This window comes from Leucopleurus acutus (assembly GCF_964270905.1).
Source record: "Leucopleurus acutus genome assembly, chromosome: 2".
NCBI lineage: Eukaryota > Metazoa > Chordata > Mammalia > Artiodactyla > Delphinidae > Leucopleurus > Leucopleurus acutus.
In genome coordinates, this window is record NC_139143.1 from 128,510,046 (window position 1) to 128,654,224 (window position 144,179).

General features: G+C 37.7%; 2 protein-coding genes across 5 annotated transcripts; one reads left to right on the forward strand and one right to left on the reverse strand.

Moving 5' to 3' along the window:
* The first annotated feature begins 56,094 nt into the window (after positions 1-56,094).
* On the forward strand, positions 56,095-117,217 carry CRYZ (crystallin zeta). 3 transcript variants are annotated; one of them, XM_082834730.1, is made up of 11 exons: positions 56,095-56,431; positions 63,782-63,837; positions 96,999-97,048; positions 97,164-97,287; positions 98,925-99,077; positions 103,097-103,260; positions 107,600-107,651; positions 111,989-112,138; positions 115,281-115,382; positions 115,483-115,578; positions 116,039-117,217. In XM_082834730.1, exons 4-11 carry the CDS (start codon positions 97,177-97,179, stop codon positions 116,201-116,203), a joined length of 993 nt encoding a protein of 330 aa, XP_082690856.1. In that variant the 5' UTR covers positions 56,095-56,431; positions 63,782-63,837; positions 96,999-97,048; positions 97,164-97,176; the 3' UTR covers positions 116,204-117,217. The 3 variants fall into 3 exon arrangements, with proteins under 3 accessions (XP_082690856.1, XP_082690855.1, XP_082690854.1); XM_082834728.1 differs by lacking the exons at positions 56,095-56,431; positions 63,782-63,837 and adding an exon at positions 92,196-92,286; XM_082834729.1 differs by lacking the exons at positions 56,095-56,431; positions 63,782-63,837; positions 96,999-97,048 and adding an exon at positions 92,175-92,286.
* TYW3 (tRNA-yW synthesizing protein 3 homolog) lies at positions 75,037-92,105 on the reverse strand. Of its 2 annotated transcripts, XM_082832895.1 has the most exons (6): positions 91,885-92,105; positions 89,268-89,348; positions 88,077-88,175; positions 87,787-87,858; positions 85,442-85,575; positions 75,037-75,427 (listed from the first exon to the last, which is right to left on the reverse strand). In XM_082832895.1, the coding sequence occupies exons 1-6, from the start codon at positions 92,056-92,058 to the stop codon at positions 75,199-75,201; spliced, it is 789 nt and encodes a 262-aa protein (XP_082689021.1). In that variant the 5' UTR covers positions 92,059-92,105; the 3' UTR covers positions 75,037-75,198. The 2 variants fall into 2 exon arrangements, with proteins under 2 accessions (XP_082689021.1, XP_082689022.1); XM_082832896.1 differs by lacking the exon at positions 87,787-87,858.
* Positions 117,218-144,179: the final 26,962 nt, after the last annotated feature.

The following is a 144,179-nucleotide window of genomic DNA, read 5'->3' on the forward strand; positions in this document are numbered from 1 at the left end:
CACCAATGAGGAAAATGAGGATCAGAGAGGTGAGATGACTCACAATCATAGACTCTGTCAGTGGAAGCTCAGAAACTGTTTCCAGTCCTCTTTACAGTAATTAGCTGTATGTATGTCCTCTGCTCCATACCAACCAGACTTGCTTCCAGCAAAATAGAAGTGTCCAGGATCACTTTCATATTCAGGTCATGTTTTCCTTGGATCCACAGAAAGAGTAGAAAGAGCATAGACCTTTTGGTGACAGACGGATTTGGTTTCAAATCAACTTCCTGGCTATGTGCTTACAGTTAAGTTATTTAACTTCTCTGAATCACATTTATATCATCTGTAAAATGGGGATCAAAGTATTTCCTTTTTAGTATTGTTAGAAAAAGAAGATATAATGAATATAAGTATCCAGTAGATGCATCTCATAGAAAGGCTCTTGTAAAGTAACTTTGCATTATCATCATTATCATTGTTTTCCAGAGGGCCTAAAGTGAGAAAAGTGATAATACTATAGTACAGTAATAATAGTATAGTAATAATAGCAACTATAGTTTAGCTTATTTAATCCTCACAGCCAGCACATGAGGTAGGTAGCATTATTTACATCTTTAGATGAGGAAATGGGCATGGAGTAGTAAAATGGCAGTGTTAGTTGGGATTTGAATCTTGGAAGACCAGGAGGGGAGAAAAAAATAGTTTCTTAGCATGGTTGTGAAAAATATATTTTGTTACTATTTAACCTACCCTTAAGGCCCTTTAGGGGAATAAAACTAAGTATAGTATGCCTGTTAACAACCAAGTCTCCACCAAGCCAGATCATTTCCAAATCTTGCTGGAAAGTAAATCAGATTCTATGTTAATTTCATCTAATGTTAACGTTTCTTTAGAGAAGGTCTTTCTAGGATGTCTGGGATTCATTGTATAAGGTCTTCAGTGTAATTTTTATGCTCCAGATAAGGCCTCCTCACCTGAAATGTGCATGCTGTAATGATGCTATGAAGTGTGTTTACAAGCTGAAGCACAAAATAGCACCATTAGGGACTATTTTAGGCTCAGGGTGGACCTGAAATGTTTGTCTGAGTTGCATTATAATTTTCAGATTCATGATTTAAGATTTTTTAGTAACTTCTCTTTATTGTAAATTTACAGCTATTCAGTACATGTGGATTATATTACTTTTTTTTCAATCTTGTGGTTTTATGTTAAAAGCCCTGCTATTGGTTATTAGTCACATTGTTTTTTAGCACATAATGTAATACAGTTACACTATTGCTAATTTCTAGTGTGCAAGTATCTTGTAAAGTTTCATGATGACACAAAGTGATTCTAATAGTTTTGATCATTTCTCTTAACACTCACTAAGCATTTCTCTCTAGGGAAGCGTCTGGGGGAATATCTGAGATGTTAAAGTGCAAAGGCACATTAAACCTGCAAATTCTTGATTAACTCAGTACTCAGACTATTACAACAGTCAGCTCATACTCTATTCTTTTGCTCCTGCCCTCCATAAGCATCTCCAGGCCCCTCCTTATTCCCTCAGCTCAGATAGTAAATGAGAATGCTTTGCTTAACTAGTATGGTGGCTTGTATGCTTTTGAATCAGGAGAGGGGAGCTGATGATTTAGCATGTCTGTGAGTCAAGATCAGCCTTTGCTAGAAACAATTGGTGCTTACAATTCTATTATCTGAGTGTACTGGGAAGCTAAGTGTCCACTCTAAATTTTTTTTCCCAGTTTTTATAGTCATGTCTAAAATTTTACTAATGGAGATGAGTTCCTATAGTTTCGACAATACAAAGACATAGAAGTGCTGAATAAAATAACTTAATACACAGCCAAGCAAGCAAGGAAAGGAACCTATATGTGTTAGAATTAAGAGTGAACAATAGCCCTAATGATAATCATGTGAGCTCATGAAGCCATGGACCAGAAAGACATAGCACCTAGGTGGACCTAAATTTTGCCCACGAAAAAAAATGTAGACTGCCCAAAGAAACAGTTCATCAAAAGGTAGAGAAATACAACAAAAAAGGAGAATTTTCAGTCAAGAACTAGTAAAGATACAACTACCCAAAAGACCTTATAAAATAAACATATTTAAAATTGATTAAACAGATAAAATGAGGAAATAGAAATTTTATGAAATTATAATGCACTATAAGAAAAAACAAGATTATTTGTAAAAGGACATTTTAGAAATTAAAGATAGTCATTGAAATTTAAAAGCCAATGACCATCTCGTGAAGAAAGTACTATCATCATCTCCGTTTAACAGATAAAGAAACTGAGACTCAGAAGGTTAAATAATTCACTCAAGTTCACATACCTTTATAAATGATGGAGCTGTACTTGAACCCAGGTATCTCTGACTCCAAAATTTATCTTTTTAACTATATCACCGTAAACTGCCTAAGAAAAGTATGAATCACAAAACTATAATAAGGGTGTATGTGTGTATATGTACATATACATATACACACATGTATATATATATATGTGTGTGTGTGTATCTATATAAACTCTATGTATACAAACAGAGGGATATAGTAATTAATAGTGGTAAATTATGGAGGTTGATTTATTTGTGATTTCCTATGTTTCCAGAATTTTTACGTTCAACATTATAATAGAAAAATTAACACACCCTAGGTCTTCTTTTGGTAAGAAGATGAAGCAAAGAAAAAATGTAAACAAACAAACAAAAAACCTCAATGATAATAATGAAAAGCAGATTAGAGTCAGCTAACAAGAGAATATGTGGTATGAAAAAAATAGGTCTAAGAAATTACCTACAATGCAACAAAAAGGAAGCTATAATTTTTAGTGACTGCCTTTGTATTTTTAATAGGTATACCTGATTTTACATAATTTAATGTTAATATATTTAGCATCTTACCAAACAACATAGATTTCAACTTTTAATGCTGATCATCTTTTTGTTTCAAATATAATTTTTGCTTCAAATATAATTTTTGCTAGTGTTTTATTTCCAATTCTTTATATGGCCCCATTATTACTATTATTTACATTTTTATATAGTCAATGCTTCTTTAGAGTTTATCATTGATTTTTTTATATCTCCAGTTTCCATCTTCTTAAATTACACTCTTAGTATTCCATGGCAGTATACCAAATTACTACAAAGTTAGTGGTTTAAAACAACACACATCTGTTATCTCTATGTCTGTAGATGAGGAGTCCAGACACACACCAAAGCTTCAACCTCTGCTTAGTTTTTCAAAAGATTGAAATCAGGTTGTTAGCTGGGCTGCATTGCTTTCTGGAGGCTCTAGGAAATAATTTGCTTCCAAGATCATTCAGTATGTCAGCAGAGTTCAGTTCTTTGTGGTTATAGGACATAGATTCCCATTCCATTATAGACGTTGGCCGGGGTCACTCTCATCTCCTAGAGGCTGCCCAGAGTCCCTTCTCATGTGGCCCTCTCTCTATTCCTTCACATACTTTGAATCGCTCTGATTTCCTCTGTCTCTGACCCCTAGGCCCAAATTTAAAGGACTCATGTTATAATCTCTCTGTCTTAAGATCAACTTATTTGGGGGATGTCAATACATCATAAAATCTCTTCACAGTAGTACCTGTGATTAGATTAGTGGTGTACCTAGTAGAAGGTGTGTTTACAACGGGAGTGAATATCAAGGGGCCATCTTAGAATTCTTCCTAACACATAAGCTTCTAAAGATTTTTTTAAAGAGAAATTATTAATGGTGAAATCTCTCAGTATCTTCTTGTCTTAAAATCTTTCTATAACTTCACTCTTGAATGATTGTTTGGCTGGATATAGAGTTTTATGTTGACAGTAATTTTCTCAGCTTGAGATATTATTCTATTGTGTTCTGACTTCTGTTGTTTTTGATAAGTATGCTGTCAGTTGAATTTTCAATCTTTGTAGCAAATCTGTCCTTTTTGTATAGTTTATTCTTCTTTAAATTTCTCTTAGTTTTTGATGTCCTGCAGTTCCACTAAGATCCACGTAGTGTGGATTTAGTTTTATTTATCCTGCTTGTTACATTTCCTGAGTCTGAGTATTCATGACTTTTAACAACTTTGGAAAATCTTCATTCGCTGTCTATTTGAAAATTACTTCTCTTTCCTTTTTTCCTTCAGAAACACTTAATAATTTTATGTTCTGAAATATCTCTTAAGCATCTATAATTTTCTTATTCTATTTTCCACTTCTCTTTATTTTCTTTAAAATTTTTTATCTCTTTACCTCACTGGACTAGATTCTGAATAATCACAGATCCATGTTCTAGTATGTTAATTCTTTTCTCAGCTGTGTTTAATATGTATTTAATTAATTCATTGGCTTGGTAATTTCAGTGATGTTGTCTTTCATTTCTAGTCATTCTCTTTGTTTTTCAAATCTGGTATTTTTTTTCTAAGCCTCTCTTTTTTTAATGTTGTCAGTTCTTTATTATTTATGTTAGTTTATTAAAAATATACTAATTTACTATTGTTTTGTTACTAATGCAGTAATAATTGTTTCAGGCAAGAATCATCAATGGATTCTGAAACTAGTGAGTGAAAGTTTGACAAGAAATATGGATATTTACATAGTCAAAATATCTTCCAACATGAGATTTATTCATTACAAAGGATAAATAGTAACTTTATAGTGAAAAAACCTGGCACACATTACTTTGTGCTCAAAGTTAACCTCCACAGTGATAGGAAAAATAGACACAATTTGCCTCCTAATATGATGCACTAAGAAGGATACCTCTGTGGCATTTCTGCCAAAAATGCCTAACCTGAATCCATCCATAAGTCTTTGTTCCCCATCAATTGTAATTTCCTTTTAGAGAGCTATCAAGTTTTATTAATCTATAATGATGTAATATATATTACCTACTTACTCAGAGTACAGGATTTGGAGTTATATAGACCTGATTTTGAGATCTTGAGCCATCATCCACCATGAAGATTTTAAAAAATGAAGCCAAAGTGGCTGGGAGAGGATTACTCTGGAGAAAGCTGGTGATGTTTTGTGTATTTCCACTCCTATGGGATAGAAGGGGTGCTTCCTCCTCCCCCTGATCTAAATAAGAAAGAGGAGTTCAAGGGAATTACTTATAGGGGTTGACCTATTATCCTATAATCTGGAAGCATCAGGATGGCAAGAGAAGCTGGAGACAGACTGGCCCAAGGCAGTAGAACAGAGGAAAAGAGGACTACCTTGGGAATAAAAAGCTCTTCTATCAACAATATGATAGGACAAGGATGTATGAGTTTTTCTTATGGACCAGATATGGATCACATGAGAGAGAGGCAATATGAAGCTACTTTGAATTCCACTCCCCTCCCCAACAAGTTGTGTGGATGGAGGTGTGACACCAATGAGAGAGATTTCTTCCACATGCTCAAAGGCTGAAGAAAGAATTTTAAGCAGCCAACAAGTGATAAGTAAGAAACAAGAAAGTTGCGATTGGAAAGATCCAGTGGGCTGTTTTTGAAGAACTCACAAAAGCATCCTATAAGAGGAAGAATTGGTTTTGGAACACTGCCACCCTCAGAGGGTTCCATCATAGGTTACTTGCATGCCACTCAAGTAAGATCTTTCCTGTTGCTTACTTGTCCTCCCTCATTACCCCACCTCGAAGTCTGATAGATTCAGAGAAGGCCTGAAAACAGTGAGAGGAAGAGAAGGTAGAGAAAAGAGAGAAGTCAAGAGCACACTCTTCCCATTCTGGACTCCAGGTCTAAAGCAATACCAAACTCAGGTAGAAGGATGATGTAAGGGGTAGTGGCAATGATAAGAATAAGGAGCAGTGATTATGACATTTTTAGTCCTGTAATGAGACTATGAATATTCATAAAAGTGACTGGAGTACTGCATATCTGAGCATACTTGAAAGTTCCTGCCAAGATATCACTGTTAGTGGTGAGGAAGAAATAGCCCACAGAGTAAGTTTGAAGGGACAGCAGTGAAAAATAGTAAAGTCATCTTATTTGATTTTTGTTATTTTGCTTTTCTGCTCATATCCTCTTGAGATCAGCCCATTCAATATCCAGGTTTCATGTACAACTTGTCCTAGGTCATGTGGTGGTTAACTGGCAGAACTGAAACTGAAATTCAGGTACTATTTACACTGTATGATAATGACTTTCTTAAATGTAAGAGAGAGAGGTGGGGAGAAGGAGAGAGAATGAATATTTGGTACTTACTTGCATAATTAGAAAGCTTAGTTTTATCTTTGGTCCAAAGGATAAACACGTGCAAAGTGCTGAGTCCACAAAATCTTCTCTCCAAGAAGGATAAGTCAAGTCTTGGCTGGCTTGTGTATGGAATTCCCCTGGACATGAGACCGAGAATTTGCGAGGTCAGGATTTCCCTGGGGAGCCAATACTCATGGAGAGAGCAGATGGTTTCCAAAGTAAAAACCAGAGAGAGAGTTCCCCAAAGGGGACCAGATCTTAGGTTTTTGGCAGAGAGGAGGTTGTTTCACTAGTAGAGTGAAAACATCCAACCCCCCCAGTTCACTTCCCTCCATACACACACTTGTAGAACATTTTCTCCATAATGACAACACACAGCACTGTATTCACCACTAAAGGATGATCATATCTTCCTGTTGAACACAGTGGGCTTTTCAAACAGATTATGAGGAGCCTGTGTTTTGTCGATAAACCTCTAGTAAGACCCAGAGGGAAACCAGAACACAGGCTTGGGATTTGAGACTGTAGCCTGGCTAGTGACAGGAACCAGGCCTGGGCCGCCCTCCACTGTGGAGGGGCTAGCAGGGAAGGGGGAGGGGAAACCAGGTGCAGAAGAAGAAGGGGATTTCATACAGGATCTACTTTCAACTCTGCATTAGTTGGAAATGCCACTCTCACTGGAAACTGTTAATGAATGGCAATCAAAGAACACAGGGTATACTGTTTTATAATACAGTATTTGTTTCCCAGAGCTGCTGGACCAACTATTTGTATGAAATTTGTGTTTTAATGGAGTATGGCCCCAATGTATCGTAAGGATTAGGACACAAAGCATAAATTGGATCTGAGTTTTTTACAAGCACATTGCCAAACTCTAAAGCTCTGAAAACCAGCAAATCAGTTTCCTTCAAGCAAAGTATCGGAAGCTGACTGGAAGACTCAATATTGACAGAGGCTTTGAAGTTAGGTTTATTGGTCCTCCATCTTTTTTTTTTTTTTTTACATAAAAGTTACATATCTGCCTCACTTCTGCAAAAACACCTGCAAGTAATTTTTATTTACTTGTAGATATTAGGAAGGGAAGAAAGTAAAATACAAACTCCTTATTTTTTGAAAATTTTTTTTCTTTATTTTTTTTACATCTTTATTGGAGTATAATTGCTTTACAATGGTGTGTTAGTTTCTGCTTTATAACAAAGTGAGTCAGTTACACATATACATATGTTCCCATATCTCTTCCCTCTTGCATCTCCCTCCCTCCCACCCTCCCTATCCCACCGCTCTCGGTGGTCACAAACCACCTAGCTGATCTCCCTGTGCTATGCAGCTGCTTCCCACAAGCTACCTATTTTACGTTTGGTAGTGTATATATGTCCATGCCACTCTCTCGCTTTGTCACAGCTTACCCTTCCCCCTCCCCATATCCGCAAGTCCATTCTCTAGTAGGTCTGTGTCTTTATTCCTGTCTTACCCCTAGGTTCTTCATGACATTATTTTTTCTTAAATTCCATATATATGTGTTAGCATACAGTATTTGTCTTTCTCTTTCTGACTTACTTCACTCTGTATAACAGACTCTAGGTCTATCCACCTCATTACAAATAGCTCAATTTCGTTTCTTTTTATGGCTGAGTAATATTCCATTGTATATATGTGCCACATCTTCTTTATCCATTCATCTGATGATGGGCACTTAGGTTGTTTCCATCTCCGGGCTATTGTAAATAGAGCTGCAATGAACATTTTGGTGACTCTTTTTGAATTATGGTTTTCTCAGGGTATATGCCCAACAGTGGGATTGCTGGGTCATATGGTAGTTCTATTTGTAGATTTTTAAGGAACCTCCATATTGTTCTCCATACTGGCTGTACCAATTCACATTCCCACCAGCAGTGCAGGAGTGTTCCCTTTTCTCCACACCCTCTCCAGCATTTATTGTTTCTAGATTTTTTGATGATGGCCATTCTGACTGGTGTGAGATGATATCTCATTGTAGTTATGATTTGCATTTCTCTAATGATTAATGATGAGCATTCTTTCGTGTGTTTGTTGGCAGTCTGTATATCTTCTTTGGAGAAATGTCTATTTAGGTCTTCTGCCCATTTTTGGATTGGGTTGTTTGTTTTTTTGGTATTGAGCTGCATAAGCTGCTTGTAAATTTTGGAAATTAATCCTTTGTCAGTTGCTTCATTTGCAAATGTTTTCTCCCATTCTGAGGGTTGTCTTTTGGTCTTGTTTATGGTTTCCTTTGCTGCGCAAAAGCTTTGAAGTTTCATTAGGTACCATTTGTTTATTTTTGTTTTTATTTCTATTTCTCTAGGAGATGGGTCAAAAAGGATCTGGCTGTGATTTATGTAATAGAGTGTTCTATGTTTTCCTCTAAGAGTTTGATAGTTTCTGGCCTTACATTTAGGTCTTTAATCCATCTTGAGCTTATTTTTCTGTATGGTGTTACGGAGTGATCTAATTTCATACTTTTACATGTAGCTGTCCAGTTTTCCCAGCACCACTTATTGAAGAGGCTGTCCTTTCTCCACTGTAGATTCCTGCCTCCTTTATCAAAGATAAGGTGACCATATGTGCATGGGTTTATCTCTGGGCTTTCTATCCTGTTCCATTGATCTATATTTCTGTTTTGGTGCCAGTACCATACTGTCTTGATTACTGTAGCTTTGTAGTATAGTCTGAAGTCAGGGAGCCTGATTCCTCTAGCTCCTTTTTTCGTTCTCAAGATTGCTTTGGCTATTCGGGGTCTTTTGTGTTTCAAAACAAATTGTGAAATTTTATGTTCTAGTTCTGTGAAAAATACCAGTGGTAGTTTGATAGGGATTGCATTGAACCTGTAGATTGCTTTGGATAGTAGAGTCATTTTCACAATGTTGATTCTTCCAATCCAAGGACATGGTATATCTCTCCATCTATTTGTATCATCTTTAATTTCTTTCATCAGTGTCTTATAATTTTCTGCATACAGGTTTTTTGTCTCCTTAGGTAGGTTTATTCCTAGATATTTTATTCTTTTTGTTGCAGTGGTAAATGGGAGTGTTTTCTTGATTTCACTTTCAGATTTTTCATCATTAGTGTATAGGAATGCCAGAGATTTCTGTGCATTAATTTTATATCCTGCTACTTTACTAAAGTCATTGATTAGCTCTAATAGTTTTCTGGTAGCATCTTTAGGATTCTCTAGGTATAGTATCATGTCATCTGCAAAGAGTGACAGCTTTACTTCTCCTTTTCCGATTTGGATTCCTTTTCTTCTCTGATTGCTGTGGCTAAAACTTCCAAAACTATGTTGAATAAGAGTGGAGAGAGTGGGCAACCTTGTCTTGTTCCTGATCTTAGTGGAAATGCTTTCAGTTTTTCACCATTGAGGACGATGTTGGTTGTGGGTTTGTCATATATGGCCTTTATTATGTTGAGGAAAGTTCCCTCGATGCCTACTTTTTGGAGGGTTTTTATCATAAATGCGTGCTGAATTTTGTTGAAAGCTTTCTCTGCATCTATTGAGATGACCATATGGGTTTTCTCCTTCAATTTGTTAATATGGTTTATCACGTTGATTGATTTGCGTATATTGAAGAATCCCTGCATTCCTGGAATAAACCCCACTTGATCATGGTGTATGATCCTTTTAATGAGCTGTTGGATTCTGTCTGCTACTATTTTGTTGAGGATTTTTGCATCTATGTTCATCAGTGATATTGGCCTGTAGTTTTCTTTCTTTGTGACATCCTTGTCTGGTTTTGGTGTCAGGGTGATGATGGCCTCGAAGAATGAGATTGGGAGTGTTCCTCCCTCTGCTATGTTTTGGAAGAGTTTGAGAAGAATAGGTGTTAACTCTTCTCTAAATGTTTGGTAGAATTCGCCTGTGAAGCCATCTGGTCCTGGGCTTTTGTTTGTTGGAAGATTTTTAATCACAGTTTCAATTTCAGTGCTTGTGATTGGTCTGTTCATATTTTCTATTTCTTCCTGATTCAGTCTTGGCATGTTGTGCATTTCTAAGAATGTGTCCATTTCTTCCAGGTTGTCCATTTTATTGGCATATAGTTGGTTGTAGTAATCTCTCATGATCTTTTGTATTTCTGCTGTGTCAGTTGTTACTTCTCCTTTTTCATTTCTAATTCTATTGATTTGAGTCTTGTCCCTTTTTTTCTTGATGAGTCTGGCTAATGGTTTATCAATTTTGTTTATCTTCTCAAAGAACCAGGTTTTAGTTTTGTTGATCTTTGCTATCATTTCCTTCATTTCTTTTTCATTTATTTCTGATTTGATCTTTATGATTCCTTTCCTTCTGCTAACTTTGGGGTTCTTTTGTTCTTCTTTCTGTAATTGCTTTAGGTGCAAGGTTAGGTTGTTTATTCGAGATGTTTCCTGTTTCTTAAGGTAGGATTGTATTGCTATAAACTTCCCTCTTAGAACTGCTTTTGCTGCATCCCATAGGTTTTGTGTCGTCGTGTCTCCATTGTCATTTGTTTCTAGGTATTTTTTTGATTTCCTGTTTGATTTCTTTAGTGATCACTTCGTTATTAAGTAGTGTATTGTTTACCTCCATGTGTCTGTATTTTTTACAGATCTATTCCTATAATTGATATCTAGTCTCATAGCGTTCTGGTCGGAAAAGATACTTGATATGATTTCAATTTTCTTAAATTTACCAGGGCTTGATTTGTGACCCAAGATATGATCTGTCCTGGAGAATGTTCCATGAGCACTTGAGAAAAATGTGTATTCTGTTGTTTTTGGATGGAATGTCCTATAAATATCAATTAAGTCCATCTTGTTTAATGTATCATTTAAAGCTTGTGTTTCCTTATTGATTTTCATTTTGGATGATCTGTCCATTGGTGAAAGTGGGGTGTGAAAGTCCCCTTCTACAAATGTGTTACTGTCGATTTCCCCTTTTATGGCTGTTAGTATTTGCTTTATGTGTTGAGGTGCTCCTATGTTGGGTGCATAAATATTTACAATTGTTATATCTTCTTCTTGGATCGATCCCTTGATCGTTATGTAGTGTTCTTCTTTGTCTCTTCTAATAGTCTTTATTTTAAAGTCTATTTTATCTGATATGAGAATTGCTACTCCAGCTTTCTTTTGGTTTCCATTTGTATGGAATATCTTTTTCCATCACCTCACTTTCAGTCTGTATGTGCCTCTAGGTCTGAAGTGGGTCTCTTGTAGACAGCATATATATGGGTCTTGTTTTTGTAGCCATTCAACCAGTCTGTGGCTTTTGGTGGGAGTATTTAATCCATTTACATTTAAGGTAATTATCGATATGTATGTTCCTCTTCCCATTTTCTTAATTGTTTTGGGTTTGTTATTTTAAGTCTTTTCCTTCTCTTGTGTTTCTTGCCTAGAGAAGATCCTTTAGCATTTGTTGTAAAGCCGGTTTGGTGCTGCTGAACTCTCTCAGCTTTTGGTTGTCTGTAAAGGTTTTAAGTTTTCCATCAAATCTGAATGAGTTCCTTTCTGGCTAGAGTACTGTTGGTTGTAGGTTTTTCTCCTTCATCACTTTAAATATGTCCTGCCAGTCCCTTCTGGCTTGCAGAGTTTCTGCTGAAAGATCAGCTGTTAACCTTATGGGGATTCCCTTGTGTGTTATTTGTTGTTTTTCCCTTGCTGCTTTAATATGTTTTCTTTGTATTTAATTTTTGACAGTTTCATTAATATGTGTCTTGGCGTGCTTTTCCTTGGATTTATCCTGTATGGGACTCTCTGTGCTTCCTGGACTTGATTAACTCTTTCCTTTACCATATTAGGGAAGTTTTCAACTATAATCTCTTCAAATATTTTCTCAGTCCCTTTCTTTTTCTCTTCTTCTTCTGGAACCCCTATAATTCAAATGTCAGTGCATTTAATATTGTCCCAGAGGTCTCTGAGACTGTTCTCAATGCTTTTCATTCTTTTTTCTTTATTCTGCTCTGCAGTAGTTATTTACATTATTTTATCTTCAGGTCACTTATCCGTTCTTCTGCCTCAGTTATTCTGCTATTGATCCCTTCTAGAGTATTTTTAGTTTCATATATTGTGTTGTTCATCAGTGCTTGTTTCATCTTTAGTTCTTCTAGGTCCTTGTTAAATGTTTCTTGCATTTTCTTTATTCTATTCCCAAGATTTTGGAACATCTTTAGTATCATTATTCTGAATTCTTTGTCAGGTAGACTGCGTATTTCCTCTTCATTTGTTAGGTCTGGTGGGTTTTTGTCTTGCTCCTTCATGTGCTGTGTGTTTTTCTGTCTTCTCATTTTGCTTATCTTACTGTGTTTGGGATCTCCTTTTTGCAGGCTGCATGTTCGTAGTTCCCGTTGTTTTTGGTGTCTGTCCCCAGTGGCTAAAGTTGGTTCAGTGGGTTGTGTAGGCTTCCTGGTGGAGGGGACTAGTGCCTGTGTTCTGGTGGGTGTGGCTGGTTCTTGTCTTTCTGTTGGGCAGGTCCATGTCTGGTGGTTTGTTTTGGGGTGTCTATGGACTTATTATGATTTTAGGCAGCCTCTCTGCTAATGGGTGGGGTTTTGTTCCTGTCTTGCTAGTTGTTTGGCATAGGGTGTCCAGCACTGTAGCTTACTCTTTGTGGAGTGATGCTGGGTGTTGGTGTTGAGATGGAGATCTCTGGGAGATTTTTGCCGTTTGATATTAAGTGGAGCTGGGAAGTCTGTTGTGCACCAGTGTCCCGAAGTTGGCTCTCCCACCTCAGAGGCACAGCACTGACTGCTGGCTGCAGCACCAAGAGCCTTTCAGCCACACAGCTCAGAATAAAAGGGAGAAAAAGTAGAAATAAATAAAGAAAGAGGATAAAAGAAAATAAAATAAAGTAAGGTAAAATAAAATCATTAAGACAAAAAAATAATTTTTAAGAAAAAAATTTTTTTAAGAAGTAAAAAAAATAAAGGATGGATAGAACCCTAGGACAAATGGTGAAAGCAAAGCTATACAGACAAAATCTCACACAGAAGCATACACATACACACTCACAAAAAGAGGAAAAGGGGAAAAAATAATAAATCTTGCTCTCAAAGTCCACCTCCTCAATTTGGGATGATTTGTTGTCTATTCAGGTATTCCAGAGATGCTGGATACATCAAGTTGATTGTGGAGATTTAATCCGCTGCTCCTGAGGCTGCTGGGAGGGATTTCCCTTTCTCTTCTTTGTTCGCACAGCTCCCGGGGTTCAGCTTTGGATTTTGCCCCGCCTCTGCATGTAGGTCGCTGGAGGGTGTCTGTTCTTCGCTCAGAGAGGACGGGGTTAAAGGAGCAGCTGCTTCGGGGACTCTGGCTCACTCAGGCCGGGGGGAGGGAGGGATACGGAGTGCGGGGCGAGCTTGCGGCCACAGAGGCCAGGGTGACGTTGCACCAGCCTGAGGCTCGCCGTGCATTCTCCCGGGGAAGTTGTCCCTGTATCCTGGGACCCTGTCAGTGGCGGGCTGCACAGGCTCCCCGGGAGGGAGGTGTCGAGAGTGACCTTGTGCTCCCACACAGGCTTCTTGGTGGCGGCAGCAGCAGCCTTAGCATCTCATACCCGTCTCTGGGGTCCGTGTTGTTAGCCACGGCTCACGCCCGTCTCTGGAGCTCCTTTAAGCAGCACTCTTAATCCCCTCTCCTCGCGCACCAGGAAACAAAGAGGCAAGAAAACGTCTCTTGCCTCTTTGGCAGCCCCAGACTTTTCCCTGGATTCCCTCCCGGCTAGCCGTGGTGCAATAACCCCCTGCAGGCTATGTTCATGCAGCCAGTCCTCTCCCTGCGCTCCGACCAAAACCCGAGCCTCAGCTCCCAGCCCTGCCCGCTCCAGCTGGTGAGCAGACAAGCCTCTCGGGCTGGTGGGTGCTGGTTGGCACTGATCCTCTGTGCGGAAATCTCTGCACTTTGCCCTCTGCACCCCTGTTGCTGCGCTCTTCTCCGCTGCACCAAAGCCCCCCACTCCGCCACCCGCAGTCTCTGCCAGCTAAGGGGCTTCCTAGTGTGTGGAAACCTTTCCTCCTTCACGGCTCCCACCCACTGGTGCAGGTCCTGTCCCTATTCTTTTGTCTCTGTTTATTCTGTTTTCTTTTGCCCTACCCAGGTACGTGGGGAGTTTCTTGCCTTTTGGGAGGTCTGAGGTCTTCTGCCAGCGCTCAGTAGGTGTTCTGTAGGAGTTGTTCCACATGTAGATGTATTTCTGACGTATCTGTGGGGAGGAAGGTGATCTCCGCGTCTTACTCTTCCACCATCTTCCCCCTCCTCCCGAAATTTTTGTTTGAAATTGTAAAACATTCTTCAAGAATACATTATTCCCAGCAGCCTTAATTATTTGGACATAATTTGTTAGAAATTCAATGCTTAACTAAAAAATTTAGCAATAAAAGTGTTAAGTTATGACATAGAAAGTATTATACTAAACTCTAATAATAAAATATTTCTTTCTTTGAATGACCTAAAATACTATCATTGATACTTGATGATATTGATATCTTCATGACCTACTTAATCTGTTTATATGTAGCTTCATTTCCTGCATAAAACATAGAGAATCACCTATAAGAAATATTGATCATATGTTCATCCTTTTTTCCATCCCTGGTTCTGATTTTATTATTAATGTTGACAGTCAAATGATAATCTTACAGTTTATTTAGGTTTGATGTATTTAAAATAAGAGGCATATTGAGGAGGTAGATTTAGGGGAGTTTCACTGAAATCGCCCTAAATCTCAGACCTGAACTTGGTATGAATGTCACATAAAAATAAGCACTTATATATATAGGGTCACAAAAGAGTAAATGTGAACCCTGTTGCTTTTCCTTCTCTTCCTCTCTTAGTAATGCTTTGAGGGTGTCTACTATTAGTGGGCTGGCCTCCCCTAATTCTACAAGAAATCAGAATAAATTGCATGCTAATCCAAGAAAAAATCTGAAGAGAATATGAATCATTTTCATATAGTGGGATATATAAAAATGCATACTATTATATAATTGGAACAGTATTTTTTATTTACAAGCTTTTTTTAAATTAAAGTACAGTTGATTTACAATGTTGTGTTAGGTTCAGGTATATAGCACAATGATTCAGATATGTATATATATATATATACACACACACACATATATATATATATATATTCTTTTTCAGATTCTTTTCCCTTGTAGGTTATTACAAAATATTGAGTATAGTTCCCTGTACTATACAGTAGGTCCTTGTTGATTATCTATTTTATATATAGTAGTGTGTATATGTTAATCCCAAACCCCTAATTTTATTAATCCCAAACTCCTAATTTATCCCTTCCACTCCCTTCCCCTTTGCTAAACATAAGTTTGTTTTCTATGTCTGTGGGTATATTTCTGTTTTGTAAATAAGTTCATTTCGATCTATTTTTTTAGATTCCACATATAAGTGATGTCATATGATATCTTTCTGTATCTGACTTACTTCACTTAGTATGATGGATGGATCTCTAGGTCCATCCATGTTTCTGCAAATGGCAATATTTCATTCTTTTTCATGGCTGAGTAATATTCCATGATATATGTATATACCACATCTTCTTTATCCATTCATCTGTCGATGGACATTTAGTTTTCTTCCATGTCTTGGCTATTGTAAACAGTGCTGCAATGAACATTGAGATGCATGTATATTTTTGAACTATAGTTTTCTCTTGATATATGCCCAGGTGTGGGATTCAGGGATCACATGGCAAATCTATATGAGTTTTTTAAGGAACCTCCAACTCTGTTTTGAGTTGAGTTTTCCATAGTGTTTATACCATTTTACATTACCACCAACAGTGTAGGAGGGTTCCTTTTTCTCCACACCCTCTCCAACATTTATTATTTTTAGACACAAAAATTCTGAACAAAAAACTAGCAAACTGACTCCAACAATAGATTAAAAAGATCATACACCATGACCAAGTGGGATTAAGCCCAGGGATGCAAGGATTGTTCAATATTCGAAAGTCAATCAGTGTGATACACCACATTAAAAAATTGAATAATAAGAGCTATACAATCATCTCAATAGATGCAGAAAAAGCTTTTGATAAAATTCAACATCCATTTATGGTAAAAACTCTCCAGAAAGTGGGCATAGAGGGAACATACCTCAACATAATGGAGGCCATATATGACAAACCCACAGCTAACATCATACTCAACAGTAAAAAGCTGAAAGCATTTCCTCTAAGATCAGGAACAAAACAAGGCTGCCACTCTCACCACTTTTATTCAACATAGTTTTGGAATCCCTAGCCACAGCAGAGAAGAAAAAGAAATAAAAGGAATCCAAATTGGAAAAGAAGTAAAACTATCACTGTTTTGCAGATGACATGATACTATATATAGAAAATCTTAAAGACACTACTAGAAAATTACTAGAGCTAATCAATGAATTTGGTAAAGTTGCAAGATACAAAATTAATACACCAAAATCTGTTGCATTTCTATACATGTTTATATAGCATGTGTTTCATCATATTGGTGCCTGACATCTATTAAAAACAATACCCCACTATCAAATATTTAAGGAAGAAATAATGTCAGTCCTACACAAATTCTCAGAAAACCAAAGAGGAGGGAAGATTTCTTAACTCATTTTATGGGGCCCACATTACCCTGTTTCCAAAATCAGGAAAACACATTAAAAGAAAAGTATAATACAGTATCCCTTGTGAACAGAGACTCAAAAATCCTTAACAAAATATTAGCAAAAAGCAACACATAGAAAGACACTATATCATAATTGGGTGGGTTTAATCACAATTATGCAAAGTTGGTTTAACATTTGAAAATCAGTTTATGTAATTACTCATATTAATTGAATTTAAAAAACCAAAATATATTATTTTAGTAGATATAGAAAAAGCATTTGACAAAATTCAATTTCCATGATTGGTTTAAAAAAAAAAAAACTCTCTTCAAAATAGGAACAGAAGGGAACTTCCAGAGTTTGACAAAATGTGTTTACAGAAAATCTACAGGTTTTCATACTTAAGAGTGAAAGACTGAATGCTTTCCCTCAAGATTCTATTAAACATCTAAGGCAAGTAAAAGAAAGACATGCAGATTAAAAAGAAAGAAATAAAACTCTCTTATTGATAGACACCATGAATGGGTAAACAGAAAATCCCAACAAAACTAAAGAAAAGCTACTAGAACTTATAAATGAGCTTAGCAAGGTCACTGGATACAAAGTCAACATACAGAAACCAGTTGCATTCCCATAGATAAGACTGAAACAATTGGAAATTAAAATTTGAAAATGAAAAAAATGCCATTGACAGTAGTATAAACAATAAGATGTAAAGATGTATTTAATAAAACAGTACAAGTTCTATAAACTGAAAACTAGCAAACACTTATGCAATTGAAGAAAACCTAAGCCAATTTAAAGATATGTATTTTTATAAATTAGAGAACTCAATATTGTTGTCACTTGTCTCCAAATTTATCTATAGATTCAAAGCAATCCCAAACAAAATCCTAGCAAATCTTTTTGATAAAAATTGTCAAATTTCTTTTGAAATTTACATGGAAATGCAAGTAACCTAGATATCTAAAATAGTCCTGAATAAGAATATAGTTAAGAACACTTATATTGTCTCATCTCAAGACATATTATAATGCTACAGCAGTCCAAACACTGTGATATTGGCCTAAGGATAAAAACACAGATCATTAGAACACAATGGAGAGTTCCAGAAAAAGACCCCTAGTCAATTGTCTTTCTCTACATTGCCAAAGTAATTCAATGAGGAAAGAAAAGTCTTTTTAACAAATTATTCAGGAGAAGCTCAATATATATGGAAAACTCAACATATATGGAATCTTACCTCATATCATATATAAAAATGAACTCAAAATGGATCAGAGGCCTAAACATTAAAGATAAAACTATGAACCTTCTCAAGAAAAACAGAAGAAAATCTTTATGCGCCTGGATACCATATAGATTTCTCAGGACAAACATAGCACCAATCATAAAAAATTTGATGAAACAGAATTCTTCAAAATTTAAAACTTCTGTTCTAAAAAATATCATCAAGAAAATGAAAATCAAGTAATAGACTTGAAGAAAATATTAACAGTTCATATCTCTGACAATGTATTCATATCCAGAGTATAGAAAAAAATCTTATAACTGAATAATGACAAACTTATTGCAGTGTGATGAAAAATGGCCAAGAGATTTGAACAGATAACTCACAAAAAAGTTATAAATAACCATTAAGCACATGAAAAGAATATCTTTAGACATCAAGGAAATATAAAACCACAAATAGAGAAAATATCAGTAAATACATAGGAGATTTGATCAACACTATTAAAAACCTTGAACTAATTGACATTTATTGAATACTACATCCAACAACTACAGAATACACATTCTTTTCAAGTGCATGCGATAAATTCATTAAGAAAATCATTGTACCATAAACAAGCCTCAATAAATTTTAAAGGATCAAAATTATATGGACTGTATCCTCTGACAATAAATCAGTTATTTATAAATAGTGTTAATAATCTGGGAAAACCTCAAATATGTTGCAAGTAAACAACATATTTCTAAATGATTCATGAGTCAAAGAGAAAATTTTAAGGGAAATTACAATATGTTTTGTACTGATGACAACAAAAAATACAACATATCAAAATTTGTTGGATGTAACTAAAGCTGTACTGAGAGGAAAGCATCACTTTAAATTCTTATTTTAGATAAGAATATCTAAAATTGGTGACCTAAATTTTCCCTGTAAGAGGTCAGATGAAGATCAACAAAGTAAGCCAAAAGAATAGAATGAAGGTAACAATAAAGAAAAATAGTCAACAAAACGAAAGTAGATAATAGAAAATATTAACAGACCCAAAATGTGATTCTTTGAAAAGATCAACAAAATTGACAACCCTGTATCTAAAATGATCAAGATAAAAGAGAACACAATTTATCAGTATTAGGAATGAAAAGGGAATTACTACCATAAGTCTTGCAGACATTAAAAGAATACTATGAATAACTTCCTGGCAACAAATTTGATCACTTAAATAAAATGTTCTTGAATGATCAGCTTACTAATATTGACATAAGAAAAAACCAGAAGAAGTTAAATGGACTTATATTTATTTTAAAAATCGAGTTTTTTACCAAAACCCTTCCCCAAAAGAAAATTTCAGGTCCAAGTTGGTTTCACTGGTGAATTCTCTGAAACATTTAAAGGACTAATAACTCCAGTCTTGCATAACATTTCAATAAAAGAATGAAGAATCCTGCCCAACTCATTTTATAAGGCCATCATAATACCAGAATCTGACAAAGATATTACAAAAAACTGAAATTTATAGACCAACTTTCTTCAATAATATAGATATACAAATTCTTAACCAAATATTAGCAAAACAAATACAGCAATATATTTAAAAAGTTAAGACATGGTGATCAAGTAGGGTTATCTCAGAAGGAATGCAAAGTTGGTTTGACATATAAAAATTCATCAATGTAGTTAATCATTTTAACAGACCAAAGGAGGAAAAAGCCCACATGATTACTTCAATATTTTCAGGAAAAGCATTAACACTCATTCATAGTAAAAACTCTCAGAAAAATAGGAACAGTAGGGAACTTTCTTAAACTGATACAGGGCAATTTTTCCCCTCTGAAATTGTAAACAAATAAGGATGCCCACTTTCAACATTTCTTTTAAACATTGTTCTAGAGACAGCAGCTTTGTAATAAGTCAAGAAAAGGATTGAGAAGACATAAAGATCAGAAAGGAAAACATACAGTTGTTCTTATTTGCAGTTGATATGTTATTTATGTAGAAAATTCTTGGAAATCTACAGAGCAGTTGCTAGAACTAATAAGTGATTTTAGAAGTTTCAAAGGATATTAGATTAGTATACAAAAATTATTCTTATATACTGACAGCAAATAATTGGAAATGAAATTTATAAAATTTTAATTAAATAATGCCAAAAACAATATACAGTAAAAGATGTCCAAGTCCTGTATACGAAAATACACAAAACACATTGCTGGGAGAAATGAAAGAAGACCTGTGTAAGTGGAGAGATATACCATATTTGTGAATTGGAAGACTTGATAACATTGCAGATCATCTCAAATTGATCTATAGATTCAATGCAATCCCAATCAAAATTTTACCAGCTTTGTTGTAGAGGTGGACTCTCTGATTCTAAACTCATATGAAAGCACAAAGAACCTAGAATAACCAAAGCAATTTTTTAAAGTAGGAATAAAGTTCTACCTCATTTCAAGAGTTTCTACAATACTGTTAAATAAAATTTTCTGTGGTAGTGGACGCATTCTATAGTTATGTGCTGTCCTATATAGCAGTCACTAGTTTCATGTGGCTGTTAAGCACTTGAAACAAGGCTCTTGCACCTAAAGAACTGAAATTCTAATTTTATTTTATTTTATTAATTTAAATTGAAATAGCCAAGTTAGTGGTTACTGTTTCAAACATTTAAAGGACTAATAACTGTACTGACATACTGTAAGGCTACCTTAATCAAGACAGTTTGGTATTATCAAAGAGAAAGACTTATAGACCAAAAGAAGAGATGGAAGTCTAGAAATAGATCAATGCATATATAGTCAATTGATTTTCTACAAAGGAGCCAGGGCAATTCAATGGAGAAAACAAAAGCCTTTTCAACAAATGGTAGTGGATCAACTCAATATCTTCATGAGGAAAAAGGAATATAGATCTAAAGATCTAGAGTTTCTAGGAAAAACATAGGAGAGAAAATCTTCGTGCTCTGGCACATGCAAAGGTTTCTTAGATAAAACAAAAGCACAAAACATAAAAGAAAAAAATGATAAATTGGAGTTCATCAGAATGAAAAATATTTGCTCATTGAAAAAATCATTAAGAAAACAAAAAGGCAAACCACAAACTGGTAGAACCAATAAACATGGGAAAATATTTGAACAATACTTTAACCAACAAAGCAAAATAATAAGACTAATATCTACTTCACAAACACTTATGTGCCAGACACTGTTTTAAGTGCTTCACCTTTATTAATTAATTTAACACATTTAATAAGGTATGTGAGGGCACAGGCTCCAAAGTAGAAATGCTTAGATTCACATTTTAGATCTACTCTTTACTAGCTTCGTAACCTTGGGTAAGTTTCTGAGTTACTCACTTGTACAGATTGCTCATCAATAAATGAGGAAAATAATAGTACCTACCTCACAGGGTTGTTAAGAGGATTGTCACAATATATATAAAGTGCTTACAATGATGCTTAGCATGTAGTATGAGCTCAGTAATGTAAGCTGTTTCTGTTTTCTTTGGAAGAAGGCAATGCTTTATAAAACCTGGGATGAACATTAGTGCTTTCATTTACTTATTTGGAAAACAGTTATACATTAATATCAGTCCTAACTCACAAGGTTGTCATTCATTTATTCACTCATTCATTCAAGAAACATTTACTTAGCGCCAGCTATTTGCGAGTACTGTGCTAGATAATGAGGATATAGTGGTGAATGAGATACATGAAGTCCCTGCCTTTGTGAGGGATATGGACAACAGACAATAAACAATAAACATGTAAACAAATAAAGATATATAATTTAGGGTTTGTTGCAAAAAAAAAAAGGGTAATAGCATGTGAAGTGACTGGGAGGTACTAGCATAGCTGGAGGATGCCCCTGTGAGGAGACAGCATTTATACAGAGATATGAATGAAGTAAAGGAGTGAATCATGCCAGAAACTGGTATAAATGCATTCTAGGCAGAGAAGACACCAGTATAAAGGCCCTAAAGTGGGAATAAGCTTCCAGAGTTTCAGGGGCAGAAAGAAGGCCAATGTGTTTAGTGAAACACAGAGAGGTGGTAAGAGGCGATGTCGGAGAGGTAAACAGACCAGATAATATAAGGACTTGAAGGATTTTTTTTCTGAGTGTGGTCGTTTCCATGTATGGTTGCACCATTATCTTATATATAGTATTAACAAGAAGTTCATTGAAAGTAGAATGCAAGGAAACTAGAGTAGAAGCAGGATAGGAGGCTTGGAGTAGAAGCAGGTTAGGAGCAGGTTAGGAAGCCACCTGTTAGGAGGCTTCTGCAGTTATCCAGTTGAGAAGTGATGGTGGCTTAGAATAAATACTGTGTTAACAATGGAAATGAAGAGAAAAGATGAAATGGACATATATTTTAAAGGTATAGTCAGCAGAACACAATGAGAATTAGGTATAGGGTGTGAGAGAAGATGGGGAATCTAGAATTCTCTTCACTTTTCACCTGAGAAACTGGGCTTATGTTGATGCCACTTCCCATGAAGAAGATGGGAAAAGGACAGGTTGGAGTGAATCGTCAAAAGTTCTGTTTGGACATCAATTTTGAGATGCCTACCAGACATCAAAATAGAAATGTAAATGTCTATTTCAGTAGCAAGGGAAAAATTATGATAACTTTGACTAGGAAGCTATGGTGATGGTGATGGTGGTAGTGAACTTGTGAGAAATAGACTAACTAGAGGCATTTTTAGAAGCTGATAAACATTGGTGATATATTAGATGTGGATGTGAAGGATACTGAGATGTCATCGATAATACTGGTTTCTGGCTTGCATAGCTAGATGGATGGTGGTGCTTTTGAATGAAGAAGGGCAAGGTTTGGAGGAAGATCATGAATTCCATACTGGATATTTAAAGCTTAAAATACTTGTGAGACACCCAAGAGGTGATGTCAGGCAAGCAGTTAGTTCTGTAGGTGGTTCTGGAGATGTAAATCTGGGTATCACTGGAATGTACAAGGTAATTGAAACCATGGTAAAAAAAAAAAAAATAAAGTGATCATCTAGGGAAAGAATATAAAGTTACAAGAGAAAGGGGCCTAAGACTGAGCTTGGAGGGATTTCAGGATTAAAGATTAGGTAAAGAAGACTTAACCTGGAAAAGAAGATGCTGAGAGGCCCAATGCATGTGGAAGTATTTTACAATTTGTAGAGGTCCAGGCAAATTATAGTTTTAATAATTAACTTAGGCCAATACCTCTCATAAGAGTGCCCCCAGATGTAAGCTGATTGAATCAAGGGACACTTAAAACCCCAGGATAAATGATGATATGGTTTTCTTGAACATGAATTTTACTCAAGGGTAAGTAATTTTAGGTATTATTTCTATACAGAAACAAACAAGTCTATATTATGGAGTAAAATGGAAAAATCAAGTTAAAGATTACAACATAAGACTTATAAAAAATATCATACTTGACATAGGATACCTCTGGTTATATCCTCAGAAATTCCTTCCACTGCATACCTCTTCCTCCTCTCTTGTGTTCATAGGAGTGTTTGGTGGGAACATTTTAGAAACACTGATAAATTAGAGGCAAAGAGTCTTCATGGCAATGAAGAAGTCTTTCATCACTAACAGGCCTTCGTGATAGCAAACAAAAAGGGTACTGTTGAAAAGACACTGTTTTCTAAAATGTATAATTAAGAAAGTAACTATAAAAACATTCAAGGGCTTCCCTGGTGGCGCAGTGGTTGAGAGTCCGCCTGCCGATGCGGGAGACTTGGGTTCGTGCCCCGGTCCAGGAGGGTCCCACGTGCTGCGGAGCGGCTGGGCCCGTGGGCCGTGGCTGCTGGGCCTGCGCGTCCCGAGCCTGTGCTCTGCAACGGGAGAGGCCACAGCGGTGTGAGGCCCGCATACCAAAAAAAAAAACAAACAAAAAAACATTCAAGCAATAGATAGAAAAGTGCAGAGGAAAGCCAAAATAAAAAATCCTTATCATTCAGAAATCACCAAAGTTAATCTTATGTAAATATTATTTCTGACAACTCTCTTTGCAAATATACCAATAGTAGGGTAGATATTTAAAGGTAATTATTTTAAGAGATTATGCTATAGACTAAATTTCGTCCCCTCAAAATCCATATGTTGAAGCCTTAACCCCCAACGGTATCTGTATCTGGAGATAGGATCTTTAGGAGGTACTTAAGGTTAAATGAGGTCATGAGGGTTGGGCCCTTATCTGTTAGGACTGTGTCCTTATAAGAAGAGGAAGGACTCTCTCCCACTCTCTTTCTCTCTCTCTCTCCTTCCTCCTTGCTCTTGCACTCTCTGTCATGTGAACATAAGTGAGAAGATGGCCATCTATAAGCCAGAAAGACACCCCTCTTCAGAGAGCAACTGTGCTGGAATCCTGATCTTGACTTTCCAGCCTCCACAACTGCAAGGAAGAAAATTTCAGGTACTTGTTATGACAGCCTGAGCTACTAAGACAGGTGAGATGATATATACTTATTAAAAATACAAATTTAATTTTATCTGAATTTAAGAGGAAAAAAGGAAGCACACTGAGATGGAAAGGAATTTTTGAGGTTCCTAGAGGAGGAATTACCTGTTTCTCAATACACAGAGTTAAATGGTACAAGTTTACACTCACTTCACGAGGAGATGAGAATTCACATTTCACTATGCCCTTGCCAAAAATGAGTATGATATTTTTTTAATTGCAATTTTTTTCAATGAAATACTGAATTTTGTCATAATTTGCATTTCTTTGATTCTTGGAGATATATCACATTTTTCATTTTAAGGATTATATTTTCTCTTTCTAATATTATATGCACTCTATTTTCTCTGTTTTGTTATATTGGGGTGTTAGAAATATGCAAACTAAAGTGATGAAGGAATTGGAAAACCTCCTTTCAGCAGCCATGATAATAATTATTTACAACAAGAATAATTAGTGGATGCTAAAATTACCCTCTACTAAACAAAGCTGCCTTGTGCAAGGTTACCCTCTCCCAAGGGACAGTCCCCATCCAAAAGCCATGAGAGTGTGTATGGGACTGGATTTTGAGGATGCTGAATCAAGAATATAGAATTGGAGAAAAGAGGGTTTATCAGTATGAGAGCATTTTCCTAACACACGGGATTTACTGACCTGGCAAGGACTCCAGGAGACAGCACTAGTGTGCTTCTAGAATGGTTGTTGAAAGCTTGGAAAAAGTGATAGCTCATACTAAATAAAGGAGAAGTGCCCACAATTGCCATGGCAGATGGTGACAGAAGGGATTAAAAGGCTCAGAGGTGAGCAACTAAAGCACTAGTCAACTGTGTTTAGATGGTGGATACCTTGTCAAAGCAATAAGGTGAAGGGGACATTAGGATCATTGAGAAGATCAGTGGTGGCTATCTGCTGCCATCCTGGGCTATTCTAGAATTGGGTGCCCTTGTGGCAATGAGTATGAAAGGATTCTGAAATAACAGAGGCAAAAATGGCAGCATGTAACCAGCAGAAGCAAAATGAGCAGAATAATCATAATGAGTAGCAGTTTCAGAGTGACAGCCAAGGGCCCTGACCTGCATAGAACTGTAAAGATAGTTAATAGAACACAGTATTCCTACAGGCAAGATAGTGGGCAGCCAATAAGGATGTGCTTAATTTATTTAACCAAAAGAAATGAAGCTGGATGATCAGAGGCTGAGGGCCTAACTCATGATTCATGATTTTGACCTGAACTAGGCAATTTTCAGAGTTGCCTAAAAAAGATGCACTGTCACCTTGAGGAAGGATCCTAGGACAGCATGACAAGTGTTTATAGTAATGATTTCCCCTATCCTTCTCCAAAGTGACTTAGGGACTTTTACTTAGGTGAGCATACACTGGGGAAAAGGGAATACTCATTTGGAGAACACTTGGACGTTGAAAAAAGTGTTGCAATAGCCCCTGCCATTAGAGGCAGTGGGGGCCAGTAATAAATGGAATCCTAATATTGGTCTCACTCACAATGGATCCACTGTGTTCAGGACCCAAACCCATCCAGTGGCCAGCTCCCCAGGCCTTAAGTGTATAATTGAAATGAACATGCTTGGTAATTGGCAGAACTCTCCCATGGGTTCCTTGTCCTATGGAATAAGAGATAGCACAGTGACAAACACCACATGGAAGCTTCTCAAACTTCCCCCTCCCCTTGGACAAGTAATCAAAAGTCTTATCATCATCTGGTTGGATTTTAATGGCCTGAAAAATTATAAAGTAATTTTGGAAAAAATAACATTATTATGATATTCTTCCTTCAGTTCCCAGTGAGGTAAATATGCCTTTCCAATTTTTTAGTTTCTTTTATGTTTCAGTAGATGTGGTTTCCTACATATAAATATCACATTTCTTGAGAAAATTATTTCTAAATGTCTTACAGCTTTAATTGCCACTGTGAATAGGAACATTTATTACATTTTCTGAATGTTGCTGGTTTCTGAACAGCTATCCAGCTGCCATTCTAATTCCTTAATCCAGGATGGGGATTGTCACATCTGTGATTCAGAAAAACACTCTGTGGAGGAACATACATAAGGACAAAGCAACCAATTCAACTAATTATTCAACAAGATTTATTGAAGAATTGAACTAGGTGATTTGTAGGTATACAAAGATGAATATGTGGGGTGTGCTCAAGAAGCTTATCAGTTTGTAAGAGATAAATCTTCATATCAATAATAATAACAACAACCACAACCAGAAAGGTAAGGAATTATTAGAGTAAGAAGAAAAGAGAGAGAGGGAGGAAGGGAGAGTGAAAAAGAGGGACAAAGGGAGGGAGAGAGGGAGGGAGAATGATGGGAATTGGAGGAGATGGAGTTGTCTTCCAAATGGTGGAGTTGCAGATGGTATCAATGCGCAGGACACACTGTCAGCCTTGGATAAGAGGTTCTCTTTCCCCTGATATAAAGAGGAGGGGTGCAAGGATTAATTCAGGAAAAAAAGAAAAGAATAGCAAGAGACATTCTTAGTGGTTGTCAAAAGATGGAAACTGAAGAAATTCACCATAGTTACCTTGTTCTCTGTGAAGTAATATGCAAGGTCATCTATAGATAGTGGGTATTGGGGTTTAAGAAGAAAAGAAGAGGTTTAGAAATTGGTAACAAGGAAGGTAGTATTGAGAATAAAAAAAGATGAGAGGGACTTCCCTGGTGGCACAGTGGTTAAGAATCTGCCTGCCAATGCAGGGGACACAGGTTGGAGCCCTGGTCTGGGAAAATCCCACAAGCCGCGAAGCAACTAAGCCCATGCACACAACTACTGATGGGAGCCACAACTACTGAGTCAGTGCACCTAGAGCCCGTGCTCCACAACAAGAGAAGCCACAGCAATGAGAAGCCCACATGCCGCAACGAAGAGTAGCCCCCATTCGCCGCAGCTAGAGAAAGCCCATGCGCAGCAACAAAGTCTCAGCACAGCCAAAAATAAATAAATAAATTTAAAGAAAAAGAAAGATAAGAAAGGATTTCAGTAAGTGTGATCTTACAGAACACCCACATCAGAATCACCTGCGGTTGTCTGGTAAAAATGTAGAGTTGCCAGTCCCACTCTAAAACAAGTGTTCAGGAAATGTTAGATAACTTGAATTTGTATGTGAAACATTCAATTAATCTGAATTTTATATTAAGACCAAGGAATAAGAAACAAAAGCAGTCTTTAACACTGTTGGCCAATAATAAAAATATACTTAATATTGTGATAAAGGCCAGTTAATGTCTTGTGGGAAGGTGACAAAAAGTGGAGGGGGGGAATAAGAAGATAATGAAGTTAAGGAAAGAATGAGAGAAGCAGAAAAAAAGTGACAAAAGAGAAAAATGAGAGAAAATGAAAGAGATACAAGATAAAAGAAATTAGAAGCAGAAAGGGAAAAGAGGTATTGGGTTGGTCAGAAAGTTCGTTTGGGTTTTTCCATAAGATGCTATGGAAAAACCTGAATGAACTTCTTGGCCATCCCAGTACATATTTACACAGGAAGAAATAAAAATGTGAGAAGGCGCTAAGTAGATTTTGGGGTTAGTATTAGTATAGCTTGCTTTTAAATTTAGCCTTCAGTATAAATTATCACATTGTTTCCACCTTCTTTGAAGTCTGATTAGCAACTTTGCTGCTCTTTCTCACAGTTAGGAATTTCAGCTGGCAATGTGTTGGCTAAACTGAGTTTCTCAGGGGAGGATGTTTTTCTACAGTTTTTTTTTTTTGTGTGTGTGTGCCACAGGATGGCAAAATTATACCCAGATCTGATACTCTTGGGGCATCCTATTCTGACTAGCCCTCAGGGCTCAAATAACAGGGAAGATTGGAAAAATCGAACATAGAGCTGTAGATGGTTATCATGATTAGTAACCTAACGCTTGGTCACATACAAATGATCAGGTCAGTACTTCTCCTGTTGTTATGTAATTACTCATTACCTAGGTAATATCTAATCTGGATGCTGGATCCCTAAATATATCATCACACCTGATTTATATTCCTCTATAGAATAAATTGAAACTAAAACTCTTTATGATTAAGGAGCCCCCCTGTGTTAGATCTGTAGCCTATTAGTGGTTGATGCTCATCACAGAGAACTTAGTGCTTAGTTGACCAATGGAATGGTGACTTTCTTACAGATTCCTAAGTGAGGGTTTGAAGAGCAGAAGTGAAAACAATGAGGAAGCATTATACCTTCAGGCACTAAAATTTGATAAAAATAAAACTGTGTATTTTTGTGATGAGCTTCATGGAATTGAGTGAGGTTTGAAGAGGCATCTGTTGGAATAGAAAGAGGAATTTCTTTCAGCAAGAGCTAGATAAGGCCAGTGGCCTCTGCCTACTTCAGAGTCATCTCAACACTCTTACCCCCACTATCTCCATGACCAACAAGACACTCCCCTCCTGCCCTAAGCCATCACGGTGTTCTTTCATGAATTTTCTTCCTCATTTTTATTCTCACTTGATAAAGATGAGTCAAATGGAATGGCAAAGATAATGCATTTCTTTTTTCCCCAGAGATGGCTCCTTAACAGCCCCTGATCAATGTACTCTGTTAAAAGTTTGTTTTTAGATAGAAGAAATACTAAGCTTTTGCTATAACTTCATGGAGGACAGCAGTCTTGGACAGAGCTAGATTAATTTCTTTTAAATGAGTCCTAGTTGTGTATTGCTATAAAGTTTCTGAGGGAGGACAGTTTGAAATTGTATCAATATCTTCAGGTCACATTGTATGCAAAAATAAAGCTTAAAAATAATATGAAACCATAAAAGCATGCATATGCTTTGGCCTATCAACTCTCATTCTGAATAGCTAGCCAAAGAAAACTGGGATACTACTAATGACTGCTATGTGTTTACCAATCCTGTATCTCTCTCTTCCAGGGCACATAGCTTGTATCTCTTAGTTTCCTTTGCAGTTAGGTAGAGTCATGTGACTAAGTTCTGGCTAATGAAATGTGGGAAAAAGTGACGTACACCACTTCAAGACCTAAGCTATAATGAAATCTTTCCTACAACGCTTCAGGCTCTCTCTCTCTCTCTCTATGTGGCTAAATGCTGAAGAGAATGGGGTTCTAGAAAATAACTGAGCTGCATGGTGAAAGACACCTGGGTCTGGACTAACTACATGAAGCAAAGTCCCCCTGCCAACTCACATGAAAATTCAGTTCTAGTAAGCCACTGAAATGTTTCATTTGTTTATTACTGCATTTAGCCTACTTTCACAAATACACACACTACCAACACTTTACAACATTGAGGAGGAGTGCATAAAGATTAGAAAGTAGAAATAAAATGGTTAATGTTTGCTAGTGTGATAGTCTGTAAAGAATATCCAAGAGAGCTGACAAAAAATATTAGAGAATTGACAAGGTATTAGAAACAATAGCAGAGTTCAGTTATATTGCTGGTAACTAGATGAGTATTCAAAATTCACTTATGTAACATCTATACTCAAGCATCAGATTATAAAATGAAATCATAAAAAAGATACTATTTATGATACCAATAAAACCTGTACTTTTTGCATGAACCTGTACTCAAGCATGAATCTAAAAAAGATGTAAAAGAAAGACTTATATGGAGAAAAATTAGAAAAGATGACCCAAATAATTAGAGAAATATGCCACGTGTGTTAGGGTTCTCTAGAGAAACAGAACCAATAGTATATATATATGTAAACATATATTATAAGGAATTGGCTCCACAATTATGGAAGAGGCAAATCCCAAGATCTGCAGAGCGCGTTGGCAAGCTGGAGACCCAGGAAGAACTAATGTTCAGGTCGAGTCTGACGGCAAGAAAAAAAAAATTGATGTCCTAGTTTGAAGGCAGTCAGGTAGGAAAGAATTCTTTCTTACTCAGGGGAGGGTCAGACTTTTTGTTCTATTCAGGCCTTCAACTGATTGGATGAGGCTTACCCACACTAGTGGGAGCAATTGCTTAAGTCTACCAATTTAAATGTTAATCTCATCCAAAAGCACCCTCACAGAAACACTCAGAATAAAGTTTGCCCAGATATCTGGGCACTCTGTGGCCCAGTCAATTTGACACAAAATTAACACCACACCACGTGTAAAGATAGTCATGAAAATGGCAATTCTTGCCAAACTGGCTAGAATGTATCAATACGATTCTTTCCAAAATGCCATTTTCCACACAATTTGATAAATTCTTTCTAAAATTCAAGTAGAAGAGTGAAGGGCCAAAAATAACCAAGATAAGCTTAAAAAAAGGAAAACAGTAGAAGAGAATTGTTCTTACACTTGTATTAGTTTTCTATGGCTGCTATAACAGATTACCACAAAATTCATGGCTTAAAATAACTCGAATTTATTTTCTTACATTCCTGCAGATTAGAACCAACTCAGTTATCACTGGGCTAAAATCAAGGTGTCTGCAGGGCTGCCATATATTCTTTCACATATTCATTGCTAGAGCCTCTAGAGGAATTACCATCTCCCTCTCACTTCGATCTCAGTGGGTAAAAGTTCTCCCCTCCGAGGATTTGTGGGTTAGATTGGGCCCATCTGAATAATCCAGGATAATCTCCCCATATCAAGGTCCTTAATTTAATCATATCTGTCAAGTCCTTTTGCCATACAAGGGAACATATTCACAGGTTCCAGGGATTAGGATATGAACATCTTTCAGGAGCCATTTTTCTGCTTATCACGCCACTTACCAAGTTTAGAATTATTTTATGAGACAGTGTGGCATTGGTATAAGTCTATAAGGATGAAGACGTAGAAAGAGAACCATGAATATGTTAGAAGCTTAGGCCTTTAGCTTTTCATAGAAGCATTAGTCCTTCTCTGAGAAAGGAGACTTGCAAAGAATAGGGTTAAAGGTAAGTTATCCAGTACTTGGCACAGGGACATGCTAAAAACAGATTCCCATGTTATATTTTATGCAGAAATAAAATTTTAAAATAATATAAAAGGAGAAACTAAATCTTTTAAAAGAAAACATTAGAGAATAATTAGAGAGTATCTTCATGGCGGTTTTTAAAGGACGCATTTCTTTAACAGGATACAAACAGCGAAAACCATAAAAGACAGGTTCGATAAATTTGAGCACTTTAAAATTAAAGCAGTTTTCGTGAAAAAAGATATCATAAGTAAAGACACAGACAGGGACATATTTTGCAACCTGTATCTTAAAAACCAGTAAGAAGAATAAAAAGAAAAAGAAATTGGTAAAGGATATAAACAGACAATTCATGGAAGTGTAAACAGTCAATAAAAATATAAAAATATTCTCAAAATCATTAGTAATTAATGATTTAAGAATATTCTCAAAGATATTCTTAAAATCAAAATCTCTGTGAGGTATAATTTCACGACCATTAAATTGACAAAAATTAATTAGTGGGTTGACATCGAGGGTTAGTGATGATGTAAGGAGACAGCAATTCTTATTTATTGCTGATGGTAGGGTAAACTGTTACAACAATTTTAGAAAGCAACTTGTTAATACCTGATAAGTTTGAAGATGATCATTCCATAGGATCTAGCAATGTGACTCCTAGATTTCTTCTTTAGGAAAACTCTCTTATATATGCTCAGGGGTACATGTACAAAAATGTTCATTTCAGCCTTGTTTGTGATAGTATAAAACAAAAATAAATGTTCCATCGGGAGGCACATTTTTCCGTAAACTCTCATACATGTGTATATTAATCAAAATACTTGATTGAAAAAACAACTTGCCATCCTATTAAATGGGGCTAATCTAACAATTTCTGAGGACTTGGATGGGTCCCTCAGGCAGTTATGGGTTAAGTACACATAAAGGAATGCTGTTAAACTGAATGAACTAAATCTATGTGTATCAATATGAATAAATCTTTAAAAAATGTTAATTAGAAAGCTACAAAAGGATAAATACAGCATAATGACATGTATGAAAATTGTTACACGAAATGATAGTGTTCAGGTGTTCAGGAACACCTACTTATATAATAGAAGTACAAACATACGCAAAAAAGTGATACAAAAAAAATTTAGATCAGTTCTTACCTCCGAGGAGGGGTGAGGATAAAAGGATGAACAGAGGAGGATATACATATATAACATTTTATGACTAAAAAAGAGGGAGGTATCAAGCGTGTATTGAAAAATGTTAACATCTGCTTAATCTTGGTGGTGGAAAACAGAGGTCTGTTATATTATGTTCTGTACTTTCCTGCATGTTTTATATTTCATATGAAATGTTTCATATCTTTTTATAAAGGAAAGAAGAGGTGGACAATAGATGAGAGAAAGACCAAGCAGTAAAAGCAAGCAATTCCTTGAACTGAAAATCATTCACTACTTTTTCAACAAGCACATATTACAGATTTGCTATGCGACTTATTTTTGTACTAGGAATTTGAACAAAATCCTATTTTTTAGAAAAGACATGCCAATAATAATTATGCCAGTGTTAACTTAATAGTGGAACACTATGCCTTATGACTTCAACCAACAGAAGTCAAATCCAGTAGGGATGCTTTATTTTGTATAATACAGACCAGTCCAAGTCTTCAGTGCCTGCTAGATTGTTCCTGTGTAATTGGATGGCTGCTGAATCTTTTAAGGACATACCGCTGCTCATTCACTCAGCTTCATCCTCATCATTCAGTGAAAACTAAACCATCTGTTGTAATGAATATAAGGCTTCCTGCTCTCAATTCTATCTTCTGATTCCCCCAGTAAATGCTGGTTGTCACTTTCAATTTAGAAAAACATCATTATACTCTCCAATTCCTCTTTTAGAATTTTCCTGTGAGAATCTCAAAGCACTCCCTCCATTCAAGGGAGGCATTGCAGTTTGTCCAAGGGACTCAGTAGTTGTGTTAGCCCCACTTTATATTCTGGACAAAAAGAGATTTCAGAGAGTTCCAGGATTTTGTACCTGTCACTTTGAAAGTTAGGGCCAGTCAAGAAGCAAAGTATGAGTCGCTACTCTTAGACCTAAAATGTCAACACCAGGCAGTGCTCTGTGGAAAATTTTCAGAAAAATGTTCACAGCATTAGAATCTAACATGATGGACTCTGTGTCAGCTGTAGCTGACAGGTTTTCAGCACTTTTCTGCTTGTAGGCTGTGGGTGGTCTCAGGCTGCAGACTTTAGTAGAGCTGGTTAGTGAATTGGATGGGACCTGTAAAGGAAAGAAGTAGTTGGGGAGGAGAGGGCTATGGGTGTTGAGCTGCAGGTAGGAAAAGCTTTTCCCAATGAAACTAGACATTAGAGTAGAAAATGTAGAGCTTAGGAGGGAAAGTATAAAGCAAGCAATTAATTATGGCAATGTTATTTAGAGCTCTAATAGAAAAGGCAGAAATCCTCTTTTGGGCATAAGAAATGGGAAATTTCCCCTTAGTAATCATAAAACAAAGAGTTTAAATGTGAGTTAATCAGTTTCCCTAATATACTTGTTTCTTTTCCTTCCATGCTTTCTTCTCCTCTTCTTTTTTTCATAAGTCTCTCCAATATCCATTAAAGGTGGCCCAGGGGATGTTGTTCAGAGACAGCCCAGCAGTCTAACCTTCTCAAATCCTGAACCATGAGATACTCTCATTATTATTTTCTGAAACTCTAAGTAACACAATTAATTCCACTCAATTAGGAAATTTAATTTTTCATTTTCCACTCTCTGTTAAAACAGAAAAATCAACTTCTTAGCAATCTGGAATATACTTGGATCTTGAGCGCTGAATTCAACCCATTGCGGGTGTGTGTGTGTTTTACTGAGGTATAATTGACATAGCATTGCCTTAATATATACAACATAATGATTCAATATTTATATATATGGCAAAATGATTACCACAATAAATCTAATTAACATCTACCACCATCCATAGTTAAAACTTTTTTCTTGTAATGAGAACTTTTAAGATGCAACCAGTTTTTTTTTAAGTAAATATAACCTTTATATCATGTTTAGGTGTTAGCCTAACAAAAATTAATAAGAATATATTAAAGAACAAAACAATTAGTGGCTTCACTATGAAGGCAGAAACTTCTGATTTGTTAATAAAACAAACTTTTCATTCTGAACGACCAAAAACACCACTCTTCTTATTTGAAGAATATGTATTAATCTGGCTTGTACTCTAAATATAGCCACTCAAAAGAAACCTTATGAGGTTCTGGCTTGCCCTTTTTATTGACAGATTCGGATCTCAACTATATCAGGCCTATGTCTTAAGTCTCTTTGTTAGGGACCAGCAATAAATTACCTGAGGTCAAGTTCTGTTTATACAGTGGACTGTTCTGAGAGAATTACCTTCTTGACTTAATAGCTTCCTTTCGGGTGACATTTCTCCCTGAAAGAAGACAAATTGTCTAAGGTCAGCCTGCAGATCAGCTCCGAGTGTAGGAGGAAATTGTAGTGGATCGGCCAAATTGCACCAGCTCTACCCACCAGCATCAGGCAGCACGCCGCCAGTCAGAGGCCTGCCCTGAGGGCCTGCAGCCGCCGCAGCCCGGGGCTGCTCTCTGAAGAGCAGTTTTCCAGTCTTTCTCTTTGGGCAGTTCTTGAAGTTTACTCCCCACCCCCTCCCCCAACCCCTCCAGTCTCCCCCCACTCTCATCAACAATGAAATGGTTCAGAGCTGAGTTGCTTTAAAAGGTCTTTCTCCATCTACTAAGGCTAATTTGGGAGTCTGAATGGGAACTGAGGGTGAATCTCAGACTCAACTTGAGCTTGAATCTGTTTGGTTTCATCCAGTGGAGTGACAGAGTGAACTCCAAACTGTCATTTTTAGTAAAACGGAAACTTTAGGAGTTAGAAGTGAACCCAAAGCAATTAATAGGTTTCGGGGCACTAAAAACAGAGCAATTCATTCTTAAAGGTGATTGTCTTCTACATGAAGAAATCCAAGACGATAATTTTTTTATTACATATTCACCTTCAAAGGAGCTGGTGACTTTGCCAAGTGAGTGGGTATTTTACTCCTCCTTTAAAGGAAAAACACAGAGAAAGGGAGAAAAATAGAAATACAAGTCTCTTTTTAATTAAGCATTTTTTCCTTTGAAGTTATTCTGATTTTTTTCACATTGATGATGTAATTTATGTAAATAATCATCTATCTATGAAAGGAGTGTGTCTGTCAAAAGCTGAAATAAAAAACATCCGTCATTTTGAAGTGATTAACATTCTCCAGATGTTTAAATCATCAGATTTCAGGAGTTTCTCTTTGTTGTGATAATGATATAGTATCCAGAACAAGAATGTTTACTTTTTGTATGGGTCAAACGCAGATTTTTCACAATCCTATTAAGGCATGCAGTTCATTGTAATTGTATGTGCAGATGAAAGCATATCCAGTTATTATTATTCCCCTTAATTGTAAACTGCTGCTGGTAATTTTACTGTAAAGCTCAAACAAAAGGAGTGTACTTGAAAGGACCACCACTGCCCACTTATGTAATCAATTTATATATGTCAAGTTTGTACTGGGATGGTTATCCCCTTCTGTTACCAGACATGTGACATGCTACCACCCTGCAGCTCGGGGCCATGCATGCATGCCACTGGCTCCCTTTGCAGGCTGCTTGGAAATACAGTACATGTCGGTGATAATGTTAAACGACAGTTCCAAACTATTTCCCTTAGGCCTGTTTGACCCTTGGGTTCAGGGTAAAACAGGAATGGTTCCGCTTGCCTTCAAGGACTGAGCATCCTCACCACTGGCAGATTTAACTCGGAGGCTTGGAGAAGCTCCCTGGAGGCCCAATTACCCCTGTTAGAGGACCTATTGAAACATTAATGACATGTAGGCACTTCATTCATAAAGTTGGGCTCAACTCATGTCTAGCATTACCCCACACACACCCTTGCCGGCTTCAGATCTGAAATGCTTGTAGGGATTTATTAAAACCGCTGACTAGGGCACAAACTGACTACACGCTTATTATGTGCTACCTAAATGCAGACAAGGCTGACAGACAAGGGAGGTCTTAAATCTCCATGTGCCCAGCTCAGTTTTGTAGAACCGCGCTAATTAAGAACAAGAGATTCAGAATAATTTCTCAAAAACTGTGCATGAATAATAATGTCTCTGTCCTTTTTTGTCTATTGAGCCCTTAATACATATGTTCAAGAATTTAATGCGATATTATTCCATCAATGGCCACACAATTCTTCTCTCTTGAACATCAGAGAGATCTCTTGGCATCAACAGAGGGAGGAAATGTCTTCCTTTACTGTTCTTACAAGAAATCAAAGCATTACAAGGGTTAAATGATGATGATTCAGACATAGAATACCTTCTTTCTGACTGGACTGAAGCCTTGGTAATAGGCTAATAATTAATAGTTACCATCTGCTATCCCTTGTGCCCAACCTTCAAATCATTCTTCATTTGTATTTGAACACACACATTCCTTTTAATCATTCCATGGCCATTTAAGTACTTTGATAAGCCTTGGGTCCCTAAAACGATTCCAAATCATCCCCATCTGACATAGACCCTTGAGTTAGAACTTTATTAAAGAGGAAGTATGTAAAATAAGCGACAAAGAGCTGTAGCATTGGGCTGGGAATTGGGTAACTTGCGATCTCTTCCTTGTTATGTTCAAGCATCAAAGCAAGTCCATTAGTGTTCTTGTCCCTACCTTTTCTGAAGAATTTTAACGGCCTCTTTTGTCACATACAGATGAATGTTTCAACTTTTCTCCCTATGTACCCCTCATCTTTCCTCCAGCTAGAAGAATGTTGGGTCTGGGATTATCTTGGGACCCAAACATTGTTCTTTCTCTAAATTAGAGAAAAAGATTTGCCTCCAGATTTCTATGCAAGTTTCAATTCTACTTGCTCTCGACAGTCAAAGGGTCCATATTTCCCTGGGTAGAAGAAAAAATGTGCAAAATCTGGGGACATCACAGTACCATTTTCTAATCATCACCATCATCGCATTAAGTCAACATCACTAGACTTAGTAATGATAGAGCACATTTTATCTCTTCATATTAAATTTAAATGAGAATATTATTTAGAAATTTAAACATGGATCCAGATAGGATAAATGACTTACCTGAGGCCCTATAATTATTCATTCATTTGCTGAGCACCTACAATTGCTGGGCACTGACCTTGATGCTTGTATAGAGCAGGAATAAGATAAGATCCTCTGTCCTGAAAAAGGAGCACAGCCAAAACTAGAAACTTAGGAGCAAGAAAAACCACTTCTGCTTCTACTTTCTACATTTTTTTCTGGCACCTGGACTCATTGTTTTTAAGCTTAAAAGGGATTTTATGTCGTGTTTGGTTCTGTTTTAACAATTAATCCCATGGTGTAGATAGTAACCTTACTTCTCCAAGCTGTGTAGGTGATAGCCCTATAGAAGAAAGAATACACAATTTATTTTTTCAAAGTGTTATACTGCCACATTATGATAATTATTTTGCCTGAGATCCACAGCTAATGTCTTTGCTGATACTAAAAACTAAATTTGGTCATTTCTAGAACAGATTTCTTTTAATAAGTCAAAATTTCCTAGCCCAATTTTAGGCTCATTGGGAATTTTGTGACAATTTTCAGAATAGATCTATGAAGGTTAATGACGAACTTTTCATCTTGAGCATTCTCTCACCAACAAGCTAGTATCAGGGATCAATGGATGCTAAGGAGTTTAGAAGTTCATGAACATGTGAAGTTAGACAAACAATGGGGGAGGTATCAACAAGATGTTCTCAAGACTGGTCAGTCCTCCTAGATCCTAGGAAGTAACATAGCAAGAAACCGAGACAAATTTGTTTATTTTTACGTCAACACCATATTAAACACATTTCTTACCGAAACATGTAGCTATTCCCTTCTTTGGCTTTTGAGGCTTTTAAATTAACGTACTTGGCATCTTAGGCAAATCTTTCCTGTTTCATTTCCTTGATACAAAAAATGCGATGTTCAGTTTAAGCCTAAGTATATTTAAAATTTCAGTGTAAGTGGCTACAGCCTGTTGACAGAATGTTTTTGATGATTCATTATGCAAATGAATCTAACAAAATCCTCTCTTCCTTCACCTCTCTCAATCTTACTCTTTCCCTTCCTCCTCCTCCTCTCCTTTCTCCTTTCTCCTCCCCACCGTTTGTTTCCCTTGATGTATTGCTCATAAAGAGCCACTGCCTCTTCCTCCTTAGTCTATATTGAACCTAATTGTTCCTGTTATCATACCTAAGCCCTAGCATATACTTCTTAGCTCACAGCTTTAAGTTCATTTTTTCATCCCCTCAATCACTGTCATATTAATCTTCCACATATTCCATTTTCATATAGTAAATATCCATGAGCTACTATAAAATCCAAACTCTTTTGCTTGATCTTTACAAAGTTTTCCGTTACCTCACCCTCTCAGAACTCATTTCTAGGTAAATATTATGTAACACCTTACTATTTACAATGTATTTTACATCTGATAGCACTTGAGAACCTCATAAAGATCTGAAATGAAGCTCAGAGAGGTTAAGTTACTTGTCCAAGGTCTCACTGATACTGAAAGTGAGTGCTCAGGCCAAACCTTGGTCTACTGCATCCAAATCCTACATACATGTACAAGGGTTGGCTAAGTATGACCTGCGGGCCAAATACAGTTTGCTGCCTGCTTTTGTAAATGAAGTCTTGTTGGAAGCTAGCTATGACCATTTGTTTTTCCTATACAATGGCAGCGTTGAGTAGTTGCAACAGATACTATATAGTCCTCATAGCTGAAAATATTTAATATCTGGCCCTTTACAGAAAAAGTTTGCTAACCTTTGGTTTAATGTTTCAGAATCTGATCTTTAAAATAAAAATATACTCAAAAAAATCACCCTTTAAAAATTATAAAAGTAATACATATTTACTGTAAGAACTTAGTAAAATATCAAAACCTCCAATACTCGTTCTATTCCTCATTCCCTTACCTTCCCTGACCAATTGGATCTTAGGGCCATTTGGTGGGACAGAGCAGGCATGTGTTCCTGGTGGTAGGAAGTTGCCTTAGGCCAGAGCATGGGATCTCCTTACCCCGTCATCTTGGAGTCCTAGAGAAATTAGGAGGACATCTTCATAGGAGGACTTCCCCAGGGAGTCAAGATCCTGAGCAAGATGGGGAGGGCACCTCTGTGGATGGGCAGCCCAACATGTGGTACAGAGTGCTAGTGGGGCAAGGAGGGATGGGGTGGCAGGGGCCTGCCTTGGGGATTCAGAGCCCTAGTGGGACAGGAGATTGGTACATACAGGGGAATGAGTCATATAAGTAAATATATGAAGAATGATGAGAACTAAGTTTATCAATGTCAGGAAAGGAATTTGCAAATATGAAAAAGGAGAAAACTGTAAAGAACCCTATGATGTTTGGTTGGAATTAAAGGCATTTGTGTGGACTCATAGATTTTAATAACTATAGATAGATATACTAGTAAATATAGATGTAAATATGCATTTAAATACATATATTCCCCAGCTCTGTAAACTGAGATGGCCTGAGAACAGCGACACACCATTAACAATGAGCACATCTAGCTCTGAGATCTTGGCTTTTAAATACCATTCTCCACTAAAAGGAACCAAGGCTCCTGATGACTGATTCCAGGACTGGGGCAAAGAAAGTAAGAGCCCAGAACATCTTGTGGCAGAAAGCAAAGAAGTACTCAACAAATGATGGGGGCATGTCCCCCCACCAAAAGAAAGAAAGAAAGAAAGAAAGAAGGAAAGAAAGAAAGAGGGAGGGAAGGAAGGAAAGAAGGAGGGGGAAAGGGACAAAGGAAAAAAGGAAGAAAGAAAGGACACAGAACCAGTGTAAATAAGCTCCCACTGTTCAAACAGGAGACAAACTAAGCATGAGAATAAATAATATTATTAACGAATTATAATAAAATAGGAAACCATGAGTCCTTAGTGATATAAATTTAAAAATTGAAGTTTGATGAAGAAGAGGGTATTTACATAGTCCCAAAATACCTCCATACAAAAATACTTCCTAATTACAAGTGAGAAAAGAGTAACTTTACAGTGGAGAAACCTGGGAGACACAACCTTAATAAAGTGATCAAAGTGAGCATCACTGTAATTACGACAAATCAAAATCATGAGCTACCCGATAGGATGCAATGAGAGGAACAAATCATCACTTTTCGATATTCCTGGCACAGATGCTTAACTAGAATCTAATATGAGAGCGTACCAAACACCAATTGAGAGACATTCTACAAAATTACTGGCTTATAAACTTCAAAACTGTCAAGGTCATGAAAGTCAAGGAAAAACTGAGGAACTGAGGACAAAGGAGACTAAAGTGACATGAGAACTAAATGCAACATGTGATTCTGAACTAGGTTTATTTTGCTGTAATATGCATTTTGTGGACATTTAGTGGAAGTAATTGAATGGGACTGAGGATTAGATGGTAGTAATGTATCAATGTTATTTTTGTGATTTTGATATGTTATTGATGTGATTTTGTTATGTTTGATATGATATGTGGCTGTGTATAAGAATGTTCTCATTTGTAGGAAATACACCCTAAAGTATTCAGGGGTGTTGGGGCAACATGTTGACAAGTGATTCTCAAATGGTTCAGGAAATAAAATTTCTTTGTACAGTACTTACAACTTTTCTGTAAATTTGAGACTGTTTCAAAATTAATAAAATGTTTTTATGTTAAAAGAAGAGTCACTTGTGAGTTCCCTGTCTAGAGATATATAGCCATTTTGATAACCTTGGTTTTTTAGCTTTCCAACTTTTATTTCTGTGTAGATATTTTAAAATATTGTTTTATTATTTATTATTTTAGTGACTCTGATTATTCCATTCGTAATATTTTATAGTTTTCCTTTTTCACTTAACAATAAGCATGATACTTTTCTCATTTAATGCTCTTATTACTAAATAATGTAAAATGCCTGCTAGTGTTTCATCATTTGGATTATAATAATTTATTTAATCAATCTCTTATTATAGAACATTTAGATTGCTTTCAATCTACCTCTGGTTGTTTCCTAATGGAAATTTATAGAAATAAAATTGCTGAGTCGAAGAATATGGATAATTTTAGGGGTTTTGATACATAATGAAAATTACCTTCCAGAAAAATTGAACCAAGTTACATTACCATTATCAAATCGTAGTGCCTATTTTTTCCACAAGCTCAATAATGATGGTTATTATAAGTCATTTTATCTTTTAGCAAGGAATCAAAACAAAATATCGTTTTAATATTCATTTTGATTTTAAATAGATTATACTTTATGTATATGTTATTAACTATTTGTATTCTTTTGAAAATGTTCCCTTTTCCTATTTTCTGTGACAATATCCTTTTCTATTGAATATATTTATATATTATCTTTATACAGAATGACATTAACCTATTTTCCTCTCATTTATATTGTAGGTATCTTCTTTTCCATTTATATTGGCATTGTTTCTGTTTTTGTTATTCTTAGAAAACAAAACACTTCTCAGTTATGATTGTCTTTTTCTGTGCGTTGCCAAATGTATTTATTTTATTTAGAGTCAAGTTTAGGAAAGCATTTACCACCTGAAGATCATCTATTTATATGTATCATGTTGTAAAAGTTACTTAGTCTGGAATTATTTAAGTATATGATGTGAAGTAGGGATATATCTTTTCCCCCCCAAAAAACAGCAATTGTGAAGATCCATTGCTAGTCTCAGAAGACAACAAAACTACAATGAACTATGGTCACTATGGTCTGCTCCTGGCCTCTGAGGCTCTCTCTCAGCCCAGGATAATCCTTGTTTATAGGCTTGGTTTCTTGGAGCAGGGGGAGGAGGAGTTGTCAAGCTCCAGAAATAGAGCATGACTATACAATTTGGGGGCCCTGGCCGGATGCAGTGAGGCTTTTCCACATGATGGTCCTTGTAGTTTTTCCTGTTTTTCTGTTGGTAGATACTATCTTGAAGAAATAAAAAGCTATGCTTTTTATATTGCAGTGGAACAAGTAGAATTGCAATGTTTACATTACAAAAGAAAATATCTATTCAATAAAATATCTGTAGTATTAAGAGGCAAAGGTATCTTGGTGTATTTGAAGTATGTTGAAAAGTTAGTGATTTGTTCTCAATAACTTACATCCAGGTCAGATTTGGAGGAGTCTAATTTCTGAAACAACTTCAGACAACGATAATTATGATTAACCCATTTTGAATCTAGATGGCACCTTATTTTCTTTCTTAAATTTAGTTTTTATATTAGTCAAAACATGTTCATAGATTAAAGAGTCTAATACTAAAAATAACAAGTGTAGTATTCTTTTTGCCAAACATTTCTGTTTTTCTCCACTTTTGAGTATATGGTAAGATTGTATGTTTTGTGTTCCCTGATAGTTGGATGGAGCCAAAGAGTTGTAGCAAAAATGGGGTGTGTCACTTCCAGGCTGGAGCATTTAACTACTAAAGTGAAACTCTCCAGAATTTTTTTTTTTTGCTCTGATACAGTGACTGGCAACACTCAAGTTGATAGCTGCTCCATCAGCCTGGGTCAATGAGAATACAGTAAACAGAGAATGTTGCTATCAGCAGTAGACATTTAATGTGAGCAAGAAATAAATGTTTGTGCTTAAAGTCACTGAGATTTTGAGATTTTTGTTCCTGCAGCATAACTTAGTCTATTCTGATTGATATAATGATAGTAATGTATTAATTACTTTAAAATTATTTTATATTGTTTATCATAACTATTTAATTATGTTTATATTCTTTCATTTTATTATTTTATATTATGTTAGTTTATATTATTTATTCATATTTATTAGCTTATTATTAGAATTATCATAATAGCAAACACATAGTTCTTATTATGTGCCAGGCACTATTCTAGTGCTTTATATATATATTAACTCATTTAATGTTCATAATTATTCACTGAGGTAGGTACCATTATTATCCCCATTTTATACATGACAAAACTGTAGAAGAAAGAGGTTAAGTAACTTGTTCAAGTAAGTGGCAGAACTGAATTTTGAACCCAGGCGATTGTTCCCAGAGTACAACCTGTTAACTGCTGAGGCAGTTCTGTAAAGCTTCATTAGTTTTCTATTGCTGTGGAATAGCAAAGTTACCAAAATTTAGTGGCTTACACATATTTACTGTCTCACAGTTTCTGTGGATCAGGTATCCATGCTTGACTTAGCTGCATTCTCTGCCTCAAGATCTAAGCAGGTTGCAATAAAGGCTGTTGGTATGGAGGCTTGACTGGGGAAGAATTCACTTCTAAGTTCTTTCAGGTTTGTTGGAAGAATTTCTTTGCAACTATATGAGGAATCTGGCTTTTTGCTGGCTGTATTTGGGTGGCTGCAGCCACCTGCAGTTCCTTGTCATGTCAACCCTTCCATAGGCAGTTCACAACATGGAACTTTCTTTAAGGCCAGCAGGAGAGTCTCTCTAGAGCATACTAGAAGGTGGCAGATGACTTCATCTTGCTAGCTCCTCTCTCTACAGGAAGTCTCTCTCTCTCCCTCTGAGACCTTTATATATGTATAATCTTCATTTTGCTAGTCTCTCTCTACATATGTATATGCATACGATAAAGTAACCATAGGAGTGACATCTTACTACCTTTACCATATTACCTAACCTACTTATGGAACTGTCAGCCCATCACCTTTGCCATGTGATGTAATCCAATCTTGGGAGTGACATCCCATCATCTTTGCCTTATTCTATTAGTTAGAAGCAAGTCAACATTTCACCCACACTCAAAGGGAAGGGATTTTATAGAGTGTGAACCACTGGGGGCTGGTTAACTTGGGGTCTGTACTCTACAGGTGGCAAGAGAAAATGGAAGTGTAAGGACAAATAGAAAATATCCTTTACATTTTCCAAATAATACATGTACAGAATTCTATAAAAAGGGACAAGACATTCAAAGAATAAAAAGATCCCTTGGATATCAAAAGTGTGATTGAAGTGTTTTGCAATCATATTTTTAATTTTCAAGGGTCTTTTTTATTTGTTGAATGTCCCTTTTCCTTTTTATAGAATTCTCTGCATGTATTACTGATGCGTTATCTCCTTTTATCTCAGAGAATTTTAATAATAGTTGTATTTTTCAATATTTCTCCTTCCTGCATAACTTTACTTCTTCTAAGTTTCTTTTATCTATTTATTAATTTGGGTCTCAATATTCCATATTAGATGCCTGGCTCAATGGTCTAGTGATTGTTAACTATTGCTATATGTTTAAGAACGTGGAATTAAAAAGCTGAGTGGAAGCTCAACCTCCACCTTCTACCCTGTTCAAACAGCATTTTGGTAACTCAACTGAAACAAGCCAAAGCCTGAGGGTGTTTTTCACACAGGATGGCACAACCCCACCTCCACCCCCATCCCAAGTAGTTTTGCAAACCCTGTGGAACTATGGAAGGCATGTAACAAGATCTAAGAAAATAACTAGTGGCCAAATATAATAGGAGAGAAAGGAAGATAGACAGATAGATAAATAGATAGATAGATAGATAGTTGGGTAGATATACAGGCAGGCAGATAGATTAGGACATTATTACAAAAAATCCAGACAAGAGATCATGGTGGTTTGGACCAAGATGGTGGATGGTAGCAGTGGTGTGGGAAAAGATAATTAAATAAATTCTGGATATAATTTCAAAGTAGAGCCTTACAAGTTTAGATGTGGGTATGAGAGAAACAATGGCATCAAGGATAATCCCAAGTTCTTTTGATGTGAAGAACTGAAAGTGTGGAATTGCCATTAGTTGAGTTAGGAAGGGTTGTAGACAAATAGGTTCAGGTAGGTGGGTGGGAGAGATAAGGAGCTTACTTTTAGACATGTTGTATTTGAGAGACTTATTAGACATTTAAGTCAAGAGGTCGAGTCAAATAAGAGATTAGATATATAAGTGTAGAGTTCTGAGAAATCTAGGCAAGGGATATAAATTTAAGAAACATCAGAATGTGTGTGTGTTTGTGTGTGTGTGTGTGTGTGTATTTGTACATAAATGAATGGGTGTATGTCATGGGACTGAGTGAGTTTGTCATGAATTCAAAAAAATGAGGGAAAAGAGAGGCACTAAATACCTAAATAAACAAATTGATAATTAAAACATCATTATGAAATCAAGGGATAAAATATCAAAGACAATGAACAGAATAGTCATTGCTGAAAATTAAATTGCTAACATAATGGAATTGTTTAAGATTATTAAAAAAATACAGATTAAAAAAAAAGATTGAAGGAATTCGGAGGTGCCAATTAGTAAGTATGCAAAACAGAGACAATCCAACATATGGATAATCAATTTCCAGTAACGAACCCAAGTAGAATTACTTAGCAATATAGAAAGTACAAAAATGTTTGTTAAATAAACTGATACTTGAGTTGGATCAGTAAAGATTTTATACTTTGTTTGCTAGTTGGAGTAATGTACATAATTAGCACTCCTAAGGGAGAGTTGTCATTTGTTTAAAGCACTACTTTTATGTCAGTGTTATACAGGGTCAGATTTGTTACAGGTAAATTTGATTTTGTTATAGTAAAATCTTGTGGGTTTTTTCTTTAGTTGTTTGAGAGTTCTCACCAGTTTAAAACCTACTTACTGATGTCCACGCCAGAAGTGAGGCTAATAGTGTCCTTGCATTTCTTTTTCTACCAGTTAAGTACTGTTCACCCAGATTCAGTTTTGTTTGTCTCCAAACCAATCATGACAGCTATTCAGTTGTAACAGTTAACTAAACTAATTGAATATTATATAAACATATGAAAGTGAAAGAGCATTATTTTTCTCTGAAAAGCAAGTTGGGAAGGTTTCTGGTTGGGGTGTAAAAAAGTCATAAGAAACCATTGCTCTCACCCCAGTTACAAAAACAAGCTAGCTACGATTTAAAAACCATTGTAGAGCTGAGAACACAAAGAAAACTAAATCAATCATATTCTAGAAAAAGAGACATGGCTTCATAGAAGAGAAAAGACACCTGGCTGTTCTCATGCCTTTTGGAACACTGGGAGAGGAAGAATTTACCAGAGATAGGATAAGGAGAAACCAACGGCACATTTAAAGAACTTTTAATGGCTGCCAAAGTTCAGGTATGACAGATTAGAATTTCAAGGAACCTCAGCCTCAGACAGACTGGCATCCACCCACCAACTCTTTTCAAACGTCTTCACTGAGTGTTTGGGGATAGTATACCAAAGCCTGAAGGCAGAACAGGAGAGCTGAGAAAGTGCAAGACAGGCAGCCACCTGAAAGCAGGGAATAGGGCAGGAGCATTGAAGAAACCCACTGAAGGCACTCCAGGATTTCAGTCACCCATGTTGAGGTGGGGCATGAGAGCTAAGAAAAAGCTCCCCAAGGCATTCTGGACCTTCACATAGTGTAAGCAGCTACCCTTTGAAGTTGGCAGCAGGGTAACAGTGAAGAGAGAGATATCAAGTTCATAAATCCTGGAGAGCAAAGAGAACTTCCAAGCAAATCCAGGATCTGTCATCCTTGCTGTAAGCAGAAGGAGATCTCCTGCAGTTCAGAAAGCTGGAGGCATTGCTGTAAAGCATAAAGAGATCTCAGGAATCTCATCAGTGCTCAGAGCCTAACTCCTACTGATGGAGAAAAAAAAAATCTCAATCCTATCCTCAAAACATTTAAAGCCAGTCATGAACTGAATTAAACTAATGCTGCAAAAAGACCATAGAAGCAGCCTGGCAGGAAAAGTGGTGTGTACTCTCTTCTGGAAGTAAATATTATTTATTTTATTTTCTCTTTTTTTAATTAAAAGTAATTAGAATGCAATAAAATACAAGATACACACAGAAGCAAGAAAATGTGCTCAACAGAGGAAGCAGTCAATAGAAACAGACCCAGAGATGACCCAGTTGTTGGACTTATCAGACCAGAACTTTAAATAACAGTGATACAAAATATTACTAAAGAATCTAATAGAAAAGATTAAAAACATGCATGCAGAGATGATAAATTTAAGCACAGACATGGAAACTATAAAATCGATTCAAACTGGGTTAGAGGAGCAAATCTGAGTACTAGGTGTGTGGTGCTTGGCACTTAGATCTGTACTTAGACAATCCCCTTGGAGAGAGGGCTATAACTTAAAAAGGTGGGGGGAGGAGACAAAGGAGGAGGAGGAGGAGGAGAGGGGGAGGAATAGTGATGTTTGGTATAGGATTTTGTACCTAATAAAAGCAGCAGTGAAGGTCACTAAATGTGCTAACAATCCATGGGAACAGTAGAACAGCAAATATCTCAAGATCACTCATTTGGTTTATTCATAAATACATGATATCTTCTGAACTCTCAGGAACAGGTACTGAGAAATTTTCAGAGCTCTGAGGTCTTACAGAGCATGTAGGGGCAACAAACAATGAAGCCTGCATGACTACTTTTAATATTACTTCAGATATAAAATAAGCTGCTGAGGCCTGCTTGAACTTGGGTTTTGATAAATTGTAACAAATCTAATTCCTTTTTTCTGGAACTTTCATGATGCAGGAAAGTGGTTTATTTCCTTCTTGTGTGTAAAGTTGCTCAGCTGACATAATACATTCACAGAAGAGGTGAAAGAATATTCATCTTGTTTAGAATAAACCTTACTGATCTAAACAACAGGTGCTATTCTACTAACAGTTCCAGTTGTTCCTGGGAGAAATCAATATAGTCTTCCTCCCCTCCCCTCCTCTCCCCTCTTCTCCCCTCCTCTGCCATCCTCTCCTCTCCTCTCCTCTCTTCTTTTCGCCCCCTTCCCTCCCTTTCCCTTCCCTTCTCTTTCTCGAGAACAGCTTATTGTGTGGGACTATGTCTTTTCTATTTTTATTGTATAAAAGCTACTAGGAACCACTTTAGTTACCTGGTATTTATTAGACAATTTCTTGTTCTCAACTTGTTTTTATTTCTAGTGAATCTCAACTATATTTAATATACCTTTTTATATTAATTAATTACTTATTAGCACTGTATAATCAACCAGGTTGACTACAATCAACAGTTTTAACTTCAACACCCTTCAATTCAGGTTTCAGTGTATTAATTTGAACAAACACACAACTCTGTCAAAAATACATTAACTGTATCCTTAAAACTCAGTAATAGTTTTAGCAGAGCCTCGATGGAAAGTCACTTTTTTTTTTTAACTTCTTTATTGGAGTATAATTTCTTTACAGTGGTGTGTTAGTATCTGCGTTATAACAAAGTGAATCAGCTCTACATATACATATATCCCAATATCTCTTCCCTCTTGCACTTCACTCCCTCCCACCCTCCATGTCCCACCTCTCTAGGTGGTCACAAAGCACCGAGCTGATCTCCGTGTGCTATCCAGCTGCTTCCCACTAGCTATCAGTTTTGCATTTGGTAGTGTATATATGTACATGCCACTCTCTCACTTTGTCCCAGCTTCCCCTTCCCACTCCCTGTGTCCTCAAGTCCATTCTCTAGTAGTTCTGCATCTTTATACCCGTCCTGTGACTAGGTTCTTCATGAGCATTTTTAATTTTTTTTAGATTTCATATATATGTGTTAGCATACGGTATTTGTTTTCCTCTTTCTGACTTACTTCACTCTGTATGACAGACTCTAGGTCCACCACCTCACTACAAATAACTCAATTTCGTTTTATTTATGGCTGAGTAATATTCCATTGTATATATGTGCCCATCTTCTTTATCCATTCATCTAGCAATGGACACTTAGGTTGCTTCCATGTCCTGGCTATTGTAAATAGAGCCGCAATGAACATTGTGATACATGACTCTTTCTAAATTATGGTTTTCTCAGGGTATATGCCCAGTAGTGGGACTGCTGGGTCGTATGGTAGTTCTATTTTTAGTTTTTTAAGGAGCCTCCATTCTGTTTCTCCATAGTGGCTGTATCAATTTACATTGCCACCAACAGTGCAAGAGGGTTCCCTTTTCTCCACACTCTCTCCAGCATTTATTGTTTGTAGATATTTTGATGATGGTCATTCTGACTGGTGTGAGGTGATACCTGATGGTAGTTTTGATTTGCATTTCTCTAATGGTTAATGATGTTGAGCATTCTTTCATGTGTTTGTTGGCAATCTGTATATCTTCTTTGGGGAAATGTCTATTTAGGTCTTCTGCCCATTTTTGGATTGGGTTGTTTGTTTTTTTTGATATTGAGCTGCATGAGCTGCTTGTAAATTTTGGAGATTAATCCTTTGTCAGTTGCTTCATTTGCAAATATTTTCTCCCATTCTAAGGGTTGTCTTTTCATCTTATTTATGGTTTCCTTTGCTGTGCAAAAGCTTTGAAGTTTCATTAGGTCCCATTTGTTTATTTTTGTTTTTATTTCCATTTCTCTAGGAGGTGGGTCAAAAAAGATCTGGCTGTGATTTATGTCATAGAGTGTTCTGCCTATGTTTTCCTTTAAGAGTTTTATAGTGTGTGGCCTTACATTTAGGTCTTTAATCCATTTTGAGTTTATCTTTGTGTATGGTGTTAGGGAGTGTTCTAATCTAATTCTTTTACATGTAGCTTTCCAGTTTTCCAGACACCACTTATTGAAGAGGCTGTCTTTTCTCCATTATATATTCTTGCCTCCTTTATCAAAAATAAGGTGACAATATGTGCATGGGTTTATCTCTGGGCTTTCTATCTTGTCCCATTAATCTATATTTCTGGTTTTGTGCCAGTACCATACTGTCTTGAGTACTGTAACTCTGTAGTATAGTCTGAAGTCAGGGAGCCTGATTGCTCCAGCTCCATTTTTCTTTCTCAAGATTGCTTTGGCTATTCGGGGTCTTCTGTGCTTCCACACAAATTGTGAAATTTTTTGTTCTAGTTCTGGGAAAAATGCCAGTGGTAATTTGATAGGGATTGCATTGAATCTGTGAGTTGCATTGAATCTGTAGATTACTTTGTGTAGTATAGTCATTTTCACAGTGTTGATTCCTCTAATCCAAGAACATGGTATATCTCTCCATCTGTTTGTATCATTTTTAATTTCTTTCATCAGTGTCATATTTTTCTGCATACAGGTCTTTTGTCTCCTTAGGTAGGTTTTTTCCTAGGTATTTTATTCTTTTTGTTGCAATGGTAAATGGGAGTGTTTCCTTAATTTCACTTTCAGATATTTCATCATTAGTGTATAGGAATGCAAGAAATTTCTGTGCATTAATTTTGTATCCTGCTACTTTACCAAATGCATTGATTAGCTCTAGCAATTTTCTGGTAGCATCTTTAGGATTGTCTATGTATAGTATATTATGTCATTTGCAAACAGTGACAGCTTTACTTCTTCTTTTCCGATTTGGATTCCCTTTATCTCTTTTTCTTCTCTGATTGCTGTGGCTAAAACTTCCAAAACAGTGTTGAATAGTATTGGTTAGAGTGGGCAACCCTGTCTTGTTCCTGATCTTAGTGGAAATGGTTTCATTTTTTCACCATTGAGGACGATGTTGGCTGTGGGTTTGTCATATATGGCCTATATTATGTTGAGGTAAGTTCCCTCTATGCCTGCTTTCTGGAAGGTTTTTATCATAAATGGTGTTGAATTTTGTCAAAAGCTTTTTATGCATCTTTCGAGGTGATCATATGGTTTTTGTCTTTCAATTTGTTAGTATGGTGTATCACATTGTTTGATTTGCATATATTGAAGAATCCTTGCGTTCCTGGGATAAACCCCACTTGATCATGGTGTACGATCCTTTTAGTGTGCTGTTGGATTCTGTTTATTCTGTTGAGGATCTTTGCATCTATGTTCATCAGTGATATTGGCCTGTAGTTTTCTTTCTTTGTGACATCTTTGTCTGGTTTTGGTATCAGGGTGATGGTGGCCTCATAGAATGAGTTTGGAAGTGTTCCTCGCTCTGCTATATTTTGGAAGATTTTGAGAAGGATGGGTGTTAGCTCTTCTCTAAATGTTTGATAGAACTTGCCTGTGAAGCCATCTCTCCTGGGCTTTTGTTTGTGGGAAGATTTTTAATCACAGTTTCAATTCCAGGCTTTGTGATTGGTCTGTTCATATTTTCTATTTCTTCCTGATTCAGTCTAGGCAGGTTGTGCATTTCTAAGAATGTGTCCATTTCTTCCAGGTTGTCCATTTTATTGGCATATAGTTGCTTGTAGTAATCTCTCATGATCCTTTGTATTTCTGTACTGTCAGTTGTTACTTCTCCTTTTTCATTTCTAATTCTATTGATTTGAGTCTTCTCCCTTTTTTTCTTGATGAGTCTGGCTAATGGTTTATCAATTTTGTTTATCTTCTCAAAGAACCAGGTTTTAGTTTTACTGATCTTTGCTATTGTTTTCATTTCTTCTTCATTTATTTTGGATCTGGTCTTTATGATTTCTTTCCTTCTGCTAACTTTGGGTGTTTTTTTGTTGTTATTTCTCTATTTGCTTTAGGTGTAAGGTTAGGTTGTTTTTGTGAGATGTTTCTTGTTTCTTAAGATAAGATTGTATTGCTATATACTTCCATCTTAGAACTGCTTTTGCTGCATCCCATAGGTCTGGGTTGTCGTGTTTTCATTGTCATTTGTTTTTAGGTATTTTTTGATTTCCTCTTTGATTTCTTCAGTGATCTCTTGGTTATTAAGTAGTGTATTGTTCAGACTTTATTTGTATTTTTAACAGATTTTCCCCTGTAATTGATATCTAGTCTCATAACATTGTGCTCGGAAAAGATATTTGATACGATTTCAATTTTCTTAAATTTACCAAGGTTTGATTTGTGACCCAAGATATGATCTATCCTGGAGAATGTTCCTTGCGTACTTGAGAAGAAAGTGTGTTGTGTTGTTTTTGTATTGAATGTCCTATAAGTATCAATTAAGTCCATCTTGTTTAATGTATCATTTAAAGCTTGTGTTTCCTTATTTCATTTTGGATGATCTGTCCATTGGTGAATGTGGGGTGTTATAGTCCCCTACTATGATTGTGTTACTGTTGATTTCCCCTTTTATGGTTGTTAGCATTTGCCTTATGTATTGAGGTGCTCCTTTGTTGGGGGCAGAATTATTTACAATTGTTATATCTTCTTCTGGGATTGATCCCTTGATCATTATGTAGTGTCTTTCTTTATCTCTTGCAATAGTCTTTATTTTAAAGTCTATTTTGTCTGATATGAGAATTGCTACTCCAGCTTTCTTCTGATTTCCATTTGCGTGGAATATCTTATTCCATCCCCTCACTTTCAGTCTGTATGTGTCCCTAGGTCTGAAGTGGGTCTCTTATAGACAGCATATATACGGGTCTTATTTTTGTATCCATTCAGCCAGTCTATGTGTTTTGGTTGGAGCATTTAATCCATTTACATTTAAGTCAATTATCGATATGTATGTTCCTATGACCATTTTCTTAATTCTTTTGGGTTTGTTATTGTAGGTCTTTTCATTCTCTTGTGTTTCCTGCCTGGAGAAGTTCCTTTAGCATTTGTTGTAAAGCTAGTTTGGTGGTGCTGAATTCTCTCAGCTTTTGCTTGTCTGTAAAGGTTTTAATTTCTCCGTTGAATCTGAATGAGATCTTTGCTGGGTAGAGTAATCTTGGCTTTAGGTTTTTCACTTTCATCACTTTAAATATGTCCTGCCAGTCCCTTCTGGTTTGCAGAGTTTCTGCTGAAAGATCAGCTGTTAACCTTATGGGGATTCCCTTGTATGTTATTTGTTGTTTTCCCCTTGCTGCTTTTAATATTTTTTCTTTGTATTTAATTTTTGATAGTTTGATTAATATGTGTCTTGGCATGTTTTTCCTTGGATTTATCCTGTATGGGACTCTCTGTGCTTCCTGGACTTGATTGACTATTTCCTTTCCCACAGTAGGGAAGTGTTTAACTATAATCTCTTCAAATATTTTCTCAGTCCCTTTCTTTTTCTTTTCTTCTTCTGAGATCCCTATAATTCGAATGTTGGTGCATTTAATGTTGTCCCAGAGGTCTCTGAGACTGTTCTCAATGCTTTTCATTCTTTTTTCTTTATTCTGCTCTGCAGTAGTTATTTCCACTATTTTATCCTCCAGGTCACTTATCCGTTCTTCTGCCTCAGTTATTCTGCTCTTAATCCCTTCTAGAGAATTTTTAACTTCATTTATTGTGTTGTTCATCATTGTTTGTTTTCTCTTTAGTTCTTCTAGGTCCTTGTTAAACGTTTCTTGTATTTTCTCCAGTCTGTTTCCTAGATTTTGGATCATCTTTACTATCATTATTCTGAATTCTTTTTCAGGTAGACTGCCTATTTCTTCTTCATTTGTTTAGTCTGGTGGGTTTTTACCTTGCTGCTTCATCTGCTGTATGTTTCTCTGTCTTCTCATTTTGCTTAACTTTATGTGTTTAGGGTCTCCTTTTCACAGGCTGCAGGTTTGTAGTTCCCATTGTTTTTGGTGTCTGCCCCCAGTGGCTAAGGTTGGTTCAGTGTGCTGTGTAGGCTTCCTGGTGGAGGGGACTAGTGCCTCTGTTCTGGTGGATGAGGCTGGATCTTGTCTTTCTGGTGGGCAGGTCCATGTCTGGTGGTGTGTTTTTGGGTGTCTGTGACCTTATTATGATGTTAGGCAGCCTCTCTGCTAATGGGTGGGCTTGTGTTCCTGTCTTGCTAGTCGTTTGGCATAGTGTGTCCAGCACTGTAGCTTGCTGGTCGTTAAGTGGAGCTGGGTCTTGGTGTTGAGTTGGAGATCTCTTGGAGATTTTCGCCATTTGATATTACATGGAGATGGGAGGTCTCTGTTGGACCAATGTCCTGAAGTTGGCTCTCCCACCTCAGAGGCACAGGCCTGGCACCCGGCTGGAGCACCAAAACCCTGTCATCAACACAGCTCAGAATAAAAGGGAGAGAAAAAGAAAGAAAGAAAGAAAAAATAAAATATAAAGTTATTAAAATTAAAAAAAAGGAAAGAAAGAAGAGAGAAACCAAACCAAAAAACAAATCCACCAACGATAACAAGCGGTAAAAACTATACTAAAAAAAGCAAACAAAGAAAAAAACGGACAGACAGAACCCTAGGACAAGTGGTAAAAACAAAGCTATACAGACAAAATCACACACAGAAGCATACACATACACACAAAAAGAGAACAAGGAAAAAGATACATATATCTTTGCTCCCAAAGTCCATCTCCTCAATTTGGGATGATTCATTGTCTATTCAGGTATTCCAGAGATGCAGGGTACATCAAGCTGATTGTGGAGATTTAATCCGCTGCTCCTGAGGCTGCTGGGAGAGATTTCCCTTTCTCTTCTTTGTTCGCACAGCTCCTGGGGTTCAGCTTTGTATTTGGACCCACCTCTGCGAGTAGGTTGCCTGAGGGCGTCTGCTCTTTGCTCAGACAGGACCGGGTTAAAGGAGCAACTGATTCGGGGGCTCTGGCTCACTGAGGCCTGGGGGAGGGAGGGGTATGGATGTGGGGGGAGTCTGTGGCAGCAGAGGCCAGCGTGTCATTGTACCAGCTTGAGGCGTGCCATGTGGAAGTTGTCCCTGGATCCTGGGACGCTGGCAGTGGCGGGCTGCACAGGCTCTCGGGAGGGGAGGTGTGGAGAGTGACCTGTGCTCGCACACAGGCTTCTTGGTGGCAGCAGCAGCCTTAGAGTCTCATGCCCATCTCTGGGGTCCGCGCTGATAGCCGCGGCTCGTGCCCGTCTCTGGAGCTCCTTTAAGCGGCGCTCTTAATCCCCTCTCCTCATGCACCAGGAAACAAAGAGGGAAGAAAAATTTCTTGCCTCTTCAACAGGTCCACACTTTTCCCTGGACTCCCTCCCAGCTAGTTGTGGCACACTAGCCCCCTTCAGGCTGTGTTCACGCCGACAGTCCTCTCCCTGGGATCCGACTGAAGCCCGAGCCTCAGCTCCCAGCACCCACCCGTCCCGGCGGGGGAGCAGACAAGCCTCTCGGGCTGGTGAGTGCCGGTCGGCACAGATCCTCTGTGTGGGAATCTCTCCGCTTTGCCCTCCGCACCCCTGTGGCTGCGCTCTCCTCCGTGGCTCCAAAGCTTCCCCCTCCGCCACCCGCAGTCTCCGCCCGCGAAGGGGCTTCCTAGTGTATGGAAACCTTTCCTCCTTCCCAGCTCCCTCCCAGAGGTACAGGTCCTGTCCCTATTCTTTTGTCTCTGTTTATTCTTTTTTCTTTTGCCCTACCCAGGTACGTGGGGAGTTTCTTGCCTTTTCAGAGGTCTGAGGTCTTCTGCCAGCGTTCAGTAGGTGTTCTGTAGGAGCTGTTCCACATGTAGATGTATTTCTGATGTATCTGTGGGGAGGAAGGTGATCCCCATGATATACTCTTCCGTCATCTTGAAGCTCCTGAAATTCACTTTTTAAAAAAGTAATCCATGTGACACATACTACTATGTTGAGTATAAAAATAAAGATGATGATTTCTTACTTGTGTGCAACAGAATTTGATAGAAACATTTAGGACACACAACATTGCCATTTTTAACACTATTTTTGCAACAACATTTGCATCTATAAGATAAAATGTAACAGTGGTAGTTACTGAATTCTTAGTTATATCCAGAGTTTGGGTTTAAAAAGCACTCTGGAGTTTACTGTAAAGTCAAGAGTACTTCTCAATATTTTGTGCAACTGTATGTGCTTTTTGTGTGTGTACTGGTGGCTAAATTCATAATGATACAAAGATGGGAAAGAAGTGAGAGGCATCCAGGGCAACCAAACTGTGTTATGGGTATATCATATTAATGATACACAGCAAATGCCAGAGGAAAATCTGGACTTGCAAAATAAACCTATTAACAGTTGATTAGTTAATTTCTGAAAGGTTCATTGTTGGGTACTCTTAAATTGTAGGCCCTGGAAAGTATTGAGATGTTTACCACTTTTACTGCTAAAAGCAAGGTACATGCACCTCTGCTAGTCTGAGCTGAGCTGTGTAGTATTATGAACAAGTTCTAAGTCCGCCTCACAAGTAGGTTTCTTTCTTTCCTTTTTTTTTTCTTTTTTCCTCCCACAAGGAGTTTCTAAACAGATGCATTGAATGCTAACAGTTTATCCACATCTCTACCAAATTTGCCTGAACAACTTGGCGTTCAACAGTGGTTGTAAAGTTGCCGCTGCTACTAATCACTTATGTTGATGTACCTGAGAAGAAGGCATTTTGAAAATAAGGTAATACAGTGGGCCTGGGAGGGCAAAGCTCAGTGTCTCCTGTCTAAGAATAATTTCTTGTATCTTGATTTTTCTTAAGCCATTTATTGTTACTCAGAGGTAGAAGCACAAAGAGTGGAGTTTGTGGCATGAGGTTCATCTGTATATGAACATTGTTCAAAACCACTTCTGACCTGGGCAAGGCTGAATTTTGAATTTTTGCTACCCTAGTTAAGAAAAGATTCAAATGACCCACATGAAGTTAACAATAGAGTTTAAAAAAAACAAAAAATACTTATTCTCCTAGTGAAAGCTTTTATATTATTTTAAAGGAAATGGATTAGCAAAACTATTTCTTCCTTTCCTTGCACTGACCCAAGTATAATTATTGATTTTATTGTTAACCTTTTACTTCTCTTTCTCTTTGATCTTTAAACAATTATATTGAGAGCTGATGTAATGTGCTCTATTAAGAGTTCAAAAGAGATTTGCTTAAAATTAAAAACTTTTATGCTTCAAAGACACTATCAGGGGCTTCCCTGGTGGTGCAGTGGTTAAGAATCGCCTGCTAATGCAAGGGACATGGGTTCAAGCCCTGGTCTGGGAAGATCCCACATGCCACGGAGCAGCTAAGCCTGTGCATCACAACTGCTGAGTCTGTGCTCTAGAGCCCGTGAGCCACAACTACTGAGGCCTAGTGCCACAGGTACTAAAGCCCACGTGCTTAGAGCCCATGCTCTGCAACAAAAGAAGCCACCCAATGAGAAGCCCGTGAACCGCAACAAAGAGTAGCCCCCGCTCGCCGCAACTAGAGAAAAGCCCACGCAGCAATAAAGACCCAATGCAGCCAAAAATAAAAATAAATAAATATATATATTTTTTAATTTAAAAAAGAAAAGACACTATCAGGGAAGTGAAAAGTCAACCCACAGACTGGGAGAAAATATTTGTGTATCATATATCCAATAAGGGACTTGTATCCAGAATATATTAAGAAGTTATACAAGTCAATAACTAGAGAACAATTCAATTTTTAAAAATGGGTAAAGGATTTGAGACATTTCTCCAAAGAAATATACAAATAGCTGATATGCACACAAAAAGATTGTCATCATCATTATCATTGTCATTGGGGAAATACAAGTCAAAACTACAATGAGATCCATTTTTCACCCACTAGAACTGCTATAGTAAAAAAAGACGGTCAGTAGCAGGTGTTGGCAAGAATGTGGTGAAGCTGGAAGTCATACATTGCTAATGGAAAATAATGCAGCCATTTTGCAAAACAGTTTCTTAAATTAATCATAGATTTACCATATGACTCAGCAATTCTACTTCTACATATCTACCCACAAAATTTGAAAACATATATCCATACACAGACTTGTATACAAATGTTTGTAAGCAGCATCAATAAAAATATCTAAAAAGTCTGAACAAACAATCATCGGATGAGATGATAGACACAATATAGTGCATCTATGCAATAGAACACTATTCATCAAAAAAAAGGGACAACATGCTACAGCATGGGTGAACCTCCAAATCTCAGAAACATCTCAGTGAAAAAGCCTAACATATAAAAGAACACATATTATTCCATTTAAATGAAATGTTCAAAAAAGGCAAACATATAGAGACAGAAAGTAGAAAACTGGTTGCATAGGGCTGGGAGTGGGAATGAGAGTGGTTGTAAATAGGTACATTTCTTTCAGCATTATGGAATTATTCTAAAATTAGATGGTAGTGACAGGTATACAACTATAAATACACTAAAATGCATTGAATTGAACATTGAAATGTGTGAATTTTATGGTTGATAAATTATATCTCAATAAAACTGGTGGAAAAAAAGTTTTCTTATGAGTTCTGACTCAGATCTTGAGGGAAACTACTACTTACCAGATGGTATTCTTAATTTTGGTGAGCCTCACTTTATTATACAGGTTTATTATGTTCCAGACTTAGTGTATTCAGAAAAATGCAAGCTTGGTATTTATTTAATGGAAGTTTTCTGAGCATTTTGATTTTGAGGAACAGGAGCAGAATTGGGATGTTCACATGCTCTTATATGTGCATTATTATTTGATTGTGGTTAACAGGATCCGGGAGGTTGCCCAAGATAATCAGCTAATCCAACTTTGAAACTCCAGTTTCTTCCAGGGGTTCTCTAATGAGTTCCAAGGAGTAAGATGTGCTGAACTTAACTCCTAACGAAAATAATCCTTTATTGTTGACAACAAGAATAGATTGTCTTAAATCCGAAGAGGTATTAAATAATTTTTAAATCTGACAACAGGACTCCAATTTTAAGAGCTGTTAATACCTTCTTCCTATAGACCTTAAATCTAGTGAAAAACTTATAAAATGCTCCCTCCGCAAAAGTAAAGAAAAAGGTCCTTGTTTCTGTATCATTTCCCAGAGAACAAAGACTGTGGTAGTACAAAAGCTACATGTGCCTTCAGATGCCTTAGTATCAGCTTTGTACCCCATACCTGTCTCCCCTCCCCCCACTGGTGGGATAATTAAAGAAATGGAAAATATGTTCTAACAAATTTCAGGTCTCTGTCCAAACTTATTTATTAAGTGTAGAAATCCAAGTTCCAACATGATTGTTATTTTGAGTGAAAAGTTCTCTCTGAAAATGTAAAATAGGCACATGAAGAAGCCAAATGTACGTTAGTTACCTGCTCCCATCCCCCACCCCCACCCCTTTTTTTTTAAAGGATATATTCTGCATGATAGAGGCTAAAAGGTGGCAGCTGTGCCAAAGTAGTGGACCCTAAATCACTGATCAAAAATGAGAGAGAGCGGAGGCTCTGATTGCTCACAGTACAGGAGTGAATACGCGCTCTCAACCACAAATCAAGCAAGCTGAGAAAAAAAAAAAAAAGGCCCAATCAAGGCAGTAATGGCCTCCACTTCACAATCAGACAAGTGCTTCTTACTTGAAAAATCCTACCATTTATAGCTGATTGCTAACCCTGGCCTCATTTCTAATCTAAAGGGCGAGTAATAATTTGGAAAAGGAATTATAACAACTTCCCAACAATTTAGCAAATTGTTATTATTTCAGGGGGAGGGGCGGAGGGTGGAAAGGAGTTGCTTTTGTAACATGTTTTTCTTGTGGGCTACCATTTACATGACATCAAATCCCATTGTTGCCATGCTAGAATAGCAACTAATATATATTGGAAATATTTTTTTAATGGTGATATCTTATGCCATGTCACGTATTTCAATACAGTCCAAGTTATGGGTCTCCAAAGAAAAAGGCAGGAAGAGGAGCTGTCAATTCTTTTGTACACATTTACCTACATTATTCTCAGATAAGTCTGAGTGAATGTCCTTGAGTATCTCTGTTTTGGAAAGGATTTTGACCTTTTGAAGAATTTGACTTCTTAAAAAAATAATACTGTTAAATGCTCCATGGGGTTTTTCATTCAGTGTTGCAGTGTTGATGGATTTGGCTCAGGTAAGGTTTCTGCTAATAGAAATATAGTGATATATAGTCATCTTCTACACTTTTACTTTTGAATTTGTACATTAGAATGGATATGTATGTGGCAATCATTTCATTAACCTTTTACATTCATAAACGTGAGATACCTTTTACATTGGTACTATTTTGGAGATTAATGTAATTATATTCTACTGAGCAAGACACACACACACGTGTATGTAACATTTTCTTCACAAAGCAGCTGAGCATACGTATTTCATGTAATGTAAGAAACAGTTTTGGACCATGCTGCTTTCTGAGAAAGAAAATTAGATGATAAGAGTACGGGACAGAGGGATATATATAATCACAATGGCAGAAAAGATAGTGGAGTTCACCCTATTCAGCCTCTTAATTATTATGCAAATGAGGAAACAAAGGCTGGGAAGAGGCACTAACTTCCTGAAGGTCACAAGCTAGTAAGTGACAGAGATTAAATGAAGACTTGGATATCCGTAGTCCCACCACCACATCTTTTGCATTGTATCTTATTCTTTCAATACCATTCTTCGAAGTGGCTTTAAATTATGTGTTTTTAGTAATATGCCATGTTAGCCTCATATAGTGCAGACACTGGTGAGTTTTGTAATAGGATACGCTTAACATCAACATGCAGCTTCAAGCCTATCATGTGAGCAATAATATTATTTCTACATGATTCGCCACTTTCCATTATCCTTGTAGTAAAATTTCGCTGTAGTTTAGAACACTTTTGTCCTTACGTATAAGATGATTAAAATATCATCAGTTGAATATATACTTCTTTCTCTTTAATTTCCCAAATTAAGACCAGTTACCCAAAACAGAATAGACAATTAGTAGCAGAACCAAAACACAGTATTGTTCTTTCATTTCCCTTTTCAGGTAGACAACCAGCAGAAGAATTCTGTGGGCAGACTACAGGCCTCTGCAGCTGTACAAAAGGCAATTGACATGTCTGGGAAATTAGGCCATAATTCTGATTCTAAGTTAAAAAAAGTGCAACTCCCTATCGTTTGAATGAATGTAAACGTAATGAGCATTTGAAAATTATTTATTCATTTTTAGTAGAAAAAATAACTTCCTTTTGGTATTTTCCATATGTCTAGCAAATACTAGGTATAGAAAATATACCTAATTTTTTGAATTTTTGAATCAAAGGAAATACTTTGATTTTAAATTGAAAATGTTAAACATAATATACTATGCTTTTTGAAGAACAACAGATTTTAAGCAAATCTAAAAAATTGGATTTAGAAAAACAAATATAACTATCTTTATTTATGTGTGTAACTGGAGTAAGGAGGCTAAATTTTTCGGATACCCAAAAATGATTTATAGCTTGCAATTACCCACTCCATTCAATATAAACAGGATCATAATTCATATTACATAATCTGTAGCACATTCTAAAATACATAATGCTACTCTGGAAAAAATTTTTTTCTTATATCATCTCTCACATCCCTCACCATGGCCTTAAAATGAATTTTTTTAAAGAAATAAGGGACTGATATTATTAAGTCCCAGAGTGGGACAACAAAGTACTTTAGAAAGGAGCTTGAAATTTTAAAACTTTTAAGAGTAGGAAATCTGAGATATTGTAATGGGGGGTATTCATTTTGTTTTGGAAGGGCAAGAGCTTTGTTCTAATGGCTACATTTGCTGTACTTCACAGCAGTTTGAAAATCAGCAAAAAATCAATAAGACTTTCACTGTGGCTCAGGAATGTCAGAATGTAACGCCTTGAAGAAAAAGACCAAGTAAACCTGAAAGCTGACAAAATATAAAGTAGTGACCACAGGCAAAAACATGAGATGAAGCATCATGCCCTCGGAAGTAGCCTAAGCATTTTGGTAGAATTAACAAAAATGAACTTTAGATAAGAAACTCAAAGCATACTTTTGTTTTACAGTTTTAAAATTAGACAAAGTAACAAAATTCATTCACAGTCCAACTAAGGGAAAAATTAGGGATCTGAGCCCAGGAAAATGTTTTTCAAGGACAGTACTTTTCTAGGAAATGTCATACTCCTAACCTTCTATTTTATTAAAACTAAATATCTTAGAATATTTCCACAAGCAAAAATGACCCCTAGTGTTAGGAAATAGATCCCTTAGGGTAAATCATAAACACCAATATCATTTATAAATATAGTAATGTTAGCACATACATTTTGTCACTGTTTGTAATACAATAAGCAGCTTTAGCGTACACAAAGACATAAAGCATATGATAGGCAATCTCTTTTCTCTTGCCCATTAAATAAAAGAATATCTAATCCTCAGATCCACTCAAGCAATTTTAGATTTTTGTCCTCAGAAAGGACTTTTTTCTTATTGCGAAACATGCTTATAGCTATGAGTTATAGCAGATGTAACTACGAAGAGAAAAAAAGGCAGGATTTTTTAATAAAAATTCTGGTAGCATTGTCAAGGACAGTGTGTGGAACAATTTCAAGGCAGGCTTCTTGAGTAGTACGTTACCTCTGTATAAGAAATCCTAGCTTTTATGGACTAAATGGGGAATTATTCAAGCTGTTTTAGCTGTGTAAATCATTAGACACATTATAACGAAACTCTACAATTTGTAAGTATTTAAAAGCACTTGTATCATTAAACTTACACGCAAGAATTTTGCAGTAGCCATTTAACAGTTAATTTTTATATCTTAAAGAGAAAATTTTGGAAGGAAAATATAACATTAAGGAATAGAGTTCCCACAAGGTAACAAAGAAGTGCAACACATGCATTGTAAAGGGATCTCTTTACCAAGAAAAACAGTACCGAAGGAAGGTTGCATTAAGATTCAATAATCAATAATTAAACACAATTATGACTTTTTTATGTGTGTGGAAAATAAATAAAACTAGTAAAGTCAAATGTGGTTTAAGAAGCAAAGAGGAAAGAAAACAAAAATTAACAAAAAAAACCTTGTGCTTGTGATAAATGAGTAAACGCAAAATGAAACATTAAAATACAAAATATAGGCATATGTTTAAGCTTTTTAGAAGCTATTGATTGTAAATGATAGCTACTTATGTTAAAATAAGAGATTTTGTTTGCACTGCATAATTTATCAATGAATATTAGAAAAAATGTAAAAGTAAGAGCTAATAAAATACAAATTTATGATATAGGTTAAAAAATCAAAATTACTTACCTAACATGAAGCACAATGTAATTAAATTCAGAATAAGTTAATATTACATACATTTTGCATGTTAAAAATACACAAAACCACTTTCAAATATGTTTTGAATTTTGTTCTCAGTTTAATTTGAAAGATTTCCTGAAAGAGGAAAACACCATGTTTCTTCCTATGTGCTTATTGCTGCCAGAGTAATTATCTAAGAAGAATATGCCATGATGATAAACTTCATTACTCAATAACATCAGTAAACATTAAAATATTTAAAGAATATTGTACTGCATTATGGTTTATTCTATTTAAATCTCACAATTATAGCAGCCTTTTCTTCTTGTATTTCTCTAAGGGATGAATTGCTAGGATTTGATAATCTGCTGTTAATGCAAGCTGATATTACAGTCATATGACCTAATTAAACATTGGGATTCATATTTAAAATATATAATTACCAGACTGTCATTTTAAAAAAATGTAATTACTAGTTTCTACTTTAATAGCAAAAATTGATGTTCGTGTCAACAGACTATGGAAAGTTTTCTGGAAAATATTTTTCTTCTCTGACTGTAAAGAAACAATGAAAAAAATCTCACTGTTGAAACCCATTATTAATATTTTTTCATGGAATAAATTCTCTTGTCTTTCATCATTGTGGAAATTTCTGCTTCCAGAAGTACATTATGTGTCATTTCTTATTGTCACTTTAAATCCATTCATCTTTCTTTATTCATTTTTCTTTATAGGAATATATTTTCATTTTCGGCATTTGAGAAATCCACGCACAACACTAACGTGAAAGGTAAGTGAAGCAACAAACTTCCATTTTTTTAAAACAAAATAGACTCGAAGATTTGGGGCTTTGGGGAGGAATTTTTCATTTCTGAATTGCACAAAATCATTCATAATTACCTCTTAGTGATTTCAATATCACAAATCCCGTCTGATTAGCCGTCTTAAAAAAAGAGAGGAATCTGCTTCAGAATTGTTTGGCCCTGTTGGAAGCCCTGTCTTAGCGAATAGCAGATTATGTAATTAAATTGAATCGTGTATTTTCCATAGAAACAAGGCATGATACTGGAACTGATGCAAGCTATATGCTCATTTCTATATTTAGACTGCTCAGCGTCAACACTGCGGCAGTCCACTGACTGATGAACCAAGAGTTAAGGCATCCTACGTAGCTTTCCAATTTAAAAAAGTATGGAAAAACAGAAATAAGTAGTGACTGTAGAAATGGCTGATGAAAAGTAACTCTTTTAAGGAACTGTTCTTCATTCCTTGAGTGAAAGAATGTCCCCACAAATAGTATTTTCCCATTTAGAGGGTTGATTTGCTTAGAGTGCAGTATAGAGAAGTCTGGGGAAACAGTTAAGTTTAGGATCCAAAAAGGAGATGCAGGCAAGAAAGCAAAAGCCTAAGTTCACGGAGGAAACATGCCAAGTCCTTCCAGAAGTTTGTAAGTGAAAATAAGAATGTAATATTGAAGAAAAATGCTCCTTCATTTTTCAAATGCAAAGTGTAACTTAGAGATTACAAGGACAAACCAGGTGTTATTGTGACTACATCTAACACACAACAGCAGTAAGAAGGAAATAAATCGCTGAAGATTTGTCAGCATTTGATGAACTTTATCTTTAAGGACACTCTTTCATACCAGGCTTCACATCCACACCAAACTACAATTGTAGTCCTAAGTACCCAGCTGTGCTGTATTTTGAAATCCTCAGCACTATACTCTAAATTGAAAGTGTACCTTTTACATTTTACCTATACAATCAGGAAAATAATTCAGTGTCACAGAAGTCCCTCAAAATCCAGAGATCAAAAAACTCTGTCAGTGCCTGTACAAAATCTAGGATACGTTGTCATCAGGAATCAAGGAACATCAATCTTAGAATGATTGTTTTAAATCAACAGCAATGGATTATTTATAGACTTGGCGATTGAATGTAGATATTTAAATTTTGTAACTACTTGTCTAAGTACTGAACATTATATTTAACATAAAGAATAAACAGGACTGCATGAGGCATAGTAACATTAAAAACACTAAAGAAAAAGTTTGACATGGAAATCTATAATCCAGATAAATTTCACTATAATTACCCACCCTTTTTCTAGGACACCTGTAGGTGGAATACAGATATACTGTACAGAGAGAGACAGCAATTTCCTTCGGAGCCTATGCACATATAGATATATAGATTTATCTTTTGAATTTATAAAAATGTTTATTGTGAATTCTTTACACAGACACATGACTTATGTGTATGAAAAATATTTAAAGATATGAAGATGATCTTATAATTCTATGTAGAGTTTAGATTCAAGAAGACTAAAAATTTGAAGTATAGCTTGTTCCCAGTATTTCTTTCATTTTGTGCCTTAGACATAATGTAATTTTAATAGCATACTGGAACAACAAAGGTGAAAGCTTCTGGATATTTAGCTTCTGTTATTAAAATACCAAATGATGAAAATATCATTTGATGTTATGTGATCTTATTTTTTAGAAGAGTAAGTGGGAGAGTTAATTTTCTTAGTACTATTTTTTCTTAAAAATAAAAACACCAAAATATTCTGTATTGGTGTTGTAAAGAAAATAAAGCAAAGCAAAACCCACACCATCTCAGTTTTAAATGATGCTCTAACTGCTCTACTAGGTCCACTGTGTGTGGTGCTCTGCCACCTGGTGGCTACTTGTGAAAGATCTAGACAGTGTGGACATTCTGTTTCTCTTTTTTCCTTTACCCTCTCCTTTACGGAACTGGTGAATTAAACTTCAGTTTGACAATATGCCTGTTGCTATGGGAAACACTGGCTAGTTCATGTGACTTACTAATTTTCTCTTGCCTCATTTCAAAGCATCAGTACAAATTAGCTGCAAGATTAACAGGAGGTTCGCATAAGTTATTGGCAGTTGTTAAGTAAAATGAAATTAGCTAGAATTTCTTCATCTCTGCATAGTGCTTTCCTCCAAAGAGTGAAGAACAGCTTATTTAAGTCTTACCATATTCTGCAAACTAGGTAGGGATAGATATTAAGTCATGAAAAGCTGAAGAACAAAGGAATTCATTAAATGAATATAATGAAACAGCATTTCCACATATTAATATGAACATTCCTGCTGCTACATCACAGAGGAATAAACTTAGTAGACAGTTTTATATGTCATTTCTGTCATCACATCTCATGGATGGTGTAAACTCCTGGATCCAACCTTTGAATGACGATCACTTAGTAACTGATTATTATGCACTGATGAATCATTCCATAATTATTTAAAAAAAAAGCCACTTGCTGTCATGTCACACCTAGAGTTCAGAATGTAGTTTCTAAATGCCAGGGAATCAGATCTCTTTGACTGAGAATGTGATACACACACACACACACACACACACACACACACACACACACATGGGAATATTATTCAGCCATAAAGAAGAAAGAAATCTTGCCATTTGTGACAATGTGGATGGACCTTGAGGACATTATACTAAGTGAAATAAGTCAGAGAAAGACAAATATTGTATGATCTCACTTATATGTGGAATCTAAAAACAAAAACAAAACCCCCCAAATCAAGCTCATAGATACAGAGAACAGATGGGTGGTTCCAGAGGTGGGAGATGGGGGAGGTGTGGAGGAAATGGGTGAAGGGGACCAGAAGATACAAACTCCCAGTTATAAAATAAATAAGTCATGGGGATGTAGTATACAGCATGGCGACTATGGTTAATAATACTGTAGTGCATATTTGAAAATTGCTAAGACAGATAAATCTTAAAAGTTCTCATCACAAGAAAAAAATTTTTTGTAACTATGTATGGTGATGTACCATTGACTAGACTTATTGTGGTGATAATTCACAATGTATACAAATATAGAATTGTTATGTTGTACACTTGAAATTAATGTAATGTTATATGTCAATTATACCTCAATTAAAGGAAACAAACTATAAATTAAAATAATTGGAAAAATATTTGTTAGAAACCAACAATATGCAAGGCATTGGAGATACCAAAATGATGGAAATATAGCTTTCTCCTTCAAGTAGTCAAAGTTCAATATGATGGTGGTGGTGGATATGTATATGTGCAATTAATACATGTTAAACTGCCCTTTTTCATTGTTTTTAAGAAGGTGTGGTACATATATACAATGAAATATGTCTTGACCATAAAAAAGAATGCAATAATGCCATTTGCAGCAACATGGATGGACCTAGAGATTGTCATACTGAGTGAAGTAAGTCAGACACAGAAAGACAAAATTCATATGATATCGCTTATATGTGGAATCTAAAAAAAGGGTACAAATGAACTTATCTACAAAACAGAAATAGAGTTACAGATGTAGAAAACAAACTTATGGTTACCAGGGGTTAAGGGACAGACGGGGAGGGACAAACTGGGAGATTGGGACTGACATATATACACTACTGTATATAAAATAGATAACTAATAAGGACCTACTGTGAAGTAAACAGTTGTTTACTGGCAAGTAAACAATTTGGTTATTGGGAAAGATTTCACTTTTCCTCTTTCATGGTGTATATTTGGAGGAAGGACTTTCTTTTCAGTTATCCTTGGAATAGCTAAAGAAAGTAGGTCACTTCTGTGATATTCAGATGTGTGAAAAGTTTGTGTTAATAAAATTGACAGAAATCTGGAAAAAGGTATATAGAAAGGGAAAGAAATTCCTAGAGCATTTAAATAATCTGCCACTGATTTGAAAGTGAACCAAAGAGAATGTCCAGAAATAATAAAGTAATAAAGTATAGTCTGTGAAATGTAAAACTCAGTGGGCCAGCTAGACAATAGATTAGATACAGCTGAAGAGGGAATGCATTTACTGAAAGATAACCTGAATAAATGACACAGATTGAAGCACATAAAGTAAAGAGATGGGGGCAGGGGTTGGGGGTGGATGAAAAGGTTAAGAGAGATAGAGAATAGATAAACTAGGTCCAATATATGACTAATAGCAATTTCAGAAGGAGAGAATAAAGATGAGGAGAGTTGTGAACTATAGACTCTAGTTAATAATACTGTTTAAATATTGGCTCCTCAATTGTAACAAAAGCACCACACTAATTTAAGTGGGAAACTGTGCCAGGGAAGGGGGAAGTGGAGAGATGTATGAGAACTTTCTGTACGTTTTTCTCAATTTTTCTGTTAACCTAAAACTGCTCTAAAAAATAAAATCGATTTAAATAAATAAATAGTTAACATATGCAATGGGTTAAAATTAAAGTTTAAATTGAACCATTTTAGAGGCAAAAAGAAAAAGGGCTGAGAAATAAGTGACTAGCAAAAAACAAATGCATTAAAAATCCAGGACATTGAACATAAGCATTTATGGATATTAAAATTCTCTTGCAGTAAAAGAAGTTTGCATGTTGAGAGCAGTATGGTAGAGCAGGAAAAGGAGAGGCTTGAGGGTCAAAGCTCATTTTTAAAGGCCAAAAGTCCTAACCAAAAAATATTCCTTATTATAAAACTTCTAAGGTAGGGCTAGATTTACTCCCCCATCACCAACAACCAAATTAAAGCCTGTTCAAGGACCACCCACAGAAGGGTGACAGCAGCCATTTTTCAAGATTCTTCAACACTTAGCCCAGGAACATACACAACTCCTGTCAAAAATGGGGGAGGCCCTTGTTTTCAAAACATGGTGCTCATCACTGTTTTTGCTCTCATTTGAAATCAGGTGGCTCTGAAGGAGGCTTTATTTCTTTGGGGTTAAGTTTAGCCCTCGAGACCTTTGCCTTAGCTTCCAGAACATCAGTGATGAGTGCTCAGGCCTTGCAGGCTCCCAAACAGCCCCCCGTGGTCCCGCCACCTCAAGGGTGCTCCAAGTTCAGGCACATCACAGAACCTGCAGCACTGTGCCCTTTTCCTAGTGAGGGAGGAGGGTTAAACACCCTGGCAGCTATTCCTGTCTTCAGCTCTTGAAGCACCAAGCCCGCAATCCAGGACTGGTTTATGGGTATAATAACATGTGTGGTTGCACAGGTCCCCCTGCTTAGAAGAGCCCTGAACTTACCTTAATGCTCTGTTGTTACCATTTTGTAATTCTTTTTTTTTTAAATTTAATTTTATTTTTGGCTGCATTGGGTCTTCGTTGCTGTGTGTGGGCTTTCTCTAGTTGTGGTGAGCGGGGGCTACTCTTCGTTGCGGTGCATGGGGTTCTCATTGTGGTGGCGGCTTCTCTTGTTGTGGGCTCTTGTGTGAGCTTCAGTAGTTGTGGCACGTGGGCTCAGTAGTTGTGGCATGCGGGCTCTAGAGCACAGGCTCAGTAGTTGTGGCGCACGGGCTTAGTTGCTCTGTGGCATGTGGGATCTTCCCGGACCAGGGCTCAAACCTGTGTCCCCAGCATTGGCAGGTGGATTCTTAACCACTGTGCCACCAGGGAAGCCCCATTTTGTAATACTTTTTCTTTTTTAAATTTTATTTTTAATTTATTTTTTTGGCTGTGTTGGGTCTTCATTGCTGCACGCAGGCTTTCTCTAGTTGTGACAAGCGGGGCTACTCTTTGCTGCGGTGCGTGGGCTTCTCACTGCGGTGGCTTCGCTTGTTGCGGAGCACGGGCTCTAGGTGTGCGGGCTTCAATAGTTGTGGCACGCGGGCTCTCGAGCGCAGGCTCAGTAGTTGTGGCGCACAGGCTTAGTTGCTCCGCGGCATGTGGGATCTTCCCGGTCCAGGGATCAAACCCATGTTCCCCTGCATTGGCAGGCTGACTCTTAACCACTGCACCACCAGGGACGTCCCTGTAATTCTTAAACATTATTTTTTTAGCTGAAAACAATGGAGGTTTATTCTTTTCTTTTTTAAACCGTGAGATGAGGTTTATTTAAGAAAGCATTAGATGTTTTTGTAAGTCCATTAACTTTTCTTTGAGATTTACATGAAAATTCTGTTTCAATGTGTGTATATGGATAAGGATTTTTTTTTTCCCAATGGAAGTATAGTTGATTGACAATATTGTGTTAGTTTCAGATGTTCAGCAAAGTGATTCATTTATACATATATATATATATTTAAGATTCTTTTCCATTATAGGTTAATACAAGAAATTGAATATAGTTCCTTGTGCTATACAGTAAATCCTTGTTTATCTTAAACATTTTTAATGAGGGGCCCCACGTTTCCATTTTGCAGTGTCCTCTGAAAATTATATAGCCTGTCCTGCTCTAATCTCTTATTTATTATATAGTACACTAACATCATAGTTTAACTCCCCCGAATTTCTAACCAAGTGTTGCCAACCCTGGTGCCCACAGGAACCAAGCGTTGAAGTGTGAATGATTGCAGCAGGTGAGACAGGGAGCCAGTAGGGGGTGCTGCAGCTGTAGTGAGCAGGAAAACAAGCGTGTCCAAAAGGGGGAGCCAGTCCTCAGCTCTGCTAAGAGCTGGCTCAGTGTAGCCAGATCCTCCAATTTTTCAAGAAAAACTATGTACTTTAAAAAAAGTCATCATATTTTAAAATATTGTTTCAATTAGGAAAAATATCCTCTGTGTGGGCCAAACAAAACACATGTGCTTGGCTGTAACTCAGCCACTAGTTTATGATGTCTGGCCTAAGATTTCAAAAACAAAACCATGTTTTTTAATTTCCCTCTCTGTTTCTCAATAAACTTGACTCAATAAACTTTTCCCTCTCTTTTAGTACACAAAGGTAGTTAACAAAATTAAACAATGGAGAATCCGGGACTTAGCAATAGGTGCTTGCCTCCGTCCTGGGGGAAGGGAAAACATTTCCTTTCATTATGGATGGATCGATGACAATAAAAACAAACGACAAGGCAACTCTCAATAGGTTATCTTGTATTTTATTACTAAATATCCCTGCCGCAGTTATTAATATTGTTGATCAGGCATGTGGATTGAATATATAAGTAAAATAACATGTTAAGGGACGCTAAGGAGTGAGTGGGATTCAGTGTCTTCTTGGGCTCTTGGCAGCACCTGGCCGCTCTTCTCTAACCTAAAAGGTCCAGGGTGGTTCTGTTACATCAGGCAAAGGGATTAGGGGGCAGCCCCTCTCTTCCAGAGTCTCATGCAGATACTTTATAGAGTTCTTTTTTATTGAAGTATAGTTGATTTACAATGTTGTGTTAATTTCTGCTGTTCAGCAAAGTGACTCAGTTATACACATATATACATCCTTTTTAATATTCTTTTCCAGTATGGTTTATCCCTGCGCTACACCGTAGGACCTTATTGTTTATTTACAGTAGGACCTTGTTGTTTATTGAATCTTTGAAACATAGTTCCCTTGGGGGTCAGTTTGGATGAGTGAAAGAAAGTCAGTGGATTACAAGGCCTTTAGAGAGATTTTTAAACAACAGAATGTGTAGTCATTCCATCACAGGATGCTGTCCTCTACACGCACACGCTTTTCCTACAATTCTTATGTATTTAGGGCTTATTTTCTAAAATTGTTTTCCTTCTTTTTCCATCTACCTGCCTGGCAAGTATTTCCATATTCTACTCATTAAGTTAGAAGAAATGTTCCAGATATTCTGAGATTAAGATTTTTTCCTCCCCAAATTCCCTCCTAGCAGTACTGTATATAAGAATGTGCACTGCACGACTTCAAAGAGTGGCATGCACATTGTCATCTGTGGGGAACGTCTCCTTCTCCTGGAGCTGTACAGAGTCCAACACATAGCTATGCATGTGGCCGTTCCTCCTGGCAGCTGCCTGAGACCTAATGATAAGGACAGTGACTTAACTAATTAAAATATTGGACATGAATATAACATGAATACACAAAATCTGTGATATAGATACACTGCAACTATAATCGTTGCTTTGTCCTTTTTCGTTAAAAAATCTTTAATTCCTCTCCAGTGCCTTCAGGATTACGTCTGTTACCAGTGGCTTCTAAAAGGGCTAGGTTGATTTTATCAGAACCATTTGGGTGAGTTGTTTAAAAAATAAAGATTCCCAGAGAGAAAGGAAAAAATAAAAAGAGATTCCAAGACTCTAGATTGAAGATTCTGGCTTGAGAGGTCTAGAGTAGGGCCTGGGATTCAGTGTTTTAGAAAGCAGCCTGGCATGCCCAGTCCCATTCCCACCAGGGAATTCTGCTGAACAGCTCTGTTTAGGAAACACTGGTCTACCTCCATGCTGGACCACAAGGCCCTTCACAGTTGTGCTTCAACCAGCTTGACTCATTTCATACCACATGTTGTATTTCAGCTTTAATGGAAGATTCACCATCACTGAATACATCATGTTCTTTGGTGCCTCATATTACACATTCCTCTGTCTACAAGAGTTTTGCTTGGATTTTTCTGTCAAGTGAACTTGTTTCTTGGCCTTTAAAACCTAAATGACATGGTATCCCCTTGAATTGTGATGGTAGTACTCCGTTGCCTAGAATCAATTATTCCTGCCAAGTTCTTATAACAGTATGTATTGTAGAAGTGATCCTCAAATATTGTTGTTTCGATACTTCCCCCAAAAGAATTTTTAAAACTCTGTACTTAATATAAAAATTTATTTGCCTCATAAGTTTAAATCACTACCAATGATATAATTTGTAGCACATTAAAACATCAGCTCTTTATAATAAACATATGCCATCACTTTCTCAAATATAGACAAAATAATCTCAGTACTTTAGGTCAGGTTCTTGTAAAAGAAGACACCATTCTAGTGCAAGTGATTTATTAAGCAGGAGCTCCCAGAAGAAATGGGGAAGGGAGCGGGAAAAACATGATAGGATTAAGGTGACATCCCAGCCTTAGCCTGATGCTGCTGGGAGCTTAAATGGCAATTGCACATCCAAGTTTATCCCATTTCTGGGCAACAGAACTGTTTTGAAACTCTGCACTTGTCATTATTGGCTGTGAGACAGTGAGTGTGTGTGTGGTGGGGGTGGGTAGAGGGCAGGAAACAGACTCCCAGGCTTTTTCTCCTCTATTTTAGAATGAAGATGCTCCAGCAGCCTAAAGCAAGAACAGCCAAGCATACAAACTGGGAGATGGGGCACAGCACTAAGTAGATTATATTATCTGGGCAATCTGGATGGGTTCCAGAGGTATCCTCAACAATACCCCATGATGTGATAATATTAATTTAAAAAGTATATTAGACTTCTGATTCTGGAAGATGGAGTAGATATACTTTTTCCTATTCCTTTCACTAAGTGCAACTAAAACCTCTGGACAGGGAATTCCCTGGCGGTCCAGTGGTTGGGACCTGGCACTTTCACTGCTGGGGCCTGGGTTCAGTCCCTGGTTGGGGAACTAAGATCCTGCAAGCCATGCAGCACAGCCAAAAATAAAAATAAAAACTCTGGACACTATGTATAGAATAAACATAAGAAGACTCTGAGAGACGACAAGGGAAAGGTAGACCAGCTAGGGATTTGGGGACCTAAAGAACAACATAATTGTGAGTTCCCTGGGTTTTCTTTTTACCTCACATATCCCAGACTGGGCATTGGAAAAGCCAGCAACCCGGAAATGTCAATGGGCTCAAACAAACAAACAAAAAGCCCCAACAAAAGTCTGCTTTCTCTAGCCAAAGAACCAGGAAACAGTAAAACAAGAGAACAGCTCTACTGGAGAGGCTCAGCAGTTAGTCAGAGCATAGGAGACAGACCAGGACAGGAGAGGCGGGAGTCATTGTCTCAGAGGTGAAGGCTACTGGGATGGATGAGTTAGCTGGGGTGCAGACAGGAATGCAAGATGAAAGCCAAAGACAGAAACTTGGGAATGCCTACAGCGTTATTACCCTTTAGTTTTCGATTAGAGAACGACTTGAGAGCTTTAAAAGAAGAAATACACGTGTTTATCCCTGGAGATTCTCAGGTCTTTTCTGCATTTTTTCAAGGTTCTAAAGATGATTCTAAGGTGCAATAAATGTTGAAAAATATTAAAGTGTTAGAAAGAAAAACAACTGATGATTCACTATAAACAGGGAAATGATTGAGAAGAAAGCATTCAGGATGCTGATGAAAGGGCAGATTCAGGAGTCTAAGAATGTTAATGGGGCCAAATGTTGCAGGATGGCAAAAAGATGGAGGACTCAAAATGACTAAGGGAAATATTAGTATCTTACTTTAAAGGCCAAAGAGAGAGTTCAGAGCCATGATAGAAAAAAGGAGTAAACCTGGGCATATATCCAGACAAAACTATAATTCGAAAACATACATGCACCCCTATGTTCATAACAGCACTTATAGTAGCCAAGACATGGAAACAACCTAAATGTCCATTGACAGATGAATGGATAAAGAAGATGTGGTACATATTCACGATGGAATATTACTCAGCCATAAAAAGAATGAAATAATGCCATTTGCAGCAACATGGATGGACCTAGAGATTATCATACTAAGTGAAGTCAGAAAGACAAATAACATATGATATCACTTATATGTGGAATCTAAAATATGACACAAATGAACTTTTCTATGGAACAGAAATAGACTCACAGACATAGAGAACAGACTTGTGGTTGTCAAGGGGGAGAGGAGCAGAGGAGGGAAGGATTGGGAGTTTGGGATTAGCAGAGGCAAACTATTATATATAGAATGGATAAACAAGGTCCTACTGTAGGACCTATACTCTAATATTCCTAATGTTAAGGCTCTCTTGAAAGGGTATTATAGTTCTTCTGTTTTACAGAAGTAGAAACTGAAACTTAAGGATAAGCATTAAAAATCATAATTTTATTTTTGCAATGACTATGTGACTAAAAACAATGGTATTTAAGAGCAAATATTGATATTATACACAGCTATTTTTATTTGTTTTTTTGTTTTGTTTTTTTTTTTGCAGTACGCGGGCCTCTCACTGTTGTGGCCTTTCCCGTTGCGGAGCACAGGCTCCGGATGCGCAGGCTCAGCAGCCATGGCTCACGGGCCCAGCCGCTCCGCGGCATGCGGGATCTTCCCGGACCGGGGCACGAACCCGTGTCCCCTGCATCGGCAGGCGGACTCTCAACCACTGCGCCACCAGGGAAGCCCCTACACAGCTATTTTTAAAAGCTAAGGGTTTCCCTAAAATATAGAGAAAAATTAAATCTTGTTTTTCTGAAAGGCTGATACACTCAACTAACTAAAATACTCCTATAAAGAGCAGCTTTAGAATATCTATTAGAAACATTATTCTACCAAGACACTTCAGAACCAAATCTCAGTAATCTTCAGGGAAGATAGTAACACTGATTCCTGGATCATCATGATCATCATTTTCAAGTTCTTTATTATTTTCTTCAGTAATATATTTGCCACATGCTTTTTCTGGGTTTCTTTTTTTCTTGTGAGTATATGATGAGTTATTTTTCTCTTTGATTTTCTCTTTGGGATATGAGGTCATAGAAATAGTTTCTTTTTCCAAAGCATGTTGTAGGCAGTTGTAAAACCTGTAAAGAAATAAAGTATTATTGTTATATCTGTGTGTTCTGAAACAAAATGAAATACACCTAGAATTTATAAATTACATAAACCTGATGTCTCATATTAACCTCAAGATATAGAATAAATCACAGAAATAACGTGCTTCTTGCTTTTATGATTTTTTACTTAGGAAAAGAAATGTTTCAGTTCTTTAAGAACAGTCCTGAAAACTGGTTTGGAATCACCTCTTGATAACATCTATCCTACCTTAATTTCTATTCCAGATATAGGAATCAAACAAAGATTAAAAAAAAAGAAAATATATATTCTTTCAAAAGAATCATAAATGTAATAGAGGCTCATTTTAGAGAATTTGCAAAATATGTGAAATTACAAATACAGATCACCTTTACATAACTACCTAAAAATAATGACTCTCATATTTTTTCTTTCCAGTTTATTAGTGTATTCTGAATTAATATATCTGTACATGTATACATACACCTACTGTCTTTTATACAATTGTGATATTACATATAAAGTTTTACATTGTTTTTTCAAATTTAATATTTATTGAAAACACTTTCCATATCGCTAAATGAACTACAAAATAATACTTTTTAATGGTAGTATAACATTATGCCGCTTAGATTGGCCTTAATTTACTTTCAAATTTTCCCAATACAAACAACAATGTGATAAACATTTTGGAAATAATGTGATCTGAGTTTCTAGCTATTTAGGATAGATACCTAGAAATGTAACTGCGTGGTTAAAGGTTATAAATATTTAAGCCTCTTGATAAGTACTACCTGTTTTCCAGAATGGGTGTTCAAAAAATATGCTTCTAAGAGCAGAACTTGAGAGACCACTTCACTCATACAGTGAATATTACATCAAAAAACACGCTTTACTTATAGGTGATACGGTCTCTCATTATTTATATTTTCATTGCTTTGTTTGAAAGTGAAATTGAACATTTTTTATTAGCTATTTTAATTTTTTAATGTAAATTATGCTTTTCCTTTACTCATCTTCCTGCTGGAGTTTTTGTGTTAGTTTTCAGCATACGTTGGAAAGCAGCAGGATGGCTTGGTATGCTGTGTGTGCTTCACACGAGTGGTCCCCTGGGAAAGCTGAGGTTGGCTAATTCCAACCTCACTGACTCTCGATTTCCTCATTTATAAAACTAGCTATTATCCTGTACCTAGCAGGGCTATCGGAGGGATATATATGTAAGTACTTAGCACAGTGCCTAGCACCAAGTAAGTTCTCAAAAACGACTATTTTTACGGAATATAAACTCCATAAGACCAAGGACTCCATCTATCTTGTCTTCTGTTATATTCTTAGCATGGAGTACAGTACAGCCACACTTGGGTAAAAATATGCCAAATAAGTGAATAAATAACTACTGAACAAAAAAGGTAAATATGGATGTATTATCTTAGGTCCCAAATAAAATGATCTAAAAGTTGAGAACTCCTTTGCCACTGTCGGGATCTCATAATGCTTTAATATCCTATTATAATGGGAGGCTATGACAGGAAATTTCTGACATCTGCAGAAGAGATTGCTATTTGGGCCAATTTTCTTCTTTCTTTAATTCAATGAACAGGCTAAGTTCTGCTTGCAAAAGCTCTAAAACTGCCCTTAAAAACCCAAGATAATCACCTCTTACCAAATACTCCACACAATGCTAATATATACCTAACATGATTACTAATATCCTATCCATATTTCAAGAACTTATATACTCATCACTGTACACCTTGATATCCAGCACCATGCCTGGCAGATAATAAGGGCTAATCGATATTTCTAAAATGAATAAATCAATCTCAAAGAGGGAGGTACAGTAAAAGGGAAAACAGTATTTTAAGAGTTATAGCAAAAGGCTTTGAAAAAATTAACTGATGTTTAATTTTTTAGACCCCATAAAATGGTAACAACCTTTTCATTTAATGCATTCCTTATATCCTTACTTAACTGAAACCTGGTTTCCCACAAAGACACCACTGCCCTGCATTCCTCTTAAGTGAAGACTGTTTATTATTTCCATACCCTGCCTCAGAGTTGAGTGATAAGGTCAGAATTCACCTGCCTCACCAGCAGTTTGCCAGACTAAACTCCTTCATGTGCCCCTCTGGTTATCTAACAATATTCTGTTCAGTCCTTTACATTCATGGAAACTTCTACACTTGGCTTTATCTTTGTCTCCAGGTCTTGCCATCATTCTGGGTGACTTCAATGACTGGTTTTCTTCTCATCTTCCACAATGCCTATTTAGAATGGTTTTAAAAAATGACCCAGTAGCATAACTCATTTTATCCAAATCAAATCCAAGCATGCTACAAAAGGGTATGAATCACCCTTATCTGATAACAAGAGGTTATTCATGATGTGCAACTTTATCTTCTATCACTCTCTACCCAACCCTGCTCTTTAAACTTAGGTAACCAAGTCTTTTCTCTGGATTCTACTGCATTCCTAGAAAATTAAAGATAAGACTAAATTCCTCTTTTATGATCACAGAGAATTAACAGCTGTGTAAAATACCTTGTCAATTACATTAAAAAGGTAATTAAAGAGGAACAGGTGCCTTACTTTAATCTTCTATCAAACAACCTAAGAATTCAAAGCTATATCCTTGGGGTACCAAAAAAACAACTGGTAAAATGAAACAAAGACCTTTCCATGTTGAAAGCCAAGAATAAAACTTCAACTACTTTTTTGTTTTCCTTGGTTAAGGGAACTTTTAAAATGTCCTTTGGGAAACTATCTTACTCAGTAAGTCAGAAATTTGTTTTCCAATTACATGTTCTCTTCTCATGATATGACCCTTTATACAGCATTCTAAAGCCCAATTCTCAAAGTGTAATTTTCTCAGCTCTCAAAGGCAACAAAAAGAGTTTGGAGTATAAAAAGAAATGTATGCTCAGGTAACTGGTTTTTTCCCCCCTCAAAAGAAAATCAAATTGTCTTCAGTTTTTCTACTTCCACAGTCAAGATTATCATGACATAAGGCAACCTGTATATACTTCTCTTCATGAGAGAACTTTTCAGAACAGTCCTGGGAAAATGAATTCTTGTTTCTCGGATCTGTTAGAGGACCATGTGCAATAAAAAGCTGGTATTTCGTTGACTTCCGAAATAGGAACATAAAATTAATGAAATCTAGGCACAATTTCATACCCTTTTAAGGCTTCCATTATTAACAAATAACAAAAGAAGGCTATTCTCATATATCATGTATTTGGATTTTTAACTGATTTTAAGCTCTAGAATTTTTTATTAAAAAACATGTATGTGGGCTTCCCTGGTGGCGCAGTGGTTGAGAGTCCACCTGCCGATGCAGGGGACATGGGTTCGTGCCCTGGTCCGGGAAGATCCCACGTGCCGCGGAGCGGCTGGGCCCGTGAGCCATGGCTGCTGAGCCTGCGCGTCTGGAGCCTGTGCTCCACAACGGGAGAGGCCACAACAGTGAGAGGCCTGCGTACTGCAAAAAATAAATAAATAAATAAATAAATAAATAAAAAATAAAAAACACATATGTGACAGGGCCTGTGCCAGTGCTAGAAACAGATAAGAAATGTGGTCTGTGCCCTCAGGGAGCTCAGGGTTTAATGGGGGCTGCAGAGCCGTAAAGATACACTCAACGTGCCATGAAAGATCATGAAATATTTCTTGGAAAAAAAACCAATGCCTGGGCTGAATTGCAAGAATGAGTGGAAGCTGGCTAATAAAGGGAGAGGAATTATGAGAGGAAAAATTGAAGGGAGGGGACATCCAAGGAGGAACTATCAGAAAATACATGTTTTCACTATTTACTTCTCTGATCTTCATTATCTACTTCTCTGATCTTAAGTATATAGGGAGTTATTTATTTACTAGCTTTAGTTCCATTTTAAAAAATAAGACTTGACTCCTTCTCTTCTCCCCCCATTTCTATCTGCTGCCACATTTGGGTTATGTTCTGCAGTATCTCTCCCATTCATTTTGTTACTCAGGGTCCTGTTAATTCTTGCCTGGACTGTGTAGCAAGAGCCTACTCCTGCTTGCCCCATGAGTAAGCCATTTTATATCTTCCAGAATAATCACCCTAAGGCTTTGAAGCCATAAAAGTAGTACTACTGCTAGAGTCTGTCAGCTAAATTGAGCAAATATTTATTGACCACTATGCTCCTGTCAGACACTCAGAAAATAATAAGAAACTGTCTTTGCCTTTGGTGAACTCAATATAATATGTTAACTTTTAAGTTCCTTTATTGTTTAGGATGAACTCAATAAACATTTATTGGGTTTCTACTGTGAGCCAGACACTCTATAAGGTTTTAGGATGAGAGATATTTGAAGTGTGTGTATGTATGGGTATGTGTTTGGTTGGTGGGAGGGGAAAGTCAGTCCTATACACAATGTGACCAAGTTGTACTGGCGAAAAAAAGACATATGTGCAATTAAACAACTGTAATTTAATATGGTTCACATTTCTGTTTTCACTGAGGCATAAACTGTAATAATGCTGGTAAATGATAATGAGAATTTGAACCAAGGAAATGGGTAAATGAGGTTGAGATTAAGATAAGAAAGATATTAAGGAAAGGCTGATGGGATATTTTGGTTAGATATATTCAATAGGTTATTAGACATATGGGCCCAGGACTCAGGAGAGATTTGGAAGATCTACCAGTATCTGGGGAAGTAGCTAAAGCAATGGGCCAGGAAAGGAATCCTGGAGAACGACAGCATTTAACCAACATATAGAATAACAAGAGAAATCCAGAAGGAAGCTAACAAAAAGCACCACAAACAGGAAGGAAAGCAGCAAAGTGATGTAACAGAAATTCTTACCGACAGGTATATGAAATAATGCTCAATGTCACTAATCATCAGGGAAATGCAAATCAAAACCACAATGAGATATCACTTCACACCTGTCAGAACGGCAATTATCAGAAAAAACAAAAGACAACAAGTGTTGGCAAGGATGTTGAGAAAAGGAAACCCTTGTATACTGTTGGTGGGAATGTAAAATGGTGCAGTTCCTGTGGAAAAGAGTATGGAGGTTCTTCAAAAAATTAAATATAAAATTACCACATCATCTAGCAATTCCACTTCTGGGTAAATATCAAAAATAACTGAAAGCAGACACTCAAACAGATATTTGTATACCCATGTTCACAGCATCATTATTCACAATAGCTAAAAGGTAGAAAAAACTCAAACATCCATTGATGAATAAATGGATAAATAATATATGTTAAATACAATGGAATATTATTCAGCCTTAAAAAGAAGTAAACTTCTGCAAAGGAGGCAAGACTATACAATGTAGAAAAGACAGTCTCTTCAATAAATGATGCTGGGAAAACTAGACAGCTACGTGTAAAAGAATGAAATTAGATCACTCCCTAACACTATACACAAAAATAAACTCAAAATGGATGAAAGACCTAAATGTAAGACCAGACACTATAAAACCCTTAGAGGAAAACGCAATCAGAACACTGACATAAATTGCAGCAATATCTTTTTTGATCTGTCTCCTAGAGTAATGGAAATAAAAACAAAAGTAAACAAATGGGACCTAACTAAACTCCAAAGCTTTTGCACAGCAAAGGAAACCATAAACAAAACGAAAAGACAATCCTCCGAATGGGAGAAAATATTTGCAAACAATGTGACCAACAAGGGATTAATCTCCAAAATTTACGAACAGCTCATGTGGCTCAATATCAATAAAACAACCCAACCAAAAACTGGGCAGAAGACCTAAACAGACATTTCTCTAAAGAAGATATACAGATAGCCAAGAGGCACATGAAGATGCTCAACATCACTAATTATTAGAGAAATGCAAATCAAAACTACAATGAGGTATCACCTCACACCAGTGAGAATGGCCATGATTAAAAAGTCTACAGACAATAAATGCTGGAGAGGGTGTGGAGAAAGGGAACCCTCCTACACTATTCATGGTAATGTAAAGTGGTGCAGCCACTGTGGAAAACAGTAAGGAGGTTCCTTGAAAAACTAAAAATAGAGCTACCATATGATCTAGCAATCCCATTCCTGGGCATCTATCTGGAGAAAACCATGGTTGGAAAGGATATATGCACCCCAATGTTCATTGCAGCACTGTTTACAATAGCCAACACATGGAAGCAACCTAAATGTCCATCGCAAATGAATGGATAAAGAAGATGTGGTACATATATACAATGGAATATTACTCAGCCATTAAAAAGAATGAAATAATGCCATTTGTAGCAACATGGATGGACCTGGAGATTATTATACTAAGTGAAGTAAGTCAGACAGAGAAAGACAAATAACATATGATATCACTTATGTGTGGAATCTAAAAAAATGATACAAGTGAACTTATTTACAAAACAGAAACAGATTCACAGACTTAGAAAACAAACTTATGGTTACCAAAGGGGAAAGGTGGGGGGAGGGATAAATTGGGAGTCTGGGATTGACATATACACACTACTATATTTAAAACAGATAACCAACAAGGACCTACTGTATAGCACAGGGAACTCTGCTCAATATTCTGTAATAATCTAAATGGGAAAAGAATTTGAAAAAGAATAGATATATGTATATGCATAACTGAAACACTTTGCTATACACCTAAAACTAACACAACACTGTAAATCAACTATAGTCCAATATAAAATAAAAATTAAAAAAAAGAAAACAGCAAACCCGCAAAAAAAAATAAATAAATAAGGTAAACTTCTGATCACACTACAACATGGATAAACCTTGACAGCATTATGCTAAGTGAAATAAGCCAAACACAGAAGGATAAATATTGTATGATTCCACTTGTATGAGGTACCTGGAATAGTCAAAATCATAAGAGACAGAAAACAGAAGAGTGGTTACCAGGGGCTGGGAGTTTGGGGAGTGGAGAATTATTGTTTAATGGGCATGGAGTTTCAATTTGGGATAATGAAAAGGGTCTGGAGATAAACAGCAGTGATAGTGGTGGTTGCATAGCAATGTGAGTGTATCTAATGCCAATGAACTGTATAACGGTTAAAATTATAAATTTTAGTTATGTATATTTTACCACAAAAAAACCAACCATTGGAAATATTCATTTACTTTTTCAGTCTAATTTGCTTTATTTTTATCAATATTATATGCCAATATATTTGGCCCTTTTACTCTATATTTAAAAAAAATTTTTTTTAAGATGCCATGTTTTTTTAAACTGGAGTATAGTTGACTTACAATGTAGTGTTAGTTTCAGGTGTACAGCGAAGTGAATGAGTTATACATACACATATATCCACTTTTTTTAGACTCTTCTCTCATATAGGTCATTACGTAGTATTAAGTAGGGTTCCCTGTGCTATACAGTAGGTCCTTATTAGTTACCTATTTTATATATAGTAGTGTGTATATGTCAATCCTTACCTCCCAATTTATCCCTCCCACCACCCCCTTCTGCCCTGGTAACCATAAGATTGTTTTCTACATCTATAACTCTATTTCTGTTTATTCTACATTTTATTTAACATTTATTGTCTTATTACAGTTGGTGAGAAGAAGAACATGGCTAATTCCATCCAACCCAAGTCAGTCCTGATCTCTTATTAACAGCTACAAAGATAGCCCTCCACTTGTAATGGGTAAATAGATCTCCAAACTTCATATTTTTTTACCTGGAAATCATTATGTATGAAATTTTCTTACTCTTCCCACTAAGAAGTGGGCTTAGGAATTGTTTTTTTTTACAAAAGAGGCTTTTTTTTCTATTAAAATTATTGTACCTTTTGATTTTCGTATCTCAAGAATATTTCTTATTGCTGGAATGTTACACATTAGGATTTTAACTTTTAAAAATTCTCTTATTATAGTTGTTTGAATTATGAAACTTTGGTCCTGTGAGAAACCAATTTTAGTACTCAACGTCTGATTGCAGAACTCATCACCTCCAGTGTTTATTTTTTCTCTTTTCCACAGCAGAAGAGTAACTCTTTCTCTGCATTTGGTTGAATATACAGCTGTTCCCAAAGCAGCTCCCTAATTTGTTCACCCTTTCTGAATTCACATGTAATCTTCTAATCAGTATCTTAAGAAACTTTTTACCCTTCTTTAATTTTTCACTGATTTTATATGATGAGCATGACTCTCTTGATAGCAGCATGCACACCATAATCTCGAAACATATTTTTGAGTCAATGGATTTACAGCATAATTTGATTTTATAGTTGGTGAACGTGACTCAATTAACTTCACCAGGTGTATAGTTAGTTGATCTTGGGCTATATTTATAATCTTATTGAAATTCAAGTAAGGAAACAGAGAAACTGATTTGCTACCTCGTACATTTTCTTAAACAGTCTCACTAGAATACTATCTAACAACCGTAGTCAACTTTTGGAATGCTACCAGTAAGTACCTACATACAGTTCAAACTCTGTAGTCTGGTGGAGTGGCTGGGTACCTTCAGTTGCTTACTTGAAATCATCACTATATTTAGAATGTTTGCTCAAAGAACCTTGTGGCCAGGTAACCTCTCAGCTTTTTTCAGCCAGGCTTCCGCTAAAAAATTCAGTCCTAATGCCTGAGGCCATCCATTGTATGTCATGAATTACTTCTCTCCAATGTATCTAGACTAGTACAAGTTATATACCACTGTTGGGAGAACTGAGAAATAGCCACTCGAATAATTTTGTTAATTCTGTGGTTCAAATAAGGAGCCCTGGTTAAGAAAGCCTGGATGGGGCTACTGATGTGATTATAGGTTTATTCTCTGTATGAGTCGGTGAACAAGGAGAAAGGCTATCCTATCCTAAGAATCCATGACATAACACGGACAGGGCCTGTCATTATACATATGCCATCTAGTGTATACTAAAATTGTTCTTTATGATAAGTAGGTACAAGAAAAATGAAGCCAAGAGAGTTGAGTAAGTTGTGGGGGAAGCAGGATTCGAACTCAGTTCTGCCTCTGGAGCCCATTTCTACCCCTTTCCACCATGCCACACTGCTGCCATTGGCAATTCTGGCCTTAGCTGCTTCATAAAAAGTTCTAGGTATTAAAGAATTTTAAGCAGGCAAATTAAGCAATAGTATTTCTTTTCATTTCAGACAGGATTCTGATGGTGATACGGAGAATGGCTTAGCAGAGAGACATACTGGAAGCATTCTACTATGAGACCAGCTAATAAGGTTACTGCAATGGTCCTGAATAAAGAACACGGCAAGAAGGGTGGGGAGAAAAGAATGACTCAGGAGTTATTTAGGTAGTGATTGGCTAGTTGTGAGGTGACCAAAGGGGTGGGGGAAAAAGCAAAAAGAAAATAATAAATGACAACAAGATGACCATCAGTCCTTAAATAACTCAGAAATTTACATCTTACTGATGGTAGGTCAGTGGCATTTATCTTCATATATAAAAGGCAGCATAATAGTCACTTCTTTACATCAAAGATTCTATTCTTAGGAAAAAGTTGAAAAAGAAAGTCATGTAAAATTAATCTACCAGGAGGTGAAGTTTAAGAACAAGAGAAATATAAAGATGTGACTTGATAGCCATAATCCTTCTGACTGGTACAATTATGCCAATTCAAATCTAATGCATGACAGGAGCGGGGTTCTGAGCTAGTCAGAGGTATAAAATATTTATCAGACTAAAATTAACCAGGCTGTTCTCCTCAAAAGGAGATTCTAGGTAGTCTTCAGTAGGTCACACCCAGGAGGTAGAGTGTACCTCCTCCCTGGCTGCCTTCAACTGGATCAGTTATGGTCCCTGGGGCTGCTGGGCTCTCTTACCTGAGTGACTGTTTCTCCTTTATGCCTGTTGCTGGCAGTCACGTGTCCCACTATCCTCCATGGAGCTTCCTCCCCTTTATGCTCCGTTTAGTACTCGCAGTCTGGCCTACTCTAATCAGTTACTTGCATCATCTTAATTATTTGTGATAAGGCTACAAATATAAAAGCAGTTGGGAGTATAAACTGAAGATGGTGTATATTAATAGTTTCAAAGAAGACCTAGGCATGTAAGACTATACCTTTCAATTCTCTTCTTGTTTTCCTCCATTTTTTGATTTGCTATCTTTATCAGGAAGTTGATATATTCCTCTGTCACCATCAGTTTTCCTTTATGGGTTAATGGAACTTCTAAGCCATGTGTGCTCCGGACAGCCTGCAAGGAGCAATTTAGATATGATGACTTATGTACTAGAGAAACTGAAGATAACTAAAGAAAAGTCCCAGTCAGGGCTGTGTTTATATATAGTTTAGCTCCATTACAACATTTAAGTTTGTGCTTTGATATAATTTAGTTAAATACAGTTGAATCAAAGGAGAGTCAAACAGATTTTCCCATCGTATAAAATTATTTGTAAAGCAAGTCATTCTATACATTGTCTTTCAGAGAAGCACATATTATCAAAGAATCCAATGAACTTAACAGTATCACTGTCACTAAAGCTAAGGGAGCTTTAATACACTATTTAAAGAAAAGAAATAAATGAAACCTCAACAGAAGCTTCAAGGGAAAATCAAAATGGACTGGATGCTAAAGGGCCTCTTAGCACTGCTTGAGCAGGGCTGTTACAAGATAAACCATGCCTTTTCTATCTCACAAAGTGGCTGCTTTCTCAACGCTTTAGGGTTGCCGATGAAACAGTCAACATATTCCAAGTAAATCCAAACACTGGATATAGGTTAAGAAACAACAAAAACTATTATGAGGCATAAAAATTCATTCAACAAGCCTTTACTAAGCATCTGCAGTGTTCTAAGCCCCATGTAAGGTATGAAGGTACAGGGTGAATATAACATGGTCCCTGCCCTTAAAAGAGCTAACACTTCTGAACAGGAAACAAACAAGTGGACAGAGAATCACAATACATCATGGTGCTATGACAGAAGAAACACATATGTGTACATGTGCATGCACACGCGTACATGTGCACACAAAATGCTAAGGAAATGTAGAAGAGGAGCAACTAACTGAGACAGGTCGTGGTTTTATGGGAAATGTGGCATCTGAATTGGAATTTTAAAGGGTAAGTGTAATTTCACCAGATGTAAAAATGGGAGAAGGGGAGCATTCCAGCCAGAGGATTAACTTTTCTATAGTCATGGGAACATGAAAAGCATAATACATTTGGGAAATAACCAATAGTATTCTGTCTGGCTGGAGTGGAAGTATGCTGGCAGAACATGAGCATAAATAAGGCCTGAGAAAACACCAGGAGACCTTGACTTCTTTAAAAGGGGGATTCTGACAGTATTGGCTAGAGGGACTGAAGGAGAAGATGGGTAGGAGGAAGACCAGTCAGGAGACCACTATAAAGATAGAGGTGAGGGACGATGACGGCTCAAGCAGGCACAGTGGCAGAGGGCTTGGAGAGGTGGAGTCAGGAGTGAGAAATCAGAGGTAGATGGGACAGGACTTGTCGCTAATTGAATATGGAAGATAAAGGAGAGAAGGTGAAAGAGTGGCTCTGTTCTTGCCTGGGCCACCACATGCAGTGGGGACTGAGATGGGGATGCAAATCAGTACTACGAGCTTTCATTTTCTGTTTAGTCATGCTTTACAGATGTCTTCTTCTTAAGCCACCTCATTTTGGAAAACAGGCTATCTGTTAAAAATAGAAAAAAGTAAAGTCTAGGGAGCTAGAATGGAAGCCGATCTGAAGTAGTTCAAAAGCAAACAATGTACACCATGCCAAACAGTAAACACAAACAGTAGCTACCACGTGTGATCAGAGAGAATAGGGCAAAATCACTAGGGGTTGGCTTGGCCAGGAAAGGACTCAGAGAGGCTGTGGGACTTAGAAGGAGCCTTAAAGATCTTCTAGTCCAGGGGTCGGCAAACCTTTTCTGTGAAAGGATAGATAATAAATATTTTCAACTTTGCAGGCCATATAGTATCTGTCACAACTACTCAATTTTGCCATCGTAGCACAAAAGCAACCTTAGACAGTAATTAATCAAATGGGTGTACTAGAACTGCCCGCCGGAGGGCTGAATGTGGCCCTAGGGCAGTAGTTCGATAGATCCCTGATATAGCTGAGACAATTCAGTCCCTGATGGATCCAGGCAGAAGACTTTAGACCCCCTGTCTGTGATTCTTTCCACTATATCATGGTACTGATTAAACTGGGCCTTGACTATTTAGGATGAGGAGGACGGAGAGAATCAAGTTAAAAGTAAGTGGAGGGGAATACTGTAAAATAAGACCTCAAATGTAAATCTAACAACTCTGGACTTCGCCCTGTACAGAAAAGTCAGTCACTGAAGGTTTCTGGGCAAGGGAATGACAAGAAGATTTGAGTAGAAGGTTATTCAATAATCTGGATTACTTCATGATCAAAAAATTGCTTTTTGCCAAAAGGTGTCGTACCAACATAGTCTTTCCTCTCTTTCCCACTGTTATGCCGGAGTTCCTGAAACCAGAATCTATTGCCACTGAATGCTGTAAGAAAATAAATTTGTTAAATTTGGAACATCTGGCTAATCAAATAAACACTTTAGCCCTACAAACTGCAGAAACATTTATAACCCCACATCTATAATTAAATAAAACACTAGTTGATTAAACTAGCATTGCATTAATTTTGGTAGAAAATTTAAAAGTTTAAAATTAAATCTACTCACATACCTATAAATTCAAGTATAATCACAAAATTTTACCAGAATCTGTGCATCCTGCAACTGTCGACACTGCACATGAAGAACAAGTGGTTCAAATTTCAAAATGGCATCGCCATTCGCTTTCTTTAGGGCTACAATCTAAATAAACGGAAAATGTTAGGATCAGACACAAGTACATGATCCTGTTCTTTGGTGACCCTTTATCCTACGTAACTTCAATTCTCCCAAGGAACTTTCAGACTCATTGTGCATCCTTCCACAGTAACTTTTCACTCTGTTTTCTTGGTCCTCTTTCTCCAAAACTTATTGATCCACTTATTCTTTTAAGAGACCTGATTTCTAATTCTCCCATAAACCTTCTGTGTCATTCTTTCCAACCATACCTCAAAAAAGTCAACTACTACTCTATTTAATTCCATAGCAGATTTTTCATTAAGGAATATGGTACATAAAGACTAGAAGGTCTAGAAGGTAGTAGAAGGTCTGTCTAAATGTTTTGCTGTTAGATTGAGGTTTGAGACACATATACTATTATGTCTCAGCTAGAAGCTATATAAGGCAGTTGTTACTTCTGTCTGCCTAGTCTCCCTGCACCATCCTCCCTCCTTCACATCATTTGATTCTGGTGGCACTGTCAAGCGTGACCCTGTCACTCATCACTCCCACTATCATAATATCAGAGACGCCAAGTGCCTAGGTGTGATCAAGGATAGCATTCCATTCTACTGGCAAAAATAGCTGATCTCAGTGGGGAGAACACCTAACCAGGAAGGATGACTCAGTGTCCTTTGGAAATGATACATGGATCTTAAAAAGTAAATCTTTTTCTGCTGGGGTTGCTGGCAGATATCTTTCCTGCCATAGTGATTATCTGCCACAGAAGAGAAGGGCAAACATACAGAGAGAACCAGTACCCAAAGGAGATGGAGACTGAGTGAGCTTTGAAGACAACGTTTAAGCACCTGAGCCAGTAATGTAAAATGCCTGACTAATGCAAACTTATATGAACTCATCTAAACATTTTAATTTAGGAAACTAAATAATCCAGGGCAGATAATAACCTCCCACAACTAAAAAAAAAAACCATTGTAATGAATTCGCTTTAGGCTTTATAATCTACAGTCATTATGATTCTATACATAAACCACCTTGAATTTTCTATTCTTTTCATATGTATTTAAAGTGACTGTGAATTAAAGTTTATTTCTAAATTTATATATAAAAACTTACCACATCATCTTTCACACAGGGTTTGTGTGTGACCAGTAGCCAGCAACAGTTTTGTTTCTGAACCTCAGAACCATTTATACCCTAAAGTGAAAAATAACATAATTTAATTTATCATATAATATTTACAAAATAATAAGTACAATGTATAGCATATTTTAGGCTTTCTTAAATTAATAATCCCACGTGATTTTAAGTATTACTGAGAACAATTCAACAGGCTTTTGGGTAAAGTTAACGTAAATGTTAACAAAAATGAAACCAAATTATTTGAGATAGAAAGTAATTTGTTTATTAAGGTAAAAGAACTTAATAAATATTTTCTGAAATATGGTCATGATTTTGTCAGGAGCAAAGGGATTATCACAAGGGGCTGCACACGAATAGCCCCTAAATTGTACTCTAGCTGATTTATATGATTAGCACAATATTAAAAAAAATTTTTTTTGAATTCCTTTTGTAAGAAAGCACTGTTCCAGTCCCACACAGGACCTACCACTTTTTACTGACACCTGATCTGTTCATACCTTCCTATGTCCCTAGTCGCTATAGGCATAAATTTGTGACCTCTGGATTAGACCTTGTGTGTAGTCCCAAAGGGCAGAGCTAGGATTGAAAGATCAAAATTAAGAGAGGGCGAATATTTTAACGTAACTTTTTGCTTATTAACTGGAAAAATGTTTATTTGCTAAGTTCTATGAGGTACTTTAGATATAAACAGATCCTACCCTCAAGGACACTGGAAAGAGGATGCAGGAAACACATGCACTTTTAAATCACTATACTTCTACAAGGTAACTTCTTTTTTTTTTCCTTAAATTTATGCATTTTCTCTTTCTTTTTTTTACAACGTAACTTTTATACAGTGGGTACACAGGGGACTTTGCTGTCTGGCTTTGGAAAGGAGAAGAGCTGTGCTTGTCCTAAATAACTAATTTGTTTTCACTGAATGACCTCAGTGACTTATGTTTCTGATCTTATGCTGGCTGCTCTAAATCTTACAGCCAAATGTGTGGCCCACCTCTAGCAAATTTACAGAGTCTAGTGGTATATTTTGAGAACTAATGCCATCTCTGCTTTATCTTATCTATACTCCCTTTATGCAGATTTTCTCACTTTTTATTTTTCTTTTTGTATTGCCTGTTTGTAAGTTGATCCAAATTCTTCCAGAAATAAGGCAAAGTGAAAATAAACACAAGGTATAAGATAATACGTAAAATGAAAAGAGGTTCAGAAAAAGTCCTAAGGCAGTTCAGAAGAAATAGTCATGGCTTCCAAATGGATGTGTGTGTTTGTATTCAGGTAGAAAAGGGGAGTCTGGGGAGGTACGTCTCAGATATGCAGAAATGGGGGAAGACATTTTAGGAAATATAAACATGAGCAAAGGCAAAGGCAGATAAATATAAGAGGGAAAAGAGAATAGTTGTTTCAGTAAACAGATTAAGATGAAGAGAAACAGTGGAAAGTAGAGCTGAAAGGTATACTAGAGTATTTCAGCATAGATGAGTGACATGCACAGAGTTGTGCTTCAGAAAGGGGAATCTGTTAAGTAACATGGTTTGGGGTAGAAAGACTGGTAGAGTTCAGTGAACAGGTAGAGTTCAGTGACCTGTTAGGAAACCACTGCAGAAATCCAGGTAAGACAGGGCAGGAGAAATGGAGGAAGAGAGAGAGATCAAGACGAGCAAGAGTGCCAGTACTCAGGGGGCAATGGAAGCAATATAAGAATGAGCAGGCCCTGCTAACCTGGGAGACAGGCAAATGGTCTGTCAGTGAGGAGCTAAAGAATGAATTTGAGTGTGCTGTCTTCCATGCTCTGAATTCAGTCCTAATGTTAAAATGAACACACAGCTAACTTTTACAGTGCACTTAATATGCCAGGCACGGTGCTAAAGGTTTCAAATAAATTATCCCATTTCCTCTACATAGAATCCCTATGAAGTGGATACTCTTTATTATCCTTAGTTCATGGGACAAGAAGGGGCTAAGTTTAGATAACTTCCCTAAAGTCACATAGCCAATAATACCCAAAACTGATTTAGAATCTAAGCAGTATCACTCCAAAGCCTGAGGGACTGACCACTATTACAGACTACATACTAACGTACTTTCTCAGGTAATATAAAAATTACCAGAGTTGTAATAACGGAGTTAGCCACTAGGAGGCAGTGAACTTCTTAACCATAGCGATCTTCAATCAAGTGGTTAACAACGATTTGGTAGAGCGGTTAACGAGAAGACAGACGCCTCGCCAGGCTGGGAAGTCCTTAAAATTCCTTAGTATTAAAAAAATAAAATTCTCTAACCCTTGCAACTCAAGATCATTCCAAGGCCAGTAGTTTCAGCATCACTTGGGGGCTTGTTAGAAATACAGATCAGACCCTACTCTAGACCTACAGAATCAGAATCTGTATTTTAAAATATCTCCAAGTGATTGACATACACATTAAAATTTTAGAAGCATTGGTTTAAGTCAGCCTCTCAGTTTCCTTGATAAAGAAACCGAGACCACCGGTCAGAAGAACAAACACAGACAGGGTGTTACATTGGGTGAGCACAAGGCTCCTGGTGTTGCACACTACAGGGCAGGCGCTGGAAGGACACAAAGGGTCCTGCTCACCCGGTCTAGGAGGATGATGCGGCCAGCGCAGGAACTGGTGGTGAAAAACTGTTCTCGCCCATTTAGGAGCTGCACAAGCTCTACCACATCCTCGTCCACACTGCCTTTCCGGCTGAGGTCCGCTTTGCTCAGACACTGCGCCTTCCATCTTCTGAACTCTGCGCTACGATCCATGCGACGAGGGAGTCAGGGTCTGTACTTTCACATTAACCCCGCCTTTTCCTGGGGGCAGCCATATTGAAGCCAGTGGTGGCCGGAAAGGCCCAAACTCCTTCCTCGGGCCCGCCCCTGGGGGCGGGGCTAGGCGGAGCCTGAAAGTGCCGCGGATGACGCGGCCCGTGCCTTTTTTCTGTGGAACCTGACGGATCCCTCGCAGATTTTGATTTCCCACTCTAGAACCGGGTAAGTGGTTTAAAAAGCCCCCTTAGTTCAGGCTGCGGACCTCCCCCGCGCTCGTCCCAAAGGAACCGTGCTGGATTTTGGCTGCGCTCCTGTCCTGCGTTCCGTCCTCCCCTAGCACCAGTGAATAAGGTGTTCGTGGCCGAAGTTATTCCCCTCCAGGGGCTGCAAGTTGGTCATCCGTAAATCACCAGGGCAGTTTTACTTGCTGGTCCTGAGACCCCGGCTTTGCTTTCTGGCAGGGTGAGCGTTTCGGGTCCCATGGTGGGGCGCCTGTTGGTACTCCCCCCATCCCGCTCCCCCTGCCTATCCTCCCTCTAGATTTCCCCTCGGCCCGGCCTGGGATCTGGATTCCTGCGGCCGCGCGCGTTTGCTGTGACCCCCGCCACAGGCAGCCGGAGGAGCCAATTTCTCCTTTCAGGCTCCTGTTTCCCAGGGCTCTTTCTGTCCGGCCTTTCCTCCCGCTTTGCCATCAGAGTTGCCGTCTTACTTTTGGAGAGAAATGTGTAGATTTTTTTCATCCCCCGCCCCCCCGCCCCATGGCTCCCACCTAGAAGAATTTTCAAAAGAAAGAAAATTAACAAAACACCTTGTGAACACATCGTGGGATATTTACGCAGTTCGTAGAGGAAAGTTATCTCAGTGACCAAGAAAGGTGTGTTAATGATTGAACCACTGAAAGGCAAAGGTTTGGACTATTAGTCCGCAACTAGTAGAAATGGCGGTGTGCTTCCCACTGAAACCACTGGGATGCTCCATGAGTGTCTGGTCAGCAGTAGTAAATCGCACCGAGCTCCGCTCCATCCAGTCTTTTCCTCAGAATACCTGGAGGGGTTTAGAATAATTATCTATTCAACTCCTTCTCCACCCCTTCTTAACAGAAGTGGGTACTGAGATCCAGGCCAGTGAAGTAACCCGACAAGGTCACATGGCCAGGAAGAGACTTTTCTGTGGCTACTTTTAATTGTTAAATTTTTTTCTGGGTTAAGAATAATAAATAATATGCTGACATGAGTCATTCTTGATCAAAAGCAGCACATTTTGTAATGTTTGATTCTCTTTCCAAGTTTTTTTTCTTGCTAGAAATTCTTAAGAATTATTTAAGAATTTTGTTTGCTTTTATGATATGCCTTTGCTTTGGCTTTGTGAATTGATCTGTTCATTTTGTGTGAAAATATATTTCCCACATTTTCCCTATCTCTTTAATTTTCATTTAAACCAAATAGATTCAAGTGTAGCTTGGAAAAGATCACTGTTTGAGGAAGAATTTTAAATTCTGTATTTCCTCCATTTGCAAAGTATGGTTGGCAGCCTTTCAGAGGTAAAAAGTAAAACCAACATTAAACCAAGGTGCTCTAGTTCTTTAAAGTTTATATTTGATAAATAGAAAAACCTATTTGAAGTATAGGCTTAATTAAAATACACAAGCAGTGTGACAAGCCTGCTGCTGACTGCAAATGATTTACTCTGAATAATAGAGCTTGCAGCATGTCAGGCGTGCTCTGAAGCACTCACCATGTGCTGTTGCAGTTCATCTTCACAAGGATCCTATGCTAGGGAGTATTGGCCCCATTTTACAGATAGGGAAATTATTAGTTTTCCTAATAGAATCACATCCAGTGTATCTCTAGTAGAGCCCTTAACTTATGGGCATTTGAAAATTTTCAGACTCAGAGCAGATACCTTAATCATAAAATATGTAATGCTACCTGCAATCTCTAAGAAATTAAAGGTCTTATATGCCAACATTTCAAAGGGTGAGATGAAAAGGATTTTACAGTAAGGGGAAAAAAACACCTAACAATATTTAAGGTGTTGGATTCCAGCTGTGCTTCCGTGTGACCCTGGTGAGTCTCTTAACCCCCTGAATGTTTTCTCATCCATAACATGGATGGTGATTTTATTTCCACTTCTGCACACAATTAAATGGTGGTTTTAATAGCTTGCTTTTCTACCTATTGTGAAAATTATATCAATGGGTGTGAAAGATGTGCTTTTTAGAAGAAATCAGGTATCGCAAGGGTTTAAGAATTGTAATTACTATTAGTGTGTTGTGTTATTTTATTATTTTTTTAGCATAGTACCTATATTATGAAGCAGATGAGGATCCTGTGGGTAGTTGAGGGGGTTCAAAGGCCATGAGTGCAGATTGGAGCCTGATCAATCATGGTGGCAAAGGCTCAGTGGGAAGTAAGATCGCCAGAAACAAAGTAGAAGTCAGAGCTGTCAAGGTCATGCCCTGTTTCCTTACGAGCTCCATAGGATAAGGTGTAGTACTGGGCAAAGAAGGGGGGTCTTCTAAATCCAGGATTAAGGATGAGTCTCCTCCTTCCTTTGTTCTTTTCTTCCAACTTAGCAAATGTCCAAAAGTGAGGGGAAAAAAATGTATGTGCTAGATATTTTTGACAGATCCTATTTCAGGGTAATTTTGCTTTATTATTGCTACAGCTTTTTGAGGGTACCAGTGATGTCTGTTGGTATAAAGATAGATGTGAGAGCTTGAAAGAAATAAATAGGTAGGAAGTAGGTAGATATTGAAAGTGGAAAAAGAGCTACTCCTCTTAACGTGGTGTGTGTGTGCATTGGGGGAGATGAGGGTGGAGTGGGCAGGAGCTGGGGAGGGGTGGGGCTTGTTCTCTTTGCCCTCTGTGCTCTCTGAGTTTGGTACAGTGCCTTGCTTACAGTTAACGTTCAAAAAATACATGTTGAATGAATAACAACCAGTGTTTGGTATTAGTGTTTTGTTTAAATGATTCTCTGGACTGTGAACTCTTTGAGGCTAAGGACTTGATTTTATAAAAAAGTGCTGTAAATATTGTCACATTAAATCAAAGATGACTATAGAATTATAGAACCAAAGATATTTTAATGAATAAGAAATTGGAAAGGAGAAAATAGATGGGAAAGGAACTGTGATATCACTATGTATAGGAGTAAACATTTGTCAGGTTCTGTGGTTGATACTTGCCGTCTCTTGCATGGTAACCCTGAGTGGAACTCAAGTTTTCAGATGAAGAAGCTCAAAAAAAGTGACTTCCTTGCCCAAGACCACACAGCTAGTACATGATAGATCTGGGATTCGTACTGAGAACTGTCAGATTCCACAGCCCACACTCTTTCCACAACACCATGCTGAAGACAAAAAGGAAAAAACAAAAGAACTATCTTCTTATTTTCAGAGTGGAAAAGTCTGATCTGTGCAACCTTTTCTTTTTCTGTTTTATTTTCTTTATGTATATATTTCACTTTCTTCTCTAAGAAATACGCAGCTTGAGCGAAGACCCAAATAGAAATGCGGTAGTGAGACTGCTGGGTAGGTATGGCGTGAGCTGCCTTTTCCTGGTCCTAGCTCCCTGCACAGGACTTCTCACCCTAGGACTGCTTGGTGCTCTACAGTGCAGTGAGGCTTATGCCTGCTTCTGCCCCCCCTTTTTTTTATAAGAGGGCTGCCCTTCAGGATATGTCATTGGTAAACAGCCTTTTAGCAATGGAGAGTTTACTTTCTCCTCTGTGCTAGGTACTATATTAAATCATTTTAAATAAAGGGTTTTTAAACGACACAACTTTTGATCAATTGTATCAAGAACTTCCCATTAATACCATCAAAGTGCTTTGATTCCCTTCACACATGGAACGCTACTTTATAGTTAGCATGGGCTCCGTTCTGAGGAGTCCTGTGTTGGACTGCAGTACAGCAAAGATCTTTCATCTCAAGCCCTAGTTTCTGCAACTCTTTTTGATGTTTCAGTGGCTCGTGGTTGGTGAATATGATTATTCCAGAAGTTAGCAAAGATGTTCCCGGTGGTGGCAGAGTCTAACGATATTTGATACGGTTAATTTCAAGAAATTGTCATAGCACACAAATAAAATTATGGAGATCAGTCAAAGCCCTTTCATTGCATCTCTATAGGTATAAGATTTTCAAAGTTATCCAATTCTCTCTATAAATATTCTTTACCTTTTCTAAACTTATTTTAACTCTTGAGTTTTCATTTCAATATTAACAGTGGTAGCAGAGAAAGGTTAACTATAAATTACCCTCATTATTAAAAAAGATTACATACAAAGCAGTGTTTTTAGTTTTTAATGTTTGTTCTTTGTTAAGATGAATGAGCTTCATAAAACTAAGTGTTTCAACATTGATAAATCTCAAAAACTTAATGCTGAGAAGAAAAAGCAAGTTTCAGAATTCAGTACAATATGATCCAATCTAAATAAAGTTTGAAAACATGCAAAACAATAACAATAGCACATATTGTTTACCAATGCAAATACATGTGGCAGTGGTATTACATCATGCCTGAGAAGGATGAGCACTGAGTTTATGGGAATAGTCATCTCTTAAAACTGTGGGACAGAAATGGGATTGGGGATGGGTACCGGAGGCTTTGGTTACATGTACATGTTTTAGGTTTTTACAATGTTAAGATTTGTTAAAGCTGGGTGGCAGGTAAATGTTTATTATATTCTTTATATTTCTTTCTATATTTGAAATATTACATAATCTAACAAAAGAAGATCTATTTATCTAATGTTAAGAAAACTTAAATTAGCTCCTAGAATTCCAAGATGTTGCAGCCCAAGCTTACACCAAAGGAAACGTAAGATACTGTATCATGTCTCACCTATCCAGATGTTTTTGTTTGTATGTTTGATTCCCTTGTTGAAGGCACTGAATCCCTACAGGAAGTAATATGAAGTACTTTGCTTTGCAGCTGAAGGATTTGTAAGATGAAAGGTCCTCAAACATGAAATGAGATCAGTGGTAAGCTCATGATTTAAACTGTTGTTTGAAAAATTGTTTGATCTTCTCCCTCCAGGGGAAAAAACATAGTGATAGCCTAGATACAATATGACAATATGTTAATTTTTTTCCTTAGTATCTAGGTCACCATGACGACTGGACAGAAGTTGATGAGAGCTATTAGAGTTTTTGAATTTGGTGGACCAGAAGTGCTGAAACTCCAGTCGAATGTTGCCATACCAATTCCGAAAGACCATCAGGTGGAAATCATTACTTAAAAACAGGCAATAATTACACTGAGTGTGCATCTCTAGCACATCAAGCTAATGTTCGAAAGAAGCAAACTCACAATGCTTTATAAAGACATTGAATTAGGACAGAGTTTACACTGTTTGCCTCTATAAGCTCTGACAAGGCTAACATAATTCTAACTAGTGAAGTAAATGTATGAAAAGGAATAACATCTTGTAAGAAAAGTTTTAAAGTTGAGAATCATCTGTGTAATTGGATTTTTCTAATGGAGTCATAAGTAGGTTTGAACAAGTTATTCTATTACAGACTTTCAGTCATGATCTTTGTTTTATGCATGGGGAAAATAATTTTCTTCTGCATACATGCTTTTTTGCATATAAGAAAATTTAAATGTAGAGTTTAATCATTTCCGGTGACTTCAGCAATATACTTTTTCAATAAAAATTGTGTATTTTTATTATTGCACCTTCCATGGCTCTCAAGTCTAATTTCCTTAGCAAGCTTTATGAGAGTTTTTACAGTGTGGCCATAATTTGGCAAAGATTTATTTCTTATCATTCCTTCTCAACAGACTGCTGTAACAACACAAGCTTTATCTGGTTTCCCCGAGAGGTCCTGTCATTCCTTCTGTCTTTGCACATACTATTCCTTTAACCTGAAATAGCCTTTTTCTCCCATTCTGAAAGAATTTCTACTCATTCTTTAAGACCTAGCTCAAATACACTTCCTTTGTAAGACCTTTCCTTACTTTTATAGCAGAAGTAATCGTTCTGTATCAGTTAAGGTAAATTAGCTTCTATTGTTGATGTAGCCTCAAAACGTCAAGGGTTCAACAATAGAAAATGATGTCTCATTCACTAAATTCCACAATTCTAAAATGTTGGTGGATAGAGTTCTCCTCCAAAGTGATTTAGGGACCTGGATTTCTTCTATCATGTGGCTCTGCCACCTTCAACACCTTTCTTCTGAGTTTGCTATGAAAGGGTGGAGACACTATGTGAATTGCCTAGGAAGGTCTTTGTGGGCCAGGCCTGAAAGGAGCTCTCATCACTTTTGTTCACATTCCATTTGGCTACTCGTAACTGTGAAGGAGCCAGGAAGGAATATTCTTCCTACCTGCCTAGGAGGAGGAGGAAATAGATTTGATGAGCACATAGTGGTCTCTGCCACACATCCGCTCATATTTCCACCACTCTTTTTCCCAAATGTTTATAATATAGCACATAAACCATTCTGTCTTATCTTTTTTTCTTTTTATTAGTGCACTCAGATTTTATTTTATTTTTTTAATTTTTATTGGAGTATAGTTGATTTACAATGTAGTGTTAGTTCCAGGTATACAGCAAAGAGAATCAGTTATACATATATATATATCTCTCCACTCTCTTTTTTCTTTATATTCTTTTCCCATATAGGCCGTTACAGAGTACTGAGTAGAGTTCCTTGTGCTAGACAGCAGGTTCTTACTAGTTATTTTATATATTATAGTGTGTGTATATGTTGGTTTGTAAAACTGTAACATGAGCTCATTGAAGGCAGGGTTTTCCTCACCGTTTTTATAGCTTCCATAATCACTACAGTCCTAGCATAATGCTGAATGAATGCCTAAATGCTCTGTTTGAACTAAAGTACATTGTTATTGCAGGTTCTAATTAAAGTCCAAGCATGTGGTGTAAACCCGGTGGACACATATATTCGCTCTGGTACTTACAGTAGAAAACCACTTCTACCCTATACTCCTGGCTTAGATGTGGCTGGAATAATAGAAGCTGTCGGAGAGAGTGTATCTGCTTTCAAGGTATTACATTTTTAATTATTTCTATTTTAGCTTAATATGTATGTATTTTTTTAACATTTTAACATAGCTGTAAAATATATCTGTGTTTAAGTCTTTAAAAGGCCCCATTACACAATTTCTGCCACTTGGGGGACTCCTCTAGTCAAAAAAGAAATTACCTTTTATCCAGAGACCTTGCTTGTCTGATTGTTGGGAATAAGTGCTGGGTCATTTCTGTGTTTCCATATCCCCGCAGAATTGAACTATGATCCTTTGATTTGACAGAAATACGTAAGGAAAGAAAAGAAGCAAGGAAATTATACTATTTCCTAACTCTTGGTAATACACAGCCAGCATAGTTTTTTATTTCTTCTATAAAATTAGTTTCACAGAATACAGGGAAGGCTAATTCTTTTGAATAATCAGTAAAAGATGAAAAAATGCAAGGTCAGCTCTACATTTTTAGAGCTGTGACTCAGACCAAGGTGACCGAGTCAATGAAAATGTTATGATCAGGGCTTTCATTATTTATGTGCCAAAAGACATAAAAAACATAGTATATTCATGTTCTTTCATCTTTCCTCATGATTCCTTGACCTGCTCAACTATGGCAGCACATTTACCAAAACTGAACTGAGACAGCGAAGATTAACGTGGCCCAGGCCCAGGAAGCCAGGCAAATTCCTACAGCTTTCCACTCCTCCGCCTGTGGCAGTCTGGCTTCTGCCCCCACCGCTCCGCTGAAACGACGCTTGCTCATGTCACTGATGGCCTCTATATTGCTGGAGCTAATGGGCCCTTTTATGTCATTATCTCTCTTGACTTCTGTGTGACACTTGACACTCTCAGCCACTTACTTTTCTTAAAAATCTTTTTCTTCAGCTCCTGTGATATCCTCTCTCTCCCTTCCTCTCTGGGCATCCTTTTTCAAGCTCCCTTTTCTCTGCATGCCCCTCACATCTTGATGTGTTGCCCAGCGCTCGCCATCCCTACTTAGACTCTGCTTTTTATATTTTCTCCCTCATGATGGTCTCATACACACCCTTGGTTTCCATTATCACATGTGATATCCTTAGCTTAGAATCTTCTAATAAGCTCTGGACCCGTGCTGTCCAAATACAGTAGCCACTGGCCACACATGGCTATTTAAAATTCACATTCAATTAAAATTAAAAGTTAATCTACTCAAATGCTTAATAGACCCAGGTGTCTAGTGGCTACCCTATTGGGCAGTGCAGATGCAGAGCATTTACATCATCACAGAAGGTTGTGTTGCAGGGCACAGGACCCACATCGGCAACCTCCAGGAACCTCTTACTCATTGTGTCTAAAAGGGAGCTCATCTTTTCTCACAGCAGATCTGCTGCTGTCTCATGTGACTGTCTTGGTGACATCTGGGGTTTGAGGCTTACCTCTCCATTCACTCTCCCTCACTCAGCTCTCCCTTACTGGAACTGTTTCCTCTCTCCTCTTTTCCTCCCCACTGCCTGTAGTGTAGTTCTGGTTATCTTACATGGTCCTTTACCTGGATTTCTATAATAGGTACAACTTACCACCCTCCCTTCTTCCCCTGAGCATCTATCCTTGCTCTATAAGTAGTAATTTTCTAAAATGTACTTATGATTATTATACATCTCTGTTTTAACTCTTGCATTAATTCTCTGTAGATTTCAAGGTACTGCTGGAACTGCTTATGTTATGAAACAAGACTGTTTCGTGCTCTCTCCCCCACCTATCTTTTTCCATTATCTCCCATTCCTTCTCACCCTGTAGTTTATTCTTTAGTAATAACTGTTTGTTCTTCCCTGCATATCCCATGCTCTTTCATCTCTGTGTCTTTGTTCATATTGGCTCTTCTGCGTGGCAGAACTAAACTGAAACTTATATACATGGGTTCAAGGGCTTTTACCCTCCAGCTTTCATTTCTTTTCATTTTATCTCCCGAAACTATTACATTCCACACATTAAACTACTTATTCGTTGGGAATGAATGCTGATGATTTCTCAGCACCTATTCCTGCCACTGTTCCTTGATGTACTTTGTTTCCTTCATCCATAATGACTTTTCCCAGGTCTGGTTTTCAATTCAAGATCTTGTTCTGTCCTTCAAAGCCTACCTCAAATACTAGTTTCTCAGTGAAGCTGTTCTTGAGTCCTTCAACTTAGAAATAATTCCTTTCTTTTTCTTGTACCTATCTTTGATGGCCCATCGTATTTGCCTTGCTTTGTAATTATTTCTATCCTTTTTTTTCCTCTTCCTAGCATTTAAGAAGCTTGAGATTAGGGAGAGTGTCTTGCTATTAATATCCCTCACAGAACTTGAAGTACTACTTTCCATAGTGGATTCTCAGAACAGGTTTGAATTATATTGAAATCAATGCAATGTGTTTTTAAGCTGTAAAAACAGAATTAATCTTAAATTAGTCATACTTGACCATTTGCAGGCAACACTGTTAAGCAGTGATGCTTGTCTTTGACTCCTAGGTGCCTTTTGAACCTTTTTTATCTCTACCTCACCACATAGTGCTTTATGATAGGGCAAATTTAAGTATACTGAGAATTATTGCCTTACTGTTTTGCTTATTCCAAGGAGTATTTCCTTTTTTATTCTCTTTAAGAAATAGGAGTTAGCTTTTATTGTAATTCATAACTGACATAGAATTCAGCTAATAAATGACTGAGCCAGGATTTGAATGTAGGTATGGCAGACTCTAATGTTCATATTCTCTCTACTACATTGAGATTGTTGAGGCTAGTTCTTTAATAGACCTGTGAAATAGATTATGAAAAACTGTATTCTCTTACTTTATCTTGGGTGTGTGTGTTGCAGGGGGGCAATAATGAGAAAAGGCAAAAAATGATAATGATTTTCATCATTGTACAGTGTACTCTTATATTACTGAAAGGAATGGAAGACCGTTCTTTCTCAAACTTGGCCACTAAGTTTGGTTTTAGGCTGACCTGCATAACAAGTAACATGAAAAATATTTTCTACAGGTGTTTTTTATTTTCCTGTATCTTTGTAAACTATTGTGTGTGTGTGTGTACACTCTCATATATATTTATTCTTGAATCTGTAATCCTACATAGGTGGCAACAACTCTGTTGCCTATGTCATGCTCAATTAAAAAGAAATTTTATAAGATTTCCACGTATTATGGAGAAAAAAAAGAAATAGGAGTTAGGAGAGGTGCTTGTACTGGGCAGTCTAATTTCCCTAGTGTGCAGGTTACTTTGGGCAGGCCTGTAGTGCTTGTGTGGTGCCTTACCTTACCCTCAGTCATGCTTCTGCTTTCCAGTAGCAAGGACCCAGCAGATGTTTGTTTATTGAGAGTTTTTATGTTTCTAGTGCTGTGACAGGTGAAGACATCTGTCCTGGCTCATCTTTGCTGGTCAGATCCAGGCAGAGTTGCCTGCTTTTTGGTGTATGCATGAAAAATGAGGGAAATACAGAAACAAATCTATGGAAAAGATTTAGAACAGGTGTTTGGTGTGTGGAAGAAACCTTACATTTTTTTTGTTTCTTCTCCCTTGGTATTTTGGACCAAAAAAAGAAAAAAAAAGTTTTATATTAACTGCCATTTACTAACTGCTTGATCTGAGCTAATTACTGAACTTGTATGTGCGTCAATTTCCTCATCTGTGTAGTGGGATTATCTAAAGGGAGATAATGAAAGTACTTTCCTCATAGGCTGTCATGAAGATCAAATTAGATAATACTCATTAGACACTTAATGCAGTGCCTAGCACAGCAAGCGCTCAATAAAGGTTAGTTATCATCATTATTATTAGACCATGCTGGACATTCTTTCTTTTATTTTTCCTATTTCCCTTGATTTTACTTCTTACTAGTTCCCATTAATAGAACATTTTAAAATGTTCGGTATTTTGAAGTTATTTTTATGAGACCTTAGGATGTAGAAAACGATATATAAATACTCATTTATTTCTTGTTATAAAGGTTGCATTATAAAGGATTGTACCCATTTTGACATCATTTTTAATCCCTAAAGCATTTATTGATTTATTGCTTTCCCCAGAAAGGTGACAGGGTTTTCACTACAAGCACAATCTCTGGGGGCTACGCAGAATATGCTCTGGCAGCCGATCACACTGTTTACACACTACCAGAAAAACTGGACTTTAAACAAGGAGCTGCCATCGGGATCCCGTATTTTACTGCCTATCGAGCTCTGCTTCACAGGTAATAACACACTCTGTCAGCTTTATAATCAGCACTAGAGGAGGGCAACATTAACTGGAGGAGGATAATATATAATTTATGCTTCCTACCACCCGTCCACCGTCGGTCATTTTTGGTTCCCATTTGGTTCCCATTAAGATTTATGGAGTAGAAACTGCTAATTTGGGAGACTATTCTAATCACTGAAGAAAAAAAAGAAGAGCAAAACACTGTCTTTGTCTTCGACATGCTCACAGTCTAGTAAGGGAGGGAGTAAGGGAGTAAGAGTAATAATATTGATGTATAATGTGGAAAGGACAGTGGTAGAGATGTGCATAGGTATCTGTGGGATCACAAGGGATGTGCCTGTGGTGATGAGCTAGGGCTTCATGGCAAGATGTAAGACTTGGATTATTTTAAAGCCGTGGTTCAAAAATCTTGTTATCCAGCTCCAGAAACTAATTGCTGCAACTTAAAAGGGCTCTACCCTAGACCCACTGGTCAGTTTCCATGGATGATACCTGAGAATCTATACTGTAATTAAATTCTCTAGGTATTTGAAAAGGATCAGAGGGACTTATCCTGGGGAAGGGTAGCTGGGAGTGGGGAGGGCATCCTAGACAATGGGAATAGTTGGTGTGGGGGGCAAACATCATGGTATCTGGGGAGAAAGAGCTATAGCAGTTTGCTTTTGTTAGATAGAAGATTTCAAGGCAAAGAGTGCTGAAGAATAAGGTTGGAACATAGTAATCTCTCAATAAATGTTAGCTGCCATTATCAAATAGGCGGGATTCAGATAATAAAAAGCTAGATTATAGCGCTCACACATTGTTCCATAAGGGATTGGGGGGGTCATACAGTGTTTTTTTCAGGAGAGTGATATTGTCATATTTGTGTTTCAATAAGATCACCTATTTGCTATGCGAAGGATGGATTTGATGACGGGAATGGAGAAAGAGATGGGAAGGTCTTATAGAAGTACCCTCTAGGAGCAATACTTAAGGGCTAGAGCAAGGGTCGTGGTAGAGATGGAGAGGAAAGGACAACTGTTTAGGGGGTAAAATCAGAAATATTTGGTGACTGCATGTGGAGAATGAGGGAGAGAAAGAGCTTAAGAATACTTACAGCTTTAAACTTGGGTAATGTTTACTTTGACAAAGAGAAGGAGGAAAAAGTTTCAAAGGGAAACTGAGTTCAGTTTTGAATGTGAAACTAAGACAGACATCGTCATAGAGAAGTCCAGCAGTCTGTCGGATGAAAGAGTTTGAAGCTTGAAGCTTGGAGGTATAAATTTGGGGCTGTCAGCATGTGGTGAGAGCTGACAAAATGAAAGTCATTGAAATCCCTCAGGGAGTGAGAAGAACAGTGGAGTGAGACTAGAACCTTAGTGAGCATTAACATTGAAGAGTGTGGTCAAACGTAGGGAACAGAGTCCTAAGGGAACCAAAGGGAGTGTATCCCAAGGGCAAGAGAGTCCAGAGTCACCATGTCTGTTAAACATCCGTTAAGCTCGTAGGTGTTGAAGACAGGAATACCTAGGTTATAGTATTGTCTCCACCTACTACTGGTCAAGTTGCTTTCCTGTCTCAACTGTAGTTTACTGACTTGAAAAACATGGATGATAATAATAGCACGTACCTCATGGGGTGTGCTGAGAATTAAATGAGGTAATTAGTGCATGTAAAGCTCTTAGTATGTGAGTAGTACAGTCAGTGTGGGTAGTGTTAGGGGTAATAGTTGATGTTGCTAACGAGGAGGTGAGCTAGTTGTCAAATGCAGCAGTGAGAGCTATTTGGGAAAAAAATACCAGCCGGGCTTAGCAATTAGGAGGTCTTCGGTTGCTTTCGTCAGTTCATTTTCAGTAGCGTGGTGGACAGAAGCTTGATTGAGTGGGTTGAGGAAGGAAAAAAAAAATCGATTCTTGAATGGAGACTACTCTTAAAAAGTGGGGGAGACAGGCAGGAAGGGGTAGAAGAGTACTTGAGGAGAGTGTGGGAACAAAAGGTTTTTTTAAGGATGGACAGGACTTGGACATGTTTGTAGCTGAGAAAGGATCTGTCAGAGAGGGAGAGATGGAAGGCTTGGAAGAGAGGGCGGAGTGGCAGATGGAACAAGATCCTGAGCAGGGCAAGGAGACGACTTAGGACAGAGATAGAGAGATTGGCTTCAGTCGAAAGGAGAACTCATCTGTAAAGCCTGGAGGAGGTAGTGTAATTATGAAAAGTTGGTGGGCAGGGAGGTGAGACGTTGAAGGAGGAAGACAGAGAGAAGTTGGGGCAATGTACCATGGGGTCCACGCTGACTGGGGAGGGAAGTGAGGCCAGGAGCAGCAAGAGGGCAGAAAAGGAGCAATTGAGAGACAGCGATCTGTGAAGCTGAAGAAGAAGTTTTGAGAGAGTATGGGATAGGAGGAGTATAGGACAGAATCAGGATAGGAGGTTAATATTGCTTGTTAGTGTCTCATATTCCTCAGGTAGAATGGTTAGGGGTGGCTACCAGGTGTAGGGAGAGAGTGATAAAAGCAGAGGAGAATTCAGGAATTGTGATTTGCGGGTTTCCTCCCGCGAATGTTGAAATCTCCCAGATTGGGGCTGGATTGGGGGTGGAGGAGGAAGCCTATGTGCCAGGTCCTAGTCTTCAGTAACTGCGATGGGGTGCTACAGCAGCACAGAAGGCCAGGCCACATGCTCCAGGCCTGCCGTGGGCCCCAGGGACAGAGGACTGTTAGTTCGGGTTCTCCAGAGAAGCAGAACCAACAGAATGTATATATTGATAGATTGACTTGTGGAGGCTTGGTGAGTCTAAAATCTGATGGGGAGGCTGGCAAGCTCTAGAGCCCGATAAGAGTAGCAGTTCAAATCCAAAGGCAGTCTGCTGACAGAATCCCTTCTTGCTCTGGGAGAAGTCTGTCTTTGTTCTTTTAAGGCCTTCAACTGAATGGGCGAAGCCCATCCACATTATGGAAGATAATCTGCTTTATTCAAAGACTACTGACTTAAATGTTAATCTCATCCAAAAAAGCACCTTCACAGAAACATCCAGAATGTTTGACTCATATCTGGCACCATGGCCCAGCCAAACTGACACATAAAATTAACCATCACAGTGACCCTACACAAGGATAGAAGGATCGTAGCCATGGGGATCCAGGAGAGGGTTAGCCAGCTTTTTCTCCACCCACTGCAGGCCCAGAGGTTTAAGAGAATGTGCTTAGTGTGTGAGGAGTTGTTTATAAGATTTAAAAAACAATCATTGGGAAGTATTTCATGACCCATGGCATAACATTAGTAATCCTATTCCCTTACATTTGTATTTTACTTTTTTAAATGTTTTGGTAATACCTATCTCAATTTATCGTTGCAAACCCTCAATTTAACTCACTGCCCTCAACCCCTCATCTCCAAGCAAGCATGTTGGAGAAACTTCATTTACTGACTCACAATTGTCATTTATCAGCTGTTGGCACGGGGGCTTGAGCAGGACTCCAGGTTACTGTGTTCTCACTCCCAGATTGAACATAATGTCTGTACAGGGTGGCCACGCCCTATTGTCCTGGTGAGTAAAGGATCCTTGCTGGGCGTCAGATCTGGATCACACATTGGTTGCTGGCTTGTGACATCAGCACTTGTCCATCTGAAATGATAAGGCATCCCTCTTTGTCTTGCTGCACGTTCCATGTTCCATGTTTTCAGTGTAATAGAAAAACAGTGGTATGAACCAGAAGTAAAAAGAATATGTCATTTCACCAGAGGGTCTGGACATTTTAGGGGCTGACAGGGGAACCTGTGTGACAGGATTTATTGTGTTTTATACTCTCTTACCATCGCTGACTCAGCATTGCTTCCCGAAGCGAGGGCTTAGAGGCTGTGCAGCCAGATGTTCAAAGGCATGGAGAAGGAAGGCAGTAGCTGCTATGTTTACTTGGGTATTACTCTGTGTTTACCGTGGAATAAAGACTGAGCTGTAATGACCCTGTTTTGCGACACTTTCTGTGGGAATGAATGGCGGACTCCAGTTCCTCTAGGTGAAGCAATTTCACTTAACACACCAACAAGGCCTCTGAGAAGGTAGCCCAATAACGTGATCCCAGCATCCCAACGGTGCCTGGCACGTGATAGACTTCCAATAAACATTTGTTGAATGAATAAGTGAATTGAAGGTTTACTTTTATCTGTGGCTCTGAAGAACCATTGTTTGATCCTGTGGAGCTTGGAGAATATCTTGGGTTATATATCACGATGAGTTTCCTCTTTGGGTAAGTGTTAGTTGAACTGAGGGTAGAGTTCTCTTAAGAATTATGACAAGCATTGAGCTTAATTAGCTCCAGAGTAAGGTGTTGAAGCTATGCTTTCTTTTTCAGTGCCCGTGTGAAAGCTGGAGAAAGTGTTCTGGTTCATGGGGCTAGTGGAGGGGTAAGTATTTGTTCTTTAAGTTTATTTTTAAAAGAGCTTACGTTTGTGCGTTTCACGTTGTATTTCTTTAAGTTGTTTTTAAAAGCCAAATTTGTAAATATAGTCAAGGGTACTTTTTTCTTTCTGTAGCGAGGCTTCTTTAAATTCCATCTTCTGAAGGTGATTCCCTGTCATTAGTTTAGCATTTCTTGGTTAATAAATTCAATAGATTACCAGGTCAAAAACGTATGCATTAGGTTTTCCACCTGTGTTGGGTATGGACCAAGATAAACTGGCTTTGTTTTTCTCTTCAAGTAGTGAATGTTACAAGAATATTTATTTAGAATTTTAAACAGTTCTTTAAGGTTAATGTAAATTCCACATTCCCTTAGATAAGGAAACTAAGGCTCATTAAAGCTTTACCGCTGTTGCCCCAGACAGCACTGCAAAGCCACACTGCGAGTCTTTGTCCTTTCTAGCTCCCTTCCTCCTGGCCTGCTGCGCTTTGATGACATTCGTGGGGTACATAGTGTACAGCTGTGTCCCTCACAGCACAGCCCATGGCTTAAAATGCTAATGGGGCTGCGGGGGAGGGGGACTCAGAACTTATAAAATCAGCCCTGCAGTGGAATCACGCAACGCAAGGCTGTGAGAAACCTCTTCAAGAAACTGGCTGTCAATCTGCCTCGGAGGAGCTTAGAGGAAAAGTTAGAGCTCTGAGGTTGGAATTTAACAAGAAATCCACATGACCTCTATCCCGCAGGTAAAGGCTTTAGAAATTTTGGAGACAGGATTTCGCAGTTTTAAAATACAGGACCTGGGGCTGGATGGTTCACCTTGAGGAAGCTGCTTAACCCTTTCAGGGCACTGTGTATTCCAGAGAGTAGATGGAAAGAAGTAACCTATTAATGCCACATTGTTCCCAGAATAATGAGAGGCATCCTGAAAATGTGAATTTACCTCTAAACGTGGCCAGATAATACAAACAGAGAATTCAGACCTCTGCATTATCTGTTACTTAATGTGAACATATCACCAGGTTTCACACGCAGCTTCCTGTGTACCTTCAATAGATTAATTCTGAAGGATTTCACAGATCAGACTATTTACTAAAAAACACCAAGATTGTCTTTCTGGGGCTTGAGAAAATATGACAGATATACCTTGTCAAAAAATGCCCATTGTTTAGCTTCAGCGAAGAGGCTATTTGGGGGTTAAATTAAATTTAACCCTAAATAACTAAAGGATCTGTCAAACATTCATGTATTTAAATTGCTTTGGCTTTCAGAGAGCTAACCTTGTGCTCTGTATCAAAGGGAGAGATTTCAGTAGGAAGGGGAGAGAAGAGTTTAAAGAAAATCTCTTTTTATTCCCTTTACTCTCTTGTAAAAAGCCAGGTTGCTTCACCATGATTTTTTTTTAAAAGGCAGAATCCGCACTGTTCCCTGTGCTGGCTGAGTTTGTTAAATCCTTGGCTGGCGGGGATAGGCTGGCGACCTGGTGTGTGAAGCACTTCTGATCCTCCCTGCCCTATCAGAGGGAAACAGTGCTGGGTTTTGTCTTGCTTCTGTTTGTACTTTCTGTCCTCATTTAAATCAAATTCCTTTGGGATTATGTTGTGTATTTAAAATGGTGTAGAATGTATGAACACAGCTATTATTCCGATATGTTGGTGGGGAGTGCCCTATTTTAGTGTCAGCAAAATAAATAGAAGAAAAAATAGTTGACACATCATGACATATAATCTATTGAAGGAATATTGTTAGTATAATTGTTGACAAGAATAGAATAAACAGCACCTTTAAAATAACTACTGAGTGCCCCTTTGAAGTAGTTAGAGCATAAGGAGGTATATTTACATTAACTCTTAGGTTGAAATGTGATTTTATTAGAAGCCCCCTGTTTTTTTAATTGAAAATTAAAGTAGCAAAAATCAGTCATGCTAACCACATAGTGTATTGTTATTTCATGGAATTGAATGTCTGTTGCACTCAGAAGACAGTGAGTTCCCAGTGTTTGTTTTGGTGAAATCAAACAGATCCTCACCGTAACCCAAGTGGGTTCAGGCTCATCACTCCCATATGCCATACAATCTTTAAGGTCTATTTCAGGCCTGGGAGTCTGTGATTCTGTTACAATTTTAATTAGTTTCTATCGTCATTTTTCACCTTAATTCTTTTCTATCATGCCCAATCTATAATCATTTTACCTTCCTTTAAACCAGTGGTTATCAATAAGGGGTGATTTTATATCATCTCTTCTCCCCCTTGGGGACATTTGGCAGTGTCTGGGGACATTTCTGGTTGTTACAACTGGGTAAAGGGGTCTGGCATCCAGTGGATAGAAGCTAGGCAAGCTGCTGTTTCTTTCACTGCACAGCATAGTCCCCACTGCAAAGAGATACCCGGCCCAATAGTGCCACGTTTAAGAAAGCTTGCTCTAAATGTATGGGACCCTTATCTGTGCCATTCATTTGGCATGTGATCAAACGTATTTCCTAGTATTGCAATTTAAATAATTGCTTTTATCTATATTCCTCAAATAATTTTATTTCTCCTTTATACTAAGCACATTTATCTAGTGCTCTAGTGATTTCATCAAGTCCCGTGGCTTTAAACTGATGAATCTCCAATTTACGTTTCCAATTCTGAATTCTTGTTAGCCCATACCCATATTCAGCTGATGACTTTACACCTTCAGTTAGGTGAGCAGTATACAGCTCAGCATGTTCACAGTGAATTCTTGATGCTCTTAATAACTTGATCCTCTCTAATCTTCCTTATCCCAGTCAATCTACCCAGTTAATCTGGCCAAAGACCTGGGAGACATCCTTAATTTTTCTCTTTTCCTCACCTTCCACCTTCAATCTATAAGGAAGGCCTGGTCTTCCTACTCCCATTTCCCCCTACCTTCCTTTTGCCTCTCATATAATTGGAATTTCTTTTAAAAGCCTAATTTGGATCATATCCCTCTCCTGCTTAAACTCTCCAGTAGTTCTTCTGCATGGCTCTTAAATGTAATCCAAAGCCTTTACCTCCAAGGCCCTGTGTGCCTTGGCCTCTCTGTGCCCCCTCTGGCCTCATCTTCTGCTGTCCCACATGTCCCGCCCTCAAGCCACATTGACCCTCTTTCATTTTTTTTTAAAAAATAAATTTATTTATTTATTTATTATTTTTGGCTACATTAGGTCTTTGCCACTGCACGTGGGCTTTCCCTAGTTGCAGCGATCGGGGGCCACTCCTCATTGCGGCACGCGGGCCTCTCACCACGTCGGCCTCTCCCATTGCAGATCACGGGCTCCAGGCATGCGGGCCTCAGTAGTTGTGGCCAGCGGGCTCCAGAGCGCAGGCTCAGCAGTTGTGGCACACGAGTCTAGCTGCTCCGGGGCATGTGGGATCTTGCCCGGCGAGGGATCAAACCCGTGTCCCCTGCATGGGCAGGCGGATTCCCAACCACTGAGCCACCAGGGAAGTCCCACATTGACCCTCTTTCTGACCTTTGAAGGCCCCAAGCTCATTCCTGGTTCAACCATGACCATTCTGCCTACAACATCTCCAGCAGGCTTCCCCGACCGTCACGTGCTTATCCCTCACTTCATTCAGGTCTCACCTCTTCAGAGCAGCCTTTCCTGATGACCTAACTGGCCCCTTTCCCTATCTCTTTATAACCCAATAGGCTGTTCTATTTTTTTCAAGTACTTTTCATTTTCTGAATTTACTTTATTCATTTATTTTTTCATGTGTTTATTATCTTCCCCCTACCTTAGAACATAAATTTCTTGCATGAAGAATCATGTCTTGCACATAATAAATAATAAACATTCATCATATTAGTGAATAAGTTAATTTGGTCATGGATGTACCTGTCTCCTCCACTTAAGTGGTAGAGGCCTTACCTTTTTTATGTAATATTTTATATGTACAATTAAAGTATGAAGTCAGTGAGCACATTTTCATCATCTTTAAACCCTGTATCTTTTGCACAAAGCAGATGCTAAATGAACATTTTGTGCAGTGGTTACAGACTCAAGCTCTGCAATCTGATTTGGTCCAGCTCCTGTTTCCATATATATAAGCTTCAATTTTCTCATCTGTGGACCAGGGACAATAACAATATCTACTTCATAGGCTTCTTGTGAGGATGAAATGAAGCAATATATAGAAAGTATTGAGTGTAATACCTGGCATATTATAAATGCTCAGTAATAGTTAGCTGTTGTTCTTATTTCTTTGTTTAGGCTCTTAAACTTCTTAACAATAGCTAGAACCTAGAAGAACCTAAAGTTCATTATATGTATTTAATAAATGTTTGCAGGGATGCAAAGAATCTAAAATGTTGGGCCATATTTTGTTTTTCAGGTTGGAATAGCAGCATGCCAAATTGCTAGAGCTTATGGCTTAAAGGTTTTGGGCACAGCTGGTACTGAGGAAGGACAAAAGATTGTTTTGCAAAATGGAGCCCACGAAGTGTTTAATCACAAAGAAGCTAATTACATTGATAAAATTAAGGTAAAATTGTTCTATAATTTTATAAAAGTAAAATTTTGTTTCATGGGAGACATTTTTTTTGTAAGTTCTTTTATCAACTACTCTCTTAAAGTTGTTTGTTTTGCTTATGTGTGTTTTAAAGATTTAATTAGTTTAACAGAGATGTCTAGTTTTCAAACCTTCACTATCATTTCTGTCTTGTTTATTTTTACTAAGTAAAATATAGCCTCTCTAGAGGCTTATAGCTATAAAAACTGGTACTCTTTAATGCAAATCACATTTTAAGTAAAGCCACAGCTTTGTATTTGCAGCTGTGAGGCAGGCTTTTTTTTTTTTTTAATATATATTGTGAATATTGTGAAATGATCACCATAACAAGTCTAGTTAACATCTGTCCCCATACACAGCTATAAATTTTTTTTTCTTGTGATGAGAACTTTTAAGATCTACTCTCTTAGCAACTTTCAAATATATAATACAGTGTTATTAACTGTAGGCACCGTGCTATGCATTACACCCCCATGACTTACTTATTTTACAACTGGAAGTTTGTACCTTCTGATCCCACCTTTACCCCTGTCACCCATCCCCCACCTCCACCCCACCTCTGGCCACAAAAAGGTAGTCTTAATATAATTTCTATTGGTGTATATTTTCCATAGAAGAGAAGTTATCCACTGATTAAAAACTGGATCTGTTTAGCCTAGGGAGTAAAGTTTATTTGTTTACTGGATACTTTGGAGGAGTGAGCACTACCTCATCCAAAGCACGAGATAGAATGTAGTTATTATTGCATCCATTCCATTGCTGCAACAGAATTCAAACAGATTCTGAAGTTCTCCATTTGTGCTATAGTAGCAGTTTACTAAACACCTATTACTTTGCTAATCCCCAAACTCCTTGCTCACGTTGAGAAAGAATTGGTATATTCCAGGTACTGATTACTGTGTAAACAAGGTCATTACAAACTGAGGAAAAATATGACCGAGAGTTTATTACCACTAAATCATCTTGCCAAAAAACTGAGTAAAGGCACTCCTTTGTTATATGTTGAGGGAACCTAAAATTGATTGAGTGTGCACTCATGATACCAGTATCAGAGATGAAAAATTGTCAGTTATTTTAAGAACATGTTTTTGTTTTAGAGTCTAATTCCGTCTCTTCTACTGGTTCCTTCTGCTTAAGTCTCTCTCATTCTCCAAAAACATTCTCTTAACTTTTTATCTCCCCCTCCCCCTCCTTTACCACCACACTTCTTGAAAAAGTCAGGGGTACTTACTGCTCTTACTTCCTTACCTCCCACTGCAGTTTTGCTTCCACCCCAGCTACTTACAGGGCTTGTCAGGGGTGCTGGTAAGCGCCTAGTTACCAGGCAGCTGCTCTTGGCTCAGTCCTCATCCTGTCTGACCCTGACCACACCTCCTAGAAGCTGGCTCTCTTCTTACTTCTCCGACTTCATTTTCAGTCTCCCTTCTCTTCATTTTACTTAAATGTTGGTATTCCTTAGGTCTTCCCCCTTGCTCTCTAATCTTCTCTGGTGCTGCACCTCCATCCTGATTCATCTCTCATACATACCCTTATACTGCTGGTTTCCAACACTACCTCTGGCCTGTTTCATTCCTTCACGCCATCAGCCTACTAGATATTGACACTCATCTGGTCCCTCAGGACAGAAACCCACATTTCATTTCCTGTCCCTGCTACCCATTCTCCCTCCTACCCATCAAATTGGTCACCTCATCTATCAGTGTCTTCTCTGACATGCCTTTCATATACGTCTCTGTTTCTCTTTTCCAGTCATCGTTGTGACTTAGTTTAGTCCTCATCTTCTTCAGCCTTGACTGTTATTCCCAGCTGAGCTAATCTCCCCTCTGTCTTCTCTACTGTCTCCAGCATTATTTGGTTCTCTGTTTAAAAAAAGGAAGAAAGAAAGAAAAAAGTCTTCAGAAATAACTGAAATGAGAGCTCCCTGAGAATAGGAATTTTTGTCTTTCTTGTTCCCTGCTGTACCTCCAGTGCCTAAAACAGTGTCTGGCACAAGAATTAATTAATGAACACCTGCCCCCCAAAAGTCCAAATCTTTTAACGTGCATTTGGTGTGTTTTCACAGTCTGAACCAATTTGCAATTTCTTGTCTCCCACCTCTTCCCCCACCCCCATCTCTTTCCCAGATACGTACTTCAGCTCTGCTGGGCCACTTTCCAGTTCCAACCTGTACTCTTAGTCCCTACATCTTTGCTTTTCTGTTTCTTTTGTCCAGACCGACTGCCTCATGTCTAACTTCCTCTTGCGCCCTCTTCCTTCTGTTTTACTTAAGGAACTCCTACTCATCCCTCAGGGCCCAGGTCATCATCTCTGTGGAATTTTCTCTGACCTTTACAGGTGATCAGAGTTGTAACTTTTATTCCCTCCGTAACCTGTGGTTTATTTCTGCTAATATAGTACTTAGCCCATCACATCAGAGCGAAGATTGTAGTGTTTTCCATCTTCCTCACTTTGTTTTGAGCTCTTTATGTCCATCTTGGCATTTCTAGTACCTCTCACAGTGCCTGACACAGGTATTCATTTTTTTGTTAAAATAAATGAATATAAGGTAGATATGTATAGCTTATTTAAGATCCAGTTTTAGATGCTGGGAACCGACCTCCGAGAGCCCAAAGGAAAAGAAATAGTCTGCCAAGCTGATTGTAGACCACTTAGAACAAAACTGAATGCACACACACACAAAATCCTGCAACAGCAAACAGCCAGTGATTTTTTTCTTTTGTTTTCTGTTTTTTAATAAAAATGGGAAACCCAATGTCCAGTTTTGGATTTTTCATTTGTTCCTTCTTTCTCTATTGAAGTACATTTTGAAGATAGAAAATTTTAAGCTAAGGAAAAAATACTTTATAGTCAAGTTGAGTCTAAGCACCTGAAAATTTTGGACAAATTTTATTTCATTATAGCAATTTATTTAATACAGACCTTTATCATTTTAGATGTTGTAGCTAGTACCTTGGAATTACAGCATCACTATATAATTACATTATCTTAAAATTTGCATTATTAGTCTTTAAAATATAGCATCTTATGTCATTTGAAACACAGTTCTGTAATATATGGGACTATGATATATAGATTATTTTTCCTAATCTACTCTGCATTCTTTTATATTATATAGAAATCTGTTGGTGAAAAAGGAGTTGATGTCATTATTGAAATGCTAGCTAATGTAAATCTTAGCAACGATTTGAATCTTTTGTCACATGGAGGACGAGTAATAGTAAGTATTTCATTTTTTTTTTACCACTTTGTAGTTTTATCGTAATTTAACTCTATTTTGCAGTCATCTTTAACTATAGACATGCTGTTTTTCATACTAGGTTGTTGGCAGCAGGGGTCCTATTGAAATAAACCCACGGGACACCATGGCAAAGGAATCTAGCATAATAGGAGTTGCTCTCTATTCATCCACCAAGGTAGGAAAAGAAGTGACTCTGATTTTGGTACCTTAAACATTGATATAATTTGTCTAGTCAGGCAGACTGAAAATTTAAGTAGATGTTAAAGTTAGTTATCTAAGTGGGTTAAGGATTAATCCCTAGAAGATAACATCCCTAGAAGATAATCCCTAGAAGATAGGGTGACAGTATAATTTTATTTTCCAAGCCAAGGCACTTATGAAAGAGAAAGGAGATACTATTCGCAATTACTAATTACTTCAGGACGATAGGTATTTTGTAAACTGAGACCGTCACAGACAAATTGCACTAATGGTTAACCTATAGAGAACTACTTTTTTTGTAGTTCTGGACAAGTTGACAAAAGCTACGTATTTGTGAGAAATTCTTAATGTTCTCTTAGATTCTGAAAAATTTTAATGCTTCTGAAAATTAAGTCATGTGTTCCTCTACTGAAAAAACTTTTTCTTTTCCTCAGGAGGAATTTCAGCAGTTTGCAGCAGCCCTTCAAGCTGGAATGGAAATTGGTTGGTTGAGACCAGTAATAGGTCCCCAGTATCCATTGGAGAAGGTGGCCCAGGCTCATGAAGATATCATTCATAGCAGTGGGGCTACTGGAAAAATGATTCTTCTCTTAAAATGATTAATCCTTCCACAGATTTCCTGCGTAATTAAAGGTTTCTTACCTCAGTTTTACGTACACTACATTTGCTTTAATTAGCATTCATTTGATTCAGTGAGTTTCTTATATTAAAAAAAAAATTTATCTTTAGCAATCATAGACATTGGAGTGCAATTTATTTTATAGCTGGCAATATTCTTTATGCCTTCTGCCTCTCATCAAGGATTCATCATAGTAGGAAATAGAATATTAGTGGTCACTTGGCATTGGAGGGCATTACAGAAATTTCTAATTGATACTTGATCATTGATTCCATACCTTTGACTAAAACATGCTAATTCAAAGTAAGACTGCTTGATTTCCAAGCCTACTTCTTTATAAGAACCTTATAGGGACTTCCCTGGTGGTCCAGTGGTTGAGACTTCACCTACCAGTGCCGGTGGTGTGGGTTTGTTCCCTGGTTGGGAAGCTAGGATCCCACATGCCTTGGGGCCAAAAAAACCAAAACATAAAACAGAAACAATATTGTAAAAAATTCAATAAAAACTTTAAAAATGGTCCACATCCAAAAACCTTAAAAAAAAAAAAAAAAAAGAACCTTATAAAGGTTCTTTAGTCTCTGATTAGCCCAGAACTATATTGGACTCTGAAGATTTTCTGGAGTAAACAAGACACCTTTTCCAAACTAATCTCATCTAGATCTACAAGTCTCTCAGAAGGGCAAGATAAATGATGTCCAGAGAAATTTGTTAGTTTTCCAATATATTCCCCAATATATTATGACATTCACTAGGTTAATGACTGATTACCAATGATCCATATTCTGTGAGGACAGGAGCCTTATCTTTGATATAATATGATACTAGGTGCATAGTTTCCAAATAGATGCTTATTGATTGATTAACTTCAAAGTAGATTTAGAGTTACCTGTTTATGTGGTGGGGATCATATATTTTTATTTAAATTAATAAATGAATTTACACATTAAGAATGATCTGCTTTTGTTATTGTGACATGGTAACTACAGTAAATTCTAGAGGAAATTAAAAACTGTTTTTCTAGTTTGTCTTACATATAGTGCTTGCCTTACATCACTTTTACATCACTGTTACTTCCTAACAGTGTTCTGCGTTGGAAGTTTTATCTAAACTAAATTAAGAAATGATTACCTAGAAATCTTGCCATCAATATTATGTCCCAGGAAATGAGGTTTGATTGTTATTTTTATTCTTGTTTTTCTTCATGTGATCACGGCCTCCTATCTGTTAGTATATCATATGGTTGATTCTCTTGACCTGATTTGTTCTGTTGAATGACAATTTCTTGTTTGAATGTGGAATCCTGCTTTCACAGTGAACAGAAAGCACTGCTAACTTCTATAATTGAGGGCTGTCGTTGGCTTCTGGCTCTACGTGCCATGGCTGAAGTGTTTTTACTGTTAGCATTTTCCAAGTTTATTTATTATTTCTTTTACAGGTTAGAGTCTTGTAGAGTGAAAAATAGCATGTTTGAAAAAATTGTTAAAAAAGCAATGTCATGAATCTAGAGATTAGCATTTTATATACATTTCAAAATGGAAGATTCCTTCCCATTCAAAAAGATAAAGGAATAATTATTCCGCAAAAGTCAATTTAATCTGTTTTCACATTTGCCTCATCTATAGAATAAGCTAAGGCATACTGCTCACTTAACACTGCACAATCCATTGATACAGTTCAGTTAATTTCAAAGACAAAACTAGCCAAAGTTTGTGCATTAACTACCATATTTATGGTTATGTAGCATTGGGCATGTTCCCTGTACAAATCTCCTTGTCGTTCTAGTTCTGCTCTTGTCCCAATTGTCAGCAAACTACGTTCACTGCACTGTTGGTGCTTATAGACCAAGGGCTACTACCCCATTCATCAGTGCTGTCCCTGATACGAAGTAGAGGATAATTTGTAGAATCAACAAGCATTATTTTGCGTTTCAACCATCTGAATTTCTGTTCCTATTTGCTTTGACCTTAGAATTGTATTTGCTTAGGATCATATAATGTGTTAAAAGATCAAATGGATCAGCCACCCTGAGCCTAAGAAGGCAAACTGTCATGCCAAAGGTTTATCCATTTATCCATTATTTCAAAGTATTTATTGAATACTTAGAGTTTCAGAAGGCACCATGCTGGAATTTGAGGATACAAAGATGTATAAGACATAGTCAACATCTTTGAGCTTAGAGCTGAGTAGGGATGAGAGCTGAGTAAAACATGTGTATGTATAAAGAGATTTAATTTAAGGAATTTTCTCTTACAATTATGGAGCCCGACAAGTCTAAATCTATGAGGTAGGCTAGCAGAGCTTTTATATTGCAGTATTAGGTAGAATTCTTTCTCTGGGAAACCTCAGTTTTTGTCCAATGCTTTCAACTGATTGAACGAGGCCCACCTGTGTTATTGAGGGTACTCTACTTAAAATCATCAGGTGACTCTTTGTAAACACATAAAACATGATGACATTATGTTGACACAAAACTGACCATCACAAAGGGGTGACATGGGGATACAGACGAGGGGCACCTAGCGTAGCTTGGGATTTCCAGTTACACATTTAATATTTCAATGCATTTGTTACCTCCTGCTATCCAAAGTAGCTTTGGCCATAGAAGTACCAAAATAACTTGGATGCTTCTGAAAGGGAAAAAAAAAAATCAGGGAGCATTGTATAATGTCCTCAGCTCAGCTTTACTGAGACAAGAAATCCTGTGTTCCAAGGGACCTCCACAATTCACAGTGTAAAAGCTTTTTCTCTGCACAAGACAGCTCAAGAACAGCAAGACCGATCAGGTCACTTTGACCTTGGCTCTCTCAGCCTCCTCAGCCATGTCTCACAGACAGGAAAACACCTTAGCTCAATCCTTAATTCTCTTTCCAACACTACCTTTTCTTTTGGTAGAGCGACTTTTTTTTAATGTCATTTAAAATTGTCATAAGACAATTTAATCCATAGGGCTTAGGAATAGCTCATATTGTGGGAGCTTCCTCCATCCAAGGAAAGAGCCTAGGAAATGTATCATAGAAAGAAATCTAGATCCACTTTGGCCTGTGTCAATGACCACTAGGTGTTGATGGGGACAGTCTATATATGTTCAAGAGGGAGTCTAGGGCTTCCCTGGTGGCGCAGTGGTTGAGAGTCCGCCTGCCGATGCAGGGAACACAGGTTCGTGCCTCGGTCCGGGAAGGCCCCACATGCCGCGGAGTGGCTGGGCCCTTGAGCCATGGCCGCTGAGCCTGCGCGTCCGGAGCCTGTGCTCCACAACGGAAGAGGCCACGACAGTGAGAGGCCCGCGTACCGCAAAAAAAAAAAAAAAAAGAGGGAGTCTAACACTGATCCCAAACTGATTGCATGTTACAGATGCTCATTAATTGTGTTTCAAATGTGGCCACAGATGAGCAGTCCTGGATTTTATCCTTTGCTAGTTTCATGTAAAAATACCCACAAAGACTGCGACACTACTAATAACTAAAGATAAGAGGAAACCCTGTACCAAAATCCGTTGGGAATTTATATTAACTTCAGTGTCAATCATTTGATTTACTGACCCACATTAGCTGCAGAGTAGGTAAGACAAAGCCTCCGCTCAGTCACTGCCTCTAACGCAGGCCACAAGAGATACACTGCCTAGAGAATCAAACCCCTTATTACACAGAAATTATCTGAGCCAGCTAGGGATGTATGCCCAGCCCTCAGGATCCCTCATCTCCTTTAGAGACTACAGGATTCAATTTTTAGTACAACTGCAGATTCAGGAGGAAGGGGAACTTTGCACTCTCGGATGTACAGTCACCCCAGAGATGGCCTTGTAGAGGGATGGAGAGTAGCAGACTCTCAGATTGCAGCAAATGCTGGAGAGTATACAGCACTCATGCAAAGAACATTTGACTGTAGCAAAGCCAGACTAAGAATTGTGGAGCTGTTGACTGAAAAAAGAAGAAAAAGCACAATGTGAGAGTTGCAAGTTAAGGTTTTTATTTGGGACAGAATGAAGTCTATAGCCTGGGAGACCAGATAGCTCTGAGAAACTGCTCCAAAGAGGTAGAGCGGGGGAGGTCAGTATATATGTGATTTTGGTGAAGGGGGAGTACATACAATCAAGCACATATTTTTTGCAGAAGATTACTGCTCGTCACGAGGAGCAGATGTCACCATGAAGGATTTTAGTGCTTTTCTAAATACGAGGAGATGCAAGAATTGGGCTCATAAAATCTTCTCCTGAAAATAGTTATCTGAAGACCTGTTCTGCCAGTTTTTCCCAGAGCACAGAGTGCCTCATTCCTGATCTCCGCCCTGAACTCCTTTCAGTGGGTGTTGAAGGTCAGCAGCTGCAGTGGCTCATAATTTGATCCTTGTAGAGGTAGATGGCAAGTGCCAATTTGTAGGTGACAGCAGAAGATGCTCATGCCCTGGTTGAGCAGGCACTGGAACTGGCACAAGCACTTAGGAGACCACCTCACTCCAGATGTATATCTGAAAAGAACTGAGCTCCCTCATGAGCAGGGAGGAGAGCCAGGGCACATGAAACCCTCTGGTAGGGTTGAGAGCATGGGTTATGGAGGCAAAAGACCTGGCTTTAAATCCTGGCTCTACTACTGACTAGCTGTGGAGTCCTGGGCAAGTTGCCTAGTGATTTGGAGTCTCAGTTTCCTTACATGTAACATGGTAGTAACATCTACCTCAGAGTTTGTACAAATTAAACAAGCTAATGTCTATGAAGTACTTATTAGCACTCTGTCTTACACAAAGATGTGTCTAAATAATTATTCTTTCATTTTTATTAGCCATAAAGAATAAGTTGAGAAAAAGGGGAGGAATGAAGAGGGAGTATCCTGAAATATGCAAAAAATAAAAGGAAACCCCCAACACAGATTCTCTATTTACAAATAGGAGGTACAGGTCAGCATTACTGACTACAGAAAACTTCATTGGTCATATGGATAAATTTTATCCCTCTCCAAAAATGTAAAGAAACAGGATGAGAAAAAAAATAAGGTAGAGCAAATAAAAAACAAATGCAACTTTTGAATTATGTGTGCCCCCTCCAAAAAACCCAGGAAAAAAATAGTAGTTAGGGAAATCTTTACTGAGCTAACCAAAAGAGCTAAGTCTATTCACTGATAGTATATATTATGTCTATGCAAAATTAATGAAAAGTACTAGTAATAAGCATATCCTTTAAATTTCTTAAATTTTACATAATCAGATATTGGAAGGGAGTGTGCAGAAGAATCATTATTTACAGTTCTGTTATTTAAAACCTGGAGAATGCAAGAGAACAAATAGAAAAACTATGAATGAGTTCAGAGAGGTGGCTAATTGCATAATAAATATACAAAAATTTAATAAAAAACAGTTGATCAGTTAGAAAATGTAATGGGAAAAGATCCCATTCACAATGGCAATACAACTACTACTAATTCAAAAATGGTAAATTATAAGTGACCAAATTTACAAGAAATTGTACAGGATCTTAAAAAAAAAAACAAACTATAAAACGCTCCTGGGTGACATAGAAGAACACTCAAAGAAAGAATTCTTGGTCAGATTCATGTGAAGATTTTCCTTCCCCTCATACTCTGGAAAGTCAAAGTAATACATACTAAAATCTCAATAGGACTTTTTAGAAACCTGAAAAAATGTTTCTAAAGTTTGTGTGTGTGTGTGTGTGTGTGTGTGTGTGTGTGTGTGTAAAAAAGGGCAAATAGCCAGAAATCTTCAGAAAAAAAAAGAGTTGGAACAAGTCCCAGAAGATATGAAATATTTTTCCCCAAAGTTAGGGTTACTAAAGTAGAGACATAGTAGTCCAAGAATAACCATAGAGCAGTGGAACAAAATAGAATCTAGAAAGGCTTCTCACTTTTGTGGGTGATAAAAAAGGCTTTTCAGTGGGGGAAAAGTTACTCAATGAGAGAACTGGCTACCCATTTGGAAAAAACTAACTACAATCTGACTTCACATGCAACATCAAAAGACTTTTAGATGGTTCAAACATTTAAAATGTAATAAATGAAATTATAGAAAACAAAGACATGATAGAATATTTTCACAATCTTGAGAGGTGAAAAGTCCCTCCTACTATTACTCAAAAGCCCAAATTATGAAAGGAAGACCAAATTAGGAAAAGTAGAAAAAGATCTCCAGTAACAGATAAAGATTAGTAGACTTTAAAAAAGAATTTTTCAAATTAATTAGTAAATGATGAACACCCCACAAGAGAAGTGGTCACGAGTAGATAATCTGTACAAGAATAGATACATGTGGCTCCAAACTTATGGAAAGAGTTGTTCAACCTCTTAAGTAGTACAAGAAGTGGGCACCAAAGGACTATTGATGGGAGTAGAGAATTGTTTCTGTTCTGGAGAACAGATAGGCAATGTCTTTAAAATGTGGATTCCCTTTAATCCACTAACTCCACTGCAGGAATTTACCCTAAACAGATAGACATGTGTGTAGAGATACATGTCAAGATTGTTTTTATTGCAGCATTGCTCATCATAGTAAAATGATGGAAACAACCTAAATTTTCATCAACTGAGTGATTAAAAAGCTAATACATTCATACAGTGTAACATAATGTAGCAATTACAATGATCTTGTAGATCTTTAGTTACTAACATGGGAAGATGTTCAAGACATAGTATTAAGAATATTAAGTTTAAAAAGCAGATACAGAATATACATAATATAATTCTACTTCCATATAGTTGTCTGTGTTTACTTAATGCATTGCAAGACATACCTGGTAGGTACTTATCAAAATGTTTTATCTTAGTGGGGGGGATATATATAATTTCCCCCAACATTTTTATTTTTCCAACAGTTTCAAATATATATATATTTTTTTTTGCCGTATGCGGGCCTCTCACTGCCGTGGCCTCTCCCGCCGCGGAGCACAGGCTCTGGACGCGCAGGCCCCGCGGCCACGGCCCACGGGCCCAGCCGCTCCGCGGCACGCGGGATCCTCCCGGACCGGGGCATGAACCTGCGCCCCCCGCGTCAGCAGGCGGACCCCAACCACTGCGCCACAAGGGAAGCCCTCAAATATTTTTTAACAAAAAGTTATTTCTGACAAATCAGTAGCTAAATTCTATTTAAGAGAAATGCTTTCTAAAATAAAAGATCTAGAGTTTAATATCAAAAATCAAAATAAGTGACATTACATCTCAGAGTCATACATTTATCTTACCTTGAATCTTCTGTAATTGTACATCTGCACATTCAGAATTAGTTCTTACCTGTGTTGATAATTCATGATTTATTCTTATGACATGCGCCATAGAAAATTATAGTGTATTTGTACTAAATTTGCACTAAGTGGATCATAATGATTTATTTATTTTATTCTTGTTTTTTGAAATAATACATTGTCCTCTGAAAATACTCCCTTTTCTTTTAAAAAGATAAAGTATTCTTCAGATGATAAGAACTATCTGATCTTGGGAAAATTTTGTCTTTACATTCCTAGTAATGAACTCTCAGACTTCACTAACGGTTAAAATAAAACCCAAGATGAACCTGGGTTCATCAATTTGTTTTGGACCTTTATTTTGATTGCAGCATCACATTTGAGATCCAACTGAAAGCATCACTTCTAATCAAAGCAGTTTTAGTAGGTGTGACAAATGCTTTTTTACAAAATCGTACCCTTGTATTATTTGGTGAACTATTATTTTCTTAGGAATTAACACTGCAATTCTATTTCACAGTTTATACATGTAGTTTGAGTTTTTACATGTCTTGCAGTTTCTTTCATCTTAGAGTAGGTTTTGAGTTTATTAACTGGTTTCACATATTCTTGTTTACAGACCTATCACTAGCTTCTAAGTGCATCTCAGATTATGTTCCTTTTATGTCTATCCAATTACATTTCCACATAAATGAAAACTCTAAAGTGGCTGTAATTTTTTTGCCTCTTTATCATCAGCCTGCTGGTTAACCAAATGAGGAACACTGTTTTCCAGAGTTTTATTCCACCCAGTGGTAGGCAATTTATCTGGAATTTTTTTCTCTCAATGAAGAAAATACTAACCCTATTCACAGAAATTTATGTGCATCCTTTTGTCTTTATCTCCTGTTTCATTGGAAGTGATAACTTCCCTTATTAAGCATAATTTCTCTGTCTTTTCTCTGAATCCCATTGCTCTGGCCTCTTCATGAACTTTGCTCTATCATTTATCCCCTTAATCCTGTACCTTCATTATCTCCTTTAAAATATAAACACCTCAATTTCTTTCCCATCTGGACTTCCAGAACATCTTTCTCCTGATACCCCTGGACCCTTCTCAGTTTTCTTTGCAGACATCGCTTCTTCCACTCACCTCTTAAATGTGGATGTGCTTTACTTTCTGTGACTCCTTCCTGTGTACATTGCCCTTGACTGGCATCCCCCTTGTCTTTATGCATTCCCTTATACTGAACACAGGCATTAGTATCACCTTTGAGCTGATGACTCTCCAACATTTACCTCCAACCTGCTCTAAGGCCTATATATGGACTCCCCACTGGAAACCAGCTGGATGTTCCACAAACCTCTCCAAATCAGTATGTCCAGAATTGAATTCTTCCCAGTCACAAACCTGTTATTCTTCTTGTATTTCCTGTCTCAGAGCATGAAGACAACTTGAACCTGGTGACCAAGGTCCAGCAGTCATTCTCTCTTCTTCCCTCTCCTGTGTCCCCAGTCCTTCATCCAGGTGGCCACCAAGTTGAATGGATTCTATTCTCTTTGTACCTATGGAACCTGACTCACTGCCAGTGCCTTGGTCTGAACTGTCCGTGCTTCCTGCTTGGAATTCTGTCATGGCGTTCTCACTGGCTGCTCGGCTTTTATTCTTGCCCTACTTTAAATCCATTGACCACACACTGCCAGAGTGTTCTTTGTAAAATGTCTGATTAAAATCTCTTAAAGTGTTTTAGGAAGAATGATGAGCTCCATAGCTTTGCACAAAGGGCCCTGCCTCTTTAGCCTCAGCCTTCACTATGTGCGGGTCTTACCAACCTACTGGTCCTTCCTACAATATACCATAGCCTTTTATATCTCTGTTCTGACATGCTTTTCTCCATTTCTCCACCTCCCTAAATCTTATTCATTCATCAAAACTTAACTGACATGACTGTTCTGATCACCTTCTAGTCACTCAGGTGGTGAAGGAGGGATCTCTTGCCCTAAATAGTGTGAGATGGCTCAACACACAACCCAACACTGGTTAGAAGAGACTAACAAGAGTTATTAGTCACATAACCTCGCAGCCCGGAGAAGAGGGCACTGAATGTGCTGCGGGGCCACATAGGAGGTGCACTTGGGGGCAGAAGAAGTCAGATGGGGTGTGGGAAGCAGGCCTTGTAGGAACAAGAGGATAGGGGACCCCGTGGTTCCCACTGGGGGATGTGACTTGTCTGTTTGAAGCGTTTCACAGGCTGGCATTGAGGGAAAACCCATTAAGTTGAGGACGGGATAGATTGCAGCCGGTCCGACTGCTAGAGGAACTAGCTGGGTGGGGAGGCTTTCCCGCCAGGTGAGGGCTTATCTGGCAAGAGCAGAGGAACTCAATGGCTAAACTTTTAGAGCCTTGTGAGGCTCAAAGAGGTCAAGGAAGCACATGGAATTTCAGGCCTTCCAACAGGATAAGCTCCTGGAGAAAGTCTTCCCTAACCACCCCTAGTCCGAGTCAGGCACCTTTCCTCTGTGCTCCTAGAGTAAAACTGAACACTTGCCACCCTGCCTAGGGTTTTAAACTCTTTTTGGAAGAAGATGGGTCTACACACACCCATGCACACACACCGCAAACCTAGAAACAAATAAGCACATCGTACGCTGTTGCAGTTTACTATTTATTTGCCTGTTTCTCTGACCAAAGTGGTGTAACTTTCTTGAGTGCTGGGGCTCTGTCTTTCATTTCCTAAATCCGTCTCTGTGCCTCACACACAGAAGGAACTTAGCAAACATTTCTTGAATAAATCAATAAATATTCATTGTGTATTAATTTGTGGAACATACCCTAATGGTTGCATTAAAATTTACTCACAGTGTGTTTTAAAAGTAAAAATTCGGGGCTTCCCTGGTGGCGCAGTGGTTGAGAGTCCGCCTGCCGATGCAGGGGACACAGGTTCGTGCCCCGGTCCGGGAAGATCCCACATGCCACGGAGCGGCTGGGTCCATGAGCCATGGCCGCTGAGCCTGCACGTCCGGAGCCTGTGCTCCACAATGGGAGAGGCCACAAGAGTGAGAGGCCCGCGTACCGCAAAAAAAAAAAAAAGTAAAAATTCAGGCCACTATGATTTCACCAAGGAATAGGGAATTTGCAACCAGGTGGGTCCAAGCACTGTGCCCATTTTTCCCAGGGGTGGGGGGGTGGACAGAGGCAGACTGGGGGACTGGAGTGCCCAGTAGAAAAGCAGCGGCACTCAGGTTCTTGGAAAGTAGACTCAGTCTAGACAGCCCTGAGTCCCCCAGAAATACTTGGGGAAGATTTTTCAGGGAGCTGGATGCCCTGAGCCAGTGACTGAATTCAAATAACAGAATTTGTGTTATTACTGTGACTGTGACCTCATTTACGTCACTTCCAGTACCCAGGGGGTGAGGACTGGAAAAATTTCATACTCCTTTCTAAAGTGATTAGAGGGGAGAAATCAGCTTCCAGAGCAAAGGTAGTTTAAAATCCTTTTCCCTTATTTTAATTATACCTGCTCTTCACCTTCACTTAGTCCCTTCATTCATTCGATCCCTCATTGCCCCTCAGTCCATTGGTCTTAACCAGCCCTCACATTCCACCAAGCCTAGGCTGGTCACTAGAACACCCTCAACTACCTTCAAACACCATCCTACAAAAGCTCCTCAATGAAACCTAATCCTGGACCAAACCCATAATCAACCTTCAATTTCCAGCCTTATTTTCACCACTTGGCTTCATCTACTTAAGTTTAGCCAATCGAATGTAGCATGTGCTGCTCAGCCTTCCCCTCTGATTTGCCCTTCAGACTCAGAACTTACTTTACTCCTGTCCATGCCATTTATTCCCCACTTATAATCCTTCTTCCAGATAAAGTTGGAAAGCAATCATTTGATTAATTTTAAGATGATTTGTATGTATTCCTGTGTGCAGCATTTAGAAGATGAGCAAGACATTCTTCCCTACGGTAAGTAGGTGGAATGTGGGAGCAGCTATTCATCAGATGGCACTCAAACCATTTATGAAAGCAAATTTCTATAAATTTAAAAAACAGAATAGGAAAGAAGATGGAATGGCTGAATCTTAGTATGATAAGCAGTTGCTAATCAGGAAGAGTGAATATTTTCATCTTTCCATTTAACTGTCTTGCACTAGAACTTAAGCTTCTTTTTTTTTTTTTTTTTTTGCGGTACGCGGGCCTCTCACTGTTGTGACCTCTCCCGTTGCAGAGCACAGGCTCCGGACGCGCAGGCTCAGCGGCCATGGCTCACGGGCCCAGCCGCTCCGCGGCATGTGGTATCTTCTCTAATTGGGGCACGAACCTGTGTCCCCTGAATCGGCAGGCGGACTCTCAACCACTGTGCCACCAGGGAAGCCCTAGAACTTAAGCTTCTTGAGTCGAGGAATAAGACCTCACAGAGTGCTAGCCAAGGGCAGGCACTCAAATGTTTGAGGAATCAAGAGTATAAAGGTGGGTTAGGTTTTCCTACCTGTAATTTTCTTTCTCAAGTTACACACACACACAATGTATATCATATATATATTTAATCTGAAGTTTAAATTGTGTCCCAGAAGAACACACAGAGGTATGTATACATGTTTGTACCTTAACTATAAATTACAAAATTGGTATTTGGATCAAGTATGTGCTATCAAAGCTCAGCTCATGCCATCTTGCTTCAAAGAAAACCTCACTTTGGATGATTAACAGAAAAAAAGATGTGCTTAAAAAAATAAAACCAATCCATCAAAACATTTATTTTCCTATATTATTTCGTTTGGATGAAACAAACATGTAACCCTCTTAACCTTATTTAATTTTTACCTTGAAAACTTTTAGCAGCCTAATTCTTATACTTATATTCTAAATACTGAAAGTGCATAACATAGGTCAGTATTAATTTTTAGAATGTCAATTCAACTTAGCAGGAAAAAAAGCAATTGATGTGCTTCAGTAATAACTTCCACTTGTTTTTAACTTGTTTTATTAAAACTTGCAATTCTATTTAATTGGCATGTAATTTAATTGCCACGTAAGTTATTTAATTATATGCTATAAATGGAAAATATTGTTTATAGGCAATCATATCTCTTTTGTTAGAGTCTGGAATACTAGATCTTCCTCAGTCTCATCTTTATATGTAATTCCTTCATGCTGATTATTTGCCTTGCATGATTGGGTTATATCACATTAAATTGATTTTGCCATTGTTTCTAATGGGGTGTGTGTGTGTGAGTGTGAGTGTGTGTTTGTGTGTGTGTGTGTGTGTTTATTGTAATTCAGAGGGCCAAAATTTAGCCTACTTGATTAATGAAAACAGAAGCCCAGAAGACCCGTGTTTCTTTATAGAAAGTAGAGTATCACGATATTTCATGCACGCCATTCATGGAGGCATGCCCTACCCTCCAATCTTTGCCTAATTCCAGCATATTACTTTTGGAGGTAGTCAGTGTTCTACCCCAGAAGGCTGTTCTGATCTCACTAACAGGTTAGATGGCTTTTCTCCACATCCCTTTAAGCAGAATAACAGTATTGAGTCAGACAGAACTAGGGTCTAATCTTTATCTTTCACTAGTGGGGTAACCTGGGGCCTTAGTAGGCCTCAGATTTCTTGGTTGTAAGTCAGGGATAATAGTTACTTACCATATTGGGTTGCCATAAAATATATTACATAAATCTTACTGTGCCTTCCCACAATGCTTGGCCCAGAGAAAGCTCGTGAAAATTTTCTTTCTCTTCAATTAAGTGCTCAAAAAATACCTGTTAAATGAGTGAATGAATGGCAATCATCGATTTTTCCCAGTTGTACTGAGGTATAATTGACTACAATTATCTTTGACTTGTCTGACTCCCACTGCTCTGTTTGTCCAGGGATGGGCGATGGTCTTTTGTCTCAAGTAAGGTAGAGACTAGTACTTGCACATAGTAAGTAGTTGGTAAATTGTGAAAACCTCTACCTTTCCCATCTGATGAAAACCTTTTGTAACTACTTCAAATAAACATCATTCACTTAACAAATATTTGTTAAGCACCTGCTCTCAGACAGGCATTGTTCTATAGGCAGGTTATACATCAATGAATATACATCTGTAAATTCATAGCATTTACACTTTAGTGGAGAGAGACAGTGATAAGCAGATAGACAGGTAAGTACATGGAATGTTGAGTGATGATAAGAGCTATACAGAAAGATAAAGCAGAGTAAGGGGCAAGAGAGGGTTGGGAGCTATTGCTATTTTATGTAGCTTGGTCAGGGATGCCTCCCATGAAGGTGATATTTGAACAAGAGATCTAGAAGAAATGAGGGAGTCAGGCATGCAGATAGATATCTGGATGTAGATCTTTCCAGGCAGAGGGAATAGCAAGTAAAAGCCCTGAGGAAGGAGCATGTGGTGGGTTTCAGGAAGATCAGGGAGCTGTGACCGAGGAGGAGGGAGAGTAATAGAAGGTGACAGCACAGTAACAGGGAGCCTTATAGATGTGGAAATACTTAGATTTTTAATCTCAGTTAGAAGTGTACCCATTAGGGTTTGGATACAGAAATAAAAACACTTTGTAAAGCAGGGAGTGGTTTATACAGAGAATAAGTGCCTTGAACATCACTGGAAGGGAAAGGCATAAAACTTGCCTTTTTTGGTATTTGCAATACAGGGAAACAGACTAGAAGGAGGCCCCAATAGAAGTTGAGATGTAATCACTGGCAATTCACTTATTATCCACCACTGGCAGCCACAGGAAGAAGTCAAGGAAATACATGATCTGAGTTGTTTCAACGAGACCACTCTGGCTGCTGTGTAGAGCAGGGGTCCCCAACCCCCAGGCCTGTTAGGAACCAGGCCGCACAGCAGGAGGTGAGCAGCGGACCAGCCAGCGAAGCTTCATCTGCTGCTCCCCATCACTCCCCATCGCTCGCATTACTGCCTGAGCCACCCCAACCCCAACCCCATCCGTGGAAGAATTGTCTTCCACGAAACCGGTCCCTGGTGCCAAAAAGGTTGGGGACCACTGGTGTACAGAATATGCAATGGGAGGCCATTACAATGATCCAATGAGAGATGATGGTGTTTGGTGTAATCTTGTGTTAGAAGAAATGTTATAATCTAAGTCCACTCACTCATTAAACTGATGTCCTTCCTTCCTTCCTTCCTTCATTCAACAGTTTATGTATTTTACTACAAAACAGATTGCATCTCTAAATCTTGCGGAAATATACGTGTGTGATCTTACTGAAAACTGATTAAACAATTCTGTAAAACCAAGGGTGAAACATGTATGGCTATATGAATCAAAGCTTAGTTTAAAATCATCTTGCCTATGATGGTTAAATACATCCAAAGATTTCAATAGATTTAAAATAGTTTTCTTTCACTCATTAACATCAAAAGAGAAAGCAGTTTATCCCTTATTTTGAATCCACCTGGCTACATGTAAAGCGTGTCAAAGTTTATGGGAAAACTGGTTAAGGACAATTGGTCCCCCACAGGGCGGAAGAGGGCCAAAACAGCTTGCATGTTTGGCAACATTGCTTATTTATCTGACCCTCATGAAGACTCATTGCTTTTTTTTTTTAACATCTTTATTGGAGTAAAATTGCTCTACAGTGGTGTGTTAGGTTCTGCTTTATAGTTTCTGCTTTATAACTTTATAAGTGAATCAGTCATATATCAGGATACATATATCCCCATATCTCTTCCCTCTTGCGTCTCCCTCCCACCCTCCCTATCCCATCCCTCTAGGTGGTCACAAAGCATGGAGCTGATCTCCCTGTGCTATGCAGCTGCTTCCCACTAGCTATCGATTTTACATTTGGTAGTGTATATATGTCCATGCTACTCTCTCACTGTCCCATCTTACCCTTCCCCCTCCCTGTGTCCTCAAGTCCATTTTCTACGTCTGTGTCTTTATCATTGTCCTGCCCCATGTTCTTCAGAACCATATATATATATATATATATATATTTTTTTTTTTTTTTTTTTTTTTTTGGATTCCATGTATATGTGTTAGCATACAGTATTTGATTTTCTCTTTCTGACTTACTTCACCTTGTATGACAGACTCTAGGTCCATCCACCTCACTACAAATAGCTCAATTTCATTTCTTTTTATGGCTGAGTAACAGTCCATTGTATACATGTGCCACATCTTCTTTATCCATTCATCTGTCAATGGACACTTAGGTGGCTTCCATGTCCTGGCTATTGTTAATAGAGCTCCAATGAACATTGGGGTACATGACTCTTTTTGAATCATAGTTTTCTCAGTGTATATGCCAAGTAGTGGGATTGCTGGGTCATATGGTAGCTCTATTTTTAGTTTTATAAGGAACCTCCATACTGTTCTCCATAGTGGCTGTATCAATTTACATTCCCACCAACCGTGCAAGAGGGTTCCCTTTTCTCCACACCCTCTCCAGCATTTACTGTTTGTAGATTTTTTGATGATTGGCCATTCTGACTGGTGTGAGGTGATACCTCATTGTAGTTTTGATTTGCATTTCTCTAATGATTAGTGATGTTGAGCATCCTTTCATGTGTTTGTTGGCAGTCTGTATATCTTCTTTGGAGAAATGTTTATTTAGGTCTTCTGCCCATTTTTCGATTGGGTTGTTTGTTTTTTTTGATATTGAGCTGCATGAGCTGCTTGTAAATTTTGGAGATTAATCCTTTGTCAGTTGCTTTGTTTGCAAATATTTTCTCCCATTCTGAGGGTTGTCTTTTGGTCTTGTTTATGGTTTCCTTTGCTGTGCAAAAGCTTTTAAGTTTCACTAGGTCCCATTTGTTTATTTTTGTTTTTATTTCCATTTCTCTAGGAGGTGGGTCAAAAAGAATCATGCTGTGATTTATGTCATAGAGCATTCTGCCTATATTTTCCTCTAAGAGTTTTATAGTTTCTGGCCTTACACTTAGGTCTTTAATCCATTTTGAATTTATTTTTGTGTATGGTGTTAGGGAGTATTCTAATGTCATTCTTTTACATGTAGCTGTTCAGTTTTCCCAGCATCACTTATTGAAGAGGCTGTCTTTTCTCCACTGTATATTCTTGCCTCCTTTATCAAAAATAAGGTGAGCATATGTACATGGCTTTATCTCTGGGCTTTCTATCCTGTTCCACTGATCTATATTTCTGTTTTTGGGCCAGTACCATAGTCTTGATTACTGTAGCTTTGTATTATAATCTGAAAACCAGGAGCCTGATTCCTCCAGCTCTGTTTTTCTTTCTCAAGATTGCTTTGGCTATTCAGGGTCTTTTATGTTTCCATACAAATTATGAAATTTTTTGTTCTAGTTCCATCAATAATGCCATTGGTAGTTTGATAGGGATTGCATTGAATCTGTAGATTGCTTTGGGTAGTAGGGTCATTTTCACAGTGTTGATACTTCCAATCCAAGAATGTGGTATATCTCTCCATCTGTTTGTATCATTCTTAACTATTTTCATCAGTGTCTTCTAGTTTTCTGCATACAGGTCTTTTGTCTCTTTAGGTAGGTTTATTCCTGGGTATTTTATTCTTTTTGTTGCAGTGGTAAATGGGACTGTTTCCTTAATTTCTCTTTGAGATTTTTCATCTTTAGTGTATAGGAATGCAAGAGATTTCTGTGCATTAATTTTGTATCCTGCTGCTGTACCAAATTCATTGATTAGCTCTAGTAGTTTTCTGGTAGCATCTTTAAGATTCTCTATGTATTATCATGTCATCTGCAAACAGTGACAGCTTTACTTTATTTCTTTTTCTTCTCTGATGGCTGTGGCTAAAACTTCCAAAACTTTGTTGAATAATAGTGGTGAGCATGGGCAACCTTATCTTGTTCCTGATCTTAGAGGAAATGGTTTCAGTTTTTCACCATTGAGAACGATGTTGGCTGTGGGTTTGTCATATATGGCCTTTATTATGTTGAGGTTAAGTTCCTCTATGCCTACTTTCTGGAGGGTTTTTATCATAAATGGATGTTCAATTTTGTCAAAAGCTTCTTCTGCATCTATTGGATGATCATATGGTTTTTCTCCTTCAATTTTTTAATATGGTGTATCACATTGATTGATTTGCATATATTGAAGAATCTTTGCATTCCTGGGATAAACCCCACTTGATCATGGTGTATGATCCTTTTAATGTGCTGTTGGATTCTGTTTGCTAGTATTTTGTTGAGGAGTTTTGCATCTGTGTTCATCAGTGATATTGGCCTGTAGTTTTCTTTCTTTGTGACATCTTTGTCTGGTTTTGGTATCAGGGTGATGGTGGCCTTGTAGAATGAGTTGGGGAGTATTCCTCCCTCTGCTATATTTTGGAAGAGTTTGAGACAGATAGGTGTTAGCTCTTCTCTAAATGTTTGGTAGAATTTGCCTGGGAAGCCATCTGGTCCTGGGCTTTTGTTTGTTGGAAGATTTTTTTGTTGTTGTTGTTGGAAGATTTTTAATCACAGTCTCAATTTCAGTGCTTGTGATTGGCCTGTTTATATTTTCTGTTTCTTCCTGGTTCAGTCTCAGAAGTTTGTGCTTTTCTAAGAATTTGTCCATTTCTTCCAGGTTGTCCATTTTATTGGCATATAGTTGCTTGTAGTAATCTCTCATGATCCTTTGTATTTCTGCAGTGTCAGTTCTTACTTCTCCTTTTTCATTTCCAATTCTATTGATGTGAGTCTTCTCCCTTTTTTTCTTGATGAGTCTGGCTAATGGTTTATCAATTTTGTTTATCTTCTCAAAGAACCAGGTTTTAGCTTTATTGATCTTTGCTATCATTTCCTTCATTTATTTTTCATTCATTTCTGATCTGATCTTTATGATTTCTGTCCTGCTAACTTTGGGGTATTTTTGTTCTTCTTTCTCTACTTGCTTTAAGTGTAAGGTTAGGTTGTTTATTGGAGATTTTTCTTGTTTCTTGACGTAAGATTGTATTGCTATAAACTTCCCTCTTAGAACTGCTTTTGATGCATCCCATAGGTTTTGGGTTGTAGTATTTTCATTTTCATTTGTTTCTAGATATTTTTTGATTTCCTCTTTGATTTCTTCAGTGATCTCTTGGTTATTTAGTAGTGTATTGTTGAACCTTCATGTGTTTGTAGTTTTTACAGATTTTTTCCTGTAATTGATATCCAGTCTCATATCATTGTGGTCACAAAAGATACTTGATACAATTTCAATTTTCTTAAATTTACCAAGGCTTGATTTGAGACCCAAGATATGATCTCTCCTGGAGAATGTTCTATGAGCACTTGGGAAGAAAGTGTATTCTGTTGTTTTTGGATGAAACGTCCTATAAATGTCAATTAAGGCCATCTTGTTTAATGTAGCATATAAAGCTTGTGTTTCCTTATTTATTTTCATTTTGGATGATCTGTCCATTGGTGAAAGTGGGGTGTAAAGTCCCCTACTATAATTGTGTTACTGTCAGTTTCCCCTTTTATGGCTGTTAGCACTTGCCTTATGTATTGAGGTGCTCCTATGTTGGGTGCATAAATATTCACAATTTTTATATCTTCTTCTTGGATTGATCCCTTGATCATTCTGTAGTGTCCTTCTTTGTCTCTTGTAATAGTCTTTATTTTAAAGTCTATTTTGTCTGATATGAGAATTGCTACTCCAGCTTTCTTTTGATTTCCATTTGCATGGACTATCTTTTTCCATCCCCTCACTCACAGTCTGTATGTGTCCTTAGGTCTGAAGAGGGTGTCTTATAGACAGCATATATACAGGTCTTGTTTTTGTATCCATTCAGCCAATCTATGTATTTTGGTTGGAGCGTTTAGCCCATTTACATTTAAGGTAGTTATTGATATGTATGTTATTACCATTTTCTTAATTGTTTTGGGTTTGTTATTGTAGGTCTTTTCATTCTCTTGTGTTTCCTGCCTGGAGAAGTTCCTTTAGCATTTGTTGTAAAGCTGGTTTGGTGGTGCTGAACTCTCTCAGCTTTTGCTTGTCTGTAAAGGTTTTAATTTCTCCGTTGAATCTGAATGAGATCCTTGCTGGGTAGAGTAATCTTGGTTGTCGGTTTTTCCCTTTCATCACTTTAAATATGTCCTGCCACTCCCTTCTGGCTTGCAGAGTTTCTACTGAAAGATCAGCTGTTAACCTTATGGGGATTCCCTTGTATGTTATTTGTTGTTTTCCCCTTGCTGCTTTTAATATTTTTTCTTTGTATTTAATTTTTGATAGTTTGATTAATATGTGTCTTGGCATGTTTTTCCTTGGATTTATCCTGTATGGGACTCTCTGTGCTTCCTGGACTTGATTGACTATTTCCTTTCCCACAGTAGGGAAGTGTTTAACTATAATCTCTTCAAATATTTTCTCAGTCCCTTTCTTTTTCTCTTCTTCTTCTGAGATCCCTATAATTCGAATGTTCGTGCATTTAATGTTGTCCCAGAGGTCTCTGAGACTTTCCTCAATTCTTTTCATTCTTTTTTCTTTATTCTGCTCTGCAGTAGTTATTTCCACTATTTTATCTTCCAGGTCACTTATCTGTTCTTCTGCTTCAATTATTCTGCTCTTGACCCCTTCTAGAGAATCTTTAATTTCATTTATTGTGTTGTTCATCATTGTTTGCTTTCTCTTTAGTTCTTCTAGGTCCTTGTTAAACGTTTCTTGTATTTTCTCCATTCTGTTTCCAAGATTTTGGATCATCTTTACTATCATTATTCTGAATTCTTTTTCAGGTAGACTGCCTAGTTCCTCTTCATCTGGTGGGTTTTTGCCTTGCTCCTTCATCTGCTGTGTGTTTCTCTGTCTTCTCATTTTGATTAACTTACTGTGTTTGGCGTCTCCTTTTCACAAGCTGCATGTTCGTAGTTCCCGTTGTTTTGGTGTCTGTCCCCAGTGGCTAAAGTTTGTTCAGTGGGTTGTGTAGGCTTCCTGATGGAGGGGACTGGTGCCTGTGTTCTGGTGCATGTGGCTGGATCTTGTCTTTCTGGTGGGCAGGGCCATGTTCAGTGTTGTGTTTTGGGGGTGTCTGTGACCTTATGATTTTAGGCAGTCTCTCTGCTAATGGGTAGAATTGTGTTCCTGTCTTGCTAGTTTTTTGGCATAGTGTGTCCAGCACTGGAGTTTGCTAGGTGTTGGGTGGAGCTGGGTCTTCACGTTGAGATGGAGATCTCTGGGAGAGCTTTCACCGTTTGATATTGCATGGAGCTGGGATGTCTCTGGTGAACCAATGTCCTGAACTTGGCTCTCCCACCTCAGAGGCACAGATCTGACACCTGGCCAGAGCACCAAGACCCTGTCAGCCACATGGCTCAGAAGGGAGAAAAAAAGAAGGAAAGTGAAAATTAAAAAAAAAAAAGTTATTAAATAAAAAATTATTAAATTTTTTTTAAAAATTAAAAAGTAATAATAAAAAAAGAAGAGAGCAATCAAACGAAAAAAAAAATCCACCAATGATAACAAACACTAAAATCTATACTAAAAAAAAGGACTGACCTAACCCTAGGAGAAATGGTAAAAGCAAAGCTATACAGACAAACTCACACAAAGAAGAGTACACATACACACTCACAAAAATAGAAAAAGGAAAAAATAAAAAATATATATCTTTGGGAAGTCTGAAGTCTTCTGCCAGTGTTCAGTAGGTGTTCTGTAGGAGTTGTTCCATATGTAGATGTATTTCTGATGTATTTGTGGGGAGGAAGATGATCTCCACATCTTACTCCTCCGCCATTTTGAAGGTCTCCCCAAGGCTCATCGCTTCATATATCAGGATGCGGTAAACATTCCCATAAAGAAATCAAGATAATGTAGCCAAAGCTAGTTTTTTATAAGAAACTTGGAGTTTTTGTTTTTTTTTCAATTTTTGCATCTCAGACCAATGTAAAATTCTAAAATATGAATAAATGCCACCTGATGACATTTAAATTAGCATCTGAAATACATGTTGTAGATATTAAGCAGATGATTCAAAAGTAGACTTTGTAATAAACATAATTTTTATTTCTTTTCTTTTTTTTTTTTTTTGCGGTACGTGGGCCTCTCACTGTTGTGGCATTCTCCCATTGCGGAGCACAGGCTCCGGATGCGCAGGCTCAGCGGCCATGGCTCACAGGCCTAGCCACTCTGCGGCATGTGGGATCTTCCCGGACAGGGGCACAAACCTGTGTCCCCTACATGGGCAGGCGGACTCTCAACCACTGCGCCACCAGGGAAGCCTTAATTTTTATTTCTTGATCAAATATTTTTACAGGTAAAAATAATTCAGCTTGTCTGTTTAGTTACTATAGGATACATGTTTGCAAGTTATGGTTATAACCACATTACCCAGCAACATTGACTCACTTTATGTTGTGAATTTTTATTCTCCTTTGTGCTGCTTTTAATATACTCAATACATACTTTTTCTGATAATAATACTGTGTATAACAATTATTCTTGTGGAACCACATAATGTATTAAGTGAAACTATTTTAAAAATGCATATCTTCTGTATGTAGTGCCCAAAGAAGTTTATATATATTATATATATATTATAACTTTGGGTTGTTAATCCAACAGTTACCTGATTTCTTTTTTAAAGCTTCTATGTTTTATTTAATGTACCCAATTAAAGGAGGGACATTATATTGTTAGGTAGTATAGATGGTTAGTTAGTTCGATATAGATGGTTAAAAGTATAAGGTTTGTTTTAAAGCTGTAAAGTTATGTTTTTATATAGAAAAGACTTGAATTAAATAATCTGTTGTCACACTTCAACTGTCACAGGTCAAATATGTTTACTGAAGAAGAGATTTTTAGTTTATTTCTAGAAAATTTCCTCACACTTTATGGTTTTAAGACTATTGTTTGATGGATGTATATGATATATATGTACACATACATACATGTGTGCATATACGCATACATATATGTGTATGTAGTGTGTACATACAGATATTTTGAAAAATGAACTGAACTATCCATTCCTGGAAGGTGAGGGATTTATACTGTTTTTCATATTTGTATCTTTCTTGGCAGCTCATTCATCCAAACACCCAGCAAATTTTTGTAGAATAAATGAATATAAGTGCATGCCTTTTTCTGATACTCAATGGACAAAATGTATTCTTTAGAATTACTTCGACAGCAAGGGAAACCATGCTCTCTTTTGTATTATACGTAATTTCTCAGTTTATAATCATAGCTGTTCATTTAAGATTTTTAAACCTTCCTTTGAAAAATATTATGGTGATCTGAATTTCCCAAAGATCGTGGGTGTTTTTATGGGAGTACTTAGGCACTGTTGATACAAATTGCTGTCTCTGGGCCCTTGTTTACAAATTGCGTGCATTAAATGTTTTCAGGTGTAATCAATATTTTTTGAAAGTCTCCAAATTTAGTTTGTAAAATTGCATGCCTGGCTTGTGGAGCAATTACGCTTTCACGTGATGAGAAATATTTTAACTCTTTCCTAACATCACATACAAAGAAAAAGAAGAGATCTGCGTTAAGAGACAGGGTTTTCTCTCTTTGTTTAAGGAAAAGAAATGTTCTTTTTCTTTGTAGCCATATAAGCATAAAGTATCTTTAAAAATCCTTGTTTCTCAGAGTCCACATCCAGACCTCCTCTAATACTGGCTGATGCTCCTTTCCAAAGCACTTTCTACTCTGCCCATCCCCACATTTCCTGCCCCAATTCAGGTTCTCATGTCACTAGCGCTCTTTTAAACAGCTTTCTACTTCACCTGCCTGGCCTTCACTAGTCTTCCTCCCTCCCTCCACACTGCAGCCAGGGTGATTTTTCTAATGAGAAAATCTGATTGTATCACTGTCACGCTTACATCTTCCTTCCAGTGGTGCCTGAAGCCTAGATCATAAACCCACACTTCTTACTTGAGTTTTCAAAGTCCCTTGGGATTGGGCCCTCTCCAGCTCTCCAGCCACATCTCTCTCCATGCTCGCTGTGTTCCAGGTGAGTTGAAATAACTTCTGATTTCCAAGGTGCAGCCCCTTCCCCTCCGCATGCCCTGCTTCCTACCTTGCTTGAATGGCTGCAAGTTGTTAACCACGTTCTGGTGTTAAAGTGGCTTGACCTCTTTGGAAAAATTGGTGTAGCGTTAAGTACTTAGATTTCAAATTCTCAGATTAGAAGCAAGGTTTTAAAAACAGGAGGAAATTTAGTAAAAATTCAAGGCTAAAAGTAAATGTTAATAGAAAAAATACCCCAAAATATTGTAAAAAATAGGATACTCCCCTCCCTGCCCTGACTTAGGTAAAAAAAAATGCAACCAACCCTCCATTCCCCTATTTCTCTTAGAAAAGTCACCCAATCTCACACACAAATAAAAGTAACTTGATCTGCAGATCAGCTCTGGGATTCTACACTGGCCCCTGTTAAAAGCTGCCTCAGAAGACCTATTATTCATCTTTCAAGACTTTGGCATCACCACCTCTGTGAAGCCCTCCCTGATCATGAGAGTAAATTGCTCCTGTAGGCCCCTGTAGCATCTTGTGTGTCTCCAACCCAATTACTGTGCTGACATACGCAATTGTAATCTCCCTACAGATCGGTGTGCAGACAGATATTTCTTCCCCAGTAGATGGTTAGATTATTGAATGGAAGGATCATATCTTGCCCTATCAGCAGTTCCAGTACCTGTCACAGAGCCTGAGACATACCGGATAGTCACGAAAGACAGGTTTGTTGGAATAAAATGTATCCAAGAGGACCGTCATCTGAAATAGTTTTTGCTGCTGTTGACAAAATGCAGTTTGTTCCTCACCAGCAGGTGTCGCACTAGCTCTACGTTTTCAGCACGGTTTTTGGCTTTTCCGTTATGCTCTAACATATTAATTGGGTTGTTATGGGAAGGAGATGATAATTTAGGCACTGTTTACAGAATAAAACTGATTTAACCTTCAGTTTTTCTGTGAACATTTTTTCAAACGTAGTGTTCCAACTGAAATTGCCAAAGTAAAAAGAAGACTTCAAATTTAAAAAATGATTAGAGTGAAATAAAAATTCAAGACGGGACATCAAGTTAAGAACACAGGAAAAATGTGAAGCACGAAATCAACACCTCAGAATGGTAATGGCACAATAATAGCTATAGCCACACAACTGTTTCTTTCCATCTCACAAGCAAAATGCAAATTGTGTTTGATATTTGACCAAAAGTGCTTAAAGAAAAACAAGGTCCAGAATAAAATGTGCTTTGTTTGTAGGGTATCTTTAACTTTGAGGACAAGATCCTGCATAAAGAACTTTTAATCACAGACCTATGAACATTATACCTGTAATACTTTCACAACCTGAGAACCAGGGAACCAGAGAAACAGACAGAAAAGGAAACAAAGGCGATGATAAATGATCCCTGGAAGTATGAAGGCATACAGTGAAGAGAATTTTAAAAATAAGACAGAAAATAACCAGATATGCATTACCAAATACTTGCAGCTCAGTGCAGTAAAGGGGAGATTGAGTCTTGAAATCAGAAGATCAGGGTTATGGATTCTAAGACTAGCTGTGTGACCTAGGGCTATATAGATTGTCCTCTTAGATTGTCTGTATTTTCAAATATAAAATAAAGCTGATATCCAAACGGTCTTGTGAGGGTCAAATAAGATAATGCATATTAATACTCTTCATGTTCTTTGAAATGCTATATGAACATAGAGTAGTATTAGAGGAGAAAAGTGAAAGTAACATTTGTTTAGCATCTACCCTGTGGCAGGTAAGTGCTGTGGGGGGGGGGGAACTTGGCATAAAAATACCTTCGATTTCTTCCAATGGGCAAGACTCGCCTAGTCAGTGAATTGCAACCACAGCTCACTGTTTTCATTCTCAGCCATCTCCATGTTCCAAAACACATGTCTCAGATAGGAAAATTATAGATATTACTACCCATCCCTCAACGTTGAAGGATCTTCATGAGGGGTGGGCTTTATCAGAATTGGTAGTTTTCAGCACCCAGCTGGCTTGTGGTAGTGGGGAGTCAGACTTAGTGCTTCTAAGGAAGCTCTGGATGTGTTTGCCAGCAGATTCCTGCTCAAAGTTTTCTTTTGAAGGAAAAAGATGTAAAGGAATCTGTCATCACATCAAGAGCACATATACCTCTTAGACCTTTTTGGGCAGATAGATGAGGCAATTTTTTTTAAGTCAAAGTTTTCTTCTATTACAGGGTAAAACCAGTTTTTGGAAGATGACACCTTGAGACAATAAGAATAATGTTTACTAAATAAATTAAGATCAGTCTCTATTCCTGGCAGTGTTAGCAATCTATATTTCTAAGTTTATTGATTTCACTACATGCACAAGATTATAAGTTGTTTAGTAGTTTGTGACTTCCATTCCAGAAGTAATTCGATTTGGACAGGCAAAATATGTTTTCTTGAAAGTATACACTTTTGGATGCATTGGAATCAAGAATGTTATTATTCTAATGAACTTCATATGGGCTTGGTGAGAAAGAAGTAGCAAAAAATAAGATAGTGAAAGAGAGAAAGGAAATTCCAAGGTTTTATCCAGCTTAAGGTGCAGAAAGCAAACCCTACAGCAGTTTATGTCCTCAATTCAATCCTAACATTCTCTCCTTTTATTTGTCCTTGGCTTTTATAGAGTTTACATTTGAGCTATTTGCTGATAAAAGAAACCAAACAGTGCAGGAAATTAAACTTCTCTTCCTAAAAAAATTATAGAAGTTTGGATCATTATTACACAAACACTGTTAGAATATTAGCAATTTATGCAATGGATTATAACTTCCATAGATTTTTCTTGTGCACTTCTGCAAAACTTCATTATTTCCATGGGTGTTGAACTGTAACTATTGCCAGTTCCTAAAAAGGCAGGTCAAATATTATGTCAATTGCTGATGAGTAGCTCTATTCCTTGACAGGTTTACCAGTGCTGCCATTTGATGTTTGGTACAGAGTGGAATTAATGTTATCCCAGGAGGTAATGGTAATGAACTAAATTTTACATCCACAGAGGAGACTGGACAGCAGGGCAGTCTTGCACTTTGGTCTTTATCCGATAAATCAGTTGCTTTATCACCACAAATCCTGTCTGTCAAGTTCCCCCAAATAAGCTGGATTTATTAAAATGGGTTGTTACTCATTGTTCTGATAATGAGCTCCACTACTGGTGACTGTTCAAAGAACCACAGAAAAGCAGAGCAGAGGACCTGTTATTAGATAGCAAACCGCCTACACAGGCAGTGGGAATTGGATATGACTTTTAACTCCACGTCATTGATGGTAATTTTTGGTTGCTTGCCCGATTTGCCTGGGGCAACTAAAAACATCACCTTAGTTTTATTCAGGCTAATTGTCAGCCTGTGCAGTGGTGCCAACTTTGAGAAATGATTGACAACCAGATATACAACCTCAGGTGTATGACCCTCCAGTTCATAGTCATTAGCACTCAGTCACTCAGTGCTGGCCTGCCCCAAAGACAGTAGTGGAGGCCAGCCATCTGATGAGACCAGAGAGCTCTGGGGAGGAGCAGCTGCACGTTCTCACCCAGATGTTCACGATTCTTGTTGCATCATTGACCATTCCTGTGCAGGGAAAGCTGGATTGCTTAGGGTCTATTGATGACCTTGTCTGACACCCATTTGTGTGCAGGGGCGGCTCAGGCTGGACGCCATCTGGCCTGACTTGGCCGGCCGTTTCATCATGAGGCTGCCTCTCCAAGCTGATGGATTTCTCTGAATAGCTGAGTGTGTCAAGCTTCACTAGGTAAGTGAAAAACAATGCATAAGCCCTGGAGTTACTCACCACATTTCTTCTCAATCTAGAAAATTGAGGACTGCCTCTCTGAGACTTGTTTATAATTTTAGGGAACACACATGATTAGAAAATAGATTATTACAATATCTGTATATAATATCCATTACCTTTACAATCTAACCGTACCTCAAATTCTGTTCTTTCTCCATTTATTCTTTTTAAACACATTCCCCCATACAGTTAAACAGAATTATTCTGCACCTGTCACTTTTTTGGTGTTTCTAGTGCTCTGTCGTTTAACCAAAATTCTATTGAAACTGAAATCCATATGAACAAGCTGCCAGAAAAACAGGGCTGAAGTCAGATGTGCTGTGAACTAAAGGGTTTTACCTTAGTCAGGGAAAGACACTTAAAATTATACAGTCAGTGTGACTTTTCCCCCAGTCTGAGGGAAAAACTTCCAAGGAATTAAAACATTCTTGAGGGTCTCCTGGTGGCCATCCCCAGTTCCTATCTTTGCTGAACTTCCTAAGATCTCTGCTTCTCCCTAAGAATGTCTTTCTTGTCAAACTTGGCCTTGAGAAATTTCATGTAGCCTTTGGGGAAAATGTACTCCCCACCTACAGGGGCTTGAATCGCCTGAGGGTACAGTGGTCTCCCCCAGTTTGATTTTGGGTGGAGAGAGGAACGTGCAGGGGCTCCAGCAGGACAGTGCAGGATGGCATGTAGCCCTTCAAATCCTGCAGAGCAGTCCCACGTCGGGGAGTAACCCTAACGGATCCTTCCTTGGATCCTCCCATCAGTACAGCTGGTCATACTTTGCTTTAGCTTCAGTCGCCCAGTAGACATATGCTGGCTCACGTGGAGACATAGATGCATGCACGGACCTCCCACCCACATTCTCTGAAGGACAAGCCTTCCTTTCCAGAGGCAGTTGAGTCCTCATCTGCTGTCATAAACTGGAAGGTAGTGGGCAGAATTCTAACCACAGATAATTTTTGTTTCACTTACATAATGTTCTAAGAATGAGAAAATTTCACCAAAAACATCTGGCGTTTTAGCTTCTTTGGAAGTTCTACAAGGCATTTCTAGAAGGCAACAAACAGCTGAGCTCTGGAGCCCCGGTTTAGACAGACCATATGACCTCATCTGCTACAGGC

Coding starts and splice junctions, on each gene's coding strand:
- TYW3 (XM_082832895.1), bottom strand. CDS start 92,058: ATGGATCGTAGCGCAGAGTTCAGAAGATGGAAGGCGCAGTGTCTGAGC. Junction 89,349..91,884: donor GCATCATCCTCCTAGACCGG/GTGAGCAGGACC, acceptor TTTTCACTTTAG/GGTATAAATGGTTCTGAGGT. Junction 88,176..89,267: donor CCTGTGTGAAAGATGATGTG/GTAAGTTTTTAT, acceptor CCGTTTATTTAG/ATTGTAGCCCTAAAGAAAGC.
- CRYZ (XM_082834730.1), top strand. CDS start 97,177: ATGACGACTGGACAGAAGTTGATGAGAGCTATTAGAGTTTTTGAATTT. Junction 112,139..115,280: donor ATTACATTGATAAAATTAAG/GTAAAATTGTTC, acceptor TATATTATATAG/AAATCTGTTGGTGAAAAAGG. Junction 115,383..115,482: donor CACATGGAGGACGAGTAATA/GTAAGTATTTCA, acceptor TTTTCATACTAG/GTTGTTGGCAGCAGGGGTCC.